Consider the following 144,179-nt stretch of genomic DNA (forward strand, 5'->3'; position numbering starts at 1 on the left):
GACTGCCAAGATTTTACTGGACCATGCCTAACATATTTGTCTCCTATTTAGTCCCAGGAGGTTAGTCTCCCACTACCAAAAGAAGCTTCAAAAAAAGAAGAGGAGAGGCAAGATCAGTTACAGAGGAATGATGGAAATAAAACTGTTGGAAAAGTTCTGAGGTACTATGGAAAGGAATATGGCAAAGAATTGAGGGCCCATAAAGAAAATTAGCAATATAATATGAAGTGATAAGAATTCTGGTAAGAGTCATTAGTGTTGCCATTGAGAAATACCAACTTGAAGTTATTTGAATTATGTAAAATTGTGCTGGGTTGGAATTCAGCATCATGCATGGATTGCATGTTAAAGGACCACATGCATCATAGGTTTAACCTCATCTCAAAGCTTGCTGTGTAGATAAAACAGCATAGCTAGAAAATGATGGTTGCCAAGCCATTCATCTGTATAATTGTAGTAACGTGTCTGAATATTTCAGGAGAGCTGCTTTTTTAAATTAAACTGTGAGTGGTATGATTTCAATATGTTATTTTTGAGAATGTAACATGAAAATTCAAAACTAAAATTTGAAACAGTAGTTGATGTGTTGATAATAAAATAGAAACTTAAAAGTTAGCTAAAATCATTCCTCTAAAAGATACATAGGTATATATGCATGACACACACACGTGGGGCGTGCACAAACACACACACACACACACACACCTCAACAAAAACACAGGAAACACACCCACACCCACATGCATACATGCACACACATTACACTCACCCAATACACACACACAATCACAGACACCCCCCCCACACACACAAGCACACACATGCACAAACACACACCCTTAAAAATGACATCAGTCTCGAAAAGAAAACTTTTGAACATACAAATGCAGATGTAGAGGTTTTGCACTTAACTTCATGGACTCATTTGTTCATCCAATTTTCTCACATTAGTGGAAGAGAAGGATTATATATAGCATATTACTTTATACCTCCACGACCCTGCTGATAAAAGAACTATAAGTTCAATCTGATTCATTTCTTGACATATGATTTGCGAGTAATATTAAAATAATTAAAAAATTTATGAAATCATCACAATTGTTAAACATAAAACATTGAAACCATCAATTTTATTTATACGGTTGTTCACCAAAAGCACACTGATTATTTTATTATGTATGTAGCACATTTTTTCTTCAGCTTTGCATGCCTCCCCAGCTGTCCAGAATTTCTTCCCTGTGTAGAAAGTTTAGAGAAATAGGCCTCCAGTCTAACTGAACCCTGCATCCTTCCATTCAATTAACATTGTTTCTGAAATTAGGAAATGGTAAAGAGTAACTATTTAGAACAATTATAGCAATATCAACCCCCCTATTAAATAATCATTGAAGCCTCTCATTTCTGCACACTCTAAATTTAGGTAGAGAATACAAGGATCCATTTGAATTCCATTCTTTTTATATGCACGTCTGAACTGAAAATGAAGATGCCTAATTCTCAGTTGCACAGCTTAGTCTTGCACCAGGGAGAGGTGTTGGATTTCTCTGCCTTGTGTCTCATTCCCACACCTGTTTCAGTTCAGGTAGACAATTATGTGAGTCATTACCTGGGCATCAGTGCAGGAAAAGAGATAGAGATTTGGATTTGTTTTATTCCTAAGCTACGCCAGTACATTGCTGTCCCTTTTGAATTAGATCAGTGAGTGAGGCTTTGCTGAATATGTCATAGTTTGGGAGAAGAGTGTGTAGAATCACTAAAAGTTCACTTACACCAGAAGTAGAATACCATCAGTTAACAACTTCATCTAACACAATGTGGCCAAGTGCACAGAATCATCTTTAAGAAATGAACACACCCATATCTGTTGTATGTTTTTTCCTCAGAAGACTCTCCTGGACATCTGGATCCAGGAGTTCCAGTTGTTCATCAAGAGAAGATAAACACATGGTAAGGTGTTCGTTCATGGACTAACTCTCCTGCTCAGAATTGTCTATTGTGCTGTTTCCATTCCAAAGTTTCGATGTCTTACCTGTCATCATTTTATTTGTACTTGTTTGAAGAAAACTCGGGCATGGTTCTGTGGTTGATTATAAGTTCCTGGTTTTAATGCTCTGAGCTAATTGTGTTGATTTCTGTATCTCATCTTTCCTTGTGCTCAACTTTCTGTTTCATTTCCTTCAGAATTTATTAAAAGTGGCCTTACATTATAGGGATTGTTCTTCATTGAACCTATATCTGGATGTTTCTCTGGATTATTCTGATTTACTGTATGTTGTTTTACAATACTTTTCTCTGTAAAACAGCCTACTTTTGAGGCAGAAGTGCTGACATAGATCTTTTATCTCAGCACGAAGGCAGAGGAGAGTGCCAGCTCTCTGAAGTTGAGGACATCGTGCTCTGCAGAGACAGATTCAGGATATGCAGGGATGCACGAAGACATCTTGTCTCAACCAAATAGGCAAACAAACAAAGACACAAACAACACAGCTGTAAAGTCCCCAAATAATGTAGCCCTTAATTTTATAATACCTTGTTTATTTGTATACATTTGGAGATGATCTTCTTCACATGTAGATTTACATATGATGAGAGGAATATATTACCTTGATGTTATTAATCATCAAGTAGCTTTTACTAAAGAGTTCTTATGGGATCAAATTTACTACAGAACACAGTAGTCATTTATTTTTGGAGACAGATTTGTAACATGTAACATATTCAACTAGAGGCTATATACAATTTATAGTCAGTGAACTCTTACATGAGATATAAAAGTGATTACCTTATATAGTTTAGTCCTTCTCCCCATTTTGCCCATTATAGCAATTAGCAAATCAGATAAAATATAATTTTTAAAAATAATAACATAGTTTGATATTAGAATTTTCAACTATTTTTGTTTTAGGCTTTAGAGTCACCCTGGTGGAGTAACTGTAAATTGTAGTTATCACAGAGTCACAGTAAATTCATGAAGGGCAAGGAATTTGCATCATTTCTGAACAAATTTCAGCAGAGAACAGGACTGCCAAGATCTTACTGGACCATGCCTAACATATTTGTCTCCCATTTGTTCCCAGGAGGTTAGTCTCCCGCTACCAAAAGAAGCTCCAAAAAAAGAAGAGGAGAGGCAAGATCAGTTACAGAGGAACGATGGAAATATAACTGTTGGAAAAGTTCTGAGGTACAATGGAAAGTAATATGGCAAAGAATTGAGGGTCCATAAAGAAAATTAGCAATGCAATATGGAGTGATAAGAATTCTGATAAGATTCCTTAGTGCTGCCATTGAGAAATATCCACCTGAAGTTATTTGCAATACGTAACATTGTGCTGGGTTGGAATTCAGCATCATGCATGCATTGCATGTTAAAGGACAACATGCATAAGAGTAGGAATGTATAGGTTTACCCTCATCTCAAAGCTTGCTGTGTAGATAAAATAGCATAGCTAGAAAATGATGGTGGCCAAGCCACTCATCTGTATAATTTTAGTAAAGTGTCTGAATATTTCAGGAGAGCTGTTTTTCTTAATTTAAACTGTGAGTGGAATGATTTTAATATGTTGTTTTTAGAATGAAACATAAAAATTCAAAACTAAAAATTGAAACAGAAGTTGATGTGAAGATAATAAAAGAGAAACTTGAAAGTTAGCTAAAATCATTCATCTAGAAGATACCTAGGCATATATGAATGTCACACACATGTGCAGGCGTGCACACACACACACACACACACACACACACACACACACACAAACGTCAACAGAAACACAGGAAACACACCCACACCCACATGCATACATGCACACACATTACACACACCCCATACACACACAGACACAGACACAGACACAGACACACACACACACACACACACACGCACACACACACACACAAATACACAAACACACACACATGAAAATGACATTAATCTCGAATAGGAAACTTTTGGACATACAAATGCAGATGTAGTGGTTTTGCACTTAACTTCATGGACTCATATGTTCATCCAATTTTCTTACATTAGTGGAAGAGAAGGATTATATATAGCATGGTATTTTATACCTCCAAGAGCCTGCTGACAAAATCACTATAAGTTCAATCTGATCCATTTCTTGAAATATGATTTGTGAGTAATAATAAAATAATTAATAAAATTTATGGAATCATCACAATTGTTAAACAAAAAACCTTTGAATCATCAACTTTATTTACTTTTATACGGTAGTTCACCAAAAGCACATTGATTTTTTTTATTAAGTATGTAGCCCATTTTTTTCTCTTGTCTTTGCATGCCTCCCATCCTGTCCAGAATTTCTGCCCTTTGTAGAAAATTTAGAGAAATAGGCCTCCAGTCTAACTGAACCCTGCCTCTTTCAATTCAATTAATATTATTTCTGAAATTAGGGAATGGTAAAGAATAACTATTTAGAACAATTATAGCAATATCAACCCCCTATTTAATAATCATTGAAGCCTCTCATTTCTGCACACTCTAAATTTAGGTAGAGATTACAAGGATCCATTTGAATTTCATTCTTTTATATGCATGTCTGAACTGAAAATGAAGATACCTAATTCTCCTTTTCACAGCTTAGTCTTGCACCAGGGAGAGGTGTTGGATTTCTCTGCCCTGTGTCTCATTCCCATACCTGTTTCAGGTCAGGTAGACAATAATGTGAGTCATTATCTGGGTATCAGTGTAGCAAAAGAGACAGATTTGGAATTGTTTTATTCCTAAGCTAGGTCAGTACATTGCTTTCCCTTTCTGAAGTAGAACAGTGAGTGAGGCTTTGCTGAATATGTCATAGTTTGGTAGAAGAGTGTGTAGACTCAACAAAAATTCACTTACATCAGAAGTAGAATACCATCAGTTAACACCTACATCTAATACAATGTAGCCAGGTGCACAGAATTATCTTTAAGACATGAACACACCCATATCTGTTGTATGTTTTTTCCTCAGAAGACTCTCCTGGACATCTGGATCCAGGAGTTCCAGTTGTTCCTCAAGAGAAGATAAACACATGGTAAGGTGCTTGGTCATGGTTTAACTCTCCTGCTCAGAATATTGTGCTGTTTCTATTCCAAATTTTTGATGTCTTACCTATTATCATTTTATTTGTACTTGTTTGAAGCAAACTCCGGCATGGTTCTGTGGTTGGATTATAAGTTCCTGGTTTTAATGCTCTGAGCTAATTGTGTTGATTTCTGTATCTCATCTTTCCTTGTGCTCAACTTTCTGTTTCATTTCCTTCAGCATTTACTTAGTAAAAGTGGCCTTCATTATAGGGATTGTGCTTCATTGAACCTATATCTGGATATTCTGTTTTACTGTGTGTTGTTTTCCAATACTTTTCTCTGTAAAACAGCCTTCTTTTGAGACAGAAGTGCTGACATATGCCTTTTATCTCAGCACCAAGTCAGAGGAGAGTGCCAGCTCTCTGAAATTGAGGACATCCTGCTCTGCAGAGACAGATTCAGGATATGCAGGGCTGTATGAAGACATCTTATCTCAACCAAATAGGCAAACAAACAAAGACACAAACAACACAGCTCTAAATTCCCCAAATAATGGTGCCCTTAATTTTATAATACCTTGTGTATTTGTATACATGTGGAGATGATCTTTTCCACATGTAGATTTACATATGATGAGAGGAATATCTCACCTTGATGTTATTAATCATCAAGTAGCTTTTCCTAAAGAGTTCTTATGGGATCAAATTTACTATAGAACACAGTAGTCATTTGTTCTTGGAGACAGATTTGTAACATGTAACATATTCAACTAGAGGCTATATACAATTTATAGTCAGTGAACGCTTACATGAGATATAAAATTGACTACCTTATATAGTTTATTTTTTCTCCTCATTTTGCCCCTTATAGCAATTAGCAAAACCAATAAAATATAATTTTAAAAAATAATAACAATTTGATATTAGAATTTTCAACTATTGCTACTTTAGGCTTTAGAGTTATTACAACAGTTACACCCTGTTGTAATACTTGTAAATTGTAGTTACCACAGAGTCAGTGTAAATTCATGAAGGGGAAGAAATTTGCATCATTCCTGAGCAAACTTCAGCAGGGAACAGGACTGCCAAGATTTTACTGGACCATGCCTAACATATTTGTCTCCCATTTAGTCCCAGGAGGCTAGTCTCCCACTACCAAAAGAAGCTCCAAAAAAAGAAGAGGAGAAGCAAGATCAGTTACAGAGGAACGATGGAAATATAACTGTCGGAAACGTTCAGAGGTACCATGGAAAGGAATATGGCAAATAATTGAGGGCTCATAAAGGAAATTAGCAATGCAATATATAGTGATAAGAATTCTGATAAGAGTCCTTAGTGCTGCCATTGAGAAATATCCATCTGAAGCTATTTGAATTATGTAACATTGTGCTGGGTTGGAGTTCAACATCATGCATGCATTGCAGGTTAAAGGACCACATGCATAAGAGTAGGAGTGCATAGGTTTAATCTCATCTCAAATCTTGCTGTGTAGATAAAACAGCATAGCTAGAAAATGATGGTGGCCAAGCCATTCATGTGTATAATTTTAGTAAAGTGTCTGAATATTTCAGGAGAGCTGTTTTTTTTTAATTAAACTGTGAGTTGAATGATTTTAATGTGTTGTTCTTAGAATGAAACATGAAAATTCAAAACTAAAAGTGGAAACAGAAGTTGATGTGAAGATAATAAAATAGAAACTTAAAAGTTATCTAAAAGCATTCAACTAGAAGACACATAGGCATATGTGCATGTCACACACACGTGCGGTTTGCACACACATACACACACACACACACACACACACCTCAACACAAACACAGCAAACACACCCACACCCACATGCATACATGCACACATATTACACACACTTACCCCATACACACACGCACACACACACACACACACACACACACAAACACACACCCATGAAAATGACATTAGTCTAGAAAAGGAAACTTTTGGACATACAAATGCAGATAAGGAGGTTTTGCACTTAACTTCATGGACTCATATGTTCATCCAATTTCCTTACATTAGTGGAAGAGAAAGATTATATATAGCATGTTACTTTATACTTCTAAGAGCCTGCTGACAAAATAACTATAAGTCCAATATGATCCATTTCTTGAAATATGATCTGTGATTAATAATAAAATAATTTATAAAATTTATGAAACCATCACAATTGTTATACATAAAACATTGAAATCATCAACTTTATTAATTTTTATACAGTAATTCACCAAAATCACATTGATTTTTTTATTATGTATGTAGCTCATTTTTTCTCTGGCCTTTGCATCCTTCCCAACCTGTCCAGTATTTCTGTGCTGTGTAGAAAGTTTAGAGAAATAGGCCTCTATGCTAATGGAACCCTGCCTCCTTCCATTCAATTAACATTATTTCTGAAATTAGAGAATGGTAAAGAGTAACTATTTAGAACAATTATAGCAATATCAACCCCCCCCCCTATTAAATAATCATTGAAGCCTCTCATTTCTGCACACTCTAAATTTAGGTAGAGATTACAAGGATTCATTTGAATTTCATTCTTTTTATATGCATATATGAACTGAAAATGAAGATGCCTAATTCTGAGTTGCACAGCTTAGTCTTGCACCAGGGAGAGGTGTTGGATTTCTCTGCCCTGTGTCCTATTCCCACACCTGTTTCAGGTCAGGTAGACAATTATGTGAGTCATTAATTGGGTATCAGCATAGCAAAAGAGATAGAGATTTGGAGTTGTTTTATTCCTAAGCTAGGTTAGTACATTGCTTTCCCTTTCTGAAGTAGAACAATGAGTGAAGCTTTGCAGAATACGTCATAGTTTGGTAGAAGAGTGTGTAGACTCAACAAAAATTCACTTACATCAGAAGTAGAATGCCATCAGTTAACACCTCCATCTAATACAATATAGCCAAGTGCACAGAATTATCTTTAATACATGAACACACCCATATCTGTTGTATGTTTTTTCCTCAGAAGACTCTCCTGGACATCTGGATCCAGGAGATCCAGTTGTTCCTCAAGAGAAGATAAACACATGGTAAGGTACTTGGTCATGGTTTAACTCTCCTGCTCAGAATATTGTGCTGTTTCTATTCCAAATTTTTGATGTCTTAACTATTATTATTTTATTTGTACTTGTTTGAAGCAAACTCCGGCATGGTTCTGTGGTTGGATTATAAGTTCCTGGTTTTAATGCTCTGAGCTAATTGTGTTGATTTCTGTATCTCATCTTTCCTTGTGCTCAACTTTCTGTTTCATTTCCTTCAGAATTTACTAAAAGTGGCCTTACATTATAGGGATTGTGCTTCATTGAACCTATATCTGGATATTTCTCTGGATTATTCTGATTTACTGTGTGTTGCTTTCCAATACTTTTCTCTGTAAAACAGCCTACTTTTGAGGCAGAAGTGCTGACATAGACCTTTTATCTCAGCACCAAGGCAGAGGAGAGTGCCAGCTCTCTGAAATTGAGGACATCCTGCTCTGCAGAGACAGATTCAGGATATGCAGGGATGCACGAAGACATCTTGTCTCAACCAAATAGGCAAACAAACAAAGACACAAACAACACAGCTGTAAAGTCCCCAAATAATGTAGCCCTTAATTTTATAATACCTTGTTTGTTTGTATACATATGGAGAGGATCTTCTCTACATGTAGATTTATTATGATGAGAGGAATATCTCACCTTGATGTTATTAATCATCAAGTGGCTTTTCCTAAAGAGTTCTTATGGGATCAAATTTACTATAGAACACAGTAGTCATTTATTCTTGGAGACAGATTTGTAACATGTAACATATTCAGCTAGAGGCTATATACAATTTATAGTCTGTGAACTCTTACATGAAATATAAAAATGATTGCCTTATGTAGTTTAGTTTTTCTCCCCATTTTGCCCCTTATACCCTTATACCAATTAGCAAAAAAGATAAAATATAATTTTTAAAAAGAATAACATAGTTTGACATTCGAATTTTCAACAATTGTTACATTAGGCTTTTGGGTCACAATGTAGTAATAACTGTAAATTGTAGATACCACAGAGTCACAGTAAATCCATGCAGAGGAAAGAATTTGCATCATTCCTGAGCAAACTTCAGCAGAGAACAGGACTGCCAAGATTTTACTGGACCCTGAGTAACCTATTTGTCTCCCACTTGCTCCCAGGAGGTTAGTCTCCCACTACCAAAAGAAGCTCCAAAAAAAGAAGAGGAGACACAAGATCAGTTACAGAGTAACGATGGAAATATAACTGTTGGAAAAGTTCGGAGGTACAATGGAAAGGAGTATGGCAAAGAATTGAGGGCCCATAAAGGAAATTAGCAATGCAATATAAAGTGATAAGATTTCTGATAAAGTCCTTTGTGCTGCCATTGAGAAATATCCACCTGAAGTTGTTTGAAGTCTGTAACATTGTGCTGGGTTGGAGTTCAGCATCATGCATGCATTGCATGTTAAAGGACCACATGCCTAAGAATAGGAATGCATAGGTTTAACCTTATCTCAAAGCTTGCTGTGTAGATAAAACAGCACTGCTAGATGATGATGGTTGCCAAGCCATTCATCTGTATAATTTTTGTAAAGTGTCTGAATATTTCAGAGCTGTTTTTTTTTAAATTAAAATGTGAGTGGAATGATTTTAATATATTGTTTTTGGAATGAAACATGAATATCCAAATCTAAAAGTTGACACAGAAGTTGATGTGAAGATAATAAAATAGAAACTTAAAAGTTAGTTAAAATCATTCATGTAGAAGATACATAGGCATATATGCACGTCACACACATGTGAGGGCTTGCGCACACCCCCACACAAACACATACACACACACACACACACACACACCTCAACACAAACACAGGAAACACACTCCTACCCACATGCATACATGCACACACATTACACACACTTATCCCATACACACTCACTCAAACACAGACACACACACAAAACACACATACACACCAACACAAACCCGTGAAAATGACATTAGTCTAGAAAAGAAAACTTTTGGACATACAAATGCAGATGTAGAGGTTTTGCACTTAACTTCACGGACTCATTTCTTCATCCAATTTCCTTACATTAGTGGAAGAGAAGGATTATATATAGCATGTTACTGTATACCTCCAAGAGCCTGCTGACAAAATAACTATAATTTCAATATGATCCATTTCTTTAAATATGATCTGTGATTAATAATAATATGATTAATAAAATTTATGAATTCATCACAATTGTTAAACATAAAACGTTGAACTCGTCAAAGTTTTTTATTTTTATACATTAGTTCACCAAAAGCACGTTGATTTCTTTTTTATGTATGTAGCACATTTTTCCTCTGGCCTTTGCATGCCTCCCTTCCTGTCCAGAATTTCTGCCCTGTGTAGAAAATTTAGAGAAATAGGCCTCAAGTCTACCTGAACCCTGCCTCTTTCCATTCAATTAACATTATTTCTGAAATTAGGGAATGCTAAAGAGTAACTATTTAGAACAATTATAGCAGTATCAACGCCCCCTATTAATTAATCATCGAAGCCTCTCATTTCTGCACACTCTAAATTTAGTTAGAGAATACCAGGATCCATTTGAATTCTGTTCTTTTTATATGCACGTCTGAACTGAAAATGAAGTCGCCTAATTCTCAGTTGAACAGCTTAGTCTTGCACCAGGAAGAGGTGTTGGATTTCTCTACCTTGTGTCTCATTCCCTCACTTATTTCAGTTCAGGTAGAAAATAATGTGAGTCATTACCTGGGCATCAGTGTAGCAAAAGAGATGGAGATTTGGAGTTGTTTTATTCCCAAGCTAGGCCTGTACATTGCTGTCCCTTTCTGAGGTAGAACTGTGAGTGAGGCTTTGCTGAATATGTCATAGTTTGGGAGAAGAGTGTGTAGAATCACCAAAAAAATCACTTACACCAGAAGTAAAATACCATCAATTAACAACTTCATCTAACACAATGTAGACAAGTGCACAGAATTATCTTGAAGAATTGAACACACCCATATCTGCTGTATTTTTTTCCTCAGAAGACTTTCCAGGACATCTGGATCTAAGAGTTCCAGTAGTTCAGAAAGCGAAGATAAACACATGGTAAGGTGCTTGTTCATGGGTTAACTGTCCTGCTCAGAAATGTGTTTGTGTGCTGTTTCCATTCCAATGTTTCGATGTTTTACCTGTCATCATTTTATTTGGACTTGTTGTGAAGAAAACTCGTGCATGATTCTTTGGTTGATTATATGTTCCCAGTTTTCATGCTTCTGAGCTAATGGTATTGTTTTCTGTATCTCATCTTTCCTTGTGCTCTACTTTCTGTTTCATTTCCTTCAGCATTTACTAAAAGTTGCCTTACTTTTTAGGGATTGTGCATCATTGCACCTATATGTGGATATTTCTCTGGATTAATCTGATTTACTGTGGGCTGTTTTCTAATACTTTTCTCTATCAAACAACCGACCTTTGGGGCAGAAGTGCTGAAATAGCCAGCACCAAGGCAGAGGAGACTGGCAGATCTCTGAAGTTGAGGACACATTACTGTGCAGAGACAAATTTAGGAGAGCCAGGGCTGCACAAAGACATCTTGTTTCAACCAAATAGGCAAACAAACAAAGAGACAAACAACACAGCTCTTAACTACCCAAACAATGTAGCCCTTAATTTTATAATACCTTGTGTATTTGTATACATGTGGAGATGATCTTCTCTACATGTAGATTTACATATGATGAGAGGAATATCTTACCTTGATGTTATTAATCATCAAGTAGCTTTTCCTAAAGAGTTCTTATGGGATCAAATTTAATACAGAACATAGTAGTCATTTGTTCTTGGAGACAGATTTGTAACATGTAACATATTTAAGTAGAGGCTATATTCAATTTATAGTCTGTGAACTCTTAATGAGATATAAAAGTGATTACCTCATGTAGTTTAGTTTTTCTCCCCATTTTGCCCCTTATAGCAATTAGCAAAAAAGATAAAATATAATTTTTAAAAAGAATAACATAGTTTGACATTTGAATTTTCAACAATGGTTACAATAGGCTTTCGGGTCACAATTTAGTAATAACTGTAAATTGTAGATACCACAGAGTCACAGTAAATCCATGCAGAGGAAAGAATTTGCATCATTCCTGAGCAAACTTCAGCAGAGAACAGGACTGCCAAGATTTTACTGGACCCTGACTAACCTATTTGTCTCCCACTTGCTCCCAGGAGGTTAGTCTCCCACTACCAAAAGAAGCTCCAAAAAAAGAAGAGGAGACGCAAGATCAGTTACAGAGGAACGATGGAAAGATAACTGTTGGAAAAGTTCAGAGGTACAATGGAAAGGAGTATGGCAAAGAATTGAGGGCCCATAAAGGAAATTACCATGCAATATGAAGTGATAAGATTTCTGATAAAGTCCTTTGTGCTGCCATTGAGAAATATCCACCTGAAGTTATTTGGAGTCTGTAACATTGTGCTGGGTTGGAGTTCAGCATCATGGATGCACTGCATGTTAAAGGACCACATGCCTAAGAATAGGAATGCATAGGTTTAACCTTATCTCAAAGCTTGCTGTGTAGATAAAACAGCACAGCTAGAAAATGATGGTTGCCAAGCCATTCATCTGTATAATTTTTGTAAAGTGTCTGAATATTTCAGAGCTGAATTTTTAATTAAACTGTGAGGGGAATGATTTTAATATATTGTTTTTGGAATGAAACATGAAAATCCAAATCTAAAAGTTGACACAGAAGTTGATGTGAAGATAATAAAATAGAAACTTAAAAGTTATATAAAATCATTCATATAGAAGATACATAGGAATATATGCACATCACACACACGTGAGGGCTTGCGCGCACACACACAAACACACACAAACACATACGCACACATCAACACAAACACAGGATACACACTCATGCCCACATCCATACATGCACATACATTACACACACTTACCCCATACACACACACACAAACACAGACACAACACACACACAAAAACATACATACACACAAACACAAAACCATGAAAATGACATTAGTCTAGAAAAGAAAACTTTTGGACATGCAAATGCAGAAGTGGAGGTTTTGCCCTTAACTTCATGGACTCATTTGTTCATCCAATTTTCTTACAGTAGTGGAAGAGAAGGATTATATATAGCATGTTATTTTATACCTCCAGGAGCCTGCTGACAAAATAACTATAAGTTCAATATGATCCATTTCTTGAAATATGATCTGTGATTAATAATAAAATAATATAATTTATGAAATCATCATAGTTGTTAAACATAAAACATTGAACTCATCATTATTTTTCATTTTTATACGTTAGTTCACCAAAAGCACGTTGATTTCATTTTTATGTATGTAGCACATTTTTTCTCTGGCCTTTGCATGCCTCCCATCCTGTCCAGAATTTCTGACCTGTGTAGAAAATTTAGAGAAATAGGCCTCAAGTCTACCTGAACCCTGCCTCTTTCCATTCAATTAACATTATTTCTGAAATTCGGGAATGCTAAAGAGGAACTAGTTAGAAAAATTATAGCAGTATCAACGCCCCCTATTAATTAATCATCGAAACCTTTCATTTCTGCACACTCTAAATTTAGCTAGATAATACCAGGATCCATTTGAATTCTGTTCTTTTTATATGCACGTCTGAACTGAAAATGAAGTCGCCTAATTCTCAGTTGAACAGCTTAGTCTTGCACCAGGAAGAGGTGTTGGATTTCTCTACCTTGTGTCTCATTCCCTCACTTGTTTCAGTTCAGGTAGACAATGATGTGAGTCATTACGTGGGCATCAGTGTAGCAAAAGAGATGGAGATTTAGAGTTGTTTTATTCCCAAGCTAGGCCTGTACATTGCTGTCCCTTTCTGAGGTAGAACAGTGAGTGAGGCTTTGCTGAATATGTCATAGTTTGGGAGAAGAGTGTGTAGAATCACCAAAAAATCACTTACACCAGAAGTAGAATACCATCAGTTAACAACTTCATCTAACACAATGTAGCCAAGTGCACAGAATTATCTTGAAGAATTGAACACACCCATATCTGCTGTATTTTTTTCCTCAGAAGAGTTTCCAGGACATCTGGATCTAAGAGTTCCAGTAGTTCAGAAAGAGAAAATAAACACATGGTAAGGTGCTTGTTCATGGGTTAACTGTCCTGCTCAGAACTGTGTTTGTATGCTGTTTCCATTCCAATGTTTCGATGTTTTACCTATCATCATTTTATTTGGACTTATTGTGAAGAAAACTCGTGCATGGTTGTTTGGTTGGTTATATGTTCCCGGTTTTCATGCTTCTGAGCTAATTGTATTGGTTTCTGTATCTCATCTTTCCTTGTGCTCAACTTTCTGTTTCATTTCCTTCAGCATTTACTAAAAGTTGCCTTACTTTTTAGGGATTGTGCATCATTGCACCTATATGTGGATGTTTCTCTGGCTTATTCTGATTTACTGTGGGTTGTTTTCTAACACTTTTCTTTATCAAACAGCCTACCTTTGGGGCAGAAGTGCTGAAATAGCAAAGGCAGAGGAGACTGGCAGATCTCTGAAGTTGAGGACACATTACTGTGCAGAGACGAATTCAGGAAAGCCAGGGCTGCACAAAGACAGCTTGTCTCAACCAAATAGGCAAACAAACAAAGAGACAAACAACACAGCTCTTAACTACCCAAACAATGTAGCCCTTAATTTTATAATACCTTGTGTATTTGTATACATGTGGAGATGATCTTCTCTACATGTAGATTTACATATGATGAGAGGAATATCTTACCTTGATGTTATTAATCATCAAGTAGCTGTTCCTAAAGAGTTCTTATGGGATCAAATTTAATACAGAACATAGTAGTCATTTATTCTTGGAGACAGATTTGTAACATGTAACATATTGAAGTAGAGGCTATATTCAATTTATAGTCTGTGATCTCTTACATGAGATATAAAAGTGATTATCTTATGTAGTTTAGTTTTTCTCCCCATATTGCCCCTTATACCAATTAGCAAAAAAGATAAAATATAATTTTTAAAAAGAATAACATAGTTTGACATTCGAATTTTCAACAATGGTTACATTAGGCTTTCGGGTAACAATGTAGTAATAACTGTAAATTGTAGATACCACAGAGTCACAGTAAATCCATGCAGGGGAAAGAATTTGCATCATTCCTGAGCAAACTTCTGCAGAGAACAGGACTGCCAAGATATTACAGGACCCTGACTAACCTATTTGTCTCCTACTTGTTCCCAGGAGGTTAGTCTCCCACTACCAAAAGAAGCTCCAAAAAAAGAAGAGGAGACGCAAGATCAGTTACAGAGGAACGATGGAAATATAACTGTTGGAAAAGTTCAGAGGTACAATGGAAAGGAGTATGGCAAAGAATTGAGGGCCCATAAAGGAAATTAGCAATGCAATATGAAGTGATAAGATTTCTGATAAAGTCCTTTGTGCTGCCATTGAGAAATATCCACCTGAAGTTATTTGAAGTCTGTAACATTGCGCTGGGTTGGAGTTCAGCATCATGCATGCATTGCATGTTAAAGGACCACATGCCTAAGAATAGGAATGCATAAGTTTTACGTTATCTCAAAGCTTGCTGTGTAGATAAAACAGCACAGCTAGAAAATGATGGTTGCCAAGCCATTCATCTGTATAATTTTTGTCAAGTGTCTGAATATTTCAGAGCTTTTTTTTTTAAATTAAAGTGTGAGTGGAATGATTTTAATATATTGTTTTTGCAATGAAACATGAAAATCCAAATCTAAAAGTTGACACAGAAGTTGATGTGAAGATAATAAAATAGAAACTTAAAAGTTAGATAAAATCATTCATGTAGAAGATGCAGAGGCATATATGCACCTCAAACACACGTGATGGCTTGCGCGCAAACACACAAACACACACAAACACATACACACACACACAGCAACACAAACACAGGAAACTCACTCCTATCCACATGTATACATGCACACACATTACTCACCCCCCCCCACACAAACACAGACACACACACGCACAAAAAAACATACATACACACAAACACAGACCCATGAAAATGACATTAGTCTAGAAAAGAAAACTTTTGGACATACAAATGCAGATAAAGAGGTTTTGCCCTTAACTTCATGGACTCATTTGTTCATCCAATTTTCTTACAGTAGTAGAAGAGAAGGATTATATATAGCATGTTATTTTATACCTCCAGTAGTGTGCTGACAAAATAACTATAAGTTCAATATGATCCATTTCTTGAAACATGATCGGTGATTAATAATAAAGTAATTAATAAAATTTATGAAATCATCATAGTTGTTAAACATAAAACATTGACCTCATCAGCATTTTTCATTTTTATACGTTAGTTCACCAAAAACACGTTGATTTCTTTTTTATATATGGAACCCATTTTTTCACTGGCCTTTCCATGCCTCCCATCCTGTCCAGAATTTCTGCCCTGTGTAGAAAATTTAGAGAAATAAGCCTCAAGTCTACCAGAACCCTGCCTCTTTCCATTCAATTAACATTATTTCTGAAATTAGGGAATGCTAAACAGGAACTATTTAGAACATTTATAGCAGTATCAACGCCCGCTATTAATTAATCATCGAAGCCTCTCATTTCTGCACACTCCAAATTTAGTTAGATAATACCAGGATCCATTTGAATTCTGTTCTTTTTATATGCACGTCTGAAATGAAAATGAAGTCGCCTAATTCTCAGTTGAACAGCTTAGTCTTGCACCAGGAAGAGGTGTTGGATTTCTCTACCTTGTGTCTCATTCCCTCACTTGTTTCAGTTCAGGTAGACAATGATGTGAGTCATTAACTGGGCATCAGTGTAGCAAAAGAGATGGAGATTTGGAGTTGTTTTATTCCCAAGCTAGGCCTGTACATTGCTGTCCCTTTCTGAGGTAGAACAGTGAGTGAGGCTTTGCTGAATATGTCATAGTTTGGGAGAAGAGTGTGTAGAATCACCAAAAAATCACTTACACCAGAAGTAGAATACCATCAATTAACAACTTCATCTAACACAATGTAGCCAAGTGCACAGAATTATCTTGAAGAATTGAACACACCCATATCTGCTGTATTTTTTTCCTCAGAAGAGTTTCCAGGACATCTGGATCTAAGAGTTCCAGTAGTTCAGAAAGCGAAGATAAACACATGGTAAGGTGCTTGTTCATGGGTTAACTGTCCTGCTCAGAATTGTGTTTGTGTGCTGTTTCCATTCCAATGTTTCGATGTTTTACCTGTCATCATTTTATTTGGACTTGTTGTGAAGAAAACTCGTGCATGATTCTTTGGTTGATTATATGTTCCCGGTTTTCATGCTTCTGAACTAATTGTATTGGTTTCTGTATCTCATCTTTCCTTGTGCTCAACTTTCTGTTTCATTTCCTTAAGCATTTACTAAAAGTTGCCTTACATTTTAGGGATTGTGTATCATTGCACCTTATGTGGATGTTTCTCTGGCTTATTCTGATTTACTGTGGGTTGTTTTTTAATACTTTTCTCTATCAAACAGCCTACCTTTGGGGCAGAAGTGCTGAAATAGCTAGCACCAAGGCAGAGGTGACTGGCAGATCTCTGAAGTTGAGGACACATTACTGTGCAGAGACAAATTCAGGAGAGCCAGGGCTGCACAAAGACATCTTGTCTCAAACAAATAGGCAAACAAACAAAGAGACAAACAACACAGCTCTTAACTACCCAAACAATGTAGCCCTCAATTTTATAATACCTTGTGTATTTGTATACATGTGGAGATGATCTTCTCTACGTGTAGATTTACATATGATGAGAGGAATATCTTACCTTGATGTTATTAATCATCAAGTAGCTTTTCCTAAAGAGTTCTTATGGGATCAAATTTAATACAGAACATAGTAGTCATTTATTCTTGGAGACAGATTTGTAACATGTAACATATTGAAGTAGAGGCTATATTCAATTTATAGTCTGTGAACTCTTACATGAGATATAAAAGTGATTACCTTATGTGGTTTAGTTTTTCTCCCCATTTTGCCCCTATACCAATTAGCAAAAAAGATAAAATATAATTTTTAAAAAGAATAACATAGTTTGACATTCGAATTTTCAACAATGGTTACATTAGGCTTTCGGGTCACAATGTAGTAATAACTGTAAATTGCAGATACCACAGAGTCACAGTAAATCTATGCAGGGGAAAGAATTTGCATCATTCCTGAGCAAACTTCAGCAGAGAACAGGACTGCCAAGATATTACAGGACCCTGACTAACCTATTTGTCTCCTACTTGTTCCCAGGAGGTTAGTTTCCCACTACCAAAGGAAGCTCCAAAAAAGGAAGAGGAGACGCAAGATCAGTTACAGAGTAACGATGGAAATATAACTATTGGGAAAGTTCGGAGGTACAATGGAAATGAGTATGGCAAAGAATTGAGGGCCCATAAAGGAAATTAGCAATGCAATATGAAGTGATAAGATTTCTGATAAAGTCCTTTGTGCTGCCATTGAGAAATATCCACCTGAAGTTATTTGAAGTCTGTAACATTGCGCTGGGTTGGAGTTCAGCATCATGCATGCATTGCATGTTAAAGGACCACATGCCTAAGAATAGGAATGCATAGGTTTAACCTTATCTCAAAGCTTGCTGTGTAGATAAAACAGCACAGCTAGAAAATGATGGTTGCCAAGCCATTCATCTGTATAATTTTTGTAAAGTGTCTGAATATTTCAGCGCTGTTTTTTTAAATTAAAGTGTGAGTGGAATGATTTTAATATATTGTTTTTGGAATGAAACATGAAAATCCAAATCTAAAAGTTGACACAGATGTTGATGTGAAGATAATAAAATAGAAACTTAAAAGTTAGATAAAATCATTCATATAGAATATACATAGGCATATATGCACATCACACACACGTGAGGGCTTGGGCGCACACACACAAACACATACACACCCCCACACATACCAACACAAACACGGGAAACCCACTCCTACGCACATACATGCACAAACATTACACACACTTATCCCATACTCACACACAAACAGACACACACACACACACACACACACAAACACACATACACAGATACACACAAACACAAAACCATGAAAATGACAGTAGTCTAGAATAGAAAACTTTTGGACATACAAATGCAGAAGTGGAGGTTTTGCCCTTAACTTCATGGACTCATTTGTTCATCCCATTTTCTTACAGTAGTGGAAGAGAAGGATTATATATAGCATGTTTTTTTATACCTCCAAGAGCCTGCTGACAAAATAACTATAAGTTCAATATGATCCATTTCTTGAAATATGATCTGTGATTAATATTAAAATAATTAATAAAATTTATGAAATCATCACAGTTGTTAAACATAAGACATTGAACTCGTCAGAATTTTTCATTTTTATATGGTAGCTCACCAAAAGCACGTTGATTTCTTTTTTATGTATGTAGCACATTTTTTTCTCTGGCCTTTACATGCCTCCCATCCTGTCCAGAATTTCTACCCTGTGTAGAAAATTTAGAGAAATAGGCCTCAAGTCTACGTGAACCCTGCCTCTTTCCATTCAATTAACATTATTTCTGAAATTAGGGAATGCTAAAGAGTAACTATTTAGAACAATTATAGCAGTATCAACGCCCCCTATTAATTAATCAATGAAGGCTCTCATTTCTGCACACTCTAAATTTAGTTAGAGAATACCAGGATGCATTTGAATTCTGTTCTTTTTATATGCATGTCTGAACTGAAAATGAAGTCGCCCAATTCTCAATTGAACAGCTTAGTCTTGCACCAGGAAGAGGTGTTGGATTTCTCTACCTTGTGTCTCATTCCCTCACTTATTTCAGTTCAGGTAGACAGTTATGTGAGTCATTACCTGAGCATCAGTGTAGCAAAAGAGATAGAGATTTGGAGTTGTTTTATTCCCAAGCTAGTCCTGTACATTGCTGTCCCTTTCAGAAGTAGAACAGTGAGTCAGGCTTTGCTGAATATGTCATAGTTTGGGAGAAGAGTGTGTAGAATCACCAAAAAAATCACTTAAACCACACGTAGTATACCATCAATTAACAACTTCATCTAACACAATGTAGCCAAGTGCACAGAATTATCTTGAAGAATTGAACACACCCATATCTGCTGTATTTTTTTCCTCAGAAGACTTTTCAGGACATCTGGATCTAAGAGTTCCAGTAGTTCAGAGAGAGAAGAAAAACACATGGTAAGGTGCTTGTTCATGGGTTAACTGTCCTGCTCAGAATTGTGTTTGTGTGCTGTTTCCATTCGAATGTTTCGATGTTTTACCTGTCATCATTTTATTTGGACTTGTTGTGAAGAAAACTCGTGCATGGTTCTTTGGTTGATTATATGTTCCCGGTTTTCATGCTTCTGAGCTAATTGTATTGGTTTCTGTATCTCATCGTTCCTTGTGGTCAATTTTCTGTTTCATTTCCTTCAGCATTTACTAAAAGTTGCCTTACTTTTTAGGGATTGTGCATCATTGCACCTATGTGTGGATGTTTCTCTGGATTATTCTGATTTACTGTGGATTGTTTTCTAATACTTTTCTCTATCAAACTGCCTACCTTTGGGGGCAGAAGTGCTGAAATAGCCAGCACCAAGGCAGAGGAGACTGGCAGATCTCTGAAGTTGAGGACACATTACTGTGCAGAGACAATTTCAGGAGAGCCAGGGCTGCACAAAGACATCTTGTCTCAACCAAATAGGCAAACAAACAAAGAGACAAACAACACAGCTCTTAACTACCCAAACAATGTATCCCTTCATTTTATAATACCTTGTGTATTTGTATACATGTGGAGATGATCTTCTCTACATGTAAATTTACATATGATGATAGGAATATCTTATCTTGATGTTATTAATCATCAAGTAGCTTTTCCTAAAGAGTTCTTATGGGATCAAATTTAATACAGAACATAGTAGTCATTTATTCTTGGAGACAGATTTGTAACATGTAACATATTCAAGTAGAGGCTATATTCAATTTATAGTCTGTGAACTCTTACATGAGATATAAAAGTGATTACCTTATGTAGTTTAGTTTTTCTCCCCATTTTGCCCCTTATACCAATTAGCAAAAAAGATAAAATATAATTTTAAAAAGAATAACATAGTTTGACATTTGAATTTTTAACAATGGTTACATTAGGCTTTCGGATCACAATGTAGTAATAACTGTAAATTGTAGATACCACAGAGTCTCAGTAAATCCATGCAGGGGAAGGAATTTGCATCATTCCTGAGCAAACTTCTGCAGAGAACAGGACTGCCAAGATATTACTGGACCCTGACTAACCTATTTGTCTCCCAATTGTTCTCAGGAGGTTAGTCTCCCACTACCAAAGGAAGCTCCAAAAAAGGAAGAGGAGACGCAAGATCAGTTACAGAGTAACGATGGAAATATAACTGTTGGAAAAGTTCGGAGGTACATTGGAAAGGAGTATGGCAAGAATGGAGGGCCCATAAAGGAAATTAGCAATGCAATATGAAGTGATAAGATTTCTGATAAAGTCCTTTGTGCTGCCATTGAGAAATATCCACCTGAAGTTATTTGAAGTCTGTAACATTGTGTTGGGGTGGAGTTCAGCATCATGGATGCACTGCATGTTAAAGAACCACATGCCTAAGAATAGGAATGCATAGGTTTAACCTTATCTCAAAGCTTGCTGTGTAGATAAAACAGCACAGCTAGAAAATGATGGTTGCCAAGCCATTCATCTGTATAATTTTTGTAAAGTGTCTGAATATTTCAGAGCTGTTTTTTTTATAAATTAAACTGTGAGGGGAATGATTTTAATATATTGTTTTTGGAATGAAACATGAAAATCCAAATCTAAAAATTGACACAGAAGTTGATGTGAAGATAATAAAATAGAAACTTAAAAGGTAGATAAAATCATTCATGTAAAAGATACATAGGCATATATGCACTTCACACACAAGTGAGGGCTTGCGCGCACACACACAAACACACACAAACACATACACTCACACACATCAACACAAACACAGGAAATACACACTTGCCCACATACATACATGCACACACATTACACAAACTTACCCCGCACACACACACACTAACACACACACACACACTCACACAAAAACATACATACACACAAACACAAACCCATGAAAATGACATTAGTCTAGAAAAGAAAACTTTTGGACATACAAATGCAGATAAAGAGGTTTTGCACTTAACTTCATGGACTCATTTTTTCATCCAATATTCTTACAGTAGTGGAAGAGAAGGATTATATATAGCATGTTATTTTATACCTCCAAGAGCCTGCTGACAAAATAACTATATGTTCAATATGATCCATTTCTTGAAATATGATCTGTGATTAATAATAAAATAATTAATAAAATTTATGAAATCATTACAGTTGTTAAACATAAAACATTGAACTCGTCAGCATTTTTCATTTTTATATGGTAGTTCACCAAAAGCACATTGATTTCTTTTTTATGTATGTAGCACTTTTTTCTCTGGCCTTTACATGCCTCCCATCCTGTCCAGAATCTCTGCCCTGTGTAGAAAATTTAGAGAAATAGGCCTCAAGTCTACGTGAACCCTGCCTCTTTCCATTCAATTAACATTATTTCTGAAATTAGGGAATGCTAAACAGGAACTATTTAGAACAATTATAGCAGTATCAATGCCCCATATTAATTAATCAATGAAGGCTCTCATTTCTCCACATTCTAAATTTAGTTAGAGAATACCAGGATCCATTTGAATTCTGTTCTTTTTATATGCACGTCTGAAATGAAAATGAAATCGCCTAATTCTCAGTTGAACAGCTTAGTCTTGCACCAGGAAGAGGTGTTGGATTTCTCTACCTTGTGTCTCATTCCCTCACTTGTTTCAGTTCAGGTAGACAATGATGTGCGTCATTACCTGGGCATCAGTGTAGTAAAGGAGATGGAGATTTGGAGTGATTTTATTCCCAAGCTAAGCCTGTACATTGCTGTCCCTTTCTGAGGTAGAACGGTGAGTGAGGCTTTGCTGAATATGTCATAGTTTGGGAGAAGAGTGTTTAGAATCACCAAAAAATCACTTAAACCACAAGTAGAATACCATCAATTAACAACTTCATCTAACACAATGTAGCCAAGTGCACAGAATTATCTTGAAGAATTGAACACACCCATATCTGCTGTATTTTTTTCCTCAGAAGAGTTTCCAGGACATCTGGATCTAAGAGTTCCAGTAGTTCAGAGAGAGAAGATAAACACATGGTAAGGTGCTTGTTCATGGGTTAACTGTCCTGCTCAGAATTGTGTTTGTGTGCTGTTTCCATTCCAATGTTTCGATGTTTTACCTGTCATCATTTTATTTGGACTTGTTGTGAAGAAAACTCGTGCATGGTTCTTTGGTTGATTGTATGTTCCCGGTTTTCATGCTCTGAGCTAATTGTATTGGTTTCTGTATCTCATCTTTCCTTGTGCTCAAATTTCTGTTTCATTTCCTTCAGCATTTACTAAAAGTTGCCTTACTTTTTAGGGATTGTGCATCATTGCACCTATATGTGGATGTTTCTCTGGATAATTCTGATATACTGTGGGTTGTTTTATAATGCTTTTCTCTATCAAACAGCCTACCTTTGGGGCAGAAGTACTGAAATAGCCAGCACCAAGGCCGAGGAGACTGGCAGATCTCAGAAGTTGAGGACACATTACTATGCAGAGACAAATTCAGGAGAGCCAGAGCTGCACAAAGACTTCTTGTCTCAACCAAATAGCCAAACAAACAAAGAGACAAACAACACAGCTCTTAACTACCCAAACATTGTAGCCCTTAATTTTATAATACCTTGTGTATTTTTATACATGTGGAGATGATCTTCTCTACATGTAGATTTACATATGATAAGAGGAATAACTTACCTTGATGTTATTAATCATCAAGTATCTTTTCCTAAAGAGTTCTTATGGGATCAAATTTAATACAGAACATAGTAGTCATTTATTCTTGGAGACAGATTTGTAACATGTAACATATTCAAGTAGAGGCTATATTCATTTTATAGTCTGTGAACTCTTAAATGAGATATAAAAGTGATTACCTTATGTAGTTTAGTTTTTCTCCCCATTTTGCCCCTTATAACAATTAGCAAAAAAGATAAAATATAATTTTTAAAAAGAATAACATAGTTTGACATTCGAATTTTCAACAATTGGTACATTAGGCTTTCGGTTCAAAATGTAGTAATAACTGAAAATTGTAGATACCACAGAGTCCCAGTAAATCCATGCAGAGGAAAGAATTTGCATCATTCCTGAGCAAACTTCAGCAGAGAACAGGACTGCCAAGGTTTTACTGGACCCTGATTAACCTATTTTTCTCCCACTTGTTCCCAGGAGGTTAGTCTCCCACTACCCAAAGAAGCTCCTAAAAAAGAAGAGGAGACGCAAGATCAGTTACAGAGGAACGATGGAAATATAACTGTTGGAAAAGTTCGGAGGTACAATGGAAAGGAGTATGGCAAAGAATTGAGGGCCCATAAAGGAAATTAGCAATGCAATATGAAGTGATAAGATTTCTGATAAAGTCCTTTGTGCTGCCATTGAGAAATATCCACCTGAAGTTATTTGAAGTCTGTAACATTGCGCTGGGTTGGAGTTCAGCATCATGCATGCATTGCATGTTAAAGGACCACATGCCTAAGAATAGGAATGCATAGGTTTAACCTTATCTCAAAGCTTGCTGTGTAGATAAAACAGCACAGCTAGAAAATGATGGTTGCCAAGCCATTCATCTGTATAATTTTTGTAAAGTGTCTGAATATTTCAGCGCTGTTTTTTTAAATTAAAATGTGAGTGGAATGATTTTAATATATTGTTTTTGGAATGAAACATGAAAATCCAAATCTAAAAGTTGACACAGATGTTGATGTGAAGATAATAAAATAGAAACTTAAAAGTTAGATAAAATCATTCATATAGAATATACATAGGCATTTATGCACATCACACACACGCGAGGGCTTGCGCGCACACACAAACACATACACACCCCCACACATACCAACACAAACACGGGAAACCCACTCCTACGCACATACATGCACAAACATTACACACACTTATCCCATACTCACACACAAACAGACACACACACACACACACAAACACACATACACAGATACACACAAACACAAAACCATGAAAATGACAGTAGTCTAGAATAGAAAACTTTTGGACATACAAATGCAGAAGTGGAGGTTTTGCCCTTAACTTCATGGACTCATTTGTTCATCCCATTTTCTTACAGTAGTGGAAGAGAAGGATTATATATAGCATGTTTTTTTATACCTCCAAGAGCCTGCTGACAAAATAACTATAAGTTCAATATGATCCATTTCTTGAAATATGATCTGTGATTAATATTAAAATAATTAACAAAATTTATGAAATCATCACAGTTGTTAAACATAAGACATTGAACTCGTCAGAATTTTTCATTTTTATATGGTAGCTCACCAAAAGCACGTTGATTTCTTTTTTATGTATGTAGCACATTTTTTTCTCTGACCTTTACATGCCTCCCATCCTGTCCAGAATTTCTACCCTGTGTAGAAAATTTAGAGAAATAGGCCTCAAGTCTACGTGAACCCTGCCTCTTTCCATTCAATTAACATTATTTCTGAAATTAGGGAATGCTAAAGAGTAACTATTTAGAACAATTATAGCAGTATCAACGCCCCCTATTAATTAATCAATGAAGGCTCTCATTTCTCCACACTCTAAATTTAGTTAGAGAATACCAGGATGCATTTGAATTCTGTTCTTTTTATATGCATGTCTGAACTGAAAATGAAGTCGCCCAATTCTCAGTTGAACAGCTTAGTCTTGCACCAGGAAGAGGTGTTGGATTTCTCTACCTTGTGTCTCATATCCTCACTTATTTCAGTTCAGGTAGACAGTTATGTGAGTCATTACCTGAGCATCAGTGTAGCAAAAGAGATAGAGATTTGGAGTTGTTTTATTCCCAAGCTAGTCCTGTACATTGCTGTCCCTTTCAGAAGTAGAACAGTGAGTCAGGCTTTGCTGAATATGTCATAGTTTGGGAGAAGAGTGTGTAGAATCACCAAAAAAATCACTTAAACCACACGTAGTATACCATCAATTAATAACTTCATCTAACACAATGTAGCCAAGTGCACAGAATTATCTTGAAGAATTGAACACACCCATATCTGCTGTATTTTTTTCCTCAGAAGACTTTTCAGGACATCTGGATCTAAGAGTTCCAGTAGTTCAGAGAGAGAAGAAAAACACATGGTAAGGTGCTTGTTCATGGGTTAACTGTCCTGCTCAGAATTGTGTTTGTGTGCTGTTTCCATTCGAATGTTTCGATGTTTTACCTGTCATCATTTTATTTGGACTTGTTGTGAAGAAAACTCGTGCATGGTTCTTTGGTTGATTATATGTTCCCGGTTTTCATGCTTCTGAGCTAATTGTATTGGTTTCTGTATCTCATCGTTCCTTGTGGTCAACTTTCTGTTTCATTTCCTTCAGCATTTACTAAAAGTTGCCTTACTTTTTAGGGATTGTGCATCATTGCACCTATGTGTGGATGTTTCTCTGGATTATTCTGATCTACTGTGGATTGTTTTCTAATACTTTTCTCTATCAAACTGCCTACCTTTGGGGGCAGAAGTGCTGAAATAGCCAGCACCAAGGCAGAGGAGACTGGCAGATCTCAGAAGTTGAGGACACATTACTGTGCAGAGACAATTTCAGGAGAGCCAGGGCTGCACAAAGACATCTTGTCTCAACCAAATAGGCAAACAAACAAAGAGACAAACAACACAGCTCTTAACTACCCAAACAATGTATCCCTTCATTTTATAATACCTTGTGTATTTGTATACATGTGGAGATGATCTTCTCTACATGTAAATTTACATATGATGATAGGAATATCTTATCTTGATGTTATTAATCATCAAGTAGCTTTTCCTAAAGAGTTCTTATGGGATCAAATTTAATACAGAACATAGTAGTCATTTATTCTTGGAGACAGATTTGTAACATGTAACATATTCAAGTAGAGGCTATATTCAATTTATAGTCTGTGAACTCTTACATGAGATATAAAAGTGATTACCTTATGTAGTTTAGTTTTTCTCCCCATTTTGCCCCTTATACCAATTAGCAAAAAAGATAAAATATAATTTTAAAAAGAATAACATAGTTTGACATTTGAATTTTTAACAATGGTTACATTAGGCTTTCGGATCACAATGTAGTAATAACTGTAAATTGTAGATACCACAGAGTCTCAGTAAATCCATGCAGGGGAAGGAATTTGCATCATTCCTGAGCAAACTTCTGCAGAGAACAGGACTGCCAAGATATTACTGGACCCTGACTAACCTATTTGTCTCCCAATTGTTCTCAGGAGGTTAGTCTCCCACTACCAAAGGAAGCTCCAAAAAAGGAAGAGGAGACGCAAGATCAGTTACAGAGTAACGATGGAAATATAACTGTTGGAAAAGTTCGGAGGTACATTGGAAAGGAGTATGGCAAGAATGGAGGGCCCATAAAGGAAATTAGCAATGCAATATGAAGTGATAAGATTTCTGATAAAGTCCTTTGTGCTGCCATTGAGAAATATCCACCTGAAGTTATTTGAAGTCTGTAACATTGTGTTGGGGTGGAGTTCAGCATCATGGATGCACTGCATGTTAAAGAACCACATGCCTAAGAATAGGAATGCATAGGTTTAACCTTATCTCAAAGCTTGCTGTGTAGATAAAACAGCACAGCTAGAAAATGATGGTTGCCAAGCCATTCATCTGTATAATTTTTGTAAAGTGTCTGAATATTTCAGAGCTGTTTTTTTTATAAATTAAACTGTGAGGGGAATGATTTTAATATATTGTTTTTGGAATGAAACATGAAAATCCAAATCTAAAAATTGACACAGAAGTTGATGTGAAGATAATAAAATAGAAACTTAAAAGGTAGATAAAATCATTCATGTAAAAGATACATAGGCATATATGCACTTCACACACAAGTGAGGGCTTGCGCGCACACACACAAACACACACAAACACATACACTCACACACATCAACACAAACCCAGGAAACACACTCCTGCCCACATACATACATGCACACACATTACACAAACTTACCCCGCACACACACACACTAACACACACACACACACTCACACAAAAACATACATACACACAAACACAAACCCATGAAAATGACATTAGTCTAGAAAAGAAAACTTTTGGACATACAAATGCAGATAAAGAAGTTTTGCACTTAAATTCATGGACTCATTTTTTCATCCAATTTTCTTACAGTAGTGGAAGAGAAGGATTATATATAGCATGTTGTTTTATACCTCCAAGAGCCTGCTGACAAAATAACTATATGTTCAATATGATCCATTTCTTGAAATATGATCTGTGATTAATAATAAAATAATTAATAAAATTTATGAAATCATTACAGTTGTTAAACATAAAACATTGAACTCGTCAGCATTTTTCATTTTTATATGGTAGTTCACCAAAAGCACATTGATTTCTTTTTTATGTATGTAGCACTTTTTTCTCTGGCCTTTACATGCCTCCCATCCTGTCCAGAATCTCTGCCCTGTGTAGAAAATTTAGAGAAATAGGCCTCAAGTCTACGTGAACCCTGCCTCTTTCCATTCAATTAACATTATTTCTGAAATTAGGGAATGCTAAACAGGAACTATTTAGAACATTTATAGCAGTATCAACGCCCGCTATTAATTAATCATCGAAGCCTCTCATTTCTGCACACTCCAAATTTAGTTAGATAATACCAGGATCCATTTGAATTCTGTTCTTTTTATATGCACGTCTGAAATGAAAATGAAGTCGCCTAATTCTCAGTTGAACAGCTTAGTCTTGCACCAGGAAGAGGTGTTGGATTTCTCTACCTTGTGTCTCATTCCCTCACTTGTTTCAGTTCAGGTAGACAATGATGTGAGTCATTACCTGGGCATCAGTGTAGTAAAGGAGATGGAGATTTGGAGTGATTTTATTCCCAAGCTAAGCCTGTACATTGCTGTCCCTTTCTGAGGTAGAACGGTGAGTGAGGCTTTGCTGAATATGTCATAGTTTGGGAGAAGAGTGTTTAGAATCACCAAAAAATCACTTAAACCACAAGTAGAATACCATCAATTAACAACTTCATCTAACACAATGTAGCCAAGTGCACAGAATTATCTTGAAGAATTGAACACACCCATATCTGCTGTATTTTTTTCCTCAGAAGAGTTTCCAGGACATCTGGATCTAAGAGTTCCAGTAGTTCAGAGAGAGAAGATAAACACATGGTAAGGTGCTTGTTCATGGGTTAACTGTCCTGCTCAGAATTGTGTTTGTGTGCTGTTTCCATTCCAATGTTTCGATGTTTTACCTGTCATCATTTTATTTGGACTTGTTGTGAAGAAAACTCGTGCATGGTTCTTTGGTTGATTGTATGTTCCCGGTTTTCATGCTCTGAGCTAATTGTATTGGTTTCTGTATCTCATCTTTCCTTGTGCTCAACTTTCTGTTTCATTTCCTTCAGCATTTACTAAAAGTTGCCTTACTTTTTAGGGATTGTGCATCATTGCACCTATATGTGGATGTTTCTCTGGATAATTCTGATATACTGTGGGTTGTTTATAATGCTTTTCTCTATCAAACAGCCTACCTTTGGGGCAGAAGTACTGAAATAGCCAGCACCAAGGCCGAGGAGACTGGCAGATTTCAGAAGTTGAGGACACATTACTATGCAGAGACAAATTCAGGAGAGCCAGAGCTGCACAAAGACTTCTTGTCTCAACCAAATAGCCAAACAAACAAAGAGACAAACAACACAGCTCTTAACTACCCAAACATTGTAGCCCTTAATTTTATAATACCTTGTGTATTTTTATACATGTGGAGATGATCTTCTCTACATGTAGATTTACATATGATGAGAGGAATAACTTACCTTGATGTTATTAATCATCAAGTATCTTTTCCTAAAGAGTTCTTATGGGATCAAATTTAATACAGAACATAGTAGTCATTTATTCTTGGAGACAGATTTGTAACATGTAACATATTCAAGTAGAGGCTATATTCATTTTATAGTCTGTGAACTCTTACATGAGATATAAAAGTGATTACCTTATGTAGTTTAGTTTTTCTCCCCATTTTGCCCCTTATAACAATTAGCAAAAAAGATAAAATATAATTTTTAAAAAGAATAACATATTTTGACATTCGAATTTTCAACAATTGGTACATTAGGCTTTCGGTTCAAAATGTAGTAATAACTGAAAATTGTAGATACCACAGACCCAGTAAATCCATGCAGAGGAAAGAATTTGCATCATTCCTGAGCAAACTTCAGCAGAGAACAGGACTGCCAAGGTTTTACTGGACCCTGATTAACCTATTTTTCTCCCACTTGTTCCCAGGAGGTTAGTCTCCCACTACCCAAAGAAGCTCCTAAAAAAGAAGAGGAGACGCAAGATCAGTTACAGAGGAACGATGGAAATATAACTGTTGGAAAAGTTCGGAGGTACAATGGAAAGGAGTATGGCAAAGAATTGAGGGCCCATAAAGGAAATTAGCAATGCAATATGAAGTGATAAGATTTCTGATAAAGTCCTTTGTGCTGCCATTGAGAAATATCCACCTGAAGTTATTTGAAGTCTGTAACATTGCGCTGGGTTGGAGTTCAGCATCATGCATGCATTGCATGTTAAAGGACCACATGCCTAAGAATAGGAATGCATAGGTTTAACCTTTTCTCTAAGCTTGCTGTGTAGATAAAACAGCACAGCTAGAAAATGATCTTTGCCAAGCCATTCATCTGTATAATTTTTGTAAAGTGTCTGAATATTTCAGATCTGTTTTTTTTTTAATTTAAACTGTTAGGGGAATGCTTTTAATATATTGTTTTTGGAATGAAACATGAAAATCCAAATCTAAAAGTTGACACAGAAGTTGATGTGAAGATAATAAAATAGAAACTTAAAAGTTAGATAAAATCATTCATATAGAATATACATAGGCATATATGCATATCACACACACGTGATGGCTTGTGCACACACACACAAACACATACACACACCCACACTTACCAACACAAACACGGGAACCACACTCTTACCCACATGCATACATGCACACACATTACACACACTAATCCCATACTCACACACACAAACAGACACTCTCACACACACACAAACACAGATACACAGATAAACACAAACACAAAACCATGAAAATGACATTAGTCTAGAATAGAAAACTTTTGGACATACAAATGCAGATGTGGAAGTTTTGCCCTTCAAGGACTCATTTGTTCATCCAATATTCTTACAGTAGTGGAATAGAAAGATTATATATAGCAAGTTATTTTATACCTCCAAGAGCCTGCTGACAAAATAAGTATAAGTTCAATATGATCCATTTCTTGAAATATGATCTGTGATTAATAATAAAATAATTAATAAAATTTACGAAATCATCATGGTTGTTAAACATAAAACATTGAACTCATCATCATTTTTCATTTTTATACGTTAGTTCACCAAAAGCACGTTGATTTCTTTTTTATGTATGTAGCTCATTTTTTCTCTGGCCTTTGCATGCCTCCCATCCTGTCCAGAATTTCTGACCTGTGTAGAAAATTTAGAGAAATAGGCCTCAAGTCTACCTGAACCCTGCCTCTTTCCATTCAATTAACATTATTTCTGAAATTAGGGAATGCTAAAGAGTAACTATTTAGAACAATTATAGCAGTATCAACGCCCCATATTAACTAATCTTCGAAGCCTCTCATTTCTGCACACTCTAAATTTAGTTAGAGAATACCAGGATGCATTTGAATTCTGTTCTTTTTATATGCACGTCTGAACTGAAAATGAAGTCGCCTAATTCTCAGATGAACAGCTTAGTCTTGCACCAGGAAGAGGTGTTGGATTTCTCTACCTTGTGTCTCATTCCCTCACTTATTTCAGTTCAGGTAGACAATTATGTGAGTCATTACCTGAGCATCAGTGTAGCAAAAGAGATAGAGATTTGGAGTTGTTTTATTCCCAAGCTAGCCGTGTACACTGCTGTCCCTTTCAGAAGTAGAACAGTGAGTCAGGCTTTGCTGAATATGTCATAGTTTGGGAGAAGAGTGTGTAGAATCACCAAAAAAATCACTTAAACCACAAGTAGAATACCATCAATTAACAACTTCATCTAACACAATGTAGCCAAGTGCACAGAATTTTCTTGAAGAATTGAACACACCCTTATCTGCTGTATTTTTTTCCTCAGAAGACTTTTCAGGACATCTGGATCTTGGAGTTCCAGTAGTTCAGAAAGCGAAGATAAACACCTGGTAATGTGCTTGTTCATGGGTTAACTGTCCTGCTCAGAATTGTGTTTGTGTGCTGTTTCCATTCCAATGTTTCGATGTTTTACCTGTTATCATTTTATTTGGACTTGTTGTGAAGAAAACTCGTGCATGGTTCTTTGGTTGATTATATGTTCCCGGTTTTCATGCTTCTGAGCTAATTGTATTGGTTTCTGTATCTCATCGTTCCTTGTGGTCAACTTTCTGTTTCATTTCCTTCAGCATTTACTAAAAGTTGCCTTACTTTTTAGGGATTGTGCATCATTGCACCTATGTGTGGATGTTTCTCTGGATTATTCTGATTTACTGTGGGTTGTTTTCTAATACTTTTCTCTATCAAACTGCCTACCTTTGGGGCAGAAGTGCTGAAATAGCCAGCACCAAGGCAGAGGAGACTGGCAGATCTCAGAAGTTGAGGACACATTACTGTGCAGAGACAATTTCAGGAGAGCCAGGACTGCACAAAGACATCTTGTCTCAACCAAATAGGCAAACAAACAAAGAGACAAACAACACAGCTCTTAACTACCCAAATAATGTAGCCCTTAATTTTATAATACCTTGTGTATTTGTATACATGTGGAGATGATCTTCTCTACATGTAAATTTACATATGATGATAGGAATATCTTATCTTGATGTTATTAATCATCAAGTAGCTTTTCCTAAAGAGTTCTTATGGGATCAAATTTAATACAGAACATAGTAGTCATTTATTCTTGGAGACAGATTTGTAACATGTAACATATTCAAGTAGAGGCTATATTCAATTTATAGTCTGTGAACTCTTACATGAGATATAAAAGTGATTACCTTATGTAGTTTAGTTTTTCTCCCCATTTTGCCCCTTATACCAATTAGCAAAAAAGATAAAATATAATTTTAAAAAGAATAACATAGTTTGACATTCGAATTTTTAACAATGGTTACATTAGGCTTTCGGATCACAATGTAGTAATAACTGTAAATTGTAGATACTACAGAGTCACAGTAAATCCATGCAGAGGAAGGAATTTGCATCATTCCTGAGCAAACTTCTGCAGAGAACAGGACTGCCAAGATATTACTGGACCCTGACTAACCTATTTGTCTCCCAATTGTTCTCAGGAGGTTAGTCTCCCACTACCAAAGGAAGCTCCAAAAAAGGAAGAGGAGACGCAAGATCAGTTACAGAGTAACGATGGAAATATAACTGTTGCAAAAGTTCAGAGGTACAATGGAAAGGAGTATGGCAAGAATGGAGGGCCCATAAAGGAAATTAGCAATGCAATATGAAGTGATAAGATTTCTGATAAAGTCCTTTGTGCTGCCATTGAGAAATATCCACCTGAAGTTATTTGAAGTCTGTAACATTGTGCTGGGGTGGAGTTCAGCATCATGGATGCACTGCATGTTAAAGAACCACATGCCTAAGAATAGGAATGCATAGGTTTAACCTTATCTCAAAGCTTGCTGTGTAGATAAAACAGCACAGCTAGAAAATGATGGTTGCCAAGCCATTCATCTGTATAATTTTTGTAAAGTGTCTGAATATTTCAGAGCTGTTTTTTTTTTTATAAATTAAACTGTGAGGGGAATGATTTTAATATATTGTTTTTGGAATGAAACATGAAAATCCAAATCTAAAAATTGACACAGAAGTTGATGTGAAAATAATAAAATAGAAACTTAAAAGGTAGATAAAATCATTCATGTAAAAGATACATAGGCATATATGCACTTCACACACAAGTGAGGGCTTGCACGCACACACACAAACACACACAAACACATACACTCACACACATCAACACAAACACAGGAAACACACTCCTGCCCACATACATACATGCACACACATTACACAAACTTACCCCGCACACACACACACACTAACACACACACACACACACACACTCACACAAAAACATACATACACACAAACACAAACCCATGAAAATGACATTAGTCTAGAAAAGAAAACTTTTGGACAAACAAATGCAGATAGAGGTTTTGCACTTAAATTCATGGACTCATTTTTTCATCCAATTTTCTTACAGTAGTGGAAGAGAAGGATTATATATAGCATGTTATTTTATACCTCCAAGAGCCTGCTGACAAAATAACTATATGTTCAATATGATCCCTTTCTTGAAATATGATCTGTGATTAATAATAAAATAATTAATAAAATTTATGAAATCATTACCTTTGTTAAACATAAAACATTGAACTCGTCAGCATTTTTCATTTTTATATGGTAGTTCACCAAAAGCACATTGATTTCTTTTTTATGTATGTAGCACTTTTTTTCTCTGGCCTTTACATGCCTCCCATCCTGTCCAGAATCTCTGCCCTGTGTAGAAAATTTAGAGAAATAGGCCTCAAGTCTACGTGAACCCTGCCTCTTTCCATTCAATTAACATTATTTCTGAAATTAGGGAATGCTAAAGAGTAACTATTTAGAACAATTATAGCAGTATCAATGCCCCATATTAATTAATCAATGAAGGCTCTCATTTCTCCACACTCTAAATTTAGTTAGAGAATACCAGGATGCATTTGAATTCTGTTCTTTTTATATGCACGTCTGAAATGAAAATGAAGTCGCCTAATTCTCAGTTGAACAGCTTAGTCTTGCACCAGGAAGAGGTGTTGGATTTCTCTACCTTGTGTCTCATTCCCTCACTTGTTTCAGTTCAGGTAGACAATTATGTGCGTCATTACCTGGGCATCAGTGTAGTAAAGGAGATGGAGATTTGGAGTGATTTTATTCCCAAGCTAAGCCTGTACATTGCTGTCCCTTTCTGAGGTAGAACGGTGAGTGAGGCTTTGCTGAATATGTCATAGTTTGGGAGAAGAGTGTTTAGAATCACCAAAAAATCACTTAAACCACAAGTAGAATACCATCAATTAACAACTTCATCTAACACAATGTAGCCAAGTGCACAGAATTATCTTGAAGAATTGAACACACCCATATCTGCTGTATTTTTTTTTCCTCAGAAGAGTTTCCAGGACATCTGGATCTAAGAGTTCCAGTAGTTCAGAGAGAGAAGATAAACACATGGTAAGGTGCTTGTTCATGGGTTAACTGTCCTGCTCAGAATTGTGTTTGTGTGCTGTTTCCATTCCAATGTTTCGATGTTTTACCTGTCATCATTTTATTTGGACTTGTTGTGAAGAAAACTCGTGCATGGTTCTTTGGTTGATTGTATGTTCCCGGTTTTCATGCTTCTGAGCTAATGGTATTGTTTTCTGTATCTCATCTTTCCTTGTGCTCAACTTTCTGTTTCATTTCCTTCAGCATTTACTAAAAGTTGCCTTACTTTTTAGGGATTGTGCATCATTGCACCTATATGTGGATGTTTCTCTGGATAATTCTGATTTACTGTGGATTGTTTTCTAATGCTTTTCTCTATCAAACAGCCTACCTTTGGGGCAGAAGTACTGAAATAGCCAGCACCAAGGCCGAGGAAACTGGCAGATCTTAGAAGTTGAGGACACATTACTATGCAGAGACAAATTCAGGAGAGCCAGGGCTGCACAAAGACTTCTTGTCTCAACCAAATAGCCAAACAAACAAAGAGACAAACAACACAGCTCTTAACTACCCAAACATTGTAGCCCTTAATTTTATAATACCTTGTGTATTTGTATACATGTGGAGATGATCTTCTCTACATGTAGATTTACATATGATGAGAAGAATAACTTACCTTGATGTTATTAATCATCAAGTAGCTTTTCCTAAAGAGTTCTTATGGGATCAAATTTAATACAGAACATAGTAGTCATTTATTCTTGGAGACAGATTTGTAACATGTAACATATTCAAGTAGAGGCTATATTCATTTTATAGTCTGTGAACTCTTACATGAGATATAAAAGTGATTACCTTATGTAGTTTAGTTTTTCTCCCCATTTTGCCCCTTATAACAATTAGCAAAAAAGATAAAATATAATTTTTAAAAAGAATAACATAGTTTGACATTCGAATTTTCAACAATTGGTACATTAGGCTTTCGGTTCAAAATGTAGTAATAACTGAAAATTGTAGATACCACAGAGTCCCAGTAAATCCATGCAGAGGAAAGAATTTGCATCATTCCTGAGCAAACTTCAGCAGAGAACAGGACTGCCAAGGCTTTACTGGACCCTGATTAACCTATTTTTCTCCCACTTGTTCCCAGGAGGTTAGTCTCCCACTACCCAAAGAAGCTCCTAAAAAAGAAGAGGAGACGCAAGATCAGTTACAGAGTAACGATGGAAATATAACTGTTGGAAAAGTTCGGAGGTAAAATGGAAAGGAGTATGGCAAAGAATTGAGGGCCCATAAAGGAAATTAGCAACGCAGTATGAAGTGATAAGATTTCTGATAAAGTCCTTTGTGCTGCCATTGAGAAATATCCACCTGAAGTTATTTGAAGTCTGTAACATTGCGCTGGGTTGGAGTTCAGCATCATGCATGCATTGCATGTTAAAGGACCACATGCCTAAGAATAGGAATGCATAGGTTTAACCTTTTCTCTAAGCTTGCTGTGTAGATAAAACAGCACAGCTAGAAAATGATCTTTGCCAAGCCATTCATCTGTATAATTTTTGTAAAGTGTCTGAATATTTCAGATCTGTTTTTTTTTAAAATTAAACTGTTAGGGGAATGGTTTTAATATATTGTTTTTGGAATGAAACATGAAAATCCAAATCTAAAAGTTGATACAGAAGTTGATGTGAAGATAATAAAATAGAAACTTAAAAGTTAGATAAAATCATTCATATAGAATATACATAGGCATATATGGACATCACACACACGTGAGGGCTTGTGCACACCCACACAGACACATACACACACCCACACTTACCAACACAAACACGGGAACCACACTCTTACCCACATGCATACATGCACACACATTACACACACTTATCCCATACTCACACACACAAACAGACACACTCACACACACACAAACACAGATACACAGATAAACACAAACACAAAACCATGAAAATGACATTAGTCTAGAATAGAAAACTTTTGGACATACAAATGCAGATGTGGAATTTTTGTCCTTACCTTCAAGGACTCATTTGTTCATCCAATATTCTTACAGTAGTGGAATAGAAAGATTATATATAGCAAGTTATTTTATACCTCCAAGAGCCTGCTGACAAAATAAGTATAAGTTCAATATGATCGATTTCTTGAAATATGATCTGTGATTAATAATAAAATAATTAATAAAATTTATGAAATCATCATAGTTGTTAAACATAAAACATTGAACTCATCATCATTTTTCATTTTTATACGTTAGTTCACCAAAAGCACGTTGATTTCTTTTTTATGTATGTAGCTCATTTTTTCTCTGGCCTTTGCATGCCTCCCATCCTGTCCAGAATTTCTGACCTGTGTAGAAAATTTAGAGAAATAGGCCTCAAGTCTACCTCAACCCTGCCTCTTTCCATTCAATTAACATTATTTCTGAAATTAGGGAATGCTAAAGAGTAACTATTTAGAACAATTATAGCAGTATCAACGCCCCCTATTAACTAATCATCAAAGCCTCTCATTTCTGCACACTCTAAATTTAGTTAGAGAATACCAGGATGCATTTGAATTCTGTTCTTTTTATATGCACGTCTGAACTGAAAATGAAATCGCCTAATTCTCAGTTGAACAGCTTAGTCTTGCACCAGGAAGAGGTGTTGGATTTCTCTACCTTGTGTCTCATTCCCTCACTTATTTCAGTTCAGGTAGACAATTATGTGAGTCATTACCTGAGCATCAGTGTAGCAAAAGAGATAGAGATTTGGAGTTGTTTTATTCCCAAGCTATCCCTGTACATTGCTGTCCCTTTTAGAAATAGAACAGTGAGCCAGGCTTTGCTGAATATGTCATAGTTTGGGAGAAGAGTGTGTAGAATCACCAAAAAAAATCACTTAAACCACAAGTAGAATACCATCAATTAACAACTTCATCTAACACAATGTAGCCAAGTGTACAGAATTATCTTGAAGAATTGAACACACCCTTATCTGCTGTATTTTTTTCCTCAGAAGACTTTTCAGGACATCTGGATTTTGGAGTTCCAGTAGTTCAGAAAGCGAAGATAAACACCTGGTAATGTGCTTGTTCATGGGTTAACTGTCCTGCTCAGAATTGTGTTTCTGTGCTGTTTCCATTCCAATGTTTCGATGTTTTACCTGTTATCATTTTATTTGGACTTGTTGTGAAGAAAACTCGTGCATGGTTCTTTGGTTGATTATATGTTCCCGGTTTTCATGCTCTGAGCTAATTGTATTGATTTCTGTATCTCATCTTTCCTTGTGCTCAACTTTCTGTTTCATTTCCTTCAGCATTTACTAAAAGTTGCCTTACTTTTTAGGGATTGTGCATCATTGCACCTATATGTGGATGTTTCTCTGGATAATTCTGATTTACTGTGGGTTGTTTTCTAATGCTTTTCTCTATCAAACAGCCTACCTTTGGGGCAGAAGTACTGAAATAGCCAGCACCAAGGCCGAGGAGACTGGCAGATCTTAGAAGTTGAGGACACATTACTATGCAGAGACAAATTCAGGAGAGCCAGGGCTGCACAAAGACTTCTTGTCTCAACCAAATAGCCAAACAAACAAAGAGACAAACAACACAGCTCTTAACTACCCAAACATTGTAGCCCTTAATTTTATAATACCTTGTGTATTTGTATACATGTGGAGATGATCTTCTCTACATGTAGATTTACATATGATGAGAGGAATAACTTACCTTGATGTTATTAATCATCAAGTAGCTTTTCCTAAAGAGTTCTTATGGGATCAAATTTAATACAGAACATAGTAGTCATTTATTCTTGGAGACAGATTTGTAACATGTAACATATTCAAGTAGAGGCTATATTCATTTTATAGTCTGTGAACTCTTACATGAGATATAAAAGTGATTACCTTATGTAGTTTAGTTTTTCTCCCCATTTTGCCCCTTATACCAATTAGCAAAAAAGATAAAATATAATTTTTAAAAAGAATAACATAGTTTGACATTCGAATTTTCAACAATTGGTACATTAGGCTTTCGGTTCAAAATGTAGTAATAACTGAAAATTGTAAATACCACAGAGTCCCAGTAAATCCATGCAGAGGAAAGAATTTGCATCATTCCTGAGCAAACTTCAGCAGAGAACAGGACTGCCAAGGTTTTACTGGACCCTGATTAACCTATTTTTCTCCCACTTGTTCCCAGGAGGTTAGTCTCCCACTACCCAAAGAAGCTCCTAAAAAAGAAGAGGAGACGCAAGATCAGTTACAGAGTAACGATGGAAATATAACTGTTGGAAAAGTTCGGAGGTACAATGGAAAGGAGTATGGCAAAGAATTGAGGGCCCATAAAGGAAATTAGCAATGCAATATGAAGTGATAAGATTTCTTTTTTTTTTTTTTTTTTTTTAATATATATTTTTATTTTCTATATTCTTTGTTTACAATCCAAAGGCTTTCCTCTTTTCTAATTCCCCCCTCTCCATATGTCCCATAAGTCCTCTTTTCTCCATCCATTCTCCTATCTTTCCCCCTCCCTTTTATCTGTCCTGGTACTCCCCTACAATGCTGGATCAAGCCTTTCCAGGATTAGGGCCCTCTTCTTCCTTCTTCATGGGAATCATTTGATATGCTATGATATGCTTGTATCTTCAGTATTCAGAGCTTCAGGGCTAATTAATATCCACTTATCAATGATTGCATTCCATGTGTATTCTTTTGTGATTGCATTACCTCGCTTAGGATATTTTCCAGCTCCATCCATTTGCCTAAAAAATTCATGAATTCATTTTTTTTAATTGCTGAATAGTACTCCATTGTGTATATATACCACATTTTCTGTATCCATTCCTCCATTGAGGGATATCTGGGTTCTTTCCAGCTTCTGGCTATTATAAATAAGGCTGCTATGAACATAGTGGAGCATGTGTCCTTATTGCATGCTAGGGAATCCTCTGGGTATATGCCCAGGAGAGGTATAGCAGGGTCCTCCGGAAGTGTCATGTCCAGTTTTCTTAGGAACCACCAGACTGATTTCTAGAGTGGTTGTACCATCTTACAATCCCACCAGCAGTGAAGGAGTGCTCCTCTTTCTCCACATCCTCGCCAACACCTGCTGTCTCCTGAGTTTTTAACCTTAGCCATTCTGACTGTGAGGTGAAATCTCAGGGCTGTTTTGATTTGCATTTCCCTAATGGCTAAAGATGTTGAGCATTTCTTAAGGTGCTTCTCAGCCATCCGAATTTCTTCAGGTGAAAATTCTTTGTTTAGGTCTGTACCCCATTTTTAATAGGGTTATTTGGATCCCTGGGGTCTAACTTCTTGAGTTCTTTGTATATATTGGATATTAGCCCTCTATCGGATGTAGGATTGGTGAAAATCTTTTCCCAATTTGTTGGTTGCCGTTTTGTCCTTTTGACGGTGTCCTTTGCCTTACAGAAACTTCATAATTTTATGAGATCCCATTTGTCAATTCTTGATCTTAGAGCATAAGCTATTGGTGTTCTGTTCAGGAACTTTTCCCCTGTGCCTATGTCCTCAAGGGTTTTCCCCAGTTTCTTTTCTTTTTTTTTTTTTTTTTTTTTTTTTTTTGTTATTTTTTTTTATTTGATATAATTTATTTACATTTCAAATGATTTCCCCTTTTCTAGCCCCCCCCCCACTCCCCGAAAGTCCCGTAAGCCCCCTTCTCTTCCCCTGTCCTCCCTCCCACCCCTTCCCAGTTCCCCGTTCTGGTTTTGCCAAATACTGTTTCACTGAGTCTTTCCAGAACCAGGGACCACTCCTGCTTTCTTCTTGTATCTCATTTGATGTGTGGATTATGTTTTGGGTATTCCAGTTTTCTAGGTTAATAACCACTTATTAGTGAGTGCATACCATGATTCACCTTTTGAGTCTGGGTTACCTCACTTAGTATGATGTTCTCTAGCTCCATCCATTTGCCTAAGAATTTCATGAATTCATTGTTTCTAATGGCTGAATAGTACTCCATTGTGTAGATATACCACATTTTTTGTATCCACTCTTCTGTTGAGGGATACCTGGGTTCTTTCCAGCATCTGGCAATTATAAATAGGGCTGCTATGAACATAGTAGAGCATGTATCCTTATTACATGGTGGGGAATCCTCTGGGTATATGCCCAGGAGTGGTATAGCAGGATCTTCTGGAAGTGAGGTGCCCAGTTTTCGGAGGAACCGCCAGACTGCTTTCCAGAGTGGTTGTACCAATTTGCAACCCCACCAGCAGTGGAGGAGTGTTCCTCTTTCTCCGCACCCTCTCCAACACCTGCTGTCTCCTGAATTTTTAATCTTAGCCATTCTGACTGGTGTAAGATGAAATCTTAGGGTTGTTTTGATTTGCATTTCCCTAATGACTAATGAAGTGGAGCATTTTTTAAGATGCTTCTCCGCCATCCGGTGTTCTTCAGGTGAGAATTCTTTGTTTAACTCTGTACCCCATTTTTTAATAGGGTTGTTCGGTTTTCTGGAGTCTAACTTCTTGAGTTCTTTATATATATTGGATATTAGCCCTCTATCTGATGTAGGATTGGTGAAGATCTTTTCCCAATTTGTTGGTTGCCGATCTGTCCTCTTGACGGTGTCCTTTGCCTTACAGAAACTCTGTAACCTTATGAGGTCCCATTTGTCAATTCTTGCTCTTAGAGCATACGCTATTGGTGTTCTGTTCAGAAACTTTCTCCCTGTACCGATGTCCTCAAGGGTCTTCCCCAGTTTCTTTTCTATTAGCTTCAGAGTGTCTGGCTTTATGTGGAGGTCCTTGATCCATTTGGATTTGAGCTTAGTACAAGGAGACAAGGATGGATCAATTCGCATTCTTCTGCATGCTGACCTCCAGTTGAACCAGCACCATTTGTTGAAAAGGCTATCTTTTTTCCATTGGATGTTTTCAGCCTCTTTGTCGAGGATCAAGTGGCCATAGGTGTGTGGGTTCATTTCTGGATCTTCAATCCTGTTCCATTGATCCTCCTGCCTGTCACTGTACCAATACCATGCAGTTTTTAACACTATTGCTCTGTAGTATTGCTTGAGGTCAGGGATACTGATTCCCCCAGATTTTCTTTTGTTGCTGAGAATAGTTTTAGCTATCCTGGGTTTTTTGTTGTTCCAGATGAATTTCTGATAAAGTCCTTTGTGCTGCCATTGAGAAATATCCACCTGAATTTATTTGAAGTCTGTAACATTGCGCTGGGTTGGAGTTCAGCATCATGCATGCATTGCATGTTAAAGGACCACATGCCTAAGAATAGGAATGCATAGGCTTAACCTTTTCTCTAAGCTTGCTGTGTAGATAAAACAGCACAGCTAGAAAATGATCTTTGCCAAGCCATTCATCTGTATAATTTTTGTAAAGTGTCTGAATATTTCAGATCTGTTTTTTTTTAAATTAAACTGTTAGGGGAATGGTTTTAATATATTGTTTTTGGAATGAAACATGAAAATCCAAATCTAAAAGTTGACACAGAAGTTGATGTGAAGATAATAAAATAGAAACTTAAAAGTTAGATAAAATCATTCATATAGAATATACATAGGCATATATGCACATCACACACACTTGAGGGCTTGTGCACACACACACAAACACATACACACACCCACACTTACCAACACAAACACGGGAACCACACTCTTACCCACATGCATACATGCACACACATTACACATACTTATCCCAAACTCACACACACAAACAGACACACTCACACACACACAAACACAGATACACAGATAAACACAAACACAAAACCATGAAAATGACTTTAGTCTAGAATAGAAAACTTTTGGACATACAAATGCAGATGTGGAAGTTTTGCCCTTACCTTCAAGGACTCATTTATTCATCCAATATTCTTACAGTAGTGGAATAGAAAGATTATATATAGCAAGTTATTTTATACCTCCAAGAGCCTGCTGACAAAATAAGTATAAGTTCAATATGATCCATTTCTTGAAATATGATCTGTGATTAATAATAAAATAATTAATAAAATTTATGAAATCATCATAGTTGTTAAACATAAAACATTGAACTCATCATCATTTTTCATTTTTATACGTTAGTTCACCAAAAGCACGTTGATTTCTTTTTTATGTATGTAGCTCATTTTTTCTCTGGCCTTTGCATGCCTCCCATCCTGTCCAGAATTTCTGACCTGTGTAGAAAATTTAGAGAAATAGGCCTCAAGTCTACCTCAACCCTGCCTCTTTCCATTCAATTAACATTATTTCTGAAATTAGGGAATGCTAAAGAGTAACTATTTAGAACAATTATAGCAGTATCAACGCCCCCTATTAACTAATCATCGAAGCCTCTCATTTCTGCACACTCTAAATTTAGTTAGAGAATACCAGGATGCATTTGAATTCTGTTCTTTTTATATGCATGTCTGAACTGAAAATGAAATCGCCTAATTCTCAGTTGAACAGCTTAGTCTTGCACCAGGAAGAGGTGTTGGATTTCTCTACCTTGTGTCTCATTCCCTCACTTATTTCAGTTCAGGTAGACAATTATGTGAGTCATTACCTGAGCATCAGTGTAGCAAAAGAGATAGAGATTTGGAGTTGTTTTATTCCCAAGCTATCCCTGTACATTGCTGTCCCTTTTAGAAGTAGAACAGTGAGTCAGGCTTTGCTGAATATGTCATAGTTTGGGAGAAGATTGTGTAGAATCACCAAAAAAATCACTTAAACCACAAGTAGAATACCATCAATTAACAACTTCATCTAACACAATGTAGCCAAGTGCACAGAATTATCTTGAAGAATTGAACACACCCTTATCTGCTGTATTTTTTTCCTCAGAAGACTTTTCAGGACATCTGGATCTTGGAGTTCCAGTAGTTCAGAAAGCGAAGATAAACACCTGGTAATGTGCTTGTTCATGGGTTAACTGTCCTGCTCAGAATTGTGTTTGTGTGCTGTTTCCATTCCAATGTTTCGATGTTTTACCTGTTATCATTTTATTTGGACTTGTTGTGAAGAAAACTCGTGCATGGTTCTTTGGTTGATTATATGTTCCCGGTTTTCATGCTCTGAGCTAATTGTATTGATTTCTGTATCTCATCTTTCCTTCTGCTCAACTTTCTGTTTCATTTCCTTCAGCATTTACTAAAAGTTGCCTTACTTTTTAGGGATTATGCATCATTGCACCTATATCTGGATGTTTCTTTGGATTATTCTGATTTACTGTGGGTTGTTTTCTAATACTTTTCTCTATCAAACAGCCTACCTTTGGGGCTGAAGTGCTGAAATAGCCAGCACCAAGGCAGAGGAGACTGGCAGATCTCTGAAGTTGAGGACACATTACTGTGCAGAGACAATTTCAGGAGAGCCAGGGCTGCACAAAGACATCTTGTCTCAACCAAATAGGCAAACAAACAGAGAAGCAACACAGTTCTTATCTACCCAAACAATGTATCCCTTAATTTTATAATACCTTGTGTATTTGTATACATGTGGAGATGATCTTCTCTACATGTAGATTTACATATGATGAGAGGAATATCTTACCTTGATGTTATTAATCATCAAGCAGCTTTTCCTAAAGAGTTTTTATGGGATCAAATTTAATACAGAACATAGTAGTCATTTATTCTTGGAGACAGATTTGTAACATGTAACATATTGAAGAAGAGGCTATATTCAATTTATAGTCTGTGAACTCTTACATGAGATATAAAAGTGATTACCTTATGTAGTTTAGTTTTTCTCCCCATTTTGCCCCTTATACCAATTAGCAAAAAAGATAAAATATAATTTTTAAAAAGAATAATATAGTTTGACATTCGAATTTTCAACAATGGTTACATTAGGCTTTCGGGTCACAATGTAGTAATAACTGTAAGTGGTAGATACCACAGAGTCACAGTAAATCCATGCAGAGGAAAGAATTTGCATCATTCCTGAGCAAACTTCAGCAGAGAACAGGACTGCTAAGATTTTACTGGACCCTGACTAACCTATTTGTCTCCCACTTGTTCCCAGGAGGTTAGTCTCCCACTACCAAAAGCAGCTCCAAAAAAAGAAGAGGAGACGCAAGATCAGTTACAGAGTAACGATGGAAATATAACTGTTGGAAAAGTTCGGAGGTAAAATGGAAAGGAGTATGGCAAAGAATTGAGGGCCCATAAAGAAAATTAGCAATGCAATATGAAGTGATAAGATTTCTGATAAAGTCCTTTGTGCTGCCATTGAGAAATATCCACCTGAAGTTATTTGAAGTCTGTAACATTGTGCTGGGTTGGAGTTCAGCATCATGCATGCATTGCGTATTAAAGGACAAAATGCCTAAGAATAGGAATGCATAGGTTTAACCTTTTCTTAAAGCTTGCTGTGTAGATAAAACAGCACAGCTAGAAAATGATGGTTGCCAAGCCATTCATCTGTATAATTTTTGTAAAGTGTCTCAATCTTTCAGAGCTATTTTTTTAAAGTAATCTTTGCGGCAAATGATTTTAATATGTTGTTTTTGGAAGGAAACATGAAAATTCAAATCTAAAAGTTGACACAGAAGTTGATGAGAAGATAATAAAATAGAAACTTAAAAGTTAGATAAAATCATTCATCTAGAAAATGCATAGGCATATATGCACCTCACACACATGTGATGGCTTCCGCGCACACACACAAACACACACAAACACATACACACACACATCAACACAAACACCGGAAACACACTCCTACCCACATGCATACATGCACACACATTACAAACACTTACCCCGCACACACACACACTGACACAGACACACACACACACAAAACATACATACACACAAACACATACCCATGAAAATGACAATAGTCTAGAAAAGAAAACTTTTGGACATACAAATGCAGATAAAGAGGTTTTGCACTTAACTTCATGGACTCATTTGTTCATCCAATTTTCTTACAGTAGTGGAAGAGAAGGATTATATATAGCATGTTATTTTGTATCTCCAGGAGCCTGCTGACAAAATAACTATATCTTCAATTTGATCCATTTCTTGAAATATGATCTGTGATTAATAATAAAATAATTAATAAAATTTATGAAATCATCATGGTTTTTAAACATAAAACATTGAACTCATCATCATTTTTCATTTTTGTACCTTAGTTCACCAAAAGCACGTTGATTTCTTTTTTATGTATGTAGCACATTTTTTCTCTGGCCTTTGCATGCCTCCCATCCTTTCCAGAATTTCTGCCCTGTGAAGAAAATTTAGAGAAATAGGCCTCAAGTCTACGTGAACCCTGCCTCTTTCCATTCAATTAACATTATTTCTGAAATTAGGGAATGCTAAAGAGTAACTATTTAGAACAATTATAGCAGTATCAACGCCCCCTATTAATTAATCATCGAAGCCTCTCATTTCTGCACACTCTAAATTTAGTTAGAGAATACCAGGATGCATTTGAATTCTGTTCTTTTTATATGCACGTCTGAACTGAAAATGAAGTCTCCTAATTCTCAGTTGAACAGCTTAGTCTTGCACCAGAAAGAGGTGTTGGATTTCTCTACCTTGTGTCTCATTCCCTCACTTATTTCATTTCAGGTAGACAATGATGTGAGTCATTACCTGCGCATCAATGTAGCAAAAGAGATAGAGATTTGGAGTTGTTTTATTCCCAAGCTAGCCCTGTACATTTCTGTCCCTTTCTGAAGTAGAACAGTGAGTCAGGCTTTGCTGAATATGTCATAGTTTGGGAGAAGAGTGTGTAGAATCACCAAAAAATCACTTAAACCACAAGTAGAATACCATCAATTAACAACTTCATCTAACACAATGTAGCCAAGTGCACAGAATTATCTTGAAGAATTGAACACACCCATATCTGCTGTATTTTTTTCCTCAGAAGACTTTTCAGAACATCTGGATCTTGGAGTTCCAGTAGTTCAGAGAGAGAAGAAAAACACATGGTAAGGTGCTTGTTCATGGGTTAACTGTCCTGCTCAGACTTGTGTTTGTGTGCTGTTTCCATTCCAGTGTTTCGATGTTTTACCTGTCATCATTTTATTTGGACTTGTTGTGAAGAAAACTCGTGCATGGTTCTTTGGTTGATTATATGTTCCCGGTTTTCATGCTCTGAGCTAATTGTATTGATTTCTGTATCTCATCTTTCCTTCTGCTCAACTTTCTGTTTCATTTCCTTCAGCATTTACTAAAAGTTGCCTTACTTTTTAGGGATTGTGCATCATTGCACCTATATGTGGATGTTTCTCTGGCTTATTCTGATTTACTGTGGGTTGTTTTCTAATACTTTTCTCTATCAAACAGCCTACCTTTGGGGCAGAAGTGCTGAAATATCCAGCACCAAGGCAGAGGAGACTGGCAGATCTCAGAAGTTGAGGACACCTTACTGTGCAGAGACAAATTCAGGAGAGCCAGGGCTGCACAAAGACATCTTGTCTCAAACAAATAGGCAAACAAAAAAAGAGACAAAAAAAGAGACAAACAACACAGCTCTTAACTACACAAACAATGTAGCCCTTAATTTTATAATACCTTGTGTATTTGTATACATGTGGAGATGATCTTCTCTACATGTAGATTTACATATGATGAGAGGAATATCTTACCTTGATGTTATCAATCATCAAGTAGCTTTTCCTAAAGAGTTCTTATGGGATCAAATTTAATACAGAACATAGTAGTCATTTATTCTTGGAGACAGATTTGTAACATGTAACATATTCAAGTAGAGGCTATATTCAATTTATAGTCTGTGAACTCTTACATGAGATATAAAAGTGATTACCTTATGTAGTTTAGTTTTTCTCCCCATTTTGCCCCTTATACCAATTAGCAAAAAAGATAAAATATAATTTTTAAAAAGAATAACATAGTTTGACATTCGAATTTTCAACAATGGTTACATTAGGCTTTCGGGTCACAATGTAGTAATAACTGTAAATTGTAGATACCACAGAGTCACAGTAAATCCATGCAGAGGAAAGAATTTGCATCGTTCCTGAGCAAACTTCAGCAGAGAACAGGACTGCCAAGATTTTACTGGACCCTGACTAACCTATTTGTCTCCCACTTGTTCCCAGGAGGTTAGTCTCCCACTACCAAAAGAAGCTCCAAAAAAAGAAGAGACGCAAGATCAGTTACAGAGGAATGATGGAAATATAACTGTTGGAAAAGTTCAGAGGTACAATGGAAAGGAGTATGGCAAAGAATTGAGGGACTATAAAGGAAATTAGCAATGCAATATGAAGCGATAAGATTTCTGATAAAGTCCTTTGTGCTGCCATTGAGAAATATCCACCTGAAGTTATTTGAAGTCTGTAACATTGTGCTGGATTGAAGTTCAGCATCATGCATGCATTGCATGTTAAAGGACCACATGCCTAAGAATAGGAATGCATAGGTTTAACCTTATCTCAAAGCTTGCTGTGTAGATAAAACAGCACAGCTAGAAAATGATGGTTGCCAAGCCATTCATCTGTATAATTTTTGTGTCTGAATATTTCAGCACTGTTTCTTTAAATTAAAGTGTGAGTGGAATGATTTTCATATATTGTTTTTGGAATGAAACATGAAAATCCAAATCTAAAAGTTGACACAGAAGTTGATGTGAAGATAATAAAATAGAAACTTAAAAGTTAGATAAAATCATTCATATAGAATATACATAGGCATATATGCACATCACACACACGTGAGGGCTTGCGTGCACACACACAAACACATACACACCCCCACACATACCAACACAAACACGGGAAACCCACTCCTACCCACATACATGCACAAACATTACACACACTTATCCCATACTCACACACAAACAGACACACACACACACACACAAAAACACACATACACAGATACACACAAACACAAAACCATGAAAATGACATTAGTCTAGAATAGAAAACTTTTGGACATACAAATGCAGAAGTGGAGGTTTTGCCCTTAACTTCATGGACTCATTTGTTCATCCCAAATTTCTTACAGTAGTGGAAGAGTAAGATTATATATAGCATGTTTTTTTATACCTCCAAGAGCCTGCTGACAAAATAACTATAAGTTCAATATGATCCATTTCTTGAAATATGATCTGTGATTAATATTAAAATAATTAATAAAATTTATGAAATCATCACAGTTGTTAAACATAAGACATTGAACTCGTCAGAATTTTTCATTTTTATATGGTAGCTCACCAAAAGCACGTTGATTTCTTTTTTATGTATGTAGCACATTTTTTCTCTGGCCTTTACATGCCTCCCATCCTGTCCAGAATTTCTGCCCTGTGTAGAAAATTTAGAGAAATAGGCCTCAAGTCTACCTGAACCCTGCCTCTTTCCATTCAATTAACATTATTTCTGAAATTAGGGAATGCTAAAGAGTAACTATTTAGAACAATTATAGCAGTATCAACGCCCCCTATTAATTAATCAATGAAGGCTCTCATTTCTGCACACTCTAAATTTAGTTAGAGAATACCAGGATGCATTTGAATTCTGTTCTTTTTATATGCATGTCTGAACTGAAAATGAAGTCGCCCAATTCTCAGTTGAACAGCTTAGTCTTGCACCAGGAAGAGGTGTTGGATTTCTCTACCTTGTGTCTCATTCCCTCACTTATTTCAGTTCAGGTAGACAGTTATGTGAGTCATTACCTGAGCATCAGTGTAGCAAAAGAGATAGAGATTTGGTGTTGTTTTATTCCCAAGCTAGTCCTGTACATTGCTGTCCCTTTCAGAAGTAGAACAGTGAGTCAGGCTTTGCTGAATATGTCATAGTTTGGGAGAAGAGTGTGTAGAATCACCAAAAAAAAATCACTTAAACCACACGTAGTATACCATCAATTAACAACTTCATCTAACACAATGTAGCCAACTGCATAGAATTATCTTGAAGAATTGAACACACCCATATCTGCTGTATTTTTTTCCTCAGAAGACTTTCCAGGACATCTGGATCTAAGAGTTCCAGTAGTTCAGAGAGAGAAGATAAACACAAGGTAAGGTGCTTGTTCATGGGTTAACTGTCCTGCTCAGAATTGTGTTTGTGTGCTGTTTCCATTCCAATGTTTCGATGTTTTACCTGTCATCATTTTATTTGGACTTGTTGTGAAGAAAACTCGTGCATGGTTCTTTGGTTGATTATATGTTCCCGGTTTTCATGCTCTGAGCTAATTGTATTGATTTCTGTATCTCATCTTTCCTTCTGCTCAACTTTCTGTTTCATTTCCTTCAGCATTTATTAAAAGTTGCCTTACTTTATAGGGATTGTGCATCATTGCACCTATATGTGGATGTTTCTCTGGCTTATTCTGATTTACTGTGGGTTGTTTTCTAATACTTTTCTCTATCAAACAGCCTACCTTTGGGGCAGAAGTGCTGAAATAGCCAGCACCAAGGCAGAGGAGACTGGCAGATCTCAGAAGTTGAGGACACATTACTGTGCAGAGACAAATTCAGGAGAGTCAGGGCTGCACAAAGACATCTTGTCTCAAACAAATAGGCAAACAAGCAAAGAGACAAACAACACAGCTCTTAACTACGCAAACAATGTCCCCTGAATTTTATAATACGTTGTGTTTTTGTATACATGTGGAGATGATCTTCTCTACATGTAGATTTACATATGATGAGAGGAATATCTTACCTTGATGTTATTAATCATCAAGTAGCTTTTCCTAAAGAGTCCTTATGGGATCAAATTTAATACAGAACATTGTAGTCATTTATTCTTGGAGACAGATTTGTAACATGTAACATATTCAAGTAGAGGCTATATTCAATTTATAGTCTGTGAACTCTTACATGAGATATAAAAGTTATTACCTCATGTAGTTTAGTTTTTCTCCCCATTTTGCCCCTTATACCAATTAGCAAAAAAGATAAAAATATAATTTTTAAAAAGAATAACATAGGTTGACATTCAAATTTTCAACAATGGTTACATTAGGCTTTCGGGTCACAATGTAGTAATAACTGTAAGTGGTAGATACCACAGAGTCACAGTAAATCCATGCAGAGGAAAGAATTTGCATCATTCCTGAGCAAACTTCAGCAGAGAACAGGACTGCCAAGGTTTTACTGGACCCTGACTAGCCTATTTGTCTCCCACTTGTTCCCAGGAGGTTAGTCTCCCACTACCAAAAGAAGCTCCAAAAAAAGAAGAGGAGACGCAAGATCAGTTACAGAGGAATGATGGAAATATAACTGTTGGAAAAGTTCAGAGGTACAATGGAAAGGAGTATGGCAAAGAATTGAGGGCCTATAAAGGAAATTAGCAATGCAATATGAAGCGATAAGATTTCTGATAAAGTCCTTTGTGCTGCCATTGAGAAATATCCATCTGAAGTTATTTGAAGTCTGTAACATTGTGCTGGATTGAAGTTCAGCATCATGCATGCATTGCATGTTAAAGGACCACATGCCTAAGAATAGGAATGCATAGGTTTAACCTTATCTCAAAGCTTGCTGTGTAGATAAAACAGCACAGCTAGAAAATGATGGTTGCCAAGCCATTCATCTGTATAATTTTTGTAAAGTGTCTGAATATTTCAGCGCTGTTTCTTTAAATTAAAGTGTGAGTGGAATGATTTTCATATATTGTTTTTGGAATGAAACATGAAAATCCAAATCTAAAAGTTGACACAGAAGTTGATGTGAAGATAATAAAATAGAAACTTAAAAGTTAGATAAAATCATTCATATAGAATATACATAGGCATATATGCACATCACACACACGTGAGGGCTTGCGTGCACACACACAAACACATACACACCCCCACACATACCAACACAAACACGGGAAACCCACTCCTACCCACATACATGCACAAACATTACACACACTTATCCCATACTCACACACAAACAGACACACACACACACACACAAACACACATACACAGATACACACAAACACAAAACCATGAAAATGACATTAGTCTAGAATAGAAAACTTTTGGACATACAAATGCAGAAGTGGAGGTTTTGCCCTTAACTTCATGGACTCATTTGTTCATCCCATTTTCTTACAGTAGTGGAAGAGAAGGATTATATATAGCATGTTTTTTTATACCTCAAAGAGCCTGCTGACAAAATAACTATAAGTTCAATATGATCCATTTCTTGAAATATGATCTGTGATTAATATTAAAATAATTAATAAAATTTATGAAATCATCACAGTTGTTAAACATAAGACATTGAACTCGTCAGAATTTTTCATTTTTATATGGTAGCTCACCAAAAGCACGTTGATTTCTTTTTTATTTATGTAGCACCTTTTTAGTCTGGCCTTTACATGCCTCCCATCCTGTCCAGAATTTCTGCCTTGTGTAGAAAATTTAGAGAAATAGGCCTCAAGTCTACCTGAACCCTGCCTCTTTCCATTCAATTAACATTATTTCTGAAATTAGGGAATGCTAAAGAGTAACTATTTAGAACAATTATAGCAGTATCAACGCCCCCTATTAATTAATCAATGAAGGCTCTCATTTCTGCACACTCTAAATTTAGTTAGAGAATACCAGGATCCATTTGAATTCTGCTCTTTTTATATGCATGTCTGAACTGAAAATGAAGTCGCCCAATTCTCAGTTGAACAGCTTAGTCTTGCACCAGGAAGAGGTGTTGGATTTCTCTACCTTGTGTCTCATTCCCTCACTTATTTCAGTTCAGGTAGACAGTTATGTGAGTCATTACCTGAGCATCAGTTTAGCAAAAGAGATAGAGATTTGGTGTTGTTTTATTCCCAAGCTAGTCCTGTACATTGCTGTCCCTTTCAGAAGTAGAACAGGGAGTCAGGCTTTGCTGAATATGTCATAGTTTGGGAGAAGAGTGTGTAGAATCACCAAAAAAATCACTCAAACCACAAGCAGTATACCATCAATTAACAACTTCATCTAACACAATGTAGCCCAGTGCACAGAATTATCTTGAAGAATTGAACACACCCATATCTGCTGTATTTTTTTCCTCAGAAGACTTTTCAGGACATCTGGATCTAAGAGTTTCAGTAGTTCAGAGAGAGAAGAAAAACACATGGTAAGGTGCTTGTTCATGGGTTAACTGTCCTGCTCAGAATTGTGTTTGTGTGCTGTTTCCATTCCAATGTTTCGATGTTTTACCTGTCATCATTTTATTTGGACTTGTTGTGAAGAAAACTCGTGCATGGTTCTTTGGTTGATTATATGTTCCCGGTTTTCATGCTCTGAGCTAATTGTATTGATTTCTGTATCTCATCTTTCCTTCTGCTCAACTTTCTGTTTCATTTCCTTCAGCATTTACTAAAAGTTGCCTTACTTTTTAGGGATTGTGCATCATTGCACCTATATGTGGATGTTTCTCTGGATTATTCTGATTTACTGTGGGTTGTTTTCTAATATTTTTCTCTATCAAACAGCCTACCTTTGGGGCAGAAGTGCTGAAATAGCCAGCACCAAGGCAGAGGAGACTGGCAGATCTCTGAAGTTGAGGACACATTACTGTGCAGAGACAAATTCAGGAGAGCCAGGGCTGCACAAAGACATCTTGTCTCAACCAAATAGGCAAACAAAAAAAGAGACAAACAACACAGCTCTTAACTACCCAAACAATGTAGCCCTTCACTTTATAATACCTTGTGTATTTGTATACATGTGGAGATGATCTCTACATGTAGATTTACATATGATGAGAGGAATATCTTACCTTGATGTTATTAATCATCAAGTAGCTTTTCCTAAAGAGTTCTTATGGGATCAAATTTAATACAGAACATAGTAGTCATTTATTCTTGGAGACAGATTTGTAACATGTAACATATTCAAGTAGAGGCTATATTCAATTTATAGTCTGTGAACTCTTACATGAGATATAAAAGTGATTACCTCATGTAGTTTAGTTTTTCTCCCCATTTTGCCTTTTATACCAATTAGCAAAAAAGATAAAAATATAATTTTTAAAAAGAATAACATAGTTTGACATTCGAATTTTCAACAATGGTTACATTAGGCTTTCGGGTCACAATGTAGTAATAACTGTAAATTGTAGATACCACAGAGTCACAGTAAATCCATGCAGAGGAAAGAATTTGCATCATTCCTGAGCAAACTTCAGCAGAGAACAGGACTGCCAAGATTTTACTGGACCCTGACTAGCCTATTTGTCTCCCACTTGTTCCCAGGAGGTTAGTCTCCCACTACCAAAAGAAGCTCCAAAAAAAGAAGAGGAGACGCAAGATCAGTTACAGAGGAATGATGGAAATATAACTGTTGGAAAAGTTCAGAGGTACAATGGAAAGGAGTATGGCAAAGAATTGAGGGCCTATAAAGGAAATTAGCAATGCAATATGAAGCGATAAGATTTCTGATAAAGTCCTTTGTGCTGCCATTGAGAAATATCCACCTGAAGTTATTTGAAGTCTGTAACATTGTGCTGGATTGAAGTTCAGCATCATGCATGCATTGCATGTTAAAGGACCACATGCCTAAGAATAGGAATGCATAGGTTTAACCTTATCTCAAAGCTTGCTGTGTAGATAAAACAGCACAGCTAGAAAATGATGGTTGCCAAGCCATTCATCTGTATAATTTTTGTAAAGTGTCTGAATATTTCAGCGCTGTTTCTTTAAATTAAAGTGTGAGTGGAATGATTTTCATATATTGTTTTTGGAATGAAACATGAAAATCCAAATCTAAAAGTTGACACAGAAGTTGATGTGAAGATAATAAAATAGAAACTTAAAAGTTAGATAAAACCATTCATATAGAATATACATAGGCATATATGCACATCACACACACGTGAGGGGTTGCGCGCACACACACAAACACATACACACCCCCACACATACCAACACAAACACGGGAAACCCACTCCTACCCACATACATGCACAAACATTACACACACTTATCCCATACTCACACACAAACAGACACACACACACACACAAACACACATACACAGATACACACAAACACAAAACCATGAAAATGACATTAGTCTAGAATAGAAAACTTTTGGACATACAAATGCAGAAGTGGAGGTTTTGCCCTTAACTTCATGGACTCATTTGTTCATCCCATTTTCTTACAGTAGTGGAAGAGAAAGATTATATATAGCATGTTTTTTTTACCTCCAAGAGCCTGCTGACAAAATAACTATAAGTTCAATATGATCCATTTCTTGAAATATGATCTGTGATTAATAATAAAATAATTAATAAAATTTATGAAATCATCACAGTTGTTAAACATAAAACATTGAACTCGTCAGAATTTTTCATTTTTATATGGTAGCTCACCAAAAGCACGTTGATTTCTTTTTTATGTATGTAGCACATTTTTTCTCTGGCCTTTACATGCCTCCCATCCTGTCCAGAATTTCTGCCCTGTATAGAAAATTTAGAGAAATAGGCCTCATGTCTACCTGAACCCTGCCTCTTTCCATTCAATTAACATTATTTCTGAAATTAGGGAATGGTAAAGAGTAACTATTTAGAACAATTATAGCAGTATCAACGCCCCCTATTAATTAATCAATGAAGGCTCTCATTTCTGCACACTCTAAATTTAGTTAGAGAATACCAGGATGCATTTGAATTCTGTTCTTTTTATATGCATGTCTGAACTGAAAATGAAGTCGCCCAATTCTCAGTTGAACAGCTTAGTCTTGCACCAGGAAGAGGTGTTGGATTTCTCTACCTTGTGTCTCATTCCCTCACTTATTTCAGTTCAGGTAGACAGTTATGTGAGTCATTACCTGAGCATCAGTGTAGCCAAAGAGATAGAGATTTGGTGTTGTTTTATTCCCAAGCTAGTCCTGTACATTGCTGTCCCTTTCAGAAGTAGAACAGTGAGTCAGGCTTTGCTGAATATGTCATAGTTTGGGAGAAGAGTGTGTAGAACCACCAAAACAATCACTTAAACCACACGTAGTATACCATCAATTAACAACTCCATCTAACACAATGTAGCCAAGTGCACAGAATTATCTTGAAGAATTGAACACACCCATATCTGCTGTATTTTTTTCCTCAGAAGACTTTCCAGGACATCTGGATCTAAGAGTTCCAGTAGTTCAGAGAGAGAAGATAAACACAAGGTAAGGTGCTTGTTCATGGGTTAACTGTCCTGCTCAGAATTGTGTTTGTGTGCTGTTTCCATTCCAATGTTTCGATGTTTTACCTGTCATCATTTTATTTGGACTTGTTGTGAAGAAAACTCGTGCATGGTTCTTTGGTTGATTATATGTTCCCGGTTTTCATGCTCTGAGCTAATTGTATTGATTTCTGTATCTCATCTTTCCTTCTGCTCAACTTTCTGTTTCATTTCCTTCAGCATTTACTAAAAGTTGCCTTACTTTTTAGGGATTGTGCATCATTGCACCTATATGTGGATGTTTCTCTGGCTTATTCTGATTTACTGTGGGTTGTTTTCTAATACTTTTCTCTATCAAACAGCCTACCTTTGGGGCAGAAGTGCTGAAATAGCCAGCACCAAGGCAGAGGAGACTGGCAGATCTCAGAAGTTGAGGACACCTTACTGTGCAGAGACAAATTCAGGAGAGTCAGGGCTGCACAAAGACATCTTGTCTCAAACAAATAGGCAAACAAGCAAAGAGACAAACAACACAGCTCTTAACTACCCAAACAATGTACCCCTTCATTTTATAATACGTTGTGTTTTTGTATACATGTGGAGATGATCTTCTCTACATGTAGATTTACATATGATGAGAGGAAAATCTTACCTTGATGTTATTAATCATCAAGTAGCTTTTCCTAAAGAGTTCTTATGGGATCAAATTTAATACAGAACATAGTAGTCATTTATTCTTGGAGACAGATTTGTAACATGTAACATATTCAAGTAGAGGCTATATTCAATTTATAGTCTGTGAACTCTTACATGAGATATAAAAGTGATTACCTCATGTAGTTTAGTTTTTCTCCCCATTTTGCCTTTTATACCAATTAGCAAAAAAGATAAAAATATAATTTTTAAAAAGAATAACATAGGTTGACATTCGAATTTTCAACAATGGTTACATTAGGCTTTCGGGTCACAATGTAGTAATAACTGTAAATTGTAGATACCACAGAGTCACAGTAAATCCATGCAGAGGAAAGAATTTGCATCATTCCTGAGCAAACTTCAGCAGAGAACAGGACTGCCAAGATTTTACTGGACCCTGACTAGCCTATTTGTCTCCCACTTGTTCCCAGGAGGTTAGTCTCCCACTACCAAAAGAAGCTCCAAAAAAAGAAGAGGAGACGCAAGATCAGTTACAGAGTAATGATGGAAATATAACTGTTGGAAAAGTTCAGAGGTACAATGGAAAGGAGTATGGCAAAGAATTGAGGGCCTATAAAGGAAATTAGCAATGCAATATGAAGCGATAAGATTTCTGATAAAGTCCTTTGTGCTGCCATTGAGAAATATCCACCTGAAGTTATTTGAAGTCTGTAACATTGTGCTGGATTGAAGTTCAGCATCATGCATGCATTGCATGTTAAAGGACCACATGCCTAAGAATAGGAATGCATAGGTTTAACCTTATCTCAAAGCTTGCTGTGTAGATAAAACAGCACAGCTAGAAAATGATGGTTGCCAAGCCATTCATCTGTATAATTTTTGTAAAGTGTCTGAATATTTCAGCGCTGTTTCTTTAAATTAAAGTGTGAGTGGAATGATTTTCATATATTGTTTTTGGAATGAAACATGAAAATCCAAATCTAAACGTTGACACAGAAGTTGATGTGAAGATAATAAAATAGAAACTTAAAAGTTAGATAAAATCATTCATATAGAATATACATAGGCATATATGCACATCACACACACGTGAGGGCTTGCGTGCACACACACAAACACATACACACACCCACACATACCAACACAAACACGGGAAACCCACTCCTACCCACATACATGCACAAACATTACACACACTTATCCCATACTCACACACAAACAGACACACACACACACAAACACACATACACAGATACACACAAACACAAAACCATGAAAATGACATTAGTCTAGAATAGAAAACTTTTGGACATACAAATGCAGAAGTGGAGGTTTTGCCCTTAACTTCATGGACTCATTTGTTCATCCCAAATTTCTTACAGTAGTGGAAGAGAAAGATTATATATAGCACGTTTTTTTATACCTCCAAGAGCCTGCTGACAAAATAACTATAAGTTCAATATGATCCATTTCTTGAAATATGATCTGTGATTAATAATAAAATAATTAATAAAATTTATGAAATCATCACAGTTGTTAAACATAAGACATTGAACTCGTCAGAATTTTTCATTTTTATATGGTAGCTCACCAAAAGCACGTTGATTTCTTTTTTATGTATGTAGCACATTTTTTCTCTGGCCTTTGCATGCCTCCCATCCTGTCCAGAATTTCTGCCTTGTGTAGAAAATTTAGAGAAATAGGCCTCAAGTCTACCTGAACCCTGCCTCTTTCCATTCAATTAACATTATTTCTGAAATTAGGGAATGCTAAAGAGTAACTATTTAGAACAATTATAGCAGTATCAACGCCCCCTATTAATTAATCAATGAAGGCTCTCATTTCTGCACACTCTAAATTTAGTTAGAGAATACCAGGATGCATTTGAATTCTGTTCTTTTTATATGCATGTCTGAACTGAAAATGAAGTCGCCCAATTCTCAGTTGAACAGCTTAGTCTTGCACCAGGAAGAGGTGTTGGATTTCTCTACCTTGTGTCTCATTCCCTCACTTATTTCAGTTCAGGTAGACAGTTATGTGAGTCATTACCTGAGCATCAGTGTAGCCAAAGAGATAGAGATTTGGTGTTGTTTTATTCCCAAGCTAGTCCTGTACATTGCTGTCCCTTTCAGAAGTAGAACAGTGAGTCAGGCTTTGCTGAATATGTCATAGTTTGGGAGAAGAGTGTGTAGAATCACCAAAAAAATCACTTAAACCACACGTAGTATACCATCAATTAACAACTTCATCTAACACAATGTAGCCAAGTGCACAGAATTATCTTGAAGAATTGAACACACCCATATCTGCTGTATTTTTTTCCTCAGAAGACTTTCCAGGACATCTGGATCTAAGAGTTCCGGTAGTTCAGAGAGAGAAGATAAACACAAGGTAAGGTGCTTGTTCATGGGTTAACTGTCCTGCTCAGAATTGTGTTTGTGTGCTGTTTCCATTCCAATGTTTCGATGTTTTACCTGTCATCATTTTATTTGGACTTGTTGTGAAGAAAACTCGTGCATGGTTCTTTGGTTGATTATATGTTCCCGGTTTTCATGCTCTGAGCTAATTGTATTGATTTCTGTATCTCATCTTTCCTTCTGCTCAACTTTCTGTTTCATTTCCTTCAGCATTTACTAAAAGTTGCCTTACTTTTTAGGGATTGTGCATCATTGCACCTATATGTGGATGTTTCTCTGGCTTATTCTGATTTACTGTGGGTTGTTTTCTAATACTTTTCTCTATCAAACAGCCTACCTTTGGGGCAGAAGTGCTGAAATAGCCAGCACCAAGGCAGAGGAGACTGGCAGATCTCAGAAGTTGAGGACACCTTACTGTGCAGAGACAAATTCAGGAGAGTCAGGGCTGCACAAAGACATCTTGTCTCAAACAAATAGGCAAACAAGCAAAGAGACAAACAACACAGCTCTTAACTACCCAAACAATGTACCCCTTCATTTTATAATACGTTGTGTTTTTGTATACATGTGGAGATGATCTTCTCTACATGTAGATTTACATATGATGAGAGGAAAATCTTACCTTGATGTTATTAATCATCAAGTAGCTTTTCCTAAAGAGTTCTTATGGGATCAAATTTAATACAGAACATAGTAGTCATTTATTCTTGGAGACAGATTTGTAACATGTAACATATTCAAGTAGAGGCTATATTCAATTTATAGTCTGTGAACTCTTACATGAGATATAAAAGTGATTACCTCATGTAGTTTAGTTTTTCTCCCCATTTTGCCTTTTATACCAATTAGCAAAAAAGATAAAAATATAATTTTTAAAAAGAATAACATAGGTTGACATTCGAATTTTCAACAATGGTTACATTAGGCTTTCGGGTCACAATGTAGTAATAACTGTAAATTGTAGATACCACAGAGTCCCAGTAAATCCATGCAGAGGAAAGAATTTGCATCATTTTTGAGCAAACTTCAGCAGAGAACAGGACTGCCAAGATTTTACTGGACCCTGACTAAGCTATTTGTCTCCCATTGTTCCCAGGAGGTTAGTCTCCCACTACCAAAAGAAGCTCCAAAAAAAGAAGAGGAGATGCAAGATCAGTTACAGAGGAACGATGGAAATATAACTGTTGGAAAAGTTCAGAGGTACAATGGAAAGGAGTATGGCAAAGAATTGAGGGCCCATAAAGGAAATTAGCAATGCAATATGAAGTGATAAGATTTCTGATAAAGTCCTTTGTGCTGCCATTGAGAAATATCCACCTCAAGTTATTTGGAGTCTGTAACATTGTGCTGGGTTGGAGTTCAGCATCATGCATGCATTGCATGTTAAAGGACCACATGCCTAAGAATAGGAATGCATAGGCTTTACCTTATCTCAAAGCTTGCTGTGTAGATAAAACAGCACAGCTAGAAAATGATCTTTGCCAAGCCATTCATCTGTATAATTTTTGTAAAGTGTCTGAATATTTCAGAGCTGTTTTTTTTAAAATTAAACTGTTAGGGGAATGATTTTAATATGTTGTTTTTGGAATGAAACATGAAAATCCAAATCTAAAAGTTGACACAGAAGTTGATGTGAAGAGAATAAAATAGAAGCTTAAAAGTTAGATAAAATCATTCATGTAGAAGATGCATAGGCATACATGCACCTCACACACACGTGAGGGCTCGCGTGCACACTCACAAACACACACAAACACATACACACACATCAACACAAATGCAGGAAAAAACTCCTACCCACATGCATACATGCGCACACATTACACACACTTACCCCCCCACACACAAACACAGACACACACACACACAAAAAACATACATACACACAAACACAAACATATGAAAATGACATTAGTCTAGAAAAGAAAACTTTTGGACATACAAATGCAGATAAAGAGGTTTTGCACTTAACTTCATGGACTCATTTGTTCATCCAATTTTCTTATAGTAGTGGAAGAGAAGGATTATATATAGCATGTTATTTTATACCTCCAGGAGCCTGCTGACAAAATAAGTATAAGTTCAATATGATCCATTTCTTGAAACATGATCTGTGATTAATAATGAAATAATTAATAAAATTTATGAAATCATCATAGTTGTTAAACATAAAACATTGACTTCGTCATAATTTTTCATTTTTATACGTTAGTTCACCAAAAGCACGTTGATTTCTTTTTTATGTATGTAGCACATTTTTTTCTCTGGCCTTTGCATGCCTCCCATCCTGTCCAGAATTTCTGACCTGTGTAGAAAATTTAGAGAAATAGGCTTCAAGTCTTCCTGAACCCTGCCTCTTTCCATTCAATTAACATTATTTCTGAAATTAGGGAATGCTAAAGAGGAAATATTTAGAACATTTATAGCAGTATCAACGCCCCCTATTAATTAATCATCGAAGCCTCTCATTTCTGCACACTCTAAATTTAGTTAGAGAATACCAGGATCCATTTGAATTCTGTTCTTTTTATATGCACGTCTGAAATGAAAATGAAGTCGCCTTATTCTCAGTTGAACAGCTTAGTCTTGCACCAGGAAGAGGTGTTGGATTTCTCTACCTTGTGTCTCATTCCCTCACTTGTTTCAGTTCAGGTAGACAATGATGTGAGTCATTACCTGGGCATCAGTGTAGCAAAAGAGATGAGATTTGGAGTTATTTTATTGCCAAGCTAGGCCTGTACATTGCTGTCCCTTTCTGAGTTAGAACAGTGAGTGAGGCTTTGCTGAATATGTCATAGTTTGGGAGAAGAGTGTGTAGAATCACCAAAAAATCACTTAAACCACAAGTAGAATACCATCAATTAACAACTTCATCTAACACAATGTAGCCAAGTGCACAGGATTATCTTGAAGAATTGAACACACCAATATCTGCTGTATTTTTTTCCTCAGAAGACTTTCCAGGACATCTGGATCTAAGAGTTCCAGTAGTTCAGAAAGAGAAGATAAACACATGGTAAGGTGCTTGTTCATGGGTTAACTGTCCTGCTCAGAATTGTGTTTGTGTGCTCTTTCCATTCCAATGTTTCCATCTTTTACCTGTCATTTTATTTGGACTTGTTGTGAAGAAAACTCGGGCATGATTCTTTGGTTGATTATATGTTCCCGGTTTTCATGCTTCTGAGCTAATTGTATTGGTTTCTGTATCTCATCTTTCCTTGTGGTCAACTTTCCATTTCATTTCCTTCAGCATTTACTAAAAGTTGCCTTACTTTTTAGGGATTGTGCATCATTGCACCTATGTGTGGATGTTTCTCTGGATTATTCTGATTTACTGTGGATTGTTTTCTAATACTTTTCTCTATCAAACTGCCTACCTTTGGGGCAGAAGTGCTGAAATAGCCAGCACCAAGGCAGAGGAGACTGGCAGATCTCAGATGTTGAGGACACATTACTGTGCAGAGACAAATTCAGGAGAGCCAGGGCTGCACAAAGACATCTTGTCTCAACCAAATAGGCAAACAAACAAAGAGACAAACAACACAGCTCTTAACTACCCAAACAATGTAGCCCTTAATTTTAAAATACCTTGTGTATTTGTATACATGTGGAGATGATCTTCTCTACATGTAGATTTACATATGATGAGAGGAATATCTTATCTTGATGTTATTAATCATCAAGTAGCTTTTCCTAAAGAGTTCTTATGGGATCAAATTTAATACAGAACATAGTAGTCATTTATTCTTGGAGACAGATTTGTAACATGTAACATATTCAAGAAGAGGCTATATTCAATTTATAGTCTGTGAACTCTTACATGAGATATAAAAGTGATTACCTTATGTAGTTTAGTTTTTCTCCCCATTTTGCCCCTTATACCAATTAGCAAAAAAGATAAAATATAATTTTAAAAAGAATAACATAGTTTGACATTCGAATTTTCAACAATGGTTACATTAGGCTTTCGGATCACAATGTAGTAATAACTGTAAATTGTAGATACCACAGAGTCACAGTAAATCCATGCAGGGGAAGGAATTTGCATCATTCCTGAGCAAACTTCAGCAGAGAACAGGACTGCCAAGATATTACTGGACCCTGACTAACCTATTTGTCTCCCAATTGTTCCCAGAAGGTTAGTCTCCCACTACCAAAGGAAGCTCCAAAAAAGGAAGAGGAGAAGCAAGATCAGTTACAGAGTAACGATGGAAATATAACTGTTGGAAAAGTTCGTAGGTACAATGGAAAGGAGTATGGCAAGAATGGAGGGCCCATAAAGGAAATTAGCAATGCAATATGAAGTGATAAGATTTCTGATAAAGTCCTTTGTGCTGGCATTGAGAAATATCCACCTGAAGTTATTTGAAGTCTGTAACATTGTGCTGGGGTGGAGTTCAGCATCATGGATGCACTGCATGTTAAAGAACCACATGCCCAAGAATAGGAATGCATAGGTTTAACCTTATCTCAAAGCTTGCTGTGTAGATAAAACAGCACAGCTAGAAAATGATGGTTGCCAAGCCATTTATCTGTATAATTTTTTAAAGTGTCTGAATATTTCAGAGCTGTTTTTTTATTCGATATAATTTATTTACATTTCAAATGATTTCCCCTTTTCTAGCCCTCCCAGACCCCGATAGTCCTGTAAGCCCCTTCTCTTCCCCTGTCCTCCCTCCCACCCCTTCCCACTTCCCCGTTCTGGTTTTGCCGAATACTGTTTCACTGAGTCTTTCCAGAACCAGGGGCCACTCCTCCTTTCTTCTTGTATCTCATTTGATGTGTGGATTATGTTTTGGGTATTCCAGTTTTCTAGGTTAATAACCACTTATTAGTGAGTGCATACCATGATTCACCTTTTGAGTCTGGGTTACCTCACTGAATATGATGTTCTCTAGCTCCATCCATTTGCCTAAGAATTTCATGAATTCATTGTTTCTAATGGCTGAATAGTACTCCATTGTGTAGATATACCACATTTTTTGCATCCACTCTTCTGTTGAGGGATACCTGGGTTCTTTCCAGCATCTGGCAATTATAAATAGGGCTGCTATGAACATAGTAGAGCATGTATCCTTATTACATGGTGGGGAATCCTCTGGATATATGCCCAGGAGTGGTATAGCAGGATCTTCTGGAAGTGAGGTGCCCAGTTTTCGGAGGAACCGCCAGACTGATTTCCAGAGTGGTTGTACCAATTTGCAGCCCCACCAGCAGTGGAGGAGTGTTCCTCTTTCTCCACACCCTCTCCACCACCTGCTGTCTCATGAATTTTTTTCTTTTTTTTTATTCGATATAATTTATTTACATTTCAAATGATTTCCCCTTTTCTAGCCCCCCCACTCCCCGAAAGTCCCGCAAACCCCCTTCTCTTCCCCTGTCCTCCCACCCACCCCTTCCCACTTCCCCGTTCTGGTTTTGCTGAATACTGTTTCACTGAGTCTTTCCAGAACCAGGGGCCACTCCTCCTTTCTTCTTGTACCTCATTTGATGTGTGGATTATGTTTTGGGTATTCCAGTTTTCTAGGTTAATATCCACTTATTAGTGAGTGCATACCATGATTCACCTTTTGAGTCTGGGTTACCTCACTTAGTATGATATTCTCTAGCTCCATCCATTTGCCTAAGAATTTCATGAATTCATTGTTTCTAATGACTGAATAGTACTCCATTGTGTAGATATACCACATTTTTTGCATCCACTCTTCTGTTGAGGGATACCTGGGTTCTTTCCAGCATCTGGCAATTACAAATAGGGCTGCTATGAACATAGTAGAACATGTATCCTTATTACATGGTGGGGAGTCTTCTGGGTATATGCCCAGGAGTGGTATAGCAGGATCTTCTGGAAGTAAGGTGCCCAGTTTTCGGAGGAACCGCCAGACTGATTTCCAGAGTGGTTGTACCAATTTGCAACCCCACCAGCAGTGGAGGAGTGTTCCTCTTTCTCCACACCCTCTCCAACACCTGCTGTCTCCTGAATTTTTAATCTTAGCCATTCTGACTGGTGTAAGTTGAAATCTTAGGGTTGTTTTGATTTGCATTTCCCTAATGACTAATGAAGTTGAGCATTTTTTAAGATGTTTCTCCTCCATCCGAAGTTCTTCAGGTGAGAATTCTTTGTTTAACTCTGTACCCCATTTTTTAATAGGGTTGTTTGGTTTTCTGGAGTCTAACTTCTTGAGTTCTTTATATATATTGGATATTAGCCCTCTATCTGATGTAGGATTGGTGAAGATCTTTTCCCAATTTGTTGATTGCCGATTTGTCCTCTTGATGGTGTCCTTTGCCTTACAGAAACTTTGTAATTTTATGAGGTCCCATTTGTCAATTCTTGCTCTTAGAGCATACACTATTGGTGTTCTGTTCAGAAACTTTCTCCCTGTACCGATGTCCTCAAGGGTCTTCCCCAGTTTCTTTTCTATTAGCTTCAGAGTGTCTGGCTTTATGTGGAGGTCCTTGATCCATTTGGATTTGAGCTTAGTACAAGGATACAAGGATGGATCAATTCGCATTCTTCTGCATGCTGACCTCCAGTTGAACCAGCACCATTTGTTGAAAAGGCTATCATTTTTCCATTGGATGTTTTCAGCCTCTTTGTCGAGGATCAAGTGGCCATAGGTGTGTGGGTTCATTTCTGGATCTTCAATCCTGTTCCATTGATCCTCCTGCCTGTCACTGTACCAATACCATGCAGTTTTTAACACTATTGCTCTGTAGTATTGCTTGAGGTCAGGGATACTGATTCCCCCAGATTTCCTTTTGTTGCTGAGAATAGTTTTAGCTATCCTGGGTTTTTTGTTGTTCCAGATGAATTTGATAATTGCTCTTTCTAACTCTGTGAAGAATTGAGTTGGGATTTTGATGGGTATTGCATTGAATCTGTATAGTGCTTTAGGCAAAATGGCCATTTTAACTATATTGATTCTACCGATCCATGAGCATGGGAGGTTTTCCCATTTTTTGAGGTCTTCTTCCATTTCCTTCTTCAGAGTCTTGAAGTTCTTGTCATACAGATCTTTCACATGTTTGGTAAGAGTCACCCCAAGATACTTTATACTGTTTGTGGCTATTGTGAAGGGGGTCATTTCCCTAATTTCTTTCTCAGCCTGCTTATCCTTTGAGTATAGGAAGGCCACTGATTTGCTGGAGTTGATTTTATAACCTGCCACTTTGCTGAAGTTGTTTATCAGCTGTAGGAGCTCTCTAGTGGAGTTCTCTGGGTCACTTAGGTAGACGATCATGTCGTCTGCAAATAATGATAGTTTTACTTCTTCCTTTCCAATTTGTATCCCTTTGACCTCCTTATGTTGTCGAATTGCCCGAGCTAGTACCTCAAGTACAATATTGAAAAGATAAGGAGAAAGGGGGCAGCCTTGTCTGGTCCCTGATTTCAGTGGGATTGCTTCAAGTTTCTCTCCATTTAGTTTGATGCTGGGTACCGGTTTGCTGTATATTGCTTTTACTATGTTTAGGTATGGGCCTTGAATTCCTGTTCTCTCCAAGACTTTAAGCATGAAGGGATGCTGAATTTTGTCAAATGCTTTTTCAGCATCCAATGAAATGACCATGTGGTTTTGTTCTTTGAGTTTGTTTATGTAGTGGATTGTATTGATGGATTTCCGTATATTGAAGCAACCCTGCATTCCCGGCATAAAGCCTACTTGATCATGGTGGATGATCGTTTTGATGTGTTCTTGGATTCGGTTGGCAAGAATTTTATTGAGTATTTTTGCATCTATGTTCATAAGGAAAATTGGTCTGAAGTTCTCTTTCTTTGTTGGATCTTTTTGTGGCTCTGGTATCAGCGTAATTGTGGCTTCGTAGAAGGAATTGGGTAGTGTTCCTTCTGTTTCTATTTTGTGGAATAGTTTGAAGAGTATTGGTGTTAACTCTTCTTTGAAGGTCTGGTAGAATTCTGCACTGAAGCCATCTGGTCCTGTGCTTTTTTTGGTTGGAAGACTTTCTATGACTCCTTCTATTTCTTTAGGCATTATGGGACTGTTTAGATGGTCTAGTTGGTCCTGATTTAATTTTGGTATTTGGTATCTGTCAAGGAAATTGTCCATTTCCTCCAGATTCTCCAGTTGTGTTGAGTACAGGCTCTTGTAGTAGGATCTGATGATTTTTTGGATTTCCTCAGTTTCCGTTGTTATATCTCCCTTTTCATTTCTAAGTTTGTTAATTTGGATACTTTCTCTGTGTCCTTTGGTCAGTCTGGCTAAGGGTTTATCTATCTTGTTGATTTTCTCAAAGAACCAGCTCCTGGTTTTGTTGATTTTTTGTATGGTTCTCTTTGTTTCTACTTGATTGATTTCGGCCCTGAGTTTGATGATTTCCTGCCTTCTACTCCTCCTGGGCGAAATAGCTTCTTTTTGTTCTAGGGCTTTCAGGTGTGTCATTAAGCTGGTTATGTATAGAGCTGTTTTTTTTTAAATTAAACTGTGAGGGGAATGATTTTAATATATTGTTTTTGGAATGAAACATGAAAATCCAAATCTAAAAGTTGACACAGAAGTTGATGTGAAGATAATAAAATAGAAACTTAAAAGGTAGATAAAATCATTCATGTAAAAGATACATAGGCATATATGCACTTCACACACAAGTGAGGGTTTGCGCGCACACACACAAACACACACAAACACACACAAACACATACACTCACACACATCAACACAAACACAGGAAACACACTCCTACCCACATACATACATGCACACACATTACACACACTTACCCCGCACACACACACACTAACACACATACACACTCACACAAAAACATACATACACACAAACACAAACCCATGAAAATGACATTAGTCTAGAAAAGAAAACTTTTGGACATACAAATGAAGATAGAGGTTTTGCACTTAACTTCATGGACTCATTTTTTCATCCAATTTTCTTACAGTAGTGGAAGAGAAGGATTATATATAGCATGTTATTTTATACCTCCAAGAGCCTGCTGACAAAATAACTATATGTTCAATATGATCCATTTCTTGAAATATGATCTGTGATTAATAATAAAATAATTAATAAAATTTATGAAATCATTACAGTTGTTAAACATAAAACATTGAACTCGTCAGCATTTTTCATTTTTATATGGTAGTTCACCAAAAGCACATTGATTTCTTTTTTATGTATCTAGCACTTTTTTTCTCTGGCCTTTACATGCCTCCCATCCTATCCAGAATCTCTGCCCTGTGTAGAAAATTTAGAGAAATAGGCCTCAAGTCTACGTGAACCCTGCCTCTTTCCATTCAATTAACATTATTTCTGAAATTAGGGAATGCTAAAGAGTAACTATTTAGAACAATTATAGCAGTATCAATGCCCCCTATTAATTAATCAATGAAGGCTCTCATTTCTGCACACTCTAAATTTAGTTAGTGAATACCAGGATCCATTTGAATTCTGTTCTTTTTATATGCACGTCTGAAATGAAAATGAAGTCGCCTAATTCTCAGTTGAACAGCTTAGTCTTGCACCAGGAAGAGGTGTTGGATTTCTCTACCTTGTGTCTCATTCCCTCACTTATTTCAGTTCAGGTAGACAATTATGTGAGTCATTACCTGGGCATCAGTGTAGCAAAGGAGATGGAGATTTGGAGTGGTTTTATTCCCAAGTTAGGCCGGTACATTGCTGTCCCTTTCTGAGGTAGAATGGTGAGTGAGGCTTTGCTGAATATGTCATAGTTTGGGAGAAGAATGTTTAGAATCACCAAAAAATCACTTACACCAGAAGTAGAATACCATCAATTAACAACTTTATCTAACACAATGTAGCCAAGTGCACAGGATTATCTTGAAGAATTGAACACACCCATATCTGCTGTATTTTTTTCCTCAGAAGACTTTCCAGGACATCTGGATCTAAGATTTCCAGTAGTTCAGAAAGAGAAGATAAACACATGGTAAGGTGCTTGTTCATGGGTTAACTGTCCTGCTCAGAATTGTGTTTGTGTGCTGTTTCCATTCCAATGTTTCGATGTTTTACCTGTCATCATTTTATTTGGATTTGTTGTGAAGAAAACTCGTGCATGGTTCTTTGGTTGATTGTATGTTCCCGGTTTTCATGCTTCTGAGCTAATTTTATTGGTTTCTGTATCTCATCTTTCCTTGTGCTCAACTTTCTGTTTCATTTCCTTTAGCATTTACTAAAAGTTGCCTTATTTTTTAGGGATTGTGCATCATTGCACCTATATGTGGATGTTTCTCTGGATAATTCTGATTTACTGTGGGTTGTTTTCTAATGCTTTTCTCTATCAAACAGCCTACCTTTGGGGGCAGAAATGCTGAAATAGCCAGCACCAAGGCCGAGGAGACTGGCAGATCTCTGAAGTTGAGGACACATTACTATGCAGAGACAAATTCAGGAGAGCCAGGGCTGCACAAAGACATCTTGTCTCAACCAAATAGGCAAACAAACAAACAGACAAACAACACAGCTCTTAACTACCCAAAAAATGTAGCCCTTAATTTTATAATACCTTGTGTATTTGTATACATGTGGAGATGATCTTCTCTACATGTAGATTTACATATGATGAGAGGAATAACTTACCTTGATGTTATTAATCATCAAGTAGCTTTTCCTAAAGAGTTCTTATGGGATCAAATTTAATACAGAACATAGTAGTCATTTATTCTTGGAGACAGATTTGTAACATGTAACATATTCAAGTAGAGGCTATATTCATTTTATAGTCTGTGAACTCTTACATGAGCTATAAAAGTGATTACCTTATGTAGTTTAGTTTTTCTCCCCATTTTGCCCCTTATACCAATTAGCAAAAAAGATAAAATATAATTTTTAAAAAGAATAACATAGTTTGACATTCGAATTTTCAACAATGGTTACATTAGGCTTTCGGGTCACAATGTAGTAATAACTGTAAATTGTAGATTCCACAGAGTCCCAGTAAATCCATGCAGAGGAAAGAATTTGCATCATTCCTGAGCAAACTTCAGCAGAGAACAGGACTGCCAAGATTTTACTGGACCCTGACTAACCTATTTGTCTCCCACTTGTTCCCAGGAGGTTAGTCTCCCACTACCCAAAGCAGCTCCAAAAAAAGAAGAGGAGACACAAGATCAGTTACAGAGTAACGATGGAAATATAACTGTTGGAAAAGTTCGGAGGTACAATGGAAAGGAGTATGGCAAAGAATTGAGGGCCCATAAAGGAAATTAGCAATGCAATATGAAGTGATAAGATTTCTGATAAAGTCCTTTGTGCTACCATTGAGAAATATCCACCTGAAGTTATTTGAAGTCTGTAACATTGCGCTGGGTTGGAGTGCAGCATCATGCATGCATTGCATGTTAAAGGACCACATGCCTAAGAATAGGAATGCATAGGTTTAACCTTTTCTCAAAGCTTGCTGTGTAGATAAAACAGCACAGCTAGAAAATGATCTTTGCCAAGCCATTCATCTGTATAATTTTTGTAAAGTGTCTGAATATTTCAGAGCTGTTTTTTTTTAAATTAAACTGTTAGGGAATGGTTTTAATATATTGTTTTTGGAATGAAACATGAAAATCCAAATCTAAAAGTTGACACAGAAGTTGATGTGAAGATAATAAAATAGAAACTTAAAAGTTAGATAAAATCATTCATATAGAATATACATAGGCATATATGCACATCACACACACGTGAGGGCTTGTGCACCCACACACAAACACATACACACACCCACACTTACCAACAAAACCACGGGAACCACACTCTTACCCACAAGCATACATGCACACACATTACACACACGTATCCCATACTCACACACACAAACAGACACACACACACACACACACACACAAACACAGATACACAGATAAACACAAACACAAAACGATAAAAATGACATTAGTCTAGAATAGAAAACTTCTGGACATACAAATGCAGATGTGGAAGTTTTGCCCTTAACTTCAAGGACTCATTTGTTCATCCAATATTCTTACAGTAGTGGAAGACAAAGATTATATATAGCAAGTTATTTTATACCTCCAAGAGCCTGCTGACAAAATAAGTATAAGTTCAATATGATCCATTTCTTGAAATATGTTCTTTGATTAATAATAAAATAATTAATAAAATTTATGAAATCATCTTGGTTGTTAAACATAAAACATTGAACTCATCATCATTTTTCATTTTTATACGTTAGTTCACCAAAAGCACGTTGATTTCTTTTTTATGTATGTAGCACATTTGTTCTCTGGCCTTTGCATGCCTCCCATCCTGTCCAGAATTTCTGCCCTGTGTTAAAAATTAAGAGAAATAGGCCTCAAGTCTACCTGAACCCTGCCTCTTTCCATTCAATTAACATTATTTCTGAAATTAGGGAATGCTAAAGAGTAACTATTTAGAACAATTATAGCAGTATCAACGCCCCCTATTAATTAATCATCGAAGCCTCTCATTTCTGCACACTCTAAATTTAGTTAGAGAATACCAGAATGCATTTGAATTCTGTTCTTTTTATATGCGTGTCTGAACTGAAAATGAAGTCTCCTAATTCTCAGTTGAACAGCTTAGTCTTGCACCAGGAAGAGGTGTTGGATTTCTCTACCTTGTGTCTCATTCCCTCACTTATTTCAGTTCAGGTAGACAATTATGTGAGTCATTACCTGAGCATCAGTGTAGCAAAAGGGATAGAGATTTAGAGTTGTTTTATTCCCAAGCTAGCCCTGTACATTGCTGTCCCTTTCTGAAGTAGAACAGTGAGTCAGGCTTTGCTGAATATGTCATAGTTTGGGAGAAGAGTGTGTAGAATCACCAAAAAAATCACTTAAACCACAAGTAGAATACCATCAATTAACAACTTCATCTAACACAATGTAGCCAAGTGCACAGAATTATCTTGAAGAATTGAACACATCTATATCTGCTGTATTTTTTTTCCTCAGAACACTTTCCAAGACATCTGGATCTAAGAGTTCCAGTAGTTCAGAGAGAAAAGATAAACACATGGTAAGGTGCTTGTTCATGGGTTAACTGTCCTGCTCAGAATTGTGTTTGTGTGCTGTTTCCATTCGAATGTTTCGATGTTTTACCTGTCATCATTTTATTTGGACTTGTTGTGAAGAAAACTCGTGCATGGTTCTTTGGTTGATTATATGTTTCCGGTTTTCACGCTCTGAGCTAACTGTATTGATTTCTGTATATCATCTTTCCTTGTGGTCAACTTTCTGTTTCATTTCCTTCAGCATTTACTAAAAGTTGCCTTACTTTTTAGAGATTATGCATCATTGCACCTATATGTGGATGTTTCTCTGGAGTATTCTGATTTACTGTGGGTTGTTTTCTAATACTTTTCTCTATCAAACAGCCTACCTTTGGGGCAGAAGTGCTGAAATAGCCAGCACCAAGGCAGAGGAGACTGGCAGATCTCTGAAGTTGAGGACACATTACTGTGCAGAGACAATTTCAGGAGAGCCAGGGCTGCACAAAGACATCTTGTCTCAACCAAATAGGCAAACAAACAAGGAGACAAACAACACAGTTCTTAACTACCCAAACAATGTATCCCTTAATTTTATAATACCTTGTGTATTTGTATACATGTGGAGATGATCTTCTCTACATGTAGATTTACATAAGATGAGAGGAATAACTTACCTTGATGTTATTAATCATCAAGTAGCTTTTCCTAAAGAGTTCTTATGGGATCAAATTTAATACAGAACATAGTAGTCATTTATTCTTGGAGACAGATTTGTAACGTGTAACATATTTAAGTAGAGGCTATATTCAATTTATAGTCTGTGAACTCTTACATGAGCTATAAAAGTGATTACCTTATGTAGTTTAGTTTTTCTCCCCATTTTGCCCCTTATACCAATTAGCAAAAAAGATAAAATATAATTTTTAAAAAGAATAACATAGTTTGACATTCGAATTTTCAACAATGGTTACATTAGGCTTTCGGGTCACAATGTAGTAATAACTGTAAATTGTAGATACCACAGAGTCACAGTAAATCCATGCAGAGGAAAGAATTTGCATCATTCCTGAGCAAACTTCAGCAGAGAACAGGACTGCCAAGATTTTACTGGACCCTGACTAACCTATTTGTCTCCTACTTGTTCCCAGGAGGTTAGTCTCCCACTACCAAAAGAAGCTCCAAAAAAAGAAGAGGAGACGCAAGATCAGTTACAGAGGAACGATGGAAATATAACTGTTGGAAAAGTTCGGAGGTACAATGGAAAGGAGTATGGCAAAGAATTGAGGGCCCATAAAGGAAATTAGCAATGCAATATGAAGTGATAAGATTTCTGATAAAGTCCTTTGTGCTGCCATTGAGAAATATCCACCTGAAGTTATTTGAAGTCTGTAACATTGTGCTGGTTGGAGTTCAGCATTATGCATGCATTGCATGTTAAAGGACCACATGCCTAAGAATAGGAATGCATAGGTTTAACCTTTTCTCAAAGCTTGCTGTGTAGATAAAACAGCACAGCTAGAAAATGATGGTTGCCAAGCCATTCATCTGTATAATTTTGTAAAGTGTCTCAATATTTCAGAGCTATTTTTTTTAAAGTAATCTGTGTGGCAAATGATTTTAATATGTTGTTTTTGGAAGGAAACATGAAAATCCAAATCTAAAAGTTGACACAGAAGTTGATGTGAAGATAATAAAATAGAAACTTAAAAGTTAGATAAAATCATTCATGTAGAATATGCATAGGCATATATGCACCTCACACACACGTGATGGCTTGCGCGCATACACACAAACACACACAAACACATACACACACACACATCAACACAAACACAGGAAACACACTCCTACCCACATGCATACATGCACACACATTACACACACTTACCCCGCACACACACACACTAACACAGACACACACACACACAAAACATACATACACACAAACACAAACCCATGAAAATGACATTAGTCTAGAAAAGAAAACTTTTGGACATACAAATGCAGATAAAGAGGTTTTGCACTTAACTTCATGGACTCATTTGTTCATCCAATTTTCTTATAGTAGTGGAAGAGAAGGATTATATATAGCATGTTATTTTATATCTCCAGGAGCCTGCTGACAAAATAACTATAAGTTCAATTTGATCCATTTCTTGAAATATGATCTGTGATTAATAATAAAATAATTAATAAAATTTATGAAATCATCATGGTTGTTAAACATAAAACATTGAACTCGTCATCATTTTTCATTTTTATACATTAGTTCACCAAAAGCACGTTGATTTCTTTTTTATGTATGTAGCACATTTTTTCTCTGGCCTTTGCATGCCTCCCATCCTGTCCAGAATTTCTGACATGTGTAGAAAATTTAGAGAAATAGGCCTCAAGTCTACCTGAACCCTGCCTCTTTCCATTCAATTAACATTATTTCTGAAATTAGGGAATGCTAAAGAGTAACTATTTAGAACATTTATAGCAGTATCAACGCCCCCTATTAATTAATCATCGAAGCCTCTCATTTCTGTACACTCTAAATTTAGTTAGAGAATACCAGGATGCATTTGAATTCTGTTCTTTTTATATGCACGTCTGAACTGAAAATGAAGTCGCCTAATTCTCAGTTGAACAGCTTAGTCTTGCACCAGGAAGAGGTGTTGGATTTCTCTACCTTGGGTCTCATTCCCTCTCTTATTTCAGTTCAGGTAGAGAATTATGTGAGTCATTACCTGAGCATCAGTGTAGCAAAAGAGATAGAGATTTGGAGTTGTTTTATTCCCAAGATAGCCCTGTACATTGCTGTCCCTTTCAGAAGTAGAACAGTGAGTCAGGCTTTGCTGAATATGTCATAGTTTGGGAGAAGAGTGTGTAGAATCACCAAAAAATCACTTAAACCACAAGTAGAATACCATCAATTAACAACTTCATCTAACACAATGTAGCCAAGTGCACAGATTTATCTTGAAGAATTGAACACACCCATATCTGCTGTATTTTTTTCCTCAGAAGACTTTTCAGGACATCTGGATCTTGGAGTTCCAGTAGTTCAGAGAGAGAAGAAAAACACATGGTAAGGTGCTTGTTCATGGGTTAACTGCCCTGCTCACACTTTTGTTTGTGTGCTGTTTCCATTCCAATGTTTCGATGTTTTACCTGTCATCATTTTATTTTGACTTGTTGTGAAGAAAACTCATGCATGGTTCTTTGGTTGATTATATGTTCCCGGTTTTCATGCTCTGAGCTAATTGTATTGATTTCTGTATCTCATCTTTCCTTGTGGTCAACTTTCTGTTTCATTTCCTTCAGCATTTACTAAAAGTTGCCTTACTTTTTAGGGATTGTGCATCATTGCACCTATATGTGGATGTTTCTCTGGCTTATTCTGATTTACTGTGGGTTGTTTTCTAATACTTTTCTCTATCAAACAGCCTACCTTTGGGGCAGAAGTGCTGAAATAGCCAGCACCAAGGCAGAGGAGACTGGCAGATCTCTGAAGTTGAGGACACATTACTGTGCAGAGACAAATTCAGGAGAGCCAGGGCGGCACAAAGACATCTTGTCTCAACCAAATAGGCAAACAAACAAAGAGACAACCAACACAGCTCTTAACTACCCAAACAATGTAGCCCTTAACTTTATAATACCTTGTGTATTTGTATACATGTGGAGATGATCTTCTCTACATGTAGATTTACATATGATGAGAGGAATATCTTATCTTGATGTTATTAATCATCAAGTAGCTTTTCCTAAAGAGTTCTTATGGGATCAAATTTAATACAGAACATAGTAGTCATTTATTCTTGGAGACAGATTTGTAACATGTAACATATTCAAGAAGAGGCTATATTCAATTTATAGTCTGTGAACTCTTACATGAGATATAAAAGTGATTACCTTATGTAGTTTAGTTTTTCTCCCCATTTTGCCCCTTATACCAATTAGCAAAAAAGATAAAATATAATTTTTAAAAAGAATAACATTGTTTGACATTCGAATTTTCAACAATGGTTACATTAGGCTTTCGGGTCACAATATAGTAATAACTGTAAATTGTAGATACCACAGAGTCACAGTAAATCCATGCAGAGGAAAGAATTTGCATCATTCCTGAGCAAACTTCAGCAGAGAACAGGACTGCCAAGATTTTACTGGACCCTGACTAACCTATTTGTCTCCCACTTGTTCCCAGGAGGTTAGTCTCCCACTACCAAAAGAAGCTCCAAAAAAAGAGGAGGAGACGCAAGATCAGTTACAGAGGAACGATGGAAATATAACTGTTGGAAAAGTTCGGAGGTACAATGGAAAGGAGTATGGCAAAGAATTGAGGGCCCATAAAGGAAATTAGCAATGCAATATGAAGTGATAAGATTTTTGATAAAGTCCTTTGTGCTGCCATTGAGAAATATCCACCTGAAGGTATTTGAAGTCTGTTACATTGTGCTGGGTTGGAGTGCAGCATCATGCATGCATTGCATTTTAAAGGACCACATGCCTAAGAGTAGGAATGCATAGGTTTAACCTTTTCTCAAAGCTTGCTGTGTAGATAAAACAGCACAGCTAGGAAATGATGGTTGCCAAGCCATTCATCTGTACAATTTTTGTAAAGTGTCTCAATATTTCAGAGCTGTTTTTTTAAAAATAATCTGTGCGGGGAATGATTTTAATATGTTGTTTTTGGAAGGAAACATGAAAATCCAAATCTAAAAGTTGACACCGAAGTTGATGTGAAGATAATAAAATAGAGACTTAAAAGTTAGATAAAATCATTCATGTAGAAGATGCATAGGCATATATGCACATCACACACACGTGAGGGCTTGCGTGCACACACACAAACACACACAAATACATACACACACACACATCAACACAAATACAGGAAACACACTCCTACCCACATGCATACATTCACACACATTACACACACATACCCCCCCACACTCTAACACACGTACACACACACACAAAAAAAACAAAACATACATACACCAAACACAAACACCTGAAAATGACATTAGTCTACAAAAGAAAACTTTTGGACATACAAATGCAGATAAGAGGTTTTGCACTTAACTTCATGGACTCATTTGTTCATCCAATTTTCTTACAGTAGTGGAAGAGAAGGATTATATATAGCATGTTATTTTATACCTCCAGGAACCTGCTAACACAATAACTATAAGTTCAACATGATCCATTTTTGAAATATGATCTGTGATTAATAATAAAATAATTAATAAAATTTACGAAATCATCATGGTTGTTAAACATAAAACATTGAACTCATCATCATTTTTCATTTTTATACGTTAATTCACCAAAAGCAGGTTGATTTCCTTTTTTATGTATGTAGCACATTTTTTCTCTGGCCTTTGCATGCCTCCGATCCTGTCCAGCATTTCTGCCCTGTGTAGAAAATTTAGCGAAATAAGCCTCAAGTCTATGTGAACCCTGCCTCTTTCCATTCAATTAACATTATTTCTGAAATTAGGGAATGCTAAAGAGTAACTATTTAGAACAATTATAGCAGTATCAACGCCCCCATTAATTAATCATCGAAGCCTCTCATTTCTGCACACTCTAAATTTAGTTAGAGAATACCAGGATGCATTTGAATTCTGTTCTTTTTATATGCATGTCTGAACTAAAAATGAAGTCGCCTAATTCTCAGTTGAACAGCTTAGTCTTGCACCAGGAAGAGGTGTTGGATTTCTCTACCTTGTGTCTCATTCCCTCACTTATTTCAGTTCAGGTAGACAATTATGTGAGTCATTACCTGAGCATCAGTGTAGCAAAAGAGATAGATATTTGGAGTTGTTTTATTCCCAAGCTATCCCTGTACATTGCTGTCCCTTTCTGAAGTAGAACAGTGAGTCAGGCTTTGCTGAATATGTCATAGTTTGGGAGAAGAGTGTGTAGAATCACCAAAAAATCACTTAAACCACAAGTAGAATACCATCAATTAACAACTTCATCTAACACAATGTAGCCAAGTGCACAGAATTATCTTGAAGAATTGAACACACCCATATCTGCTGTATTTTTTTCCTCAGAAGACTTTTCAGGACATCTGGATCTTGGAGTTCCAGTAGTTCAGAGAGAGAAGATAAACACATGGTAAGGTGCTTGTTCATGGGTTAACTGTCCTGCTCAGAATTGTGTTTGTGTGCTGTTTCCATCCAATGTTTTGATATTTTACCTGTCATCATTTTATTTTGACTTGTTGTGAAGAAAACTCGTGCATGGTTCTTTGGTTGATTATATGTTCCCGGTTTTCATGCTCTGAGCTAATTATATTGATTTCTGTATCTCATCTTTCCTTGTGCTCAACTTTCTGTTTCATTTCCTTCAGCATTTACTAAAAGTTGCCTTACTTTTTAGGGATTTTGCATCATTGCACCTATATGTGGATGTTTCTCTGGATTATTCTGATTTACTGTGGGTTGTTTTCTAATACTTTTCTCTATCAAACAGCCTACCTTTGGGGCAGAAGTGCTGAAATAGCCAGCACCAAGGCAGAGGAGACTGGCAGCTCTCTGAAGTTGAGGACACCTTACTGTGCAGAGACAAATTCAGGAGAGCCAGGGCTGCACAAAGACATCTTGTCTCAACCAAATAGGCAAACAAAAAAAGAGACAAACAACACAGCTCTTAACTACCCAAACAATGTAGCCCTTAATTTTATAATACCTTGTGAATTTGTATACATGTGGAGATGATCTTCTCTACATGTAGATTTGCATATGATGAGAGGAATATCTTACCTTGATGTTATTAATCATCAAGTAGCTTTTCCTAAAGAGTTCTTATGGGATCAAATTTAATACAGAACATAGTAGTCATTTATTCTTGGAGACAGATTTGTAACATGTAACATATTCAAGTAGAGGCTATATTCAATTTATAGTCTGTGAACTCTTACATGAGATATAAAAGTGATTACCTTATGTAGTTTAGTTTTTCTCCCCATTTTGCCCCTTATAGCAATTAGCAAAAAAGATAAAATATAATTTTTAAAAAGAATAATATAGTTTGACATTCGAATTTTCAACAATGGTTACAGTAGTCTTTCGGGTCACAATATAGTAATAACTGTAAATTGTAGATACCACAGAGTCACAGTAAATCCATGCAGTGGAAAGAATTTGCATCATTCCTGAGCAAACTTCAGCAGACAACAGGACTGCCAAGATTTTACTGGACCCTGACTAATCTATTTGTCTCCCACTTGTTCCCAGGAGGTTAGTCTCCCACTACCCAAAGAAGCTCCAAAAAAAGAAGAGGAGACGCAAGATCAGTTACAGAGTAATGATGGAAATATAACTGTTGGAAAAGTTCGGAGGTACAATGGAAAGGAGTATGGCAAAGAATTGAGGGCCCATAAAGGAAATTAGCAATGCAATATGAAGTGATAAGATTTCTGATAAAGTCCTTTGTGCTGCCATTGAGAAATATCCACCTGAAGTTATTTGAAGTCTGTAACATTGTGCTGGGTTGGAGTTCAGCATCATGCATGCATTGCATGTTAAAGGACCACATGCCTAAGAATAGGAATGCATAGGTTTAACCTTTTCTCAAAGCTTGCTGTGTAGATAAAACAGCACAGCTAGAAAATGATGGTTGCCAAGCCATTCATCTGTACAATTTTTGTAAAGTGTCTCAATATTTCAGAGCTGTTTTTTTTAAAGTAATCTGTGCGGGGAATGATTTTAATATGGTGTTTTTGGAAGGAAACATGAAAATCCAAATCTAAAAGTTGACACAGAAGTTGATGTGAAGATAATAAAATAGAAACTTAAAAGTTAGATAAAATCATTCATGTAGAAGATGCATAGGCATATATACACATCACACACACGTGAGGGCTTGCGCGCACACACACAAACACACACAAACACATACACACACACATCAACACAAACACAGGAAACACACTCCTACCCACATGCATACATTCACACACATTACACACACATACCCCCCCCCACACACACTAACACACACAGACACACACACACAAAAACATACATACACACAAACACGAACCAATGAAAATGACATTAGTCTAGAAAAGAAAACTTTGGACATAGAAATGCAGATGTAGAGGTTTTGCACTTAACTTCTTGGACTCATTTGTTCATCCAATTTTCTTACAGTAGTGGAAGAGAAAGATTATATTTAGCATGTTATTTTATACCTCCAGTAGCCTGCTGACAAAATAACTATAAGTTCAATATGATCCATTTCTTGAAATATGATCTGTGATTAATAAAATAATTAATGAAATTTATGAAATCATCAAAGTTGTTGTTAAACATAAAACATTGACCTCGTCATCATTTTTCATTTTTATATGGTAGTTCACCAAAAGCACGTTGATTTCTTTTTTATGTATGTAGCAGATTTTTTCTCTGGCCTTTGCATGCCTCCCATCCTGTCCAGAATTTCTGCCCTGTGTAGAAAATTTAGAGAAATAGGCCTCAAGTCTACCTGAACCCTGCCTCTTTCCATTCAATTAACATTATTTCTGAAATTAGGGAATGCTAAAGAGGAACTATTCAGAACAATTATGGCAGTATCAACGCCCCCATTAATTAATCATCGAAGCCTCTCATTTCTGCACATTCTAAATTTAGTTAGAGAATACCAGGATCCATTTGAATTCTGTTCTTTTTATATGCATGTCTGAACTGAAAATGAAGTCGCCTAATTCTCAGTTGAACAGCTTAGTCTTGCACCAGAAAGAGGTGTTGGATTTCTCTACCTTGTGTCTCATTCCCTCACTTGTTTCAGTTCAGGTAGACAATGATGTGAGTCATTACCTGGGCATCAGTGTAGCAAAGAGATGGAGATTTAGGAGTTGTTTTATTCCCAAGCTAGGCCTGTACATTGCTGTCCCTTTCTGAGGTAGAACAGTGAGTGAGGTTTTGCTGAATATGTCATAGTTTGGGAGAAGAGTGTTTAGAATCACCAAAAAAATCACTTACACCAGAAGTAGAATACCATCAATTAACAACTTCATCTAACACAATGTAGATAAGTGCACAGAATTATCTTGAAGAATTGAACACACCCATATCTGCTGTATTCTTTTCCTCAGAAGAGTTTCCAGGACATCTGGATCTAAGAGTTCCAGTAGTTCAGAAAGAGAAGATAAACACATGGTAAGGTACTTGTTCATGGGTTAACTGTCCTGCTCAGAATTGTGTTTGTGTGCTGTTTCCATTCCAATGTTTCGATGTTTTACCTGTCATCAATTTATTTGGACTTGTTGTGAAGAAAACTCGTGAATGATTCTTTGATTGATTATATGTTCCCGGTTTTCATGCTTCTGAGCTAATTGTATTGGTTTCTGTATCTCATCTTTCCTTGTGCTCAACATTCTGTTTCATTTCCTTCAGCATTTACTAAAAGTTGCCTTACTTTTTAGGGATTGTGCATCATTGCACCTATATATGGATGTTTCTCTGGATTATTCTGATTTACTGTGGGTTGTTTTCTAATACTTTTCTCTGTCAAACAGCCTACCTTTGGGGCAGAAGTGCTGAAATAGCCAGCACCAAGGCAGAGGAGACTGGCAGATCTCTGAATTTGAGGACACCATACTGTGCAGAGACAAATTCGGCAGAGCCAGGGCTGCACAAAGACATCTTGTCTCAACCAAATAGGCAAACAAACAAAGAGACAAACAACACAGCTCTTAACTACCCAAACAATGTAGCCCTTAATTTTATAGTACCTTATGTATTTGTATACATGTGGAGATGATCTTCTCTACATGCAGATTTACATATGATGAGAGGAATATCTTACCTTGATGTTATTAATCATCAAGTAGCTTTTCCTAAAGAGTTCTTATGGGATCAAATTTAATACAGAACATAGTAGTCATTTATTCTTGGAGACAGATTTGTAACATGTAACACATTCAAGTAGAGGCTATATTCAATTTATAGTCTGTGAACTCTTACATGAGTTACAAAAGTTATTACCTTATGTAGTTTAGTTTTTCTCCCCATTTTGCCCCTTATACCAATTAGCAAAAAAGATAAAATATAATTTTTAAAAAGAATAACATAGTTTGACATTCGAATTTTCAACAATGGTTACATTAGGCTTTCGGGTCACAATGTAGTAATAACTCTAAATTGTAGATACCACAGAGTCACAGAAAATCCATGCAGGGGAAAGAATTTACATCATTCCTGAGCAAACTTCAGCAGAGAACAGGACTGCCAAGATTTTACTGGACTCTAACTAACCTATTTGTCTCCCAATTGTTCCCAGGAGGTTAGTCTCCCACTACCAAAAGAAGCTCCAAAAAAAGAAGAGGAGACGCAAGATCAGTTACAGAGTAACGATGGAAAGATAACTGTTGGAAAAGTTCGGAGGTACAATGGAAAGGAGTATGGCAAAGAATTGAGGGCCCATAAAGGAAATTAGCAATGCAATATGAAGTGATAAGATTTCTGATAAAGTCCTTTGTGCTGCCATTGAGAAATATCGACCTGAAGTTGTTTGAAGTCTCACATTGTGCTGGGTTGGAGTTCAGCATCATGCATGCATTGCATGTTAAAGGATCACATGCCTAAGAATAGGAATGCATAGGTTTAACCTTATCTCAAAGCTTGCTGTGTAGATAAAACGCACAGCTAGAAAATGATGGTTGCCAAGCCATTCATCTGTATAATTTTTGTAAAGTGTCTGAATATTTCAGAGCTCTTTTTTTTTAAATTAAACTGTGAGTGGAATGATTTTAATATATTGTTTTTGGATTGAAACATGAAAATCCAAATCTAAAAGTTGACACAGAAGTTGATGTGAAGATAATAAAATAGAAACTTAAAAGTTAGATAAAATCATTCATGTAGAAGATGCATAGGCATATACGTACTTCACACACACGTGAGGGCTTGTGCACACACACAGAATCACACACAAACACATACACACACACACACATCAACGCAAACACAGCAAACACTCCTACCCACATGCATACATGCACACATATTACACACACTTACCCCATACACACAGACACAAACACAGACACACACACACACAAAACATACATACACACAAAAACAAACGCATGAAAATTACATTAGTCTAGAAAAGAAAACTTTTGGACATACAAATGCAGATAAAGAGGTTTTGCACTTAACTTCATGGACTCATTTGTTCATCCAATTTTCTTACAGTAGTGGAAGAGAAGGATTATATATAGCATGTTATTTTATACCTCCAATAGCCTGCTGACAAAATAACTATAAGTTCAATAGGATCCATTCCTTGAAATATGATCTGTGATTAATAATAAAATAATTAATAAAATTTATGAAATCATCACAGTTGTTAAACATTAAAACATTGAACTCGTCAGCGTTTTTCATTTTTATATGGTAGTTCACCAAAAGCACATTGATTTCTTTTTTATGTATGTAGCACATTTTTTCTCTGGCCTTTACATGCCTCCCATCCTGTCCAGAATCTCTGCCCTGTGTAAAAAATTTAGAGAAATAGGCCTCAAGTCTACCTGAACCCTGCCTCTTTCCATTCAATTAACATTATATCTGAATTTAGGGAATGCTAAAGAGGAACTATTTAGAACAATTATAGCAGTATCAATGCCCCGTATTAATTAATCATTGAATGTTCTCATTTCTGCACACTCTAAATTTAGTTAGAGAATACCAGGATCCATTTGAATTCTGTTCTTTTTATATGCACGTCTGAACTGAAAATGAAGTCCCCTAATTCTCAGTTGAACAGCTTAGTCTTGCACCAGAAAGAGGTGTTGGATTTCTCTACCTAGTGTCTCATTCCCTCACTTATTTTAGTTCAGGTAAGTTTAGTTAGGACAATTATGTGAGTCATTACCTGGGCATCAGTGTAGCAAAGGAGATGGAGATTTGGAGTGGTTTTATTCCCAAGCTAGGCCTGTACATTGCTGTCCCTTTCTGAGGTAGAACAGTGAGTGAGGCTTTTCTGAATATGTCATAGTTTGGGAGAAGAGTATGTAGAATCACCAAAAAATCACTTACACCAGAAGTAGAATACCATCAATTAACAACTTCATCTAACACAATGTAGCCAAGTGCACAGAATTATCTTGAAGAATTGAACAAATCCATATCTGCTGTATTCTTTTCCTCAGAAGAGTTTCCAGGACATCTAGATCTAAGAGTTCCAGTAGTTCAGAAAGAGAAGATAAACACATGGTAAGGTGCTTGTTCATGGGTTAACTGTCCTGCTCAGAATTGTGTTTGTGTGCTGTTTCAATTCGAATGTTTCGATGTTTTACCTGTCATCATTTTATTTGGACTTGTTGTGAAGAAAACTCGTGCATGGTTCTTTGGTTGATTGTATGTTCCCGGTTTTCATGCTTCTGAGCTAATGGTATTGTTTTCTGTATCTCATCTTTCCTTGTGCTCAACTTTCTGTTTCATTTCCTTCAGCATTTACTAAAAGTTGCCTTACATTTTAGGGATTGTGCATCATTGCACCTATATGTGGATGTTTCCCTGGATTATTCTGATTTACTGTGGGTTGTTTTATAATGCTTTTCTCTATCAAACAGCCTACCTTTGGGGCAGAAGTGCTGAAATAGCCAGCACCAAGGCAGAGGAGACTGGCAGATCTCTGAAGTTGAGGACACCTTACTGTGCAGAGACAAATTCAGGAGAGCCAGGGCTGCACAAAGACATCTTGTCTCAACCAAATAGGCAAACAAACAAAGAGACAAACAACACAGCTCTTAACTACCCAATGTAGCCCTTAATTTTATACCTTGTGAATTTGTATACATGTGGAGATGATCTTCTCTACATGTAGATTTGCATATGATGAGAGGAATATCTTACCTTGATGTTATTAATCATCAAGTAGCTTTTCCTAAAGAGTTCTTATGGGATCAAATTTAATACAGAACATAGTAGTCATTTATTCTTGGAGACAGATTTGTAACATGTAACATATTCAAGTAGAGGCTATATTCTATTTATAGTCTGTGAACTCTTACATGAGATATAAAAGTGATTACCTTATGTAGTTTAGTTTTTCTCTCCATTTTGCCCCTTATACCAATTAGCAAAAAAGGTAAAATATAATTTTTAAAACGAATAACATAGTTTGACATTCGAATTTTCAACAATGGTTACATTAGGCTTTCGGGTCACAATGTAGTAATAACTGTAAATTGTAGATACCACAGAGTCACAGTAAATCCATGCAGGGGAAAGAATTTGCATCATTCCTGAGCAAACTTCAGCAGAGAACAGGACTGTCAAGATTTTACTGGACCCTGACTAACCTATTTGTCTCCCAATTGTTCCCAGGAGGTTAGTCTCCCACTACCAAAAGAAGCTCCAAAAAAAGAAGAGGAGACACAAGATCAGTTACAGAGGAACGATGGAAATATAACTGTTGGAAAAGTTCGGAGGTACAATGGAAAGGAGTATGGCAAAGACTTGAGGGCCTATAAAGGAAATTAGCAATGCAATATGAAGTGATAAGATTTCTGATAAAGTCCTTTGTGCTGCCATTGAGAAATATCCACCTGAAGTTATTTGAAGTCTGTAACATTGTGCTGGGGTGGAGTTCAGCATCATGCATGCATTGCATGTTAAAGGACCACATGCTTATGAATAGGAATGCATAGGTTTAACCTTACATCAAAGCTTGCTGTGTAGATAAAACAGCACAGCTAGAAAATGATGGTTGCCAAGCTATTCATCTGTATAATTTTTGTAAAGTGTCTGAATATTTCAGAGCTGTTTTTTTTTAAATTAAACTTTGAGGGGAATGATTTTAATATGTTGTTTTTGGAATGAAACATGAAAATCCAAATCTAAAAGTTGACACAGAAGTTGATGTGAAGATAATAAAATAGAAACTTAATTGTTAGATAAAATCATTCATGTAGAAGACGCATAGGCATATATGCACCTCACACACACGTGAGGGCTTGCGCGCACACACACAAACACACACAAACACACACACACATCAACACATAAACAGGAAACACACTCCTACCCACATGCATACATGCATACACATTACACACACTTACCCCATACACACAGACACAAACACAGACACACACACAAAACATACATACACACAAACACAAACACATGAAAATGACATTAGTCTAGAAAAGAAAACTTTTGGACATACAAATGCAGATAAAGAGGTTTTGCACTTAACTTTATGGACTCATTTGTTCATCCAATTTTCTTACAGTAGTGGAAGAGAAGGATTATATATAGCATGTTATTTTATACCTCCAATAGCCTGCTGGAAAAATAACTATAAGTTCAATAGGATCCATTTCTTGAAATATGATCTGTGATTAATAATAATATAATTAATAAAATTTATGAAATCATCATGGTTGTTAAACATAAAACATTGAACTCATCATCATTTTTCATTTTTATACATTAGTTCACCAAAAGCACGTTGATTTCTTTTTTATGTATGTAGCACATTTGTTCTCTGGCCTTTGCATGCCTCCCATCCTGTCCAGAATTTCTGCCCTGTGTAGAAAATTTAGAGAAATAGGCCTCAAGTCTACCTGAACCCTGCCTCTTTCCATTCAATTAACATTATTTCTGAAATTAGGGAATGCTACAGAATAACTATTTAGAACAATTATAGCAGTATCAACGCCCCCTATTAATTAATCATCGAAGCCTCTCATTTCTGCACACTCTAAATTTAGTTAGAGAATACCAGGATGCATTTGAATTCTGTTCTTTTTATATGCGTGTCTGAACTGAAAATGAAGTCGCCTAATTCTCAGTTGAACAGCTTAGTCTTGCACCAGGAAGAGGTGTTGGATTTCTCTACTTGTATCTGATTCCCTCACTTGTTTCAGTTCAGGTAGACAATGATGTGAGTCATTACCTGGGCATCGGTGTAGCAAAGGAGATGGAGATTTGGAGTTGTTTTATTCCCAAGCTAGGCCTGTACATTGCTGTCCCTTTCTGAGGTAGAACGGTGAGTGAGGCTTTGCTGAATATGTCATAGTTTGGGAGAAGAGTGTGTAAAATCACCAAAAAAAATCACTTACACCAGAAGTAGAATACCATCAATTAACAACTTCATCTAACACAATGTAGCCAAGTGCACAGGATTATCTTGAAGAATTGAACACAACCATATCTGCTGTATTTTTTTCCTCAGAAGAGTTTCCAGGACATCTGGATCTAAGAGTTCCAGTAGTTCAGAAAGAGAAGATAAACACATGGTAAGGTGCTTGTTCATGGGTTAACTGTCCTGCTCAGAATTGTGTTTGTGTGCTGTTTCCATTCCAATGTTTCGATGTTTTACCTGTCATCATTTTATTTGGACTTGTTGTGAAGAAAACTCGAGCATGATTCTTTGGTTGATTATATGTTCCCAGTTTTCATGCTTCTGAGCTAATTGTATTCGTTTCTGTATCTCATCTTTCCTTGTGCTCAACTTTCTGTTTCATTTCCTTCAGCATTTACTAAAAGTTGCCTTACTTTTTAGGGATTGTGCATCATTTCACCTATATGTGGATGTTTCTCTGGATTATTCTGATTTACTGTGGGTTGTTTTCTAATACTTTTCTCTATCAAGCAGCCTACCTTTGGGGTAGAAGTGCTGAAATAGCCAGCACCAAGGCAGAGGAGACTGGCAGATCTCTGAAGTTGAGGACACCTTACTGTGCAGAGACAAATTTAGGAAAGCCAGGGCTGCACAAAGACATGTTGTCTCAACCAAATAGGCAAACAAACAAAGAGACAAACAACACAGCTCTTAACTACCCAAACAATGTAGCCATTAATTTTATAATACCTTGTGTATTTGTATACATGTGGAGATGATCTTCTCTACGTGTAGATTTACATATGATGAGAGGAATATCTTACCTTGATGTTATTAATCATCAAGTAGCTTTTCCTAAAGAGTTCTTATGGGATCAAATTTAATACAGAACATAGTAGTCATTTATTCTTGGAGACAGATTTGTAACATGTAACATATTCAAGTAGAAGCTATATTCAATTTATAGTCTGCGAACTCTTACATGAGATATAAAAGTGATTACCGTATGTAGTTTAGTTTTTCTCCCCATTTTGCCCCTTATAGCAATTACCAAAAAAGATAAAATATAATTTTTAAAAAGAATAATATAGGTTGATATTCGAATTTTCTTTTTTTTTAAATTTTTTTCAAGATTTGAGCATATTTTATTTTTTGTATTCGATATAATTTATTTACATTTCAAATGATTTCCCCTTTTCTAGCCCCCCACTCCCCGAAAGTCCCGTAAGCCCCCTTCTCTTCCCCCGTCCTCCCACCCACCCCTTCCCACTTCCCCGTTCTGGTTTTGTTGAATACTGCTTCACTGAGTCTTTCCAGAACCAGGGGCCACTCCTCCTTTCTTCTTGTATCTCATTTGATGTGTGGATTATGTTTTGGGTATTCCAGTTTTCCAGGTTAATATCCACTTATTAGTGAGTGCACACCATGATTCACCCCCTGAGTCTGGTTTACCTCACTTAGTTTGATGTTCTCTAGCTCCATCCATTTGCCTAAGAATTTCGTGAATTCATTGTTTCTAATGGCTGAATAGTACTCCATTGTGTAGATATACCACATTTTTTTGCATCCGCTCTTCTGTTGAGGGATACCTGGGTTCTTTCCAGCATCTGGCAATTATAAATAGGGCTGCTATGAACATAGTAGAGCATGTATCCTTATTACATGGTGGGGAATCCTCTGGGTATATGCCCAGGAGTGGTATAGCAGGATCTTCTGGAAGTGAGGTGCCCAGTTTTCGGAGTAACCGCCAGACTGATTTCCAGAGTAGTTGTACCAATTTGCAACCCCAAGAACAGTGGAGGAGTGTTCCTCTTTCTACACACCCTCTCCAATACCTTCTATCTCCTGAATTTTTAATCTTGGCCATTCTGACTGGTGTAAGATGAAATCTCAGGGTTGTTTTGATTTGCATTTCCATAATGACTAATGAAGTTGAGCATTTTTTAAGATGCTTCTCTGCCATCCGAAGTTCTTCAGGTGAGAATTCTTTGTTTAACTCTGTACCCCATTTTTTAATAGGGTTGTTTGGTTTTCTGGAGTCTAACTTCTTGAGTTCTTTATATATATTGGATATTAGCCCTCTATCTGATGTAGGATTGGTGAAGATCTTTTCCCAATTTGTTGGTTGCCGATTTGTCCTCTTGATGGTGTCCTTTGCCTTACAGAAACTTTGTAATTTTATGAGGTCCCATTTGTCAATTCTTGCTCTTAGAGCATACGCTATTGGTGTTCTGTTCAGAAACTTTCTCCCTGTACCGATGTCCTCAAGGGTCTTCCCCAGTTTCTTTTCTATTAGCTTCAGAGTGTCTGGCTTTATGTGGAGGTCCTTGATCCATTTGGATTTGAGCTTAGTACAAGGAGCCAAGGATGGATCAATTCGCATTCTTCTGCATGCTGACCTCCAGTTGAACCAGCACCATTTGTTGAAAAGGCTATCTTTTTTCCATTGGATGTTTTCAGCCTCTTTGTCGTGGATCAAGTGGCCATAGGTGTGTGGGTTCATTTCTGGATCTTCAATCCTGTTCCATTGATCCTCCTGCCTGTCACTGTACCAATACCATACAGTTTTTAACACTATTGCTCTGTAGTATTGCTTGAGGTCAGGGATACTGATTCCCCCAGAATTTCTTTTGTTGCTGAGAATAGTTTTAGCTATCCTGGGTTTTTTGTTATTCCAGATGAATCTGAGAATTGCTCTTTCTAACTCTGTGAAGAATTGAGTTGGGATTTTGATGGGTATTGCATTGAATCTGTAGATTACTTTTGGCAAAATGGCCATTTTAACTATATTGATTCTACTGATCCATGAGCATGGGAGGTTTTCCCATTTTTTGAGGTTTTCTTCCATTTCCTCCTTCAGAGTCTTGAAGTTCTTGTCATACAGATCTTTCACGTGTTTGGTAAGAGTCACCCCAAGATACTTTATACTATTTGTGGCTATTGTGAAGGGGGTCATTTCCCTAATTTCTTTCTCAGCCTGCTTATCCTTTGAGTATAGGAAGGCCACTGATTTGCTTGAGTTGATTTTATAACCTTCCACTTTCTGAAGTTGTTTATCAGCTGTAGGAGTTCTCTAGTGGAGTTTTTTGGGTCACTTAAGTAGACTATCATGTCATCTGCAAATGAACTTTATTTTTGACTTAACTATTTTTCCTCTTTCATTTTGGGCCTCTGAAACATAAATTATTCATCCAAATTCAACAAGGAACAAGAATAAAAAGACCATCTTCCCAATTCCTTAAGGTGGGATGGGAGGGCTGGTCATTTTATAAATTACAGATTTGTTGTAATTTTAAGAGATAATTTATAAATAATTATAGGTCTAGACAGGTAGGAAGCTAAAAAGAGAACATAGACTCAGGGATTTCTATCTTTCCTTTCCTCTTCTCTATCCTTTCTTTGTTATTGGTTATTTTATTAATTTACATTTTAAATGTTATCACTCTTGCCAGTTTAACCTCTACAAGGTCCCTATCTGCTCCTCCCTTTCCCTGCCTCAATCAAGGTGCTCCCCAACCTACCCACCAACTCCTGACTCAGCAGCCTAGCGTTCCCCTATCCTGAGTCATCAAGCCTCCACTGGACTCCCCTCCCAGTGATGCCAGATAAGGCAATCCTCTGCTCCATATCCAGCTGGAGCCATGGGTACCCCTTGTGTACTCTTTGCTTGGTGGTTTATTCCCTGGGACCTCTGGGGTTCTGGTTGGTTGATATTGTTCTTCCTATGAGGTTGCAAACCTTTTAGGGATTGTGCATCATTGCACCTATATGGTGATATTTCTCTGGATTATTCTCATTTGCTGTGTGGTTTTTTCCAACATTTTTGTCTGTCAAACAGCCTACCTTTAGGGCAGAAATGCTGATAATATCCCTTTCATCTCAACACCAAGGCAGAAAAGACTGGCAGATCTCTGAAGTTGAGAACATCCTGCTCTGCAGAGACAGATTCAGGATAGCCAGGGCTGCACAAAGATATTTTGTCTCATCCAAATAGGCAAACAAACAAAGAGACAAACACAGCTCTCAATTCCCCAAATGATGTAGCCCTTAATTTTTTAATACCTTGGTTATTTGTATACATGTGGTGATGATCTTCTCCACATGTAGATTTACATATGATGAGAGGAATATCTTACCTTGATGTTATTAATCATGAAGTAGCTTTTCCTAAAGAATTTTATTGGATAAAATTTACTACAGAACACAGTAGTCATTTATTCTTGGAGACAGATTTGTAACATGTAACATATTCAACTAGAGGCTATATTTATAGTTAGGGAACATTTATTTGAGATATAAAAGTGATTAACTTGTGTGGTTCAGTATTTCACCCCATTTTTCCCATTATATCAATTAGAATAACATATAAAATATAATTTTAAAAAATAATAACATAGTTTGATATTAGAATTGTCAAGTATTGTTACTTTAGGCTTTAGGGTCACCAGGTTGTAAGAACTGTAAATAGTAGTTACCACAGTGTCACAGTAAATCCATGCAGGGGAAGAAATTTGCCTCATTCCTGAGCAAACTTCAGCAGAGAACAGGACTGCCAAGATTTTAATGGACTATAGCTAACATATTTGTCTCCCATTTAGTCTCAGGGTGTTAGTCTCCCGCTATCAAAAGAGGCACCAAAAAAAGAAGAGGAGAGGCAAGATCAGTTACAGAGGAACGATGGAAATATAACTGTTGGAAAAGTTCAGAGGTAAAATGGAAAGGAGTATGGCAAAGAATTGAGGGCCCATAAAGGAAATTAGCAATGCAATATGAAGTGATAAGAATTCTGATAAGAGTCCTCTGTGCTACCATTGAGTTATATCCACCTGAAGTTATTTGAATTAAGTAACATTGGGCTGGGTTGGAATTCAGCATCATGCATGCATTGCATGTTAAAGGACTACATGCATAAGAACAGGAATGCATGGGTTTAACCTTATCTCAGAGCTTACTGTTTAGATAAAACAGCACAGTGAGAAAATGATGGTGGCCAAGCTATTCATCTGTATAATTTTCGTAAAGTGTCTGAATATTTCAGAAGAGCTGTTTCTTTTAAATTAACCTGTGAGTAGAATGGTTTTAATATATCGTTTTTAGAGTGAAACAAGAAAATTCAAAACTAAACGTTGAAACAGAAGTTGATGTGAAGATAAAATAAAAACTTAAAAGTTAGCTAAAATCATTCATCTAGAAGATACATAGGCATATATGCATGTCACACAAACGTGCGTGCGTGCATGCTCACCCATAGGCACACACACTCACACACACACACAGACACACACACATCAACACAAACACAAGAAACACACCCAGACCCACATTCATACATGCACACACATTACACAAGCTTATCACAAAGACACACACACACACACACACACACAGAGAGAGAGAGAGAGAGAGAGAGAGACACACACACACACACACACATACACACACAAACCCACACCAAGAAAATGACTTTAGTCTAGAAAAGAAAACTTTTGTACATACAAATGCAGATGTAGATATTTTGCAATTAACTTCATGGACTCATTTGTTCATCCAGTTTTCTTACATTAGTGGAAGAGAAGGATTATATATAGCATGTTACTTTATGCCTCCAAGAGCCTGTTGACAAAATAACTCTAAGTTCAATCTGATCCATTTCTTGAAATATGATTTGTGAGTAATAATAAAATAATTAATAAAATTTATGAAATCGTCACAATTGTTAAACATAAAACATTGAACTTGTCAATTTTATTTATTTTCATATGGTAGTTTACCTAATGTACATTGATTTTTTTTAAATTTTTATTATGTATGTAGTACATTTTTTATCTGGCCTTTGCATGCCTCCCAACCTGTCCAGACTTTCTGCCCTGTGTAGAAAGTTTAGAGAAATAGGCCTCCAGTCTAACTGAACCCTGCTTCTTTCCATTCAATTAACATTATTTCTGAAATTAGGAAATGTAAAGAATAATTATTTAGAACAATTATAGCAATATCAAAACCACCTATTAATTAATCAATGAAGCCTGTCAATTCTGCACACTCTAAATTTAGGTAGTGAATACAAGGATCCATTTGAATTCTGTTCTTTTAAATGCACGTCTGAACTGAAAATGAAGATGCCTAATTCTCAGTTGAACAGCTTTTTCTTGCACCAGGGAGAGGTGTTGCATTTCTCTTCCTTGTGTCTCATTCCCACACCTGTTTTAATTCAGGTAGACAATTATGTGAGTCATTACCTGGGCTCAGTGCAGCCAATGAGACAGAGATTTGGAGTTGTTTTATTCCTAAGCTAGGCCAGTACCTTTCTGTCCCTTTCTGAAGTAGAACTGTGAGTGATGCTTTGCTGAATATGTCATAGTGCAGATCACCCCAGTCAGGTATGGGGGTCCCTGGGATGAGGGTCCTAGAAGCCTAGGTGGGTAAGGATTTGGTGGTGATAAACTGAAACCAACACAGAGGTAGTTTGAATCTGAGTGTATTTTGAAGATCTTAAACAAGGGTTTTTATACATTAAAGATCAAGTATTACAACTCTTAGAAGATGCATTCAGTGAAGCAATCATGAATACAATCATTATCATTTGGCACAGTAAAGCACAAATCTAAGCATTACAACTCTGAAAAGATGGATTCTGTGAATCACAAACGGAATAGGTAACATCATTATTGATAGAAATCATGCAAGTGTTACAACTCTGAAAGGATATATTCAGTGGTGCAGTCATCTAAGGCTAGTTGTTTATTTCCAAGAGTGGGTTAATAAATCTTTATGGTCAATTACTGTTTAACATCTAATGCCTGATTTTTTTTTTTTTACAAATCTTCAACACATAAATGTTAACTATTTTAATTCATTTAAGGCTTTTTTTTACCATGTACCAAAGCCCACCTCATATGACACATGTGTAGCCATATGATATTTTATTGTTGGAAATATTTTATCCATTATAATACTATTAAGTAATTTTGTAAATGATTTATAAAGTAAAGTGTTGGTTCCTCAGAGATAAGGTCATGTTAGTGACCCCATCTTTAAGGATGGTTTTCTACTCATTATTCTTGCTTAAGATCTTGGCGTAGGCTACCAAGAACATGTAAATAAGAAAAGGATTTGAAATGTAAATAAATTATATCGAATAAAAAAATTAAAAAAAAGAAAAGGAATGAAAGAAAACAATACAGATAAATTGCCATGAGAACTACAGCTCAGCTTCTTGTTCCTGTCAAGTGTTCCACAACTGGTTCCAGGAGGCCTCCATCTTTTGATGGTTTCACCTCAATCTGTGGAACTTGTCACACAGATTCTACTGGGGTTGGTGTGGCATTTTTCTTTTTTGCCTTAATTTTAAAAATAATGGATATAAAACGATTGTTTTTCTGATGGTGGTAGTGATAATACATTCCTGAATCCTGTAGCTCTTCTTGTTTGCAGTTAAATTCTCTCAGATTAAGTCAATGCAATTGAAATAGCCAATAATTTTGATAGGAGAAATAAATTAGAGTGTTTTTGTTGTGTTTAATATATACATATATTTTCTGAACAGACTTTATGCTTTTGTAGGTTTATAGAGAACACTTCGAATGTAAAGGACAAGGTATGAGAAAATAAATTGAAAATATAATATGTATAAAATTTAAAATGATAAAATGTATAAAATGAAAGCACTATATTATTTAAACTGATTTATGAAAGTAAACTTAAAATTTCCACGTTTCTAGATGTATGAAAATATTTTTGAAAAAAATTAAAGGAAAAATAGCTAATATAAAGTTATTTTTCATGAAATATATTCCTATACCTTTAGTTGTTAAGATTTCACAGTGTAACCCTGGCTGGCCTAAAACTCCCAATGTAGAACAGGTTAGCCCAGAACTCACAGATATTCACCAGCTTGTCTCTCCTGAGTTCTGTTTGTAACATTAAAAGAGAATATTTACTACATTATAAAATTTAGTGTTTGATATAAATGTTGGGATGGTGTCTGAAATTGCTTTTACTCCTTTATAGGTCAATGAAGAAGTAGATAACATGGCTGACTCTAATGAAGTAATCCCACCATATCTGAGAAAGGCAACGAACTGTGAGATGTACAGTTGTGACACTATTTCAGATCTGATTAAACAGCTCAAGAGGGACAGCATAGGTAGGAGTACTTCATGCAGCTTCTGTGTGTGCTACTGTGATGTATCCTCACACTGCTTAGAGCTGCCTGACAGACAAGGGCACATTAGTGTATTGTTCATGTCACAGATGTGCTTGACATCGAGAGAACTAGTCTCAGCAGGAGCTGTCACCAAGCCTTCTGAGCTTTACTGTGCATGTGCATGTCTGCTGGTCTTCTCATCCATGTTGGTTCTTTCCTGTTCTCTTACCAGACCACGGTGTCACTGGCTCTGAGTATTAGGGTTACACTGGGTCTCTTTCCCCGTGCCAGTCTACTCACTTCTGGAAAGCCATTACGACTTTGGAGCCATCATTAAATTTTTCTTATGGAAATTTCATACAAGAGTACTGTAGTGGTATCATTTAATGCTCACCGCTGCCCCTCAAGGCACCCATGCCCCTGGTGTGCTCCACATGCCCTCAAATTCCGACATTCCCTTCTTCTTCACCATCAACAACCACCCCCCAACACACACTTTACACAGAGTCCATTTAGCTTGTGTGTTCATTTGTATAAACCTGACAACTTTAGGTTGAATAACTTAGAAGAGGCCTTGCCTCTAGAGAAAACCACTTTCTCTCAGCAGCCACTGATAATCTTTAGTCATTCATTTAGGGAGGTTTCAACAGATGCTATCATTTTGCAGGTCTTCTTTTGGCAACTATTCTATTAAGGTTTCATGGTGCTGCTTTCTTCTGTTGTCTAAGACCCTACTTAGCAGTGGACATCTTGGCTACATGGCTCTTACAACCATCATGCTCCTCCTTTCTGCAACTTTCCATGAACCCCTGGTGTAGGTGTTGCATTGTAGATATATCAGTTGGGAATGTGCACCTGAAACTCACTTATTCTCTGTATTTTCACCAGTTGAGGATGTAACTGCTGCACAGTTACCTTGTGTTGTAAATAAGCTTCATTAAGGAGGGGTGATAGCCATGCTGATCAGTGGGTAAAAGGACAAGTATTTGGAAAATAATCAGTGTATATATGTTACAGCCATATACACACTTGTGCGTGCACACAAACACACCACACACACACACACATATATATACTCACGCACACACATATATATATTACACATGTATTTAAAGTAAACATAAAATACTTCATTTTGTCTGTTTCAAACTCAGCATTATCTATTTCTCCTTTTTTCCTCTGTGTATTACTTTGCTCCTGACACCATAAAGTAACCCCGTGTATTTCTCAAATCCTTTTTCATAGCAACCATTTTATTATCCCCTTCTCCAGAACTTTTTTTCAATTTTATTTATTTTTTTGAAGGTATGTATTATAATGACAATATCCTCTCAGTGAATTTTCGTTTAGGTTTTGTCTTTTATTGTCCACTGTAATACTAAGTTGGGGCCCTAAAGAATATGTGTCCCCTGTGACCACGCCGCATGTTATTTTTGGTTAGTGAATCAAGACAACAATAGCCAATATTTTGGCAGATGAGACATAGGTGGGGTCTAGGTTTCCTGAGCTTGGGGTTACAGGAAGAGGAGATGAAGAAGGTGCAGGAGGGAGAAGGAGAAGCTGTCAAAGGTTAGCTAAGCCATAAAAATGTGGCCCTGTGGACCAGCCAATTGGAGTTAAGAGCGGCCAAGATGAAACATAGTGTGTAGTAAGTAATAACCTGGAATTATTGATAGGAATATACATTCTAACAGCATGGAGGGTAGGCGGCTACTCAGCTTTTATGTTGTTTATGGCTTATTATAAATATAAAGGCTGTGTGTGATTTTTATTTAGGAACTTAATAACCAAAGATGGGGTAGAAATTCCAGGCCAGGATTAAAGTTATTTCCACAAATATGGCACCAATGTGGGGCAAAACCTCACTTTTCAAAAATTAATTTAAGATCTCCAAATGGAAAACACATACTGTCCCATTCATATTCAGAGGCAGGAAAAATGGTTTCTTAGCAGAGATGAACATTTTTTCCTCAAGCCCCACAGGTTCAATACTAGGACAAAATACATACTGAAGAGAATTGCAGAGCTGTGTGGTTTTCCCCAATCTGTCCAGGTTCAATATTAGGACAAAATTTGCATGAACAATTCAGAGGTTCATGGCATGAGAGGACTAGAGAGGCAGGCTAGGTGATGGGCTCAAGCTCCAGCCTGAAGTCTTCTCCTGTGCTTCTGGGCTGCCTCAGCAGTGCTGGGAATCCCCGAATAGGAAATAGAGCAGGCTGGCCAGAGGACAGAGAACAAGGCTACATGCCTCTGAAAATCAAATAAAAATAAAAAATAATGGAAATTTAAGAAGTCAAAGTTATCATAAAACAATTGTGTTCATTGAACATGGGCTCCATGGAAACCATGGGACTGCTTACCCTATTGCGTGACACATATGTTAGCATAAGAATAGCCTTACACGTTAAGAGAATTTAATAGAAATTAAATGTATTGGAAACAATATTAATTAAACTTATATTCAGAGAAAAAGGATGTGTGTGTGTGTGTGTGTGTGTATCTCCACAAAGATATTAATCTCCATCAAAGGAAAATAAAAACCATTTGCTTTAAAGGATAGAAGGGAGAAGTAAATGGAAATTTCTTTAAATGTTTTTAAAGATACATAGATCAATAAATCAATCCAGGCCTTTGATCTCAATGTGTAGAAGACAAAGGCATGGATATAATTAGTATTCTTTTTTTTATTCGATATATTCTTTTTTATTTTAATATTTTTATTTTCTATATTCTTTATGTACATTTCAAATGATTTCTCCTTTTCTGGCTCCCCACTCCCAGAAAGTCCCATAAGCCCTCTTCCCTCCCCTCGTTCCCCCATCTACCCCATCCCACTTCCCAGTTCTGGTATTCCCCTATACTGTTGCACCGATCTTTCTAGAACCAGGGGCCACTCCTCTGTTCTTCTTGAACATCATTTAGTATTCTTGTCTGAAATGAACCTAGTCTATAAACAAAACTGGGTCAGCTCAGACTACACAGAGAAATCATATCTCAATAAATAATACTTAGTTTAAATTGTTTTTAATTGTTTTAATTATCAAAAGGAACATGGGCATCAGGTCCATAGTTATAATGGTATTACAGATCTTCTAAGAGAGAGGTCAGAATAGAGCAGGACTAAAGGAGAAAAGGCTGCTAAATTAAATCAATCTACAATTTTGACAACTTTTAGTAACTGGACCAAGGACATAGTATTTTGGGAGAGAGGCTCTATGTTAACAAGAAAGTAAAAGAAGACTTGGACTCCTTTTAAAACAATACTGATCAGATATGATAGAAGAAGACTGCCTAAACATCTTGGCTATGGACAAGAAAATATCAAAATAAGAAAACATGACCAATAAAATAATTTCTCAATCCCTCTACATTGGAACAGACATAAAACTGGCTGAGACATAAAAATGTCTCTAGCCAAAACTTCAGCTGTTTAAATGTTTTAAGCCTATTCCAGCCTTTAAATCTTGTTGGCTACAGAATCATCAAAATTCATCATGTGATCATTTCATATGGCATGAATAAAAATTTGTTATAGTTTGCTTATTGATCAAACTAACTGATTAAAAGACAGTTGTCTTTCAGCTGCTCAAACAAAGAATAAAATTTCATCCTTATCTGATCTGTGCACCTTACCCATTTTATATAAACAGCTTTACAGAACTAAATATTGGTTCCTGTATTACAAAAGAAAACACTAAGAGGACAGCTATGACAAAATTCACCCTTCAGATACTATAATGACCTGCTATTCTAGCTCCCTGCCTGATCCTGCCTCAATTGATGCGGTTTCCAAACTCTTACTTTAAACACAACTTCAAAAAGTCTTCTAATCCCCCAATGACCTTGGTTCATACATTGGTTCACTTCAGACAATTCAAACCAGGACTTCAATTAAATTCCGAACTTCCTCAATACATAAAGACTACACAACAAATATTGCCAACTAACTTTATTTTGCTTTTTTGGTTTTGTTTAATATTTTTATTTTCTATATTCTTTGTTTACATTCCAAATGATTTCCCCTTTCCCGGATCCCTCCCCCCCCCATATGTCCCATAAGCCTTCTTCTCTCCATCCCTTCTCCAATCACCTCCCTCCTTTTTCTCTGTCCTTATATTCCCTTCCAATGCTAGATCAATCCTTTCCAGGATCAGGACCCTCTCCATACTTCTTCCTGGGCATCAATTGTTGTGCAATTTGTGCCTTGGGTATTCAGGACTTCTGGGCTAATTAATATCCACTTATCAGAGATTGCATTCCATGTGTATTCTTTGTCATTGGGTTACCTCACTTAGGATGATATTTTCCAGATCAAACCATTTGCCTAAAAATTTTGTGAATTCATTGTTTCTAATTGCTGAGTAGTATTCCACTGTGTAAATATACCACATTTTCTGTATCCATTCCTCCTTTGAGGGGCATCTGGATTCTTTCCAGCTTCTGACTATTATAAATAAGGCTGCTATGAACATAATGGAGCATGTGTCTTTATTGCATATCCGGGAATCCTTTGGGTATATGCCCAGGAGAGGTATAGCAGGGTCCTCCGGAAGTGTCATGTCCAGTTTTCTGAGGAACCTCCAGACTGATTTCCACAGTGGTTGTACCATCTTACAGCCCCACCAGCAGTGGAGGAGTGTTCCTCTTTCTCCACATCCTCGCCAACACCGGCTGTCTCCTGAGTTTTTGACCTTAGCCATTCTGACTGGTGTAAGGTGAAATCTCAGGGTTGTTTAGATCTGCATTTCCCTAATGACTAATGATGTTGAGCACTTCTTAAGGTGCCTCTCTGCCATCCGAATTTCTTTAGGTGAAAATTCTTTGTTTAGATCTGTACCCCATTTTTAATAGGGTTATTTGGTTCCCTGGGGTCTAACTTCTTGAGTTCTTTGTATATATTAGATATTAGCCCTCTATCAGATGTGGAGTTGGTGAATATCCTTTCCCAATTTGATGGTTGCCATTTTGTCCTTTTAACAGTGTCCTTTGCCTTACAGAAACTTTGTAATTTTATGAGGTCCCATTTGTCAATTCTTGATCTTAGAGCATAAGCTATCTGTTCAGGAACTTTTCCCCTGTGCCCATGTCCTCAAGGGTCTTCCCCAGTTTCTTTTCTATTAGTTTCAGTGTGTCTGGTTTTACATGGAGGTCCTTGATTCACTTGGAGTGAAGTTTAGTACATGGAGATAAGAATGGATCAATTCGCATTCTTCTGCATGCTGACCTCCAATTGATCCAGCACCATTTGTTGAAAAGGCTATCTTTTTTCCACTGGATGTTTTTGGCTCCTTTGTCGAAGATCAAGTGACCATAGGTGTGTGGATTCATTTCTGGATCTTCAATTCTATTCCATAGGTCCACTTGTCTGTCACAGTGCCAATACCATGCAGTTTTTAACACTATTGCTCTGTAGTATTGCTTGAAGTCAGGGATACTGATTCCCCCAGAATTTCTTTTGTTGTTGAGAATAGTTTTAGCTCTCCTGGGCTTTTTGTTATTTCAGATGAATTTGAGAATTGCTTTTTCTAACACTGTGAAGAACTGAGTTGGGATTTTGATGGGGATTGCATTGAATCTGTAGATCACTTTTGGCAAGATGGCCATTTTAACTATATTAATCCTGCCGATCCACGAGCATGGCAGAATTTTCCATTTTCTGAGGTCTTCTTCGATTTCCTTCTTCAGAGATCTGAAATTCTTGTCATATAGATCTTCCACTTGTTTGGTTAGAGTCACACCAAGATACTTTATATTGTTTGTGGCTATTATGAAGGGTGTCATTTCCCTAACTTCTTTCTCAGCCTGCTTATCCTTTGAGTATAGGAAGGCAACTGATTTGCTTGAGTTGATTTTATAACCAGCCACTTTGCTGAAGTTGTTTATCAGCTGTAGGAGTTCTCTGGTGGAGGTTTTCGGGTCACTTAAGTAGACTATCATGTCATCTGCAAATGAACTTTATTTTGACTTAACTATTTTTCCTCTTTCATTTTGGGCCTCTGAAACATAAATTATTCATCCAAATTCAACAAGGAACAAGAATAAAAAGACCATCTTCCCAATTCCTTAAGGTGGGATGGGAGGGCTGGTCATTTTATAAATTATAGATTTGTTGTAATTTTAAGAGATAATTTATAAATAATTATAGGTCTAGACAGGTAGGAAGCTAAAAAGAGAACATAGACTCAGGGATTTCTATCTTTCCTTTCCTCTTCTCTATCCTTTCTTTGTTATTGGTTATTTTATTAATTTACATTTTAAATGTTATCACTCTTGCCAGTTTAACCTCTACAAGGTCCCTATCTGCTCCTCCCTTTCCCTGCCTCAATCAAGGTGCTCCCCAACCTACCCACCAACTCCTGACTCAGCAGCCTAGCGTTCCCCTATCCTGAGTCATCAAGCCTCCACTGGATTCCCCTCCCAGTGATGCCAGATAAGGCATTCCTCTGCTCCATATCCAGCTGGAGCCATGGGTACCCCCTGTGTACTCTTTGGTTGGTGGTTTAGTCCCTGGGAGCTCTGGGGTTCTGGTTGGTTGATATTGTTCTTCCTATGAGGTTGCAAACCCCTTCAGCTCCTACAGTCTTTGCCCTAACTCTTCTGCATTAGGGTCTCCATGCTCAGTACAATGTTTGGCTGTGTAGATTTGCATATGTATTGGTCATTATCTGGCAGAGCCTCCCAGGAGAAAGCTGTATCAGGCTCCTGTCAGCAAGCACTTAATGGCATCAGCAATGGTGTCCTTGCTTGGTGTTTGCATGTGGGATGGATCACTAAGTGGGGCAGTCTCTGGATGGCCTTTCCTTCCCTCTCTGTTCCACTCTTTGTCCCTGTATTTCATTTAGACAGGAGCAATTCTGAGTTAAAATTTTGGAGATGGGTTGGTGACACCATCCCTCAAGTGGGGGGCTAGGCCTAACCTCTGGGTATGGTCTCGACATGTTCTCTCTCTCCTTTGTGGGGTATTTCTGCTGAGATCATCTCCATGGTGTCCTAGGAGGCTCTTGCTTTCCTGGAATCTGGGACTTTGTAGTTGCTATCCCCACTTCCACATCCCCCATTGCTGCAGACCTCTGTTCAATTCCCTGACCCTCTCTACATCTCCACCATCTTCCATACATGGCACTTTCTCTCTTTACCCCTCTCACTCTTCTCTTCCTCTGATGTTCATCCCATCATCTATTTCCCCCTTCTAAATAGGACTGAAGCAGCCACTCTTTGGTCTTCCTTCCTCTTGAGCTTCAAGTGGTCTGTGAGTTGTATTGTGGGTATTCCACACACTGTGCCTAATCTCCACTCATCTGTGAGTATGTATCATGTGTGTTCTTTCGGAACCAAGTTACTTCACTCAGGATGACATTTTCTAGATCTATTCGCTTGCCCCATGACTTTCATGATGTCATTCTTCTTAATAGCTGTATAGTATTCCATTGTGTAAATGTACCACATTTTCTGTATCCATTCCTCTGTTGAGGGACATCTGGTTTCTTTCCAGCTTCTGTCTATTATAAATATGGATGTTATTAACATAATGGAGCATATGTACTTATTACATGTTGGAGCATCTTCTGGGTATATGCCCAGGAGTGGTTTAGCTAGATCCCCAAGTAGTACTATGTCTAAATTCTGAGGAATTTCCAGATTGATTTCCAGAGTGGTTGTACCAGCTTGGAATCCCACCAGCAATGCAGGACTGTTCATCTTTCTCCACATCCTTGCCAGAATCTGCTGTCACCTGATTTTCTGATCTTAGCCATTCTGACTGGTGTGAAGTAGAATCTCAGGTTCATTTTGGTTCACATTTCCCTGATGACTAAGGGTACTGAACATTTTTAGGTGCTTCTTAGCCATTTGATATTCCTCCATTGAGAATTCTCTGCTTAGCTCTGTTCCCCATTTTTAAATAGGGTTATTTGGGAGAAATGGGTTCTGATGATGCCATGTAACCTTGGTTTCTGTTGCTTATGTTCTTGTTTTTGCCTCTCACCATCTGGTTATCTCTGGTGTTAGCTGATCTTGCTATCTCATGCAAGCCTGTGTCTCAGTGTTCCTGGGAGACCAACTGTCTCTGGGAGATATTTGGGTATGGAGAGCTATAGAACAGGGTCAGCTCCTGATCACAGATGAAAACTGGAAATATCCTGTCCCTGATGGTTCCTTGGTTCCTTGGTCAGATACCTCTTGGGACAGGAATTTGAACAGAAACAGTGATCTCACCTGTGCTCTCAGGAGTGGGATTTGGGTATGGAGAACTGTGGCACAGGGTTAGCTCTGGGAAACCTGAAAAATCCTTTCCCAGGTTGCTCCTGGGTTCCTGTGTCCTGAGGTTTCCACACAGGACACTCAGAGCAGAAATGGTGGTTTTACCTGTGCTCACCGGTGTGTCAGAAGTCCTGGTTATCCTGGCTGGATTTGGGTATGGAGAGCTGTGGAACAGGGTCAGCTCTGGGATATAGAAGGAAACTGGATGAACTTCTTTTTTTTACATAAAGGGAAGATGGTTGAAAAGAGAATAGGATATATAATAATACTATAAAAATTAGACAAATAGGGATAAATTCTTAAATTTACTCTTATACAAAACATTTTATAGCTATAATTTGACATTGATAAAAATCTTTACATTTTGATACAAAGTGGCAGTAATATTTTCTTACATTGATACAAAATTCATATATTGATCCAGGTTTTCAATGGTATAAATCTTTATAGTTGATAGAAAAGTTAAAATAAATTTTGTTACTCTTAGCCATTGTGCCTATACAACTCATTTAAATATACAAAGTTTAGAGCCAGTTATTTCAATAGCTGCAATTACAAAGTTTTTAAAATAGTCAAAATTTAATAGTCAAATAGTCATGCTCATAATCATGTTAGGTTCTAATTCAGTTAATTGCAAAAAAATAATTTTCAGGTTATTCAAATAAAAATTAACTAAATATAATCAATGTTTAACAATTCAACTATGAGATATGTATAATATATAGTGTTCCAAAGTGTCAGAGATTCACAGAATAAATCATTTCATTATGAAAAGACCTTTTAAGTACAAGAGAAATCTGCTCCTGGCAGTAGCCTCATTCCACTTGCAAGAAGGTATTGAATATCAAATACCTCCAAATAGAGTTGATTCATTTATGGCAAGCTGGCCACTTGGCAAAAAAAATGTGCTAATTTCATCTATAGACAAAATGCCATCCCAAAATAAGAAACAAATGCAAGATAGTCAAATGATAATCTTTGCCAATATAGAGTAAAATAGTCCTTAATAATTTCTAGTTCACTTAAGGTCTGTCAGATGTTCTGGGCCTAAAGGCTAAAAATAGATGCTCCAACATTATAAGAAATATTAGCGATTCTCCAGACAGTCAAGTGTCTGTGCCAACTGTTTTAAGTTTTGGAAGCTACTTTATTACATACTCAAAGATGTATTGATACAGGTTTCCTTTTTAAATCTCTGATGAAATTAAAGACTAATTATGGTCCCATAATTGAATAAGTCTTTTAACATTAAAGATATTCTAGATTTTAAAGATGGTTTTCAAATGGTAATACAAATTAAAATCATACACAATTTAAGTACAAAAATCTAAACCATTAAGATACTTTATCTAAACTACCACATGATAGACTGGATGTTATAAATATGTATCATACCTTATAACATATATTGTTAAATTATACATAATTGTTATAATTGTATTCAGTTTATATCTGAGAGAAAAGAGCCCTTTGTTGAACAAAAAGATAGAACTGTTGAGGTTTGTCTTTTACTGTTTATCATAATGCTAAGTGCAGACCTCTAGTACCTGGACTCTAGATGCAAACCCTGTGACCCTCTCCAAGTTATTTCTGATTGGTGAATCAAGATACCAACAGCCAATAGGTGGCAGAAGAGGAAGAGGTATAGTTAGGATCCCCCAATCTTGGGGACTGAGCAATTGGAGAAGAATAGGCAGGAGAGAGGAGAAGCTGCCATGAATGTACTGAGCCATACAAACATAGCCTGGTGGCCTAGACAATTGGAGTTAAGAGCAGCCCAGATGAAACATAATAAATAATGAGTAATAACTCAGGGTGGTCAGTAGGAAAATAGATTCTAATAACATGGAGGGTAGCACCTGCTCAGCTCTTACATTGCTTGAGGCTTATGATAAAGAATATAGATGTGCTTTATCCATTAACTCAATAACCAAAGATGGGGGAGAAAACACAGACTGGGATTCAAATAATTCCGCAAGAGATTTTTTCTTTTAATGAATTTGTGCCATGTTTCCCTATCTCTTCTGATTAGTTCCGTAAAATTTTATGCTTTTAATTAAAATATAATTATATCACCTTCCTTTTTCCCTTTTTTCTCTCTTCAACTGATCCTGCATCCCCTTCTATAAAACTTTTTATCTCTTCTTAAATCCACATTCTACTTCTCCCTTGTCATTATTATTTTACACACACACACACACACACACACACACACAACTGCACAAATATGTAAATACAACCTTCTGAGTCCATTTTTGTTTTGTGTTTATATTTTTAGGACTGACTTTTCTCCTTTTTTTTGGTTTTTTGTTTTTTGTTTTCTTTTCAGACAGGGTTTCTCTGTGTAACCTTAGCTGTCCTGAAGCTCATTCTGTAAAACAGGCCAGCCTCAAAATTACTGATGTCTGCCTACCACTGCCACCAAGTGCTGGGACAAAAGGCATGCATCACCACTCCTTGTTTTGTTTTTGTTTTTTAAGTAGACTTTGTTATTCTATGTCTTTTTATTGAGGCATTGACATTATTGATTTTGTTAACATTGAGAGTTATTATTGGGTAATGTTTTGCAACTCCTGTTATTTTATGGTTGCTACATTTTTTTCTCTTTTGATTAACAGTTCTGAGATTAATTGTTCCTTGTGCCTTCTTGGATGTAGGTAACCTTGCATTTAGACTAAAGTTTTCCCTCAGTATCTTCTGCCGAGTTGGATTGGATCACAGAAATTGCTGCAATTTGTCTTTAATGTGAAAGATTTTCATTCTCCCTTGATTGTGTGATAGTTTTGGTAGATATAGTAGTCTGGGCTGACATCTGTTATATTCAGAGTTATAGAGCAATCATCCAGGATGTTTTGTCATTCCGACTTTTCATTGAGAAGTCAGGGGTTACTTAGGGCACGTCTTTTACATGACTTGGTCTTTTTTATTGTGGCTTTTAATATCCTTTCTTTGTTCTGTATAGTGTTTTAATTACTATGTGTCACAGGGAACTTCTTTTTTATTTGTAAAATATATTCATATTTTCACTGATTATATATTCATAATTATATTATTATATGATTTTATGTAATAAAGTATGACTTTTAGAAAGAACTGTGTTTAATGAGTCTTGATTTATCACCTAAGGTTTTTCTCTTTTACACAGAGTCTAACATCCTAGATGTACTCTCCTGTGCAATTCCCTCATATAAAGGATCAATGAATCTTCACAGCTGCAACATGGAACTGTCTTCTAAGAAAAGGAAAAAACTTAAAGATGAGGCTCATTTACTAAGAGAGAAAATTTCATCATCACAAGTAACAAAATTAGAGTCCAAAGTTTCAAAGATTCATCTACGGGGAGCAGTGTCCAGGTATGTTAGGTAATTTATTCCAATTTTAGAGACACATTTGACCATTTTAAATTTTATGAAGCCATTTAGAATTTTTGTCATTTGTCACTTACCTTTGACGAGTTTTGAAGTGGATTTCTCAAATTTTGTCTTAAATTATTATAATTATGGTAATTACTATTTGTCCTTCGACAGCAGTTCTTTATATTTAGATCATATCTACTTTCACATCTCACCTCAGATCTCCTTTTGAACTTTATTATTTGTGTTCTGTCATATTTTGCTTTCATCTTAACTTCCTTCCCCACTGAGTCTAATTAGTTCTTCAGAGTGCTGTCCTCAGGTGTGGGTGGAGCCACTATGTGCCACTATGTCTACTTGTGAAAAATGCTTAGTTCTATGGAGTATGAAATTTATGTCAATAATAAATCACAGTGAATATGGTCATTTTAAAACTTATGATCATTTTCAAATATGTGTTCTCCTCCAAATCACAATACTAATGGCTATTTATGCCTTTTACTATTTGTGTGATAGGAAGTATAATTTTGTTAAATAATAGTATTACTCTTCTGCAAGGAACATCATTTTCTATGCTGGAGTATTAGATTTTGAAATATTTAATATAAAATCATATGGTTAGAGAAAGGAAACTGTATTAAAAAGGATTTGATCAATATATTTAAATTGTTCTGAACAAAATGTGTATTGATTCAATATTCCTTCAACAGAATATGAAAGGGCAGTTGTTTTTTGTTTTTTTTTAATCCGGAAATATAAAATTCATCTATTATTTGTAGTGCTGTTTATCAAACAAGTTCAAAAAACTATACAGTATTAATGTTATTTTAAAGTCCAAAGTCTATTCTGTAATGCATTAAATTCTTAGTTGTAAAACTCTGTCAAATAACAAAGATGAGTTATTCTAGTAGACAGGACACAGTATAAAAACTTTAATTCCTGAAGGCAAGAATTGAAGACAACAAGAAAAGATTTTATGCAAGCAAGTCTGAGACCCAGCAGAATCAACATTAAAATTTTCAGTGCCAGATCCAGGATATGACGCACAGAGTGGCAGCATCTTGCAGTTCTGTCTCAATGCTATGCCATTTGTGGCATGTTTTGCATCTGTTATATATTTACTTAATTTTTATTGGATATTTTATTTATTTGCATTTCAAATATCATCCCCTTTCTTAGTTTCCTCTCCAGAAGCCCCCTATTCTATCTCCCCTCACCGTGCTTCTATGAGGATGTTCCCCCATCCACCCACCCACTTCTGCCTCCCAGCCCTGACATTCAGCTACACTGGGCATTGAGTACAGGACCTAGGGTCTTAGTCTAGTCCACTCACTGCCTGCAGGTTTCCTCAGCAGGTATCTCCCAGTCATGATTTGTCAACACCCTGGGACCTCTCTTGCAAATTTGGGCTCCCTTTCAGAACTTTATACTTAACCTATTCAGAGGATGCCTGAGAGGAACCTAATAAGATAAGCACAACCTGGCCTCATGGGCTTTTCACTGGGCTCTTGTCTCAAGGTCTCTGTATCTCTACCATTTTACATGCTTGAGAAACAAGTGTCTCATAGATGAGGCCATGTTTTCCTGGAAGTTCAAGGAGAATATGGTCTCCTGATTGCAGCACAGGCCAATTTGACAAACACTTCTTTATCCCTTTTCCACAAGGAAACACCTAGAGCTTCTTTATTTTCAGGCATCATTATTTTAAGTTTACTAATCAAATGGAACAGCTTGATTATAAAATAAACATTAGGGAAGTTTATGGATTTATAAATACATATTGTGAAACTAGTGGAAATTCCTTCTGTATGTTAAGTGAAAGGTATAAAATTAGCACTGTGAATGGAATTAAATTGAAATGTATATGCATCATATATTCCTAAGCTTCATAAACAGCATCACAAAGAGCAAAGGAGTAAATTGTTCATGTGACCTACTCATTTTGCATGATTTCCACAAAATACCTCCAGAGAAAAGAGTTTCTATATCATATGTTTTTCAAAATACCATGTTTTTCAATATGTAATTAATCCTTTAAATATTTGTTTTGAAAATATATGATATTTAAATTTTTGGTAAAAATAATTTGTTTTAAATGTGTCTTTTAGGAGTCTAGATAAAAATCCAAATTTAAGAGATAAACAAAGAAATAATGCAGGGAAAAATACACAACGTCTGAAAAATTCAGTAAGTATAAATTTGCACATTTGTAATATTTTTTATTTCTGTGTTACTGCAAAGTGACTTGTCTTTGTTTGATAGAAGTAATGACAATATTTTAGGTAATATGAATCATTTCACTGATGGCAAACTAAAAACATATTTGCTTCATGTGTGCTGCTTCTACTTCAGAGTGACAGTGCATGTCCCACTAACTTCATAGAAATGTCTTCTCAGACCACAGACTTGATGAGTTTTTGGTAAGATTTTCTGTTGGATAATGACTCAAAGCTCTTTTCTTGCCTCATGAGCCTGGCTAACAAAAACTAAGTAACTATTCACCAACCTTTACAGAGTTTGACTACTATTCAATTTCTTTCAAAGATATTGAGATTAGAGGATTACATTATAAACATGGAATTGGAGCAGTGCTATCACCGTTCTTACCAACTGGTGTCCATAAGCCACAATAGTTGGACTTGTGCAGTTACATTAGACAGATACAGTTTTCAGGGGAAGTAGACATTTTTAACTTACTGATCTTTGTAATGGATGATGAGATATTGAAAACTTTTTGTAAAAGTAGCTTTTGTTTGTCACTGTAATTGCCATCTTGGAGGTTTATTGCCTAGACCTCAAAACTTCTGGCCTCTGTCCATTTAATGTGGGCCTGAAATGTTTCTGGGTTCTGAGAAATACCGTAAATAATCTCAGTCTTACTTGTTCTCTGAACAAGTGGCTGTTTCCATTCAGCTGTTATGTCTCAAACTCATCTACAAGATGACTGGCTCAACCTGGCTTCTCTGTTGGCCTATATCTATCTAACTCAAGCAATCTGTTCTAATCTTCTGGCTCCATCTCATTTTCTGGCTTATTCTGTTCACTTGTGGCTAGCTTGTTCTCTCTTCAGCCTGTCCTTGTAAAACTCTCCTGAAAACGCTTCCTTCTCTCAGATCCATTCTTTTTACTGCTCCCTTAGGTAGCTTCCATTTCTTCTCTCTTCTCATGAGAGTTGGGCAGATCCTGTTCTGTCAAAACTTTCTCTGATTCACCACTTTGTCTACCACTCATTTGCACATTACTTTCAAACATAGTGGCTTTATTCTACTATCATGACTCTTATTGTTTGGGGAATAGAGGTGAGGACTAAGGTCATGTATGTATTCCAGCCCAAATAGCCATGTTTCTGGATTGAATTCCTTCTACAATTTTTTTTTAGATTTCAAAGAAAATCACCCTGATTTTATTAATATTTGTATGTTACTGAAATAATAATTTTGATAAGGTATTCTTAAAAGAATACCTGGAGTCACTTTCTATGAAATGTCAGACAGAAATGTATTTAGATTTCAATGATTTCTACAAGTATGTTGCATGTATTTTGAATGTTTTTCAAAATAGAAATCAGTACCACAAAAGATGTCAACAATTAAGAAAACCACATTGATACTAACATGAAAACCATATATAAATGACAAGGGACTTTTCAATTTATGTATTTATTCACATTATATATCAATATCAATCTGACCTGTCCTCCAAGTAACCCCCCAGAGATTCTCCCGCATCCCCCTCCCCTTCTCCCCTCTGTTTGCTAGCTCCTCCATCATCCCCCACATCAAGTCCTTGTGGCCTGGAAATATCCTAACTGAGTCCAGACAAGGTAGATCACTTGGGAATGGGATTTCAGGCAGGCAGCTGACTCAAGGACAGCCTCTGCTCCATTTGTTTTGAGACCGACATGAAGACAAAGCTGCCCATATGCATCATATATACAAGGAGTTTAGGCCCATCCTGTGCTCACTCTTTGGTTGGTAATCCAGGCTCTGGGAAAGTCCAAGGGTCCAGTTTGTTGACTCTGTTGGTCTTTCTCTGGAGTCTCTGTCCTCTTTGGGTTCTTCAGTCCTTTAAACCCTTCCATATGTCTTCTAGAGCTCCATCTAATATTTGGCTGATGATCTCTGCATATGTTTTAGTCAGTTGCTATGTGGAGCCTCTCAAAGGACAGCTATGTTAGGATCCTGTTGACAATCATAACAGAGTATCATTTATACTGTCAGGGGTTGATTTTTGCCCAAGGGCTGGATCTATATTTGGGACAGTCATTGGTTGGTCATTTGCTCTGTCTCTGTTCCATCTTTCTCCCTGTATAACTTCTAGGCAGGTCACATTTTCAGTAGAATGGTGTGTGTGTGTGTGTGTGTGTGTGTGTGTGTGTGTGTGTGTGTGTGTTCCTGTTCCTGTCCTTATCCCTGCACTGGGAGTCCTGCCTCCATCCAGGAGGTGTTCACTTCAGATTCCACATTTCCCATTGCTAGGAGTCCCAGCTAGAGAAACCCCCATAGATTCCCTGGGTCCTCTCCCCTCCCGCTACTCTGGTCTCTGGCATGTCCTAGAATTGGCTCTGCTGTCCTGGGTAGGAGAGGGAATGTGAAGACAATGGGTAGGATTAGCGACCAGGTACAAGGAGTGGGCAGAAAATGGGCTGGTGTACAATAACTTAAGGGGATAATTTCTTCCCTGTAAACTAAAATTTCACACATGCTAGGTATTCTAGTTTTCCTTCTGTTCCCGGGATAAACATCATGATCCAAATCATGTGAAGGAGCAGAGTATTTATTTTATCTTATATGTTACATATACTCCAACTAAATATAGTCCACCTCTGACTGCTAAGAAGGACACCTGCATTCTAAGCCAGCTGGGGTAGAAACTAAAGACAGGAACTTGGAAGCAGGGACTGAAGCAGAGCCCACAGAAGGGTTTCAATTATTGCCTGGGCTCATGTTTTGTTATTTTTATTACAGCCCCAGTAAACCTGCCTAGGGATAGTACTGGCCATAGTACACTGTGTCATAGCACATCAATTAGCAATCAAGAAAATTTCCCCCAGACATGCCATAGGCCTGTCATATGGAGGCAATTAATCCACTGAAATTTCCCTTTCCCTACTTGTAAAGTTGAAAAGTAGGATTGCCATTACAAAAGGAACACAAAGATTTTGTTTTTGTTCAAAAGCAATTCTTCCAAAGCATTGTCTGTAAGAACTGCCTGAGAAGGAAGACATAGATTTTTACGTGATCTGAATTAAGAAATTGAGATTAGATGTGCTGAGTTAAAGTATTTAAGACACAGGAATTCTGAGAGACCTTACATGTTAACAATCTGGACAGGGCAGGAGTAAGCATTTGAAGCTGCTGGTTTAAAAGGCAAGTGTGCTTGAAGAACAAGGTGTGAGTCTGGTCATTGTTCATGATTGCTTTCTAGAAGTGAAGAAGAATGATGGCTGAAAATAAAACATATGCTTGATGACCTGGAGAATTTAACAGTAAACAGGATTAAAAAAGATTTAATTAGTGAATATAATTATTGATAGAAACTGTTTGTAGATGGGGTGATGTATTTCAGGATAACTAAAGCCTCCAAAAAATGAGTGCCCCATGAGAGATGAGAGATGTCTCACATATTATAGAGAAGACATCTTTACAAACAAAATCTGTAAATAAACCTTCAGAAAATTTAATGGTGAGCAACATAAATCACTTTGATGTCTTGAGGATGGTGATTATTTTGAAGTGAATTATACTGAAAATGTAATTTGTGAGTCTATCTAAACAGATATTGTCATGAACTCATTAGAAGTAATTTTTCTAAGAAATAAAAGAGATTGTCTATATTTCTTAAATATTTTTTCAAAGTCTGATAAAGATGAGAAGTATATTGAGTTAATTCAATCTGTGAAGTCTGAATTGGAGGGAGAACAGAAGAAAAATGACAAACATACAAAACAGCTAAGCAGGTAAGATTTTAATATTCCAAACAAGTCACATATTTATTTAGGTAGTAGCAATTTTCTCAAAACCTATGAAAAATCTGCATTTCCATAAATAAATTATCCTATGTAAAGTGTGCTTAATTTAGTTTTGAACATATATTTCTGAGCACATTTGGCTCAGTTTTTTTCTGTAGTGTCTCTTGTCTCTGTATTCAATGTACTAAAGTCTTAATGGCTATTTGTGTGATTATTTTAACTTATTTTTCTTCTTATAATCTTATTCAATTATACCAAGAAATATGTCATAGCTATCTACTTCTCCCCCCTCTAGTGCCTTCTGTACATCTCCAACATGTCTTATTCACCACCTTAAGATTTAAAAAGAAATAACCCTTTAGGTTTAGGTAGTGCTGTTGTTTGGGAGTAGTCTCTAATAGATTAGAGACTATTCAGTCAAGCATAGCATTTATTTTATTGTATTGTATTTTTAGATCATTTTATTCATTTAAATTTCAAATGATATTCCCCTCCCTTGTTATCCCTGCACAAACTCCCCATCCCATCCCCCTTCTCCCCTTTCCCCTTCGCCTGTCCACCTCTACCCACTCACCCATTCTCACCTCACTACTCTAGCATCCCCATATGCTATGGCATCAAGGCTTCACAAGACCAAGGGCCTCCCTTTCCATTTGATGTCAGATAAGGCCATTCTCTGCTGGATGTCTCTGGAGTCATGGATCCCTCCATGAATACTGTTCGGTTGGTGGTTTAGTCTCTGGGAGCTCTGGCTGGTCCTGTTAGTTGCTATTGCTCTTCCTATGGAATCACAATTCCCTTCAGCTCCTTCAGTCCTTCCTCTAGCTATTCCATTGGGACCCTGTTCTCAATTGACAGTCAGGTGTATTTGCTTCTGTATTGGTCAGGTGCTGTTAGAACCTTTCAGGGAACAGTCATACAAGGCTCCTGTTAGCAAGTGTTTCCTGGCATCAGCAATAGTGTTTGGGTTGGGTGTCTGCAGATGGGATGCATCCCTACGTGCCAGTTGAACCAGCATCACTTGTTGAAAATGCTCTTTTTCCCACTGTAGGGTCTGACACCTTTGTCAAAGAACAAGTGACCATAGGTGTGTAGTTTTATTTCTGGTTCTTCAATTCCATGCCATTTACCTACCTGCATGATTCTGTGCCAATACCATCTGTGTTTGCTTATAATCACTACTCCTCTGTAGTACAAACTGAGGTCAGGAATGGTGATTTCTCCAGAAGTTCTTTTAGTGTTGAGAATTGTTTTCACTATCCTGCCATTTTTGTTATTCCAGATGAATTTGAGATTTACTCTTTATATCTCTGTGATGAGTTGAGTTGGTATTTTGATGGGGATTGCATTGAATCCATAGATTGCTTTTGTATAAAGGCCATTTTTGTTATATAAATCCTACTGATCCATGAGCATGGGAGATCTCTGCCATCTTCTGAGGCCTTCTTCGATTTCTTTCTTCAGAGTCATGAAGTTCTTGTCATACATATTTTCACTTGCATGGTTAGCATCACATCAAAATATTTTATGTTATTAGTGACTACTGTGAAGGATGTAATTTTCCTAATTTCTTTCTCAGCCCATTTATCCTTTGAATAGAGGAAGGCTACAGATTTGTTAGAGCTAATTTTATATCCAGCCACATTGCTGAAGTATATTTATGAGCTGTAGGAGCTCTCTGGTAGAATTTTTGGGGTCGCTTATGTATACTATCATATCATCTACAAATAGTGATATTTTGATTTCTTCCTTCCCAATTTGTATCCCTTTGATGTTCTTTTGTTTTTTAACTGCTCTGGCTATATTTTGAGTATATTTTGAGGCATGCCATTTGGGCAGCCTTGTCTTGTTCCTGATTTTAGTGGGATTACTTCAATTTTCTCTACATTTAATTTGATATTGCCTATTGTTTTGCTGTACAATACTTTTATTATGCTCAGATATGGACATTGAATTCCTCATCTCTTTAATACTTTTAAAATGAAGGGGTGTTGTATTTTGGCAAATGTTTTCCAGCATCAAATGAGATGATCATGTGTTTTTTTCTTTGAATTTGTTTATGTGATTGATTATGTTAATGGAGTTCCTTATATTGTACCATCTCTGTGTCCCTGGGATGAAGCCTACTTGATCATAGTGAATGATTGTTTTGATATGTTCTTATATTCAGTTTACAAGATTTTATTGAGTATCTTTGCCACAATATTCATGAGGGAAATTGGTCCGAAATTCTCTTTCTTGTTTTGTGTGTGTGTGTGTGTGTGTGTTGTTTAGGTATCAGCATAACTGTGAATTCATACAGAGAATTGAGTAGTGTTTCTTCTGTTTCTATTTCGTGGAATAGTTTGAGAAGTGTTGGAAATAGGTATTTTTTGAAGGTCTGATAGACTTCTGCACTAAACCCATCTGGTCCATGGGCTATTTTTGGTTGGGAGACTATTAATGATTACTTTATTAGAGGTTAAAGGACTGTTTAGGTTGTTTATCTGATCCTGATTTAACTTTGGTACCTGGAATCATCCATTTTTATCTAGATTTTTCAGTTTTGGGGGGTATAGGATTTTGAGGTAGGATCTGATTATTTTTTGAATTTCCTCAGTTTCTGTTATTATGTCTCTTTTTTTATTTCTCATTTTCTTTATTGGACAGTGTCTCTGTACCCTTTAGTTAATATGGATAAGAGTTCATCTATCTTGTTGATTTCCTCAATGAATGAGCTTCTAGTTTTATTGATTCTTTGTATAGTTCTCTTTGTTTCTTGATTTCAGTCCTGAGTTTGATTATTTCCTGCTGTCTTCTCCTCTTGGGTGTGTGTTCTTCTTTTTGTTCTAGAGATTTCAGATGTGTTGTTAAGCTGCTAATATAAGATCTCTCCATTTTCTTCATGGACATACTCACAGCTATGAGTTTTCCTTTTACCACTGTTTTCATTGAGTCCCATAAATTTGGCTGTGCTGTGCCTTCGCTTTCATTCAATTCTAAAATATGTTTAATTTCCTTCCTTATTTATTATCTGACCAAATTTTTACTGAAGGCTAGCCTTAGCTCATGGTGGTCTGATAGGTTACCTGGGATTAATTCAATATTTATGTATTTTTGAGCATTTTTTGTGTCTGATTATATGGTCAGTTTTGGAGAAGGAACCATGAGGTTTTGAGAAGAATGTCTATTATTTTGTTTTAGGGTGAAGTGTTTGGTTCAAAACTTCTGTTAGTTTCCCTGTATCCGTTTACTTTCTTTCCATGATCTGTCCATTGGTGAGAGTGGGGTGTTGAAATCTCCTACTACTATTGTGTGGTTCAACATGTGCTTTAAGCTTCAATAGTGTTGATTTTACAAAAGTGGTGCCTTTTCATTTATGGCATACATGTTTAGAATTGAGAGTTCATCTTGGTGGATTTTTCCATTGATGAGTTTGTAGTGCCCTTCCCCATCTTTTTGATAATTTTGGCTGAAAGTCTATTGTATTATCTATTAGAATGACTACTCCAGCTTGCTTCTTCGGACCATGTGCTTGGAAATTTTTCTCCAGCCTTTTACTCTGAGATAGTGTTTGTCTTTATCACTGATGTGTATTTCCTGTATGCAGCAAAATTCTGTGTTCTGTTTAGGTATCCAGTCTGTTGGCCTATGTCTTTTTATTGGGCAATTGAGTCCATTGATGTGGGGGACCCATAATTTATTGATTCTTGTTATTTTTCTTATTAAACATGGAATTATGATGGTGTGGTTCTCTTCCTTAGGGTTTGTTTTGAGAAGAATAATTTCTTTTTTTTATGGTGTAGTTTCCCTCCTTGTGTTGGAGGTTTTTTTTCTAATATGCTCTGTAGTGTTAGGTTAAGGAAATACATTGTATAAATTTGGTTTTGTGATGGAATATCTTCATTTCTCCATCTAGGATAATTGAGAGTTTTGCTGGGTAAAGTAGCCTAGACTGGCAACCTTTGTTCTCTTAGGATATGTATGACATCTGCCTAGGATCTTTTGGGTGTTAGAGTCTATTGAGAAGTCTGGAATAATTCTAATAGGTCTGACTTTATATGTTACTTTACCTTTTTGCTTTACCACTTTTAATATTCTTTCTTTGTTCTGTGCATTTGGTTGTTTGATTTTTAGGTGACAGGAAGAATTTTTTTCCTGGTCCAATATTTTTTGTGTTCTGTAGGATTTTTGTATGTTTATTTGTATCACTTTCTTTAGGATAGGTAAGGTTTCTTCTATAATTTTGTTGATAAGTATGATGTTTACTATCTCTGAGTTTGGAATCTTTACTGTTTTCTATACCTATTATTTTTAGGTTTGGTCTTTATATTATGACCTGAATTTCTTGATTATTTTGAGCTAGAAGATTTTTCTTTCTGTATTTTCCTTGACTGTGGTGTCATTGTCTTCTCTGGTATCTTCTACACCTGAGATTCTCTCTTCTATTTCTTTTTTCTATCAATGATGCTTGTATCTCTGATGCCATGATTGACTTCCATCATGTTTTGTTTAATGTTTCCATTTCCATTTTTAGATCCAGGATGGTTTGTTTGTTTGTTTGTTTGTTTGTTTGTTTTTTCAATTCATTGAATGTATCAGAACTTCGGGGTCGCCCAGGTTCCTCTGGATGTGGGCTGAGTGTGTGGGGATCCAGAGCACAGGCTCAGCTCCCAGGTGCCAGTGCAAACCACCATAATAGTGGTCTTATCGTGAGAAAATAAATAATATAAATAAATGAAGCAACTGAGAAAGAAAAGTTTTTCTTACTCCAGCAATGGTCAGCTTCTAATAACAACTCAGTAAGAGTTAAGGCCTTGTAGTGGCTGGTTTTGTTTGTCAACTTGATATAGGCTGGAATTATCACAGATAAAGGAGCTTCAGTTGGGAAAGTGCCTCCATGAGATCCAGCTCTGGTGCATTTTCTTGGTTGGTGATCAAGGTGGGAGGGCCCCTGTGGGTGGTGCCATTCCTGGTCTGGTAGTACTGGGTTCTATAAGAAAGAAAGATTAGCAAGCCAGTAAGTAACATCCCTCTATGGCCTCTGCATCATCCCCTGCTTCCTAATCTGCTTGAGTTCTAGTTCTGACGTCCTTTGGTGATGAAACAGTGTGGAAGTGTAAGCTAAATAAACCCCTTCCACCTAACTTGCTTCGTGGCCATGTTGTTTGTACAGGAATGGAAACCATGACATAGAAAAATAGGTAACAGGAATGGTATATTACTGTGAGAACCTGGCCATGTTTTGGGGAGGACTGTGTGAGGACTTTGGAAATTTGGCCTTGAAGACCCATTCAATGATAAGGGCTCTGTAGGATGTTGTGTAGGAGCTGGGAAGATAAAGTTGAGAACAGTGGAGAAGATGGAGGCCTGGCATGTGAAGTTTCAGAGGGAAGGTTAAAGACTCTTATCAGGCCCATTGCTATTTTGATTATGAAGAATCTGTGGTTTTGGTTAGCTGGAGCTGAAAAATCAACTGTGATTAATTAGATACCAGAACTACGAATGCAAAGCCCTTCCATTACTGGGACTATTGATGCTAGTTAGCTGGAGCTAAAAAATTAGTGGTGATTAAGAAGAGACCACAATCACTGAGGTGAAATCTTCTGAGAAGACAGATATCCGACCCCAAAACTAAATCAGGATCAAATAGATCAATTAAACAGTCCCATAACATCTGAAGAAATAAAAAGGGTCATAGAAAGTCTCCCAACCAAAAAAAGCACGGGACCAGATGGCTTCAGTGCAGAGTTCTATCAGACCTTCATAGAAGACCTAACACCAATACACTTTAAACTATTCCACAAAATAGAAACAGAAGGAACTCTACCCAACTCATTCTATAAAGCCACAATTATGCTGATACAAAAACCACACAAAGATCCAATAAAGAAAGAGAACTTCAGGCCAGTTTCCCTTATGAATATTGATGCCAAAATACTTAATAAAATTCTTGCCAACAGAATCCAAGAACACATCAAAACGATCATCCACCATGATCAAGTAGGCTTCATCCCAGGGATGCAGGAATGGTTCAATATAAGGAAATCCATCAATGCTATCCACTACATAAACAAACTCAAAGAAAAAAAACCATATGATCATCTCATTAGGTGCAGAAAAAGCATTTGACAAAATTCAGCATCCTTTCATGCTAAAAGTATTGGAAAGAACAGAAATTCAAGGCCCATACCTAAACATAGTAAAAGCAATATACAGCAAACCGGTAGCCAACATCAAACTACATGGAGAGAAACTTGAAGCAATCCCACTTAAATCAGGGACTAGACAAGGCTGTCCTCTCTCTCCATATCTTTTCAATATAGTACTTGAAGTTCTAGCTAGAGCAATTAGACAACATAAGGAGGTCAAGGGGATACAAATTGGAAAGGAAGAAGTCAAATTATCACTATTTGCAGATGACATGATAGTCTACTTAAGTGATCCGAAAATCTCCACCAGAGAACTCCTACAGCTGATAAACAACTTCAGCAAAGTGGCTGGTTGTAAAATCAACACAAGCAAATCAGTTGCCTTCTTATACTCAAAGGATAAGCAGGCTGGGAAAGAAGTTAGGGAAATGACACCCTTCAAAATAGCCACAAACAATATAAAGTATCTTGGTGTGACTCTAACCAAACAAGTGAAAGATCTATATGACAAGAACTTCAGGTCTCTGAAGAAGTAAATCGAAGAAGACCTCAGAAAATGGAAAAATCTGCCATGCTCATGGATTGGCAGGATTAGTATAGTTAAAATGGCCATCTTGCCAAAAGCGATCTACAGATTCAATGCAATCCCCATCAAAATCCCAACTCAGTTCTTCAGAGAGTTAGAAAAAGCAATTCTCAAATTCATCTGGAATAACAAGAAACCCAGGATAGCTAAAACTATTCTCAACAACAAAAGAAATTCTGGGGGAATCAGTATCCCTGACTTCAAGCAATACTACAGAGCAGTAGTGTTAAAAACTACATGGTATTGGCACAGTGACAGACAAGTGGACCAATGGAATAGAATTGAAGAACCAGAAATGAATCCACACACCTATGGTCACTTGATCTTCGACAAAGGAGCCAAAAATATCCAGTGGAAAAAAGATAGCTTTTTCAACAAATGGTGCTGGATCAATTGGAGGTCAGCATGCAGAAGAATGCGAATTGATCCATTCTTATCTCCATGTACTAAACTTCACTCAAAGTGGATCAAGGACCTCCATGTAAAACCAGACACACTGAAACTAATAGAAAAGAAACTGGAGAAGACCCTTGAGGACATGGGCACAGGGGAAAAGTTCCTGAACAGATCACCAATAGCTTATGCTTTCAGATCAAGAATTGACAAATGGGACCTCATAAAATTACAAAGTTTCTGTAAGGAAAAGGACACTGTTAAAAGGACAAAATGGCAATCATCAAATTGGGAAAGGATATTCACCAACCCCACATCTGATAGGGGGCTAATATCCAATATATACAAAGAACTCAAGAAGTTAGACCCCAGGGAACCAAATAACCCTATTAAAAATGGGGTACAGATCTTAACAACGAATTTTCACCTGAAGAAATTTGGATGGCAGAGAGGCACCTTAAGAAGTGCTCAACATCATTAGTCGTTAGGGAAATGCAGATCAAAACAACCCTGAGATTTCACATTACACCAGTCAGAATGGCTAAGGTCAAAAACTCAGGAGACAGCAGGTGTTGGTGAGGATATGGAGAAAGAGGAACACTCCTCCACTGCTGGTGGGGCTGTAAGATGGTACAACCACTGTGGAAATCAGTCTGGAGGTTCCTCAGAAAACTGGACATGACACTTCCGGAGGACCCTGCTATACCTCTCCTGGGCATATACCCAAAGGATTCCCCGGCATGCAATAAAGACACATGCTCCATTATGTTCGTAGCAGCCTTATTTATAATAGCCAGAAGCTGGAAAGAACCCAGATGCCCCTCAAAGGAGGAATGGATTCAGAAAATGTGGTATATTTACACAATGGAATACTACCCAGCAATTAGAAACAATGAATTCACAAAATTTTTAGGCAAATGGTTTGATCTGGAAAATATCATCCTAAGTGAGGTAACCCAATCACAAAAGAATACACATGGAATGCAATCTCTGATAAGTGGATATTAATTAGCCCAGAAGCCCTGAATGCCCAAGGCACAAATTGCATAACAAATGACTCCCATGAAGAAGTATGGAGAAGGTCCTGATCCTGGAAAGGATCGATCTAGCATTGGAAGGGAATATAAGGACAGAGAAAAAGGAGGGAGGTGATTGGAGAAGGGATGGAGAGAAGAAGGTTTATGGGACATATGGGGAGGGGGATCCAGGAAAGGGGAAATCATTTGGAATATAAACAAAGGATATAGAAAATAAAAATATTTAAAAAAAAAAAGAAGAGACCACAATCACTGAGGTGAAATCTTCTGAGAAGTGTTTTCTGAGAGCACAGAAGCTATGTCCCAGAGATAGTCAAGGTTGTACCTTGTGCTGTGGCTGGACTTGGTAATGTATAAGAGTCAACCAAGGTAATACTGGTTTTGAAGGCATGAAGGGGACATGAAGAGCAGCTGAGGCTCGGCACTGTGAGAGACAGTGGAAAGCCATTGGTGAAGGTGCAGCCCCACTTGCAATTGATGGCTCAGGACTGAAGGGGTAATGCAAAGGATTGCACTTTGGCACTATGAAGAGAGAGCTTATGAGAGGCTATTGGTGAAGCCTAGTTACAGCGTTAGACATAAGTGTTTTGGAGATGCCAATACCACGAAATGATGTCCAAGAACAGTAGCAGCAGTGGAGTACAGGCATTTGGACCCTAGAAGACAAGGTGTGTGCTACAAAGGGCAGGTCTTGAGTAGTGACCCAAGCCCTTGCAGGAACCTAGAAGATCTTGAATGGATCTCAAACATTGAACAATTGCAGTTTGATTTTGATTTTGATTGTGACTGTGCCCTGATACTTTTCCTTTTTAAAGGAAGAAAGTATTTTAATGGAGTCCACAGTTTAGAGACTTTTAATTATAAAATGACCTTGGGTTGTAAAAGAGATTGGATTTTCTAGGCTAATATCCACTTATCAGTGAGTGCATACCATGATTGATCTTTTGAGACTGGGTTACCTCACTTAGTATGATGTTCTCCAGCTCCATCCATTTGTCTAAGAATTTCATGAATTCATTGTTTCTAATGGCTGAATAGTACTCCATTGTGTAAATATACCACATTTTTTGTATCCATTCCTCTAGAAACTTTGAATACCCAGAACAGAATCCACGAATTAAATGATGTCCAAAAAGAATGGAGGAGTGGGCCCTGGTTCTGGAAAGACTCAGTGCAAGAGTATAGGGGAATTCCAGAATAGGGAAGTGGGAAGGGGTGGATGGAAGAATAGGGGGATGGAAGAGGGCTTATGGGACTTGCGGGGAGTGGGGACCCTTAAAAGGGGAAATCATTTGCAATGTAAATAAAAAAAATAAATAAAATAAAGAGATTGGATTTTTTAAAAAGGATTGAAATTTTAATATGTACAGATTGTCATGCTTTTTATCTTTTGGAGATCAGGGGCCTGGGGCCTGGTGGGTGGTGCAATCCATAGTCTGGTAGTCCTAAGAAAGCAAGCTGAGCAAGCCAGGGCCAGCAAGCCAGTAAGAAACATTTCTCCATGACTTCTGCAGCAGCTCCTGCCTGTTGACCTGCTTGAGTTCTAGTCCTTGCAGTTTGTTTTTATAACTTTCCTATTTGGAGCTGAGTATCCATCTCTCATTCTCAGGACTTTGAATAACTGTGCATATGTTCACCAGTTGCTGTCTCTTGGTAAGTTGAGCACAGCCCAGATCTCACTTCAGCTCTAATCATGCCGGCTATGGGTGTTCTGATGAACAAGTTGTAATTTTTTTGACAATATCAGAAATGTATAAATTGATTCTTATCACTGTTAACCCTTGTATTCTCTCTAGTTTCTCTCCTACCTCTTGTTAATCCCCACTCTTTATTACAGTTTTGTTCCTTACATTCCACTTTCTTGTTTTGTTTGGTGACCCACTGAGTTTAATTATGACCATGGGTGGGTAGCCTGGTTGGCACAACCATGGATATACAGCTGAAGGCAATGAATGACTCCTCTCCCAGCATCCATGCATAGCCAGTAGTTCACAAGGGAAGGATGAGACTCCATAAACTCCTTCCCTGTCCTTGATCATTCCTTGACTTGTGCCTAGTCTTCCTTGATTGTAATGACTGAAGTGACCAGAAGATGGCAGTAAATAGATCTCCTCTTTTTCCTCCTCCATTTTTTTCTTTCTTTTCTGTGATGGTCTCTGGACTTAGAGAGTGCAACATAACTCCATTTTAGCTATAAGATAGTATCTAAAACAAGCCCCCTATTCTCCTGACTTTCAAGTTTCTTTCAAACCACCTTCCCCAATGAAGTCCTATGCAGAAAGTCTTCTCCTAAACCTATATCCTTAAGAAACTTTATGTGTTTCCAATTTAACATTTAAGTCTTTGTTCCATTTGGAGTTAATCCTTGTATATCGGCACAGATATGGAGCTATTTTATTGTTCTACACGTGAACATCTCATTTTCCTCATTTTCATTTGTTGAAATGCTTTCTTTTCTCCAGTTTATGATTTTGGTATCTTTGTCAGATATTAAGTGGCTGCAGTTACATGTACGTATGTTCAACTCTCAGATTTTTTCCATGTGTCTATTTTTGTGGGAGAACCATATTAGTTGTATTACTGTGCCTTGGTAATTTATCTTGGGATCTGGAAAGCAATTTGTCCAGCAATGTGGTTTTTTTACTCAAATGTTTTTTCCATGTGACTTCTGTTTTCTTTTTTTGTAAAGGAAACGAGTATTTTGATGGGGGATTGCATTGAATACTTAAATAGCTTTTGGTAGAATGGTAATTTTCACAATTTGATTCTACCAATTCATGACCATGTGAAGTCTTTCCATTTCCAAATGCTGTTTCTGTATATTTCTTCAGAATTTTAAGGACTTAATTGTAAATATCTTTCTACCTGGTTAGGCTTATTCTGAGACATTTCATTTCCGTTGAGGCTACTGTGAATGGAAATGTATCCATGATCTCTTTCTCTTTACATTTGTTGTTTGTTTGTATATAGAGAAGCTATTGATTTGTGCAGGTTTATGCAGTATCTTGCCACATTTCTGAATTTGTTTATTATTGGTAGAATTTATCCAGTGGAATTTTATAACTCTTATGTATACTATCATGTCATTTTCCCAAAGCATTAGCTTGGCTTCTTTCCCTAATTTAACCAGTAACGGCACTGTGCTTGCGTTATTGATCCAGCCAGTGCTTTGAGCACAGAAAGTGTTTTCTTACTTTATCTCTTCTTGTTATTTTTTGTTAGAAATCTATTTTTATCAGATATTAGGGTAGTGACTCCTGCTTGGATCTTAGTACTATTTGAATGGAATACTCTCTTCAACATTTTACTCTACTGTGGTATCTATTTTTCAGCAATTATGTGGTTTTTTTGTAGACAGCACTTAGATAGTATTTTCCTTTTCTCTCAATCAACAAAATAAAATAAAAATGAAGATCAAAACAATCAACTAATTTCATATAGCATATTTTGTTTACATTCTTTTCCCTCAACCAACTCCTCCCACATTCTCTCTTCTCTGACCATCAATTTTCATGGTTTTTTTTCTGTTTTTTAAATACAAAAAACAAACCAAAAAAGCATGTGCTCCTGGGATTTGAAGGTTTAAAACATTTTTATATATGTGCTTCCTTTATGTAATAAATCTACCCTCTGTTATAAAGTGATCACATAATTATACTTTAGGAGCTGGGCATGGTGATATATGCCTGTAACTGAGATCATGGGAGGTGGAGGCAGGTATAACTAGAGTTCATTATTATCTGCAGCCACATAGCTAGTTTGGAGACAGCATGGGCAAGTAGAAGCCACATCTTTCAAATAAATTTTAAAAACTTCACTTACTCCCCTTGCCTCTCTCTCTGATCATTTCCCCAGCATGAAGAACTTTCATAAACTGAGACAAAAGAACTTAAATGTACAAGAAAAAAGAAAGTTCACTTGTCCTGAAGATTTAAATGCTAAACAATCTGAAACAGATGAAATCACTATACTAAAACAAAAGGTATGTTTTAATTAGTTTCAGAGTGAAAAAATAGTTACTATAATTCTTTCAATTATTTTATCCATGTAACAAGTAACTGTAAATGTTTTATAACCAGAAGTCATTGAAATTACTATTTTTCTATTCACATATATATGCTATACCTTTATTACTGTCTTTACACTTGGCTGTGACTTAATGCCAGGTCTGTGGGAAGGTGGCACATGCCTTTGATTCCAGCACTAAGGAGGCAGATGTAGGGGGATGTTTGTGAGATTTAGGTCATCTTGGTCTGCCTGCCAAGTTCCAGCCAACCAAATCTACATAGTAAGACCCTTTTCCAACAACAATAAATTAAACCTGGATGTATACACTTGAATCAACCCTAAATCACAACTATCAAGCTAAAAATTCTCCATTCTCTTAAATGAGTGTTCTGCGTTTACTATCTTTTTGTCAAGATAGTGTGGAAGCATAATACACTTAATACGTCAATACATGGATCACAGAATAAATTGTTTAAGTTACATGAAACAGACAGTGTATTGCAGAACCTTTGAAAGTCACTAAATTGAGGTAGCATGTCAAAGGCAGTCAAGGCTGTAGACTGAATTTCCAACATTAAAATTATCTTGTATGATATGGACATTATGTGGTCCAACATAGCATGTTAGGGCCTTTGCCAATATATGAGATATAAATAAATATAATAAGCTGTATTAAGTATTTAAGAAAATAGAGACCATGTTCTCAAATAGGCCCATACCTAAACATAGTAAAAGCAATATGCAGCAAACTGGTAGCCAGCATCAAACTAAATGGAGAAAAACTTGAAGCAATCCCACTAAAATCAGGGACTAGACAGGGCTGCCCCCTTTCTCCTTATCTTTTCAATATTGTACTTGTGGTACTAGCTCTGGCAATTAGACAACAAAAGGAGGTCAAAGGGATAGAAATTGGAAAGGAAGAAGTCAAAATATCATTATTTGCAGATGATATGATAGTCTACCTAAGTGACCCAAAAACTCCACTAGAGAATTCCTACAGCTGATAAACAACTTCAGCAAAGTGGGAGGTTATAAAATCAACTCAAGCAAATCAGTAGCCTTCCTATACTCAAAGGATAAGCAGGCTGAGAAAGAAATTAGGGAAATGACACCCTTCACAATAGCCACAAACAGTATAAAGTACCTTGGGGTGACTCTTACCAAACATGTGAAAGATCTGTAAGAACTGCAAGACTCTGAGGAAGGAAATGGAAGAAGACCTCAAAAAAATTGGAAAAACCTCCCATGCTCATGGATCGGCAGGATTAATATAGTTAAAATGGACATTTTGCCAAAAGCAATATATAGATTCAATGCAATACCCATCAAAATCCCAACTCAACTCTTCATAGAGTTAGAAAGAGTAATTGTCAAATTCATCTGGAATAACAAAAAACCAAGGATAGCTAAAACTATTCTCAATAACAAAAGAAATTCTGGGGGAATCAGTATCCCTGACCTCAAGCAATACTACAGAGCGATAGTGTTAAAATCTGCATGGTATTGGTACAGTGACAGGCAGGCAGACCTATGGAACAGGATTGAAGATTCAGAAATGAACCCACATACTTATGGCCACTTGATCCTCGACAAAGGGGCTGAAAACATCCAATGGAAAAAAAGATAGCCTTTTCAACAAATGGTGCTGGTTCAACTGGAGGTCAGCATGCAAAAGAATGCGAATTGATCCATCCTTGTCTGCTTGTACTAAGCTCAACTCCAAATGGATCAAGGACCTACACATAGAGCCCGACACTCTGAAACTAATAGAAAAGAAACTGGGGAAGACCCTTGAGGACTTCAGTACAGGGGGAAAGTTTCTGAACAGATCACCAATAGCATATGCTCTAAGATCAAGAATTGACATTTGGGACCTCATAAAATTACAAAGTTTCTGTAAGGAAAAGGACACCATCAAAAGGACAAATCGGCAACCAACAAACCTACATCAGATAGAGGGATAATATCCAATATATACAAAGAACTCAAGAAGTTAGACCCCAGAAAACCAAATAACCCTATTAAAAATGGGGTACAGAGTTAAACAAAGAATTTTCACATGAAGAACTTCAGATGGCTGAGAAGCATCTTAAAAATGCTCAACTTCATTAGTCATTAGGGAAATGCAAATCAAAACAACCCTGAGATTTCACCTTACACCAGTCAGAATGGCTAAGATTAAAAATTCGGGAGACAGCAGGTGTTGGCGAGGATGTGGAGAAAGAGGAACACTCCTCCACTGCTGGTGGAGTTGCAAATTGGTACAACCACTCTGGAAATCAGTCTGGGGGGTTCTCAGAAAACTATACCACTCCTGGGCATATACCCAGAGGATTCCCCAGCATGTAATAAGGATATATGCTCCACTATGTTCATAGCAGCCCTATTTATAATAGCCAGAAGCTGGAAAGAACCCAGGTATCCCTCAACAGAAGAATGGATGCAAAAAAAATGTGATATATATATACACAATGGAGTACTATTCAGCCATTAGAAACAATGAATTCTTGAAATTCTTAGGTAAATGGATGGAGCTAGAGAACATCATATTAAGTGAGGTAATCCAGTCTCAAAAGATCAATCATGGTATGCACTCACTAAGAAGTGGATATTAGCATAGAAAACTGGAATACCCAAAACATAATCCACACATCAAATGAGGTACAAGAAGAATGGAGGAGTGACCCCTTGTTCTGGAAAGACTCAGTGTAGCAGTATAGGGCAAAACCAGAACAGGGAAGTGGGAAGGGGTGGATGGGAGAACAGGAGGAGGGAAGGGGGCTTATGGGACTTTCAGGGAGTGGGGGGGGCTAGAAAAGGGGAAATAATTTGAAATGTAAATAAAAAATATATCGAATAAAAAAAATAAAGCCAAAAAAAAAAGACATTTATTTTACCCAGGAGAAAACTGAAAATGAAACTGGGCATAAATCAGTATTACAGTGCTTGACTAAGCTGTGTTTTTATCAAAGCTTACTTTTAAAACAATAGTGAATACGTTATTCTCTTAGGGTATACAGGTTTGCATACACATGTTATGGCATGCATGTATAATGGTTTGCATGTGAAAGGAGAGGAGAACAAGTGGGAGTGAGTTCCCTCCTTCCTGCCATGTGGGTTCTGGGGATCAAACTTACTTTGCCAAGTTTGGAGGCAAGTACATTCTTCAACTTTGCAGTTCACGTTCTCTCCTTATTATGGATTAAGTCTTAAATTTATTTCCTGTCAACTTTTTCATCTGTAAACAATATTAATTTCTTGATGCAGATTGAGCTTACCACGGGAAGGCTAAACCAAGTGTTGTTGAACTATGAGGTACTTGAAAACAAATCCCAGTCTCTGCAACAGAACTTCTCAGCTGTGACAGATATCCAGGAGGAATGCAAAATGCCTAAAGACAGAGAGGAGAAGCTCAAACAGGAATTATTAAACCTTGAAAGTCACAGATCAATGAATATGATAGACCGCAGAGAGGCAGAAATGTTAAAGCGAGAGATTGAAGAACAATCCAGACTGCAAGTAGAGGAAACTTTTGGAAAAATCTCTGCATTTTCACAGGTTAATATAGTTATCTTTCAGTGTGCTTTTTTACGTGGTGAGCTGTATTTTCAATGTACATTTTCCATGAAAGCTTCCCTTCATTTACAGCAATTTGTTTTATAGACTTGTCAAAATAAGTCATCAACATCTTCAGGTAAATATTATTGTTTACACTATTAAGTAAACACACCTCTTAAGAAAATGTCATACATCAGTGAGAGGAGAGGCCCTTGATCCTGAGAAGGCTCGATGCCCCAGTGTAGGGGAATACCAGGACAGGGAAGTGGGAGTGGGTGGGTTGGTGAGCAGGGGAAGAGAGGATGGGATAGGGTTTTGTTTGTTTGTTTGTTTTCTGAGGGGAAACAAAGAAAGGGGATAGCATTTGAAATGTAAATAAAGAAAATATCTAATTAAAAATGTTTTAAAGACCCATGAAGAAGTATGGAGAGGGTCCTGATCCTGGAAAGGATTGATCTAGCATGGGAAGGGAATATAAGGACAGAGAAAAAGGAGGGAGGTGATTGGAGAAGGGATGGAGAGAAGAAGGTTTATGGGACATATGGGGAGGGGGGATCCGGGAAAGGGGAAATCATTTGGAATGTAAACAAAGAATATAGAAAATAAAAATATTAAAGAAAAAACTTTGCAATAGAAAAGATGCCCAAGAGATAGTGCTCTACCCATTGGTATCACCATGATATAATAATGACAGCATCAAGATATAGCAATGGAGCCAGCGGTGGTGGCACACGCCTTTAATCCTAGCCCTTGGGAGGCAGAGGCACAGGGATTTCTAAAAAAAATAAAAAATAAAAAAAAATCACAGGGCATGCTCAGGCAAACTAATGCAGTTTCAGTGTCACAGGATAGAATACCCGTGGGACCTCCATCACAGACTAGAAAGTCTATAGGTGGAACCTGATTATGTAAGAAAATACAAGGAATGGAGACAATATCAGATTAATAAAAGCCCAAATCAGATTAATCCATGAAACACAATAATTGGCATTTAACAAGAAAAAAATGGATCACTATTTCTGTGCATGAAAAATAAAACACATCAGGAAGAGATCACACAGTATTCTAAGAAGCATTAAACAGAAATGACCTTTGAGGTAACTGTGTTGTAAAGGGAAAAGAGCTGTCAAGAGTTTTGAGTGATCCACATCAACCCTGACTATAAAACAGCTGTCATGTGGCCCGATTGGGTGTGAAATTATACTGGAGATTGTTTTTAAAAGAATCATTTGGCTACCAACAAAGGGAAATCAAGGAGGGGGGAGGTGGGCATGGGAGTGGGTTGGGTAGAGGGGCATATTCTTGGAGGCAGGGGGTGGGAGGAGGGTTTGGGAGTTTTTTGTGGAGGGGGAAACCTGGAAAGGTTTTAGCATTTGAAATGTAAATGAAGATTATATTCAATAAAAAACAAGTTCTGCTGCTTAAAAAAAAAAAGAATCATTTGGCTAAAAGGTTAAAATAAATAAATAAAAAAAAAAAAAAAAAAAAAAAAAAAAGATTAGTCGAGGAAGGCCCTGAGTAAAACATGCCCATGGAGCAGACTGGGAAGGCCCAGCTCTAACGCTTGAACAGCCAGACGAGAACAAAAGCAAGTGAGATAGGCAGGAAAAAAATGTTTTAAAGAATCATCTGATTTTTTTTAGGATTAGTTGGCAAAGTATAGACACTTGGAGAAAATTAAATTATTTATAGATATTATTATATTGTTCATAAAGTTCATTATTTAGTGGAAACTTTTGCATTCAGATGATTACTTTCATGATCAAGTAGTTTCTTAGTATGTACAAGGCCTTAGTCTTCATCTGTAGAATAGAATTTTTATTTTAAAAATAATTTTGAGCTGCCAGTGGTGGTGCATACTATTAACCCCAGCACCCAGGAGAGAGAAATATCTGTGTATTTGAGGACATAGGATCAAACAGACATAGGATAGCTAGGATATACAAAGAGAAACCTGTTTTATTTCAAAAGTAATTATTTATTGCATATGAGATTGAACACAGATACTAGTTTATTTTTTTTTACATTTTTATGATGTTTGTATTTAATCATGATTTTTTCAGAGTCTATATTAATTTTTTTATATCCCAAGTGTTGCTGCTCCAGGTGCCCCCTAACAGAATCCATCCCATTATCTCCCTTCCCTTTCTCCTCTGAGATGGTGGGGCCCTGGGCATATTCCCTTACCCTGGTGCTGTGAATCTCTGGAAGGTTAGGTGCATCCTCTCCCACTGAGGCTAGGCAAGGGAGCCCTTTTGTGGAATGGATTTCACAGACAGACAATAACTTTAGGCAACAGCCTCTGCTCTAGTTGTTGGGTGACCCACTGTAGACTGAACCACACAGGTTTATATGTGCCAGGGGCCTTAGTCCAGCCAATGTATGCTCTTTTGTTGTTGATTCCGTCTCTGAGAGCTCCCAAGAGTCCAGGTTAGTTGACTCTCTAAGAGTTCCTGTAGAATTCCTATCCCATGTAGGGCTCTATTCTTCCTCCAACTTTTCCATAAGGGTCCTGGAACTTCATCCAGTGTTTGGATGTGGGTATCTGCTTCTATTTCAGTCAGCTGCTGGGTGGAGCCTCTCAGAGGACAGTTATGCTGGGCTCCTGCCTGCAAGCACAACAGAGTATTACTAATAGTGTCAGAGACAGGTGTTTTGACATGGGATGGATCTCAAGTTGGGCCTTCACTTAGTTTTTGCTTTATCCTTTGTCCCTGCATTTCTTTTAGACAGGAAAGGTATTTTTATGCTTTTAATTGGATATTTTCTTTATTTACATTTCAAATGTTATCTCCTTTCTCGGTTTCTGTCCTCCCAGAAATGCCCAATTCCATCCTCTCTCCCCCTGCTTCTATGAGAGTGTTCATCCACCAGCTCTGCTCCCACCTCCCCGCCCTCAATTTCTCTACCCTGGGGAATCTATCAAGCCTCCATAAGACCAAGGACCTCTTCTCCCATTGAAGCCTGACAAGGCAATCCTCTACTACATATACCGCTAGAGCCATGTGTACAGCAGGACAGATTTTGAGTCAAAAGGGCTGTGGGTGGGTTGAAGTCCTAATTCCTCCACTGAGAGCCTTGCCTGGCTATAGGATATTTCCATTTCTGATTTCATATCCCCACTGTAGGCTATTGTATTATAAATACTTTAATGAATTGCAGGGTTCCTTCCCACCTTAGACCACTTATGTTCCTGAATGAAAGGCACACACACACAGCCTTATATTTTAGTATGCTTTAAGCAGTATGGTTTATGCTGCACAACTGCCTACCCTCCATGCTGTTAGAATCTCCCTCCCACAGATAACTCCACGTTATTTCTCTTTTCCGATTTGGCTACTCTTGTTCAACTGGAGTAGCCCACTTCTCTGCTTTTCCTTCGCCCCTTTACATGGCTGCTCTGTTTCTTCCTCCTGCAGGTTATTACCCTTCCATGGTAGCCTCTCTTCTTCCTTCCTCACGCTCCCTTCTTGTTTAACATCTTTCACTATTTGAGGTGTATCATTGGTATCCTGACCTTTATGGCTAATAAAATTGAGTTCATACTATGCATGTTCTTGTGGGTTAATTTACTGAGGATTTTTTCTATTTCCATCCATTTGGAAATGAAATTTTTATTATGTCCTTGTTTTCAATGTCTGAGTAAAAGTCCCATTTTTGATACCTTGTGTAAATGTACAATTTTTTTGTACCCATTCTTCAGTTGAGGGACATCTGGGTTGTTTCTGACTATTACTAATCTAGCTGCAATGAGCATAGTTGAGTAAGTGCCCTTGTAGTATAGTGGAGCAGATTTTGCTTATTTGCCCAGGAGTGGTCTAGCTGAGTCTTCAGGAAGAAATGTTTCCAATTTTCTGACCAAACCTTAGATTGGTTTCAAAACTGGTTGTATAAGTTTGCTATCCTTCTAGTAATGTAACAGTGTTCCCCTAAGCATTGTGTCCCGCATGTGCTGTTTCTTTCTTTGTTGAGTCTTTGTGTGGATCAGGTATTAGTGTAACTGTGACCTCATAAAATGAATCTGGCAGTGTTCTTTCTGTTCCTATTTTGAGGAGTATTGATATTTGCTCTTCTTTGAAAGTTGTGTAGGTTTCTTCTCAAATACTGTGTGCCCCTGGGCTGTTTTTTTGAGGGGGGGTTAATAATTGCTTTTATTTCCTTATGGCATATAGGACTATTTAGATCGGTTACCTGATCTTGATTTACCTTTAGCAAGTGGTATCTGTCTAGAAAATCACCCATTTAATGTAATTTTATGAGCTTTGAGGAGCACAGTCTTTAGAAATAGGTCCTAATAATTTTCGTTTAATTTCCTCAGTTTCTGTTCTTATATATCCCTTTTCATTTTCGATTTTGTTAATTTGGGTACTTTTTTATTAGTTTTATGAAAGGTTTGTCTATGTTGTGGCTTTTCTCCATAAACTAGGCCTTGTTTTGTTGATTCTTTGTACCTAATTGATTGATTTCAGCCCCAAGTTCAACTATTTTTTGCCATTTGCTCCTCTTCAGTGTGTTTGCTTCTTTTTGTTCTAGAACTTTCAGGTGTTATAGTAAGTTGCTATAATATCTCCAGTTTCTTCATGAAGGCATTTAAATCTATGAACTTGTCTCTTAGCGCTGCTTTCATTGTATTCCATAAGTTTGGGTATGTTACACCTTCATTCTAAAAGTCTTAAATTTCTTTATTTCTTTCCTGACAAATTTTCATTGAGTAGGGAGTTGTACAGTTTCCATGAGTGTGTGGGCTTTCTGCTGTTTCTGTTGTTTAAGTCCAGCCTTAGTCCATGAGGATCTGATAAGATGCAATCTTCTTGGGTCTGTTCAGGTTTGTTTTGTATCCAATAATATAGTCAAGTTCAGAGAGGGTTTTTTTTTAATAGTTAGCTTTGTAATTTTTATTCAACATCATACTTAATGGAATAACCCATGGGAAAATGTACCCATTTTTTTATTCGATATATTATTTATATTATTTCAAGTGGTTTTCCCTTTCCTGGATCCCCCCTCCCCAAAAGTCCCATAAGCTCTCTTCCCTCCCCCTGTTCCCCAATCCACCCCTTTCCAATTCTCTGTCCTGGTATTCCCCTACACTGCTGCACTGAGCCTTTCCAGGACCAGTGGCCACTACTTTCTTCACGGAGAGGATTCTATTCAGTGCTGAGAAGTGTTTTGGTGAAAATTTCTATAGATGTCTATTATATCAATTTGCTTCATATCATCTATTAATTTCATTGTTTCTCAGTTTAGTTTATGTCTTGATGACCTGTCCATTCATGAGAGTGTGTTGTTGTACATTTTCATGGGGTATGGTTTGATGTGTGATTTGAGCTTCAATAATGTTTCTTTCATGAATGTGATTATCCTTGCTTTCAATTGGAGCATAGGTGTACAGAATTGAGATGTTATCTTGGTGGATTTTTTCCTTTGATGAAAAATCACAGTATATTTACCCTTTGTATCGCTTTTGGTTGCTTGGAAGTGAAATGGAAGTAAATGTTAGAATGGCTACTCCAGCTTGTTTCTTGCTTCTGTTTGCTTGGACAACCTTTTTCCAGCGCTTTACTCTAAGGCAGTGTCTATCTTTGTTGCTGAGGAGTGTTTCCTGTGTGTAGCAGAAAAATAGACCCTGTTTACACATTCCAGTCTTTTAACCTGTGTCTGTTTGTGAATTGATTTTGATATTAATAACCAAAGGTTGTTTTTTTCTTGTTATTTTTATGTTAATGGTGTTACTTTGTGTGTGTGTGTGTGTGTGTGTGTGTGTGTGTGTGTGTTTCTCATTTTTTGGTTTTTCTGTTTGATGAATACTTTCTTCTGTTTCCTTGGGTGTAGTTACCCTCCTTATGCTGGAGTTTTCCTTCTAGTATCCTCTGTAGGGCCAGATTAGGAGAGAGATATTGTTTAAATTTGGTTGTCTTAAAATATCTTGGTTTCTTCATCTATGGTGATTGAATGGCTTGCTGTGTATAGCAGTCTGGACTGACATCTGTTGTCTCTTATTGTCTGCAGGACATCTGCCCAATAACTTCTGGCTTATGGAATCTGTTAAGAAGTCAGGTGCTAATCTGAGAAGTCTGCCTTTCTATATTACTTGGGCCTTTCCCCTTGAAGCATTTAATATTCATTTTTTTGTTCTATATGTGTAATGCTTTGATTAGTATACATCAGAAGAATTTGCTTTTCTGTTTCAATCTCTTTGGAGTTCTGTAAGCTTCTTTTTTGTTTATAGCCATCTTGTTTTTTGTGGGGAATTAGGTAATTTATTTTCTATGATTATATTAGGGATATTTTCTGGGAATTACTTCTGGGAATCTTCAACCTTAATTATCCCAATTATTCTTACTTGTAGTCTTTTCAGATGTCCTACATTTCCTAGATGTTTTCAGTGAAAACCTTTCTAAATTTGGCCTTTTTTTGACTTGTGCATTAATTTCTCCTGTTTTATGTTCTGTGCCAGAGATTCTCTTTGCCGTGTCCTGTATTCTGTTGGTGATGCTTGAGTCTGTAGCTCCTGTTCTCTTTCTTAGGTTTTATGCCTCCAGGCTTGTCTCCATTTGTCTTTTTTATTGTTTCAATTTTCATCTTAGGTCTTGAACTATTTTATTTCCTTTAATTGTTTGATTTTATTTCCCTATATTTCTTTAAGAGATTTATTTGTTTCCTCTTAATGGTTTCAATCTACCTGATAGACTTGTCCTATATTTCATTAAGGGATGTATTTAATTCTCTAATTAAAGGCCTCAGTTAACTTCATAAGCAGAACTTTAGGGTCATAGTCTTTCTGTTCATGTATGTTAGGCTATCCAGGGCTTGATGCTTCCCATTAGGAGAGCTGGGTTCTGAAGATGCCATATTGCACTGGCTTCTGTTGATTGTGTTCTTATATATCTTAAGCCATGTTGGCTGTATCTGGTTTTGGCTAGCCTGTTAGTCTGTGGGAGTACCAAGCCTCTGGTACTGGCTTTCACAGATTGCTGCAGACTTCCTCAAAAGTAGGCAGAGCTATGGGCTGGGGAGTGTGGTGCTGATCCATGACTGCAGGTAGAGGTTTAGAACTGAAGGAAGATGGAACTCTGAAAGGAGGAGATATATATATTTCAAGTCTGGCACCTTTTGTAAACATTTAAAATTATAATTGTTGGAAATAGTATTTTTTAGTATAAACTCTTATGATGTGCATGGGCATTTTGCCAGTATATGTGATTGTTTGTCACCTGGATATCTTGTGTCTTGGGAAGACATCAGAGGAAGAAATAAGATCCCTTTGAACTGGAGTTGAGACATCATGTATGTGCTGAGAATCAAACTTAGATCTTTTATAATGGCAGCAAATACTGTTTGGGGCTGAGGTACTGCTTCTGCCCTGGATACCCTTTTGTATTTTCTTTAATTACATGTTATGTGGATGTCGGTGGACAAGCAGATAGAGGTGGTTATGTCCTTCCACCATGTTGATCCCAGGGTTCAAACTCAGGCCATTAGGCTTGGCATCAGGTGCCTTTACCCATCTTACCAGCAAAAGTTTTAATATGTAGCATGTGATTCTTTTTAGATATGTTTTGAAGAGCATGAACAATCAGAGCAGAGGAAAAATAATGCTTTAACTTTGCAAGTATTGGACATGGACCGCAGAAACAAAGTCATGGAATCCAGGCTCCACAGAGTCCAAGCTCATGAAGATTCTGACAGATTCATGCTGGGCATATACCAGCAATGCTACAATGAACAGCTAGAGGTTACAGCAGCACTATATGAACAAATAAACATGTAAGTCGAACAGAGTCCCAGAAAATAAGGTACTGATAAATGTGATGGTAACCCAAATATGTAGTGAAAAAAGTCTTCATGAAACCAATTGGATGTGAATGTCAAGATGACATAATTTTGCAAAGTATCTGCAGTAAAATAACTTTTCTTAAAAAATAAACCTTGGGCACATCTAACATTTCTTCTCTTGCTGTAGTGTTGCTTTGTTCTTTTTATATTTCCTTAAAATAAAGCTGACAACTTAAGATTTCAGCTAAGTATAGATATAGCTTTCTATTGAATACAGTTCTCTTTTTATGAATTTTCCTGTCAATATTCACTTAAGTAACACATTGACAGGTTCAAGTATGTGAGGGGCAAGTATGAATAAATTCAGGCATTTCTAGTACCTCTCCTCTGCTTCTGTGTGAATTAACTCTGACTCTGACCTTCGGAGTTATCTTGAAGTAATCTGTAGTCAAACTGTCTTTGACACTTTCTTAGTTTACCTAAATCCCTGCTGGTGAATGATAAAGTATACTCTGATACATATAAATGTGAAGCAAGTTCTTTTATAGGACATTCCATTTACTCTTATGACCATTTAAACAGAAAAGTGTTTCTAAAATGCATTTCAGGAACAAAAGTAATATGTATATTATGGATTTGTCTTTTTTTAGTGGTAACAAGAGGAAAGTGAAGCTGCAGGAAGACATTGCTACAACAGTTGCAGAGGAAGAGCTACTTACACACTCACACACTGGGGCAGTGCACATTCCAGAGGAAACTAGTGTTTCAGGTCCTCATCACCACAATGGATTTGGATTGAGTGGAACTGTTACTCCAAATTTGGGGACAGCACATCGCCAGCATAGAGGGAGAGCTTTCAGAAAGAAAGGTCAACGTAGGTCACCAAGGTTGGTCACAGTTTCCATTGTCTCCAAGACCCTCCCTTTCTGACAGAACTACTTTCAGGTCTATCTGTTGAATTACAAGACCTGCTCAGATAAGGGTGAAATTGATCTCTGTTATTAAGGAGAGGAAACATTTTAACCTCCTTCTCTCTGTGATGGTCTTACCTTTTATTTTTACTTATTTTGTTTCCCCATCCTTTTCATATAAAATTTTTGAGTTTTTTTTTCAGTTTTCAATCCTGTTATCCCCTTCCCCAACTCCTATGATATGCATCCCCACTTTTCTACCTACCTGTGGGTTAAAAGTGGGAGCCTGCATCCAGACAGAGCACTGGGATGCTGGGCAAGGCAGACACAAGGAGTTGGGCTGCAGGTTTCCCCATGGAACAAACAGGCATGCATCAGGCTATGAGAAGCTACATGACCCTGCTCTGGGGGTGGGGAAGGGCAGCCTGTATGTTCACCTGGGGGAGCTGGCAGGGCAGAGTTCATAGGGCCCAGGCCTCACAGAGGTCAAGGAAAGCTTTTCAGAGGCCAGGGATGGCAGGTTCTCAGTCTTGGACACAGCAGACAAGACTGAATGTCTGAAAAGAGATAGCAGAGTGGGAGCCCACTGGACTAGGTCTGGCCCTGGGCTTAAGGGAAAAGAGAGAAAGAAGTAGTTCCAGGTTTTTCCTGCAGGGACGAATGGCCTTGACTAGCTTGGGTAGGCAACATGGCTTGGTGATGACCTTGGCTAGAAGACAGAGAGGTTTCACTGCAGGAGACTAGAAACAGCTCTTGAGAGGGAAACCTGCTCCATTGCTCCATCATAGTGGGTCCAGATGAGAAGAGGTAGTCCATAGGTTTAAAGCATTTATTCTTAGCAAAGAGGTGTGATAAGTGAAAAGTAGAGGCTGGCCATGGCCACATGGCGAGAGAGGGGAGGGAGAAGTGCCCAAGAGGGCAATGGAGAGAGACAAGAATACAACAGAGAACAAGAGAGGGAGGAGGGGAAAACAACCCCTTTTATATGCTGGGAAGGAACATATCTTGCTGTTGTGAGGTAACTGTGGGGGAAGAGTCTAGACAGAATACCAGGAGCTAAGGGAATTGCCCTACATGACTGATGGACACAGTATTATGGAGTTGAGGGCCTTGTTTTAGGATCCTAGTGTCTGGGAGTATGGCCAAGAGGCTTCCTTCCCTTGCAGAATTATCTGCAGGGTCTCTGCAGGTTAAGCCTAGCTCAACCAGAAAACAGGCTGCCTTTCATGGTCCCACACCCACCCAACTTAGTGTCCTCCATGAAAATTCCATCAAGTCCAGTTTCTGATGTCCACTCACATACATATGACACATGACCACTTCCCCATTACCCTCTCCAACTCCCTCATCTTCCTCAAACTATCCACTCCCATCTTCATGACCTTCTTCATAATCCACTTAGTCCATCTATTCTTGCTCATACATGCATGTGTATCAAGCCATATACAATTACTAAACACTCCCAGATTCTCTTAAGTTCTCTGTCTGTCTGTCTATTTCATTTCTTTTGAACATGGTTCCTCATTGTAGCCCAGGCTGGCCTGGAACTCACTGTGTAGTCCAGGTTACAGGTGGAACGCAGAGATCCACCTGTCTCTGCCTCTCCAATGCTAAGACTAACCTATAAAGGAGGGCACCATATGCCACTGCCTGGCTACAGTTCTGGGAGATCTTATTTTTCTACATACATTATAAATTGGTTCAAGAAATGTAAAAATATTGATATGTTTTAAATTCCCTTATGGTAAATTAAATTTAAATTCACTTACATATACAAATTAAATTTTAGAAAACAATGAACAGTTTTATCTAAAATTGTGGAATAAAATATTGCACTTATTTTAAATACCTATTCTTCGAATGATTCATCCATATATAAAATGTATCATAATCATATCCACCTCTCACTGCCCTCTTCCTCACAGCCCACATCACATCTCTCTACCAACTTCATGTCCTCCTTTTAGAATTATATATTTATTTATGTTAAAGTTCTTTTTAATTTGGTTTGGTTTCTTAACATTTTACTGTGCTTTTGATCTAACCTTAAGGTTAGAACTCAATAGTAAGTGACATAATAACTTTCAAACACTATTATACATGACATTTTAATGTCATGTGTTGAGGTTAATACTTTCTTATGACTCCTATAAACCTTTCACTAGATAAACGCTAACTTGTATAAAAGTTATTTTTTTCTAATGTTCTAAATAAGAATATGACCTAAATTTTTATTTTCCTTCTGGTCTTTTATCTCAGATTACTCTTCTCATTGTAACTTTGAGCCAGGGTTATTTTGGTTTGTATTATTAAGTTTAGAATGAGTAGAATGATCCTTCTGGTCTGAGCAATTGCCCTGAGTAAACCTTGGGCATTAACTCCCCTCCCAGTCCCACAACATCCAGAAGAAATTTGATTACCGGGTGCTCTAAAATTCCCAGGATCATAGGTGAGGAGGCCACAATATCTGTCCCAACACCAGGAATAACTAGGACCAGCAGGATCTAGGAATGCAGGAACTTCTGCCTGGCTAGTGACACAGGTTCCTTCCAGTGTGAGCTGCCCTGTGTAGACCTTGGGTGCTAACTCCACACCTGGTCCCAAAACATCCAGAATAAGCTTGACTCACAGGTGCTGTAACACACCCAGGATCATAGCATCTCAGGAGCTTGGTCACAACAGGATTTCAGGATTTCAGAGGCAGCTTAAGTCCCAGGATTTCTGACACACCCAGGATCTCAGGATCACAGGATCACAGAATCACAGGACCACAGAGATAGCTAGACTCTAAGGATTTCTGACACATCCAGGATCACAGGAGGGACAGGCTCCATTCAGACAGTGATGGTAGGTAGTACTAGAGATAAACAGATGGAGAGAGCAAGCATAAGGACTTAAGAAGGACATAAACAACTCCCTTAAAAATACCAGAGAATACAGGTAAACAGGTAGAAGCTCTTAAAGAGGAAGAACAAAAATCGCTTAAAGAACTACAGGAGGATGGTAGCAGGGAGTAACTCCCTCTGCTCTCCCTAACTCCAAGTAGGACACAGGCTCCATGACAGGCAGGTGGAAGATGAACCACCTATATGCTCAGGTCCTGGGCACAGGCAGACCCCTGGTGGTTTGCAGCCCCAGAGCTCTTAAACTCAGGATATCTCAGTACCTGGTGCTGCTTTTCTGCCCTGGCAGGCAGGGAAAGGCTTTTTTTTCACCAACCCTAAATCTGACAGAGGGCTAATATCTAATATATACAAAGAACTCAAGAAAGTAGACCCCAGAGAACCAAAGAACACTATTACAATGTGGGGTACAGAGTTAAACAAAGAACTTTCACATGAAGAACTTTGGAGGTCTGAGAAGCACCTTAAGAAATGTTCAACATCATTAATCATTAGGGAAATGCAAATCAAAACAACCCTGAGATTTCACCTCACACAAGTCAGAATGGCTAAGGTTAAAAACTCAGGAGACAGCAGGTATTGGTGAGGATGTGGAGAAAGAGGAACACTCCTCCACTGCTGGTGGGATTGCAAGATAGTACAACCACTTTGGAAATCAGTCTGGTGGTTCCTCAGAAATCTGGGCATGACACTTCTGGAGGACCCTGCTGTACCACTCCTGTGCATATACCCAGAGGATTCCCCAGTATGCAATAAGGACACATGCTCCACTATGTTCATAGCATCCCTATTTTTAATAGCCAGAAGCTGGAAGGAACACAGGTTTCCCTCAATGGAGGAATGGATACTGAAAATATGGTATATTTACACAATGGAGTACTATTTAGCCATCAGAAACAATGAATTCATGAAATTCTTAGACAAATGGATGGATCTGGAGAACATCATACTAAGTGATGCAACCCAGTCTCAAAAGATCAATCATTGTATGCACTCACTGATAAGTGGATATTAGCCTAGAAACGTGGAATACCCAAGACATAATCCACATATTAAATGATGTCCAATAAGAATGGAGCAGTGGCCCCTGGTTCTGGAAATACCCAATGCAACAGTATAGGGGAATACCAGAACAGGGAAGTGGGAAGGGGTGGATGGGGGAATAGGGGGAGGGAAGAGGGCTTATGGGACTTTCGGGAAGTGGAGAGCCAGAAAAGAGGAAATCATTTGAAATGTAAATAAAAATATATAGAATAAATAAAAGAAAGAAACATAAAATAATGTTTTCCTATGGCGTAAAATAAAATCCTTGGTATTATTCATCTCTCCTCTCTTCCTCTCCCTCTGTATTGTCTCACTTCTCCCTTTCCAGTTAAATCCATGCTTCCATTTTACCATGTCGCCAACCAGAGGACTAGCATCCTAAGTATGTCTGTACACACACACACACACAGAGAGAGAGAGAGAGAGAGAGAGAGAGAGAGAGAGAAGGAGGGAGAGAGAAGAAGGAGGGAGAGAGGAGGGAGGGGAGAGGGGAGAAAAAGGGAGGAGAAGGAGGGAGAGAGAAGGAGGGAGAGAGGAGGGAGTGAGGGGGAGGGGAGAAAAGGGAGAGGGAGAGTTTGAATATAGTTATTGCCACATGGCATAATACCCACCCCAAATCCATAGAATATTGATTGTTGGTCAGGGGAATCAAAGATATCCGCATGAATAATATACCCCATCATTGTTTCCCATGTTTGCTCCCCTGAATTAGAAGGTAAGAAGACATTACACACTTAAGACAAAGGACACTGGGCTAAAATGGTTCTGACAACCCCATTCTCAAAGAGTAGCTCTCATAGCAATGGAATGTGTTCTGCAGCCTGCCAAAGGAGAGAAGCAAGTAATATCCTGGCCAGTTACAAAAGGTCCAAAATGCAGCCAAAATGCACCCATATTTGATGAGATTATGGGCCCTAGAAATGAACCTATTACTGCTACTATTCTAAACCAGTATAATTAGAAACTGCAACTTAGAAGCTCAGAATACCCAAGACACAATTCACATATCAAATAATGTCCAAGAAGATTGGAGAAGAGGCCCCTGGTCCTGGAAAGTGTCAGTGCATCAGTATATGGGAATACCAGGACAAGGAAGCAGGAGGGGTTGATTGGGGAACAAGGAGGGAAGAGGACTTATGAGACTTTCAGGGGGGACCAGGAAAGTGGAAATCATTTGAAATGTAAATAAAGAATATATCTAATTGAAAAAAAAGACTAATCTTTATACACAGGGAAAAGTATATATCTCACTTCTCCCCAGGAAATCCATTTGCAGCTTGTGGAGACCATTACAGAATTGGACAGTGGTCAAAATATAGGGGATGACTGATGGGGTGGGTAATGCTGCACACTTATTGATACATCAGCACTACAAACCGTATTACTGAAGGTCAAGGGAGCACCTTAGATGAGCAGAAAGACTAGACATTCCAGAAGCCCATGAGGATGTCTCCCATGTTATAGTGGTTTTTAAAATATATAATAGGGGAGCTGAGTCCAAGAAACATCAAGTACAAGCTGCACAATGACAGCACCAGTGTCAGTGTGGAACTCACTGTGCCTGGATGAGGAGCAAACAATGCTATGAGAGAGAGAAACTGCCCTGAAAGTTTATCCAGTTCAGAGTAATCAGCTTTAGATACCTGAGCATATGAGCAGCAGTCATTGCATTAGGCTGGCACATTTCAAAATAGTAATGAAAGAAAAGGAGGTCATGAGTTAGAGAAAAGGGAGAGAATGAGAGGAATTGGAGAGAGAGAGAGCAGGGGGGTGGTTATGATATAAATACAGTATGTTGGTATACAATTCTCAACCCGAATTTCAAAATTAAAACCTCTTTCATGTGCTGCTTCCTCTTTGTGTTTTGCTTCTCAGATTGTCTGTGTTTAAAGTCCTTAGAAGCTAGACTTCTATGGTCTTGATCGTATAGTTTGTTTATAATATCAGAAGTTTCAACCTGGTATTCCTTCCCTCTGGCCAAGGCAAGACCCTTCTTATGCTACTGTCGGCCTTGGATTTGTGTGTTTGTTCACCTTGTGAAGTGCGAGAGCATGCCTTCCCTGTCAGCTTGTGAGCACCAAGCATTTCGCTCCAGGTTATCAGGAGTCTCCATCATCATCTGGTTCTTTCTTGCATGTCTATATTCACAGGATTCTTGAAGATGCTTACGGGTTGCTCTTGCACCAGTGCCTCACCAACGCTCTTTCGTCTAATCCTTCCAGAACAGCCTTGGCTGCACTTTGTATGTTCTTTTGCCTTGGCTAGAGACAGGTGCCAATCGAGCCTCACCACACACTGTGAATGACTGCCTTATCCTCTGTCTTTCCTCATCACATTTCCTTCTCAGTATACTGTGTCTCCATCTGGGACATCATCCTGAACCCAACAGATTTGACAATATAACAGATTTGGCAATATCATCT

This window comes from Apodemus sylvaticus, chromosome 14, assembly GCF_947179515.1.
Source record: "Apodemus sylvaticus chromosome 14, mApoSyl1.1, whole genome shotgun sequence".
Lineage (NCBI taxonomy): Eukaryota > Metazoa > Chordata > Mammalia > Rodentia > Muridae > Apodemus > Apodemus sylvaticus.